This window comes from Cibotium barometz, chromosome 15 (genome assembly GCF_041138505.1).
Source record: "Cibotium barometz isolate CiBa-2024 chromosome 15, ASM4113850v1, whole genome shotgun sequence".
NCBI lineage: Eukaryota > Viridiplantae > Streptophyta > Polypodiopsida > Cyatheales > Cibotiaceae > Cibotium > Cibotium barometz.
The window spans coordinates 3251887-3380000 of record NC_141060.1 but is presented as its reverse complement, the minus strand read 5'-3'; the positions used below and the strand labels follow the sequence as shown (position 1 = coordinate 3380000).

The 128114-nt window shown below is 42.8% G+C and overlaps 1 protein-coding gene across 1 annotated transcript; it reads left to right on the top strand.

The window, feature by feature from the left end:
- Positions 1-23525: 23525 nt before the first annotated feature.
- LOC147630856 (uncharacterized) lies at positions 23526-75817 on the top strand. The gene is made up of 5 exons (XM_086809936.1): positions 23526-23668; positions 23818-24022; positions 74019-74070; positions 74157-74223; positions 75043-75817. The coding sequence occupies exons 1-5, from the start codon at positions 23526-23528 to the stop codon at positions 75131-75133; spliced, it is 558 nt and encodes a 185-aa protein (XP_086666062.1). The 3' UTR covers positions 75134-75817.
- Positions 75818-128114: the final 52297 nt, after the last annotated feature.

The window sequence follows — 128114 nt, the reverse complement described above, 5'->3', positions numbered from 1 at the left end:
TTCTGTGGTCGTAGTGGCCATACGGAGGATCGTTGTTTTGCTAAGAAGGCGACATCCAAGAAGGTAAAAGCTGAACTTGAATCCAAATCTAAGGGTTCTTCTACATTAACATCTTCTCTCACGACAAAAACAAAGACAAGAATGAAGACGGTAATGCCAAGATTGCATATATTGCTATGTCTTCTACTTTTTCATGTGACTAATCACTTGTGGTAATCAAAGATCTTGATACGCATACTGCGGATGAGTGGATTGCCGACAGTGGTGCTACCTCTCACATGACGAATAGTTCTTCCTTATTGAAAAACTATAAGTCTATCTCTTCATCAGTACACATTGGTGATGCTCTCTCCCTGTGATTGGTATTGGTGATGTTTCTTTTGGAGATGCTATCTTACATGATGTTTTGCATGTGCCTAAGATGTCTGCCAACTTATTTTCTATCTCTAAGGCTACTTCTAAAGGTCTTGGGGTTTACTTTGATGATGAAGTGATTGAAATCATTGATAGACAGTCACTTTCTTGTGTGGCACATGGTTATCAAAATGCTGGGCTTTATGATATAAGCTCTTTTACAGCACAGTTGCCACCACATGAGTCTCATCTTCATCAATTATTTGCTTCTCCTAAAGCACTTGTTTCTAATGAAGATAGTGATCTATGGCATTTCCGCTTTGGCCATGTTCCTCTTGCTACTTTGCAACATCTTGTCTCACATGACATGGTTACAGGTCTACCAAAGCTTCAGAAACCTCGCCATCATATTTGTTCTTCTTGTGCTCAAGGAAAGCAACATCGGGCTTCTTTTCCAGAGGAGGCTACTCATAGGGCCACACGCATACTTGAGCTTATTCATGCTGATCTTGCAGGACCTATGGAAGTACAATTGCTTGGTGGATCCAAGTATTATATGCTTCTTGTGGATGACTTCTCTCGCAAATCATGGGTTTATTTCTTACCTAAGAAGTCTGATGCTCTTTCTCAAATTCTGAATCACCTTGGATGTTCATCTACTCCGACACTCATCTACTCAGATTCACAGAGTGCTATTGCTTTAGCCAAAAATCCAGTTATTCGAGGACGATCCAAACACATTGATGTTCATTTTCATTTTGTTCGTGATTGGATTTCTGAAGGTCGCATTCAGCTTGAGTATTGTCCTACCAAAGATAATGTTGCTGATTTGTTTACTAAGCCTCTTCCTCGACCTACCTTGGATTATCTTCTTCAGTGCGTTGGCATTGGTCCTCCCATCTGGACCTGAAGAGGAGGTGTTGGATAGGTGTCATCTCCAAATGGTGTCACACTAGTGGCACACTCTTTAGCCTCTAGGCATTTTTGGGATTTTTAGCATTCATTTCCATTTTTTCCTATTTACACTCATTTTTGGGTGGAGGAAAGGGTGGAGGAACTTTTCTATATATATGAGGCATTGTAGTTCATTTCTAATGAAGTTGGCTAGTGGTTCATTGATGAGTTCTTGAGTACATTGTCTCTTCTCTCATCTCTTCTTTCTCACAGCACTTGGGGGATTTCTTCAGGAATAGTTGTTGATTGCGAGGTTTTAACATTGGACTTTGATGGTGACGATGGAGTTGAAGGGTTAGATGCTTTGTCGGAGTTGGTCATTGACACAGATGGTAGGTCTTTGGGTAGAGGGGCTTCCGAGGAAGAGGATTGTAGCTTTTTGCATTTAGCTTCATAGAAATCTCGTAGGGTTGGATCCTCTTCCTTGCATTATATTATCGCCAATTTTGTGTCGCTGACCATGACGGACTGATGACCCTATCACTAGCAAAGCACAATGGTGCTTAAGCAGCAATAGTCTATTTATGCTCCAAGATCAAATCTACTTCCAATACATACTCAACCACAAAAAACTTGCAAGTAAGGGGGTTAGATTCTATATACATTGTCTGTTCAAAGTACTCCAAACATGGCATGTTAATGTCTTTTGTGAATGGAATTTTCTCTGGATGAGCTTTTAGTGTTGGTTAACCTAACAAACCCCATAACTCGAGAGTCATGAGATTGTGTTCTCGTTGTGGATAAAGATGTGCTTGGAGTGTGTTGATTTTATTGTAAAGTTCAAATCCAGCCATAACCCTTGGGATATTCTAAGTAAGATATGTTGGAAGTTCATGCTCCTCCAAGGGCTCTTCCTCCTGTAGGAGCAATTTCACAATGCCCGAAAGAGTGTCCAAGGTGACTATTTACATGGATTCGTCAATTGAATACCACGAGTCATGTACCCAAGTTCCACCAAGTATGACATCATATTCAAGGGAATGTGGGGTTGCATGGAATCCAATTCCACAATTTGACCAATTGTTTGAGTAGCATAGCTGAAACAACCTGGAACTTCAATGTTTTCTCCATTGGCACCCTTTGCAAGATAATTTTCTTTAGGGATGATTGCGTGTTGGCCCAATCATACCCAAGTGTTTATTGTTACAAGGTTATGGCTTGCTCAAGGGCTTGCTCGAGGGCTAATCAATGCGCATTTGCGCTTAACCTTATTTCCCACATGGAAATCTTACCATACCATGATAGAATCCTCAAGTGGAACCATGGAAGTTTCAGTTTTTATTTCAGCTTTAGTTATCCTTTCGATTTCATATTCCCATTCACTTTCATCCTCTTCTTGGCTCTCAGCTTTTTCAAGAGTGCCCAATGTGTATAATGGCACACTCCATCCTCAACTTTAACTAAGGTCTATTTGGAAACTTGCGAATCCTTACAGTCCTATTCGATGTAGCTCTGGAGATCTTGGTTAGCCTTTAAAGGTGCAAGGGTTGAAACGATGTTGGCCTCACCCAGAGAGAAGAGCACTCCTCCAAATGAGGATTTAAGAGACTGCTTAAACTTCATAAGGGATTCATCGAATTCCTCACGTGCTTTTTCAAGTGCATCATTTGTGCAATCTTCCTCTGATGACTCTTCTTGGCTTGCTGAGTTCATTTCTATAGAGAATATTTCTTTCTCTTGAAAGAGGAAGCAATACTCCTCCAGTTTTTGTATTTTGGTTGCTTTTTTAGGTTTGACATTATGAGGTTCAATCACAACAATGATCCTGTTTGACACTCAACAATACTAAGCATGCTCTCCTGAGCTTGCTTTTTGCGTTCCTCATATGTCATGTTCATAATTTTCAATATGGGTTGGTTGGGCAGGTTCTAGTTTCTTGATTGTATTGGGAGGTCCACTAAGTGACGAGTCAGAACTTATTTTGTCCTCACTATGTGACGTACTAAAACTTGTTTCATCTTTAGACTTTCCTTGAATCGTTAGGTTTTCATTATGTTTGCCCATACGACGAAAACAAACTTTCTTTCGAGCTTTTGTTTCATGTTTTGCACACGTGGGTTTTGTGTTTTCAAGGGTAGCCTTTTGAGGTGGATGCTTTCACATCAAGTGTAGCTTTTGTCTCTTTTGGGGTTAGGTGCTCCAAAGGCTCCTTTCCCTTGTCCTTTATTTCAACCGTGGTTTTGTTGGCCCTTGTTTTTCTTGGGTTTAGAAGGTTTTGTACCCTCTTTTAGTTTTTATTTTAAAACATGCTCTTCTACCCATTTCAAAGTCTGTTCTTTTGTATTCTTTTTGACTATTTCTCGTGCCTTGGCTTGCAAGTGTGTAAGCACATTCAAGGGTACCGTGAAAAATTGCCCATTTTGTACACTCAAGATGTTAAGAGTTGTATTATGCGAGACAAGTTGCATTGTAGCAACTCACCTTGGGCAATGTTGGAATATATGATCGATGCCATATCGTTCACATATGGGTTGCAAAGTGTCAGTGATGACTGTGGGCATGGAAGTATTCCAAACTGTGGGCATGGAAGTATTCCAAACTGTGCATTTTGCCACTTTGTGCGGTCCACGAGACAATAGAAGCACTGAAGTGTTTGCATAACTGCTTCTTGAGCAGTTTCTACTCTTTGGATTATTTCTGTTTGGGGCATGAGATGTTGAGGTTTTGAGGTGACTATATGCGAATAGGGACATTGAGCTATGTCATGACCCAAGGTTTTGCAAATGTATGTAGTACAGAAAGATAGGCCTAGGATACGTACATTGGGGATTAGGATGGACATAGTGATGGCAATGAACACACACAAGGCATTTCACCCACCACTTTGAGAGGCATTAAGGTTGTTTGGTTTTGAGAGAGCTCATCCTCTGTCTCACAGTTCGGTTCAAGGCTTTGAAGCAAGGCTATGTAGAATTCTGGGAATGACGATTTTGAGATCAATTTCTCCTTAGCTATTGCTTCACTTGGTTTAGATGAAGAACATCTCATCATCCTCCATCATATTGTCATCTAAACATGTTTTTTCTTACGATATTGATCAAATGTTTCTGGATTGGATATAATGATCAACTTGTGTAAGCTGTTATTCTTTATTCCCATCATGAAACATCTCTTCAATTGAGCATCGTTTAGTTTCTTCCATGGCTCACATCATGAGTCCAAGATTTTTATCCAAAGGATAAAATCTCTAATGGTTTCGTTTTGTTTCCACTCAATTAAATAAAGTTCTCTTACTGCACTCCACCAACCACCTTGTCTTGAAAAGCTATGGATAAAGGCTATTTTCAAGGTCCTAAAGTTTGTCTTAATCGCAAGCATCAATGTTATGAACCATCGACTAGCCTTTCCCACTAAGCAAAGGTTCAATACATGTACCTTGGTGGGGCAGTTTGGATTTCCAAAGGCTTCACATGTCTGTTCAAAGATTTGCATGAATTGAACACGATTAGTCGTTCCATCATACTTACCCACCATGATTTTGGGAATCTGGTACAGCTGTGTTTTTGGATGAGTCACTGAGGCCGTGTGTGGGTGCTCTTGTGGTTAGGACCTCATATAGTCCTTGGGCAACCCCCCTTCCTAGATTAGTCAATATGTCCAAGGTTTGGGCATTTAGGGGTTGCAAAGGCTTGGCATCTAGCACTTCTAAAGGTTTAGGTCTTGTGGTAGTGCTAGGAAAGGGACCAAATCCCAAAGGGATTGATGTGACAGGGGATGTAAAACCTGATGACACAATTATTATCGGCATGGAAAATGGTATTGGGAGGTGCATTTGGGACATGGATCTCAGCTCGAAGATTTCAACCATTGGGTTCAGTTTGGGTGTGGGTCCACGTAATCCCTTTATCACTGCCATATCTTGACGTTGACAAGTGCTCCTTAATGAGCAAGCGCACACGTGTTTTTTTTGTTTTTGCTTTTTAGGTTTTCTTATGGCTCGTTACAACCTCAAGAGGCTTGTCACACCTTTCTCTGGGTCAAATGAGGGTCCATTTGCCCTAATTTACTTAGGTGCTAAGCGCACGTGAACAACCTCTGGGAGATATTTTTTTAAAAGAAGTGCGTGCCACTGGTGTCCTTGATGGAAGTCGAGGTCTCAAAAGCGCATGTGAACGTCCTCTTAGGATAAACTTTTCCGGAAGAAGGCATGCTATTAGCATCCCCCAGATGGAAGAGGAGGTCTCAAAACCTATTTTCCATCTCAAGATGATTTTTTTTCCCAAAAGGTTTTTTCTGTTTCGCAGCCCGTTTTTGAATGTGTTTCAAAAGGAATTTGGAAAAACGTTGTATGAGAGAGTTATAGTATTTTTTGAGTACAATAACTTTGTCTCTCTAACTTTTTTGAGTACTACAACTTTGTCTCTCTAACTTTTTTATGATTTTGTCATTTAGACACTCAAAAAGTAGCCCGAATATGATACACATACTTTTTCAGGCTATTTTGGGTGATATTCTGCTTTTAAGCTCGCTTTCACCTTGATTTTTGGGTCAAATTTTGAGGTTGCTGGTCGGAGGCCAAAACGATGGGTTTTGCCCTCAACTACTCTCGAGACCAAATTTGAAGAGCTCAATGCAAGCTTTTCGATGAGCACTAGAAAGCATTAATCAAACTCATGGTTTAGGAGATATGAGCCTCCAAACAAGACCATTTTTAATACTTTCTTTTTTTTGCCCATGGATCCTTTTCACACCGTGAGTTAGGGACCTTTTCACGCAATGAAATGCATATCACGCATGAAAAATATTTCATGGATTTATTATTATTATTTTACCCATGGACCCTTTTTATGCCATGAAAGTCAGGGATCTTTCATGGCATGAAATGCATCTCACGCTTGAAAGGTATTTCAAGGTTTTTTTCTCTCTTTTTTTTTTCCCCACGGACCCTTTTCACGCTGTGAAAGTGCAGGACCTTACCTTTCACATGGTGAAATGGGGTATTTCATGGATTTTTTTCTTTCATGCGGACCTTTTCAAGTCGTGAAAAGGTTGTGAAAACCAAGTACCTTTAAATGGGATATTTCACGTCGTGAAAACCAAGTACCTTTAAATGGGATATTTCACAATTTTTTTTTTCTCACGAATCCTTTTCACGCTATGAAAGTGCAAGACCTTTCAAGCTGTGAAATGGGGTATTTAATGGATTTTATTTTCTCTGACCTTTTCACGTCGTGAAAGTCAGGGACCGTTCACACCGTGAAATGGGATATTTCACGGAAAAAAAAATCGCACGGACCTTTTCACGTCATGAAATGGGATATTTCATGGATTTTTTTTCGCCCCCGTAGACCCTTTTCACGATGTGAAAGTCAGGGACCTTTCATGCTATGAAATGCATCTCTCACGAGTGAAAGGGATTTTTTTTCATGTGGACATTTTCATGCCATAAAAGTCAGGGATCTTTCACACTGTGAAATGGAGTATTTCATGGATTTTTTTTCTTTTTTAGGAGTTTAGAGGGAAATTCGAGTTTCCTTGTGTGGAGGAAATTTTTTTGAATTTTAAATTGGGGAGATAGCATTATATTGTAGTGATGTGTCTGAACACACTTAGGACCGTCAGGGCACTTTTTCCCTTACTAGGAGGTTTTTTCTTCCGTGTATGTGTACACCCTCTTATCTACTCATTTGGGGGTGTGTACTTATCTTTTGTATCTGGCACACATTTGTTCATTCTAATCTAGTGAGTTTGTGTGCTCTCAAGCTTCTCTATCTTGTGTGTATGCATTGTTGTAATCCTAACCCTAATTCCAACAATTGGTATTAGAGCTAGCTTCCTTGACACTTGATCTAGTAGTCTGCGTCCCTCTTCACACGACCCTGTTTTTTTGTCTCTAATTGAGATACCCTCTTAGGAGAAGAAGGTATATATTGTAGTGTGCTGTATACAAAGCGTATATAATTTTCAGGGTCCATGGTGCGATTCGGGCGCGTTTTGTGCACCGCAAGGTTTCTTTAGACGTTCTGGAGAGGCATCATTTTGGATTGGTTCTGCTCGATTTTGGGTGTTTGGGCAGTGTAGCGGCAAAGATTTGTGTGCAGCAGCATCATCTACAGTGTCTTCAACAACATCGACCATCATACTTTCGCCAATAACACTCTATTCTGTACTCTGTGTTATTTTTCATACACCTTGCAAAAGTGATTCAGTTAGTTGGCAGCCATCCAAGGTTGCATTCAGTAAATACTGAGTACTTGTAGTGTGTTGAAAGATTTTGCATTCAGTAAATACTGAGTACTTGCAGTGTGTTGAAAGATTTTGCATTTGGTAGAAAGTCATGGCTGGCAGTAGTGATGTATTTAACATGTTGTCTGCTAAGGACAAACTTGATGGGACTAACTATTGTTAATCCAATTCTACGATTAACAAGAGCTATCGCCATTATCTTACATCAAGGAGTCACAGTAGATACACCAAAGAGTCATACATTCATGATATAAGCAATAATGTCCAAAGCTACAACTTGAACGGGCGCCTGTAATGGTGTGACAGAGTAATTATGGCCTAAGTGATGTACTTCATGGATATATTATGAGAGTAGTCATTGTAATAGCATTAGGCCTCTTATGAGCCTAAAATGCCCGGCCGGCCATAGTTTAAGTGAGTGTGAACACTTATGGCCATGTATATAAGTGAATTTCTCTCATAATACAATACTCTCCCATTGTGCAATTGAGTCTTGCTCTTGCTAATCCTCTTGCTAATCTCTCTCCCTAATGCATGCTAGTAAGTGTGTGTGAGTGAAGTGAGGTGAGAGGAGGGACGAGGACCCGTAGTGCAACGCGGCGGTGTGACAATGCTCACGAGAGACGCGGTGGAATTGCTTCTCAAAGAGTTGTAGAGCTTGGAGACCTCAAGGGTTACGAGCTCGGCCATTGGAAAGATCCTCACGCGACAGTTGCGGTTCACCAGGTAATCTCTTTTTGGATGTGTTTCAAGGAGGGTTAGGGTGAGTCTTAACAACTACCCATTGTGGTCCTATATGATGAGGCATGTACTGGTTGCTAAAGGCCTTTGGAATGTGGTCAGTGGTAGTGAAATTCATCCTGTTTCACAACTACCAATGCAACCAGGTGCTGCAGGTACATCTGAAGTAGAATCTGATACAGATGTCGCTCCTCCATATGCACCACCAGTACCTCCCACTGTTGCTCAAACGAGATGGGATGGAAGAGATGCACAGGCACGTGCATTGCTTGCACTTTCTATGAAGCAAAGCATTATTCCTCATATTCGATCATGTAAGACTTCAAAATAAGCATGGGATGCACTTACTGCATTATACCAGGTGCGCAATGAAGCACGTGTTGCATATTTGCGCAAATAGTTGGAGTCTCAGCACATGAATGAGGGAGCTTGGACAGCTTCTTAACCAAGATCAAAGATTTTAAGGAGCAGCTTGCTAGTGTGGATGAGATATATCATGATAGAATATTGGTGTCCACAATTCTCAATGCATTGCCGGATTCTTATCAAAGTTTTGCCTCTACCCTTAGACTCATGATGAAGGGAAATCCAAATGCCCTTACATTTGATGAGCTGGTTCCAATACTCTTGTAAGAGGAGCAGTCTAGGCAAAATAGATGTGTTATGCGAGTTGGTGACCAAGCTTTTGTTGGCAATTAGAAAGGCAAAGGTAAAGCTTCTTTGCATGGTGGCTATAAACCAAAATCAGAATCCTCAGGTAAGGATGCAGAGAAAGAAGGTGATAAGCTTAAAAAGAAGGGCAAGTGTCACTATTGCAAGAAACCAGGGCACTACATACATGAGTGCAAGAAAAGACTAGAGAAGGAAAAAAAGAAAGAATCGGGCATATGGCTGTGCTGATGCATCTACACCAAGTGCAGAGAAGAAGAAATCTACAAGTTTTGCTCAAGATGATTGGGCATGGACTGTACATATTGTATGCATGTCGGTGGTAGAATCGGATGCTTGGTACTTTGACAGTGGTGCTCGTAAGCACATTACTAGGTTTTAGGACCTCCTCTTCCATTTGGGAAGTTCCTAGCATACGCTTTTTTCAAAAAAAATATCTCTAAGAGGTCGTTCACGTGCGTATAGCGCCTAAGCTAATTAGGGCAAACGGACACCCGTTTGATCCAACAAAGAGTATGCCAAGCCTCTTGAGGCTGTATCGAGTTGTGGAAAAGTATTAAAAAAAACTGTAATTGGTCAAGGAGCATTTAGGCACTCTGGCATAGCCACAATAGAGGGAGTACCAGGGATCACACAAGGACTAAACCCAATGGCTCACATCTTCAAGCCATTGAGATCCATGCCACAAATTCACCTCCCAATGCCATTGGACATGCCTTTAACAAGCCTGTCATCATGGGGTTTTACACTCCCTGTCACTTTGATTCCACCAGGCTTAGGCCCTTTGCCTAACATTCCTGCAAATCCTATAAGTACCAACCCTTTCTTGGATGCCCACACCTTGGACATACTGACTAGTTTAGGAAAGGAGGTGGCCCAAGGACTTAGTGAGTCCATTCTAACACAAGCACTCACATATGGCCTCAATGACTGGTATAGAAATATGGCTGTACAAATTTCTAAAATTATGGGCACATATGACGGAACAACAGACCCTGTTCAATTCATTCAAATGTTTAAACAGAGATGTGAAGCCTTTGGAAATCCCACTACCCCACCAAGGTACATGCATTGAACTTATGCTTAGAAGGAAAGGCTAGTCGATGTTTCATCACCATTGATGCCGGCGATTAAGACTAACTTCAAAACTTGAAATCAACCTTTATACATGGCTTTTTGAGACAAGGTGATCGGTGGAGTGCAGTAAGAGAACTCTATTCAATTAAACGCCAACCCAATGAATCCATTAGAGATTTTATCCTTCGGATAAAACTCTTGGACTCACGTTACGAGTCATGGGGAAAATTAAACGATGTTCAATTGAGGAGATGTTTCATGATGGGTTTACAGAATAACAGCTTACACAACTTGATCATTGTATCCAATTCGGAAACATTCGATCAATGTTGTAAAGAAGCAATACGTTTAGATGACAACATGCTAGAAGATGATCATGCTATGAGATGTTCCTCATCTAAACCAAGTGAAGCAATGGCAAAAGAAAGATCGATCTCGGAATTGACATTCCCAGAATTTTATGCAGCCTTGTTTAAAACCTTACAACCAACATCTGTAAGAGAAGATGAAAACCTTCAAAACCAAACATCCTTAATACCTATAAAAGTGACGAGTGAAATGCCTTGTGTTGAATGCAATCACTACGACCATCCCAATCCTCATTGTGTATATAAGGCACCTGTTCTTCTATACTGCACATATTGTAAAACCTTTGACCATGATAGTAAAAAGTGTCCCGCTTCATCCACAATGGACTCAAAACCTCTATCTCCCGTGCACCAAACAAAAACAGTCCAAAGGGTAGAAACTGCTCAGAAAGCAGTTAATCGGACACTTCAGTGTTTCTATTGTCGTGGACCTCACAAGGTGGTAGACTGCACAGTTTGGAGTACTTCCATGCCCATAGTCACAGACACCTTGCGACCAATGTGTGAACGATACGGCATTGATCACATGTTCCAAGATTGCCCAAGACGAGTTGCTTCAATGCAACTTGTCTCACAAAATATAACTCTTAACATCTTAAGCATACAAAATGGGTAACCGGCCACAGTGCCATTGAATGTGCTTACACGTTTACAAGCCAAGGCACGACAAACAATCAAAAAGAACATAAAAGACAATACCTCAACATGGGTAGAAGAACATGTTTTAAAATAGAAGAAAACAAAACCTTCTAAACCCAAGAAAAACAAAAGACAATAAATTGTCGAAACCAAGGTCGAATGAAAAGACAGGGAAACGGAGTCTTACATGACATAAACATGAAAGAGCCAAAAGCTAAACAAGATGCAGAAGCATCCACATCAAAGACCACTACACAAACCTCAACACCCATATGTACGACACAGGATACAAAAACCCAAAAGAAAATTTGATCTCTTTGCATGGGTAAACATAATGAAAAATTGACAAACCAAAGAAAGTCAGAGAATGAAATAAGTTCTACTATATCACTAAGTGAGAATGAAACAAGTTCTTACTCTTGGCTCAGTGCACTACATAGATCAATCAAGAAACTAGAACCCACCTAACCACCCCAAATGGATAATAATGATCACATGACATATGCAGAACACAAAAAACAAGCTCGAGAGTGTATGCTTAGCATGGTTGAATGTCTTACAGGGTCACCGGTTGTGATTGAGCCTCATAATGCCAAACCTAAACCAGCAACCAAGATACAAAGCCTAGAGGAGTACCGCTTTCCCTTTCAAGAGAGGAAGACATACTCTCTACAGAAGAGTCATTTGAGATAGATTGTACAAACTATAGGCTTCAGAATGCACGTGAGGAATTCAATAATTCCCTTACAAGATTAAAACAATCTCTCAAAACCTCATTCGGAGGAATGCTCTTCTCTCATGTGATAAAGCTAGCATCATAGCAACATTTGCATCTTTTAATGGCTTAACCCTAGTTACACAAGGACATAACGAACTACATAAACCAGGACTATGAGGATTCGCAAGTTTCCAAACAGACCTCATTAAGAATTGTCAGAGGGCCAAGTTTGCCATTGTACGCATTGGGTACTCTTGAAAAAGCTGAGACCCAAATAGAGGATGAAAGTGAATGGGAATATGAAACAAACACATGATCTGAAGTTGAAACAATAACCGAAACACCCATGGTTCCTTTGGAAGACTCTATCATGGTATGGTTGGATTTCCCTACAGGCAATGATGTTCAGCGCAAGCGCGCATTGAGTAGCCCTCAAGCAAGTCATAACATCATGACAATAAACACTTGGGTGTCATTGGGACAACCTAAACTCACCCCGACAAGCAATAGTCTTGCAAAAGGAACCAATGAACAAAACATTGAAGTTCCAGGCTACTTTAGATACACTACTCGATTAATCGATGGGTGGCGATATGGAATTTACATTTCATGTCACCTTAGATTCCCTTGAGTATGATGTCATCCTTGGTGAACCTTGGATAAGCGAATCATTGTATTCACTATATGAATCCATGCAAACAATCACCTTGAACACTCCTGCATGCAATGTACAATTGCTATTATGGGAGGAAGAATCCTTGCAGGAGCTGGAACTTCTAACATATCTTACTGAAAAGATCCCTAGGATTCTGGTTGGATTGGAAATTGCAAATGAAATCACCCCACAGCTCAAGCACAGCTTTATCCAACATGAGAACACAATCTCATGACCTTTGAGCTATGGGATTTGTTAGGTCAACCAACACTCACGGCACATCCTAAAAGGATTACCTTTACACAAGACTTGAGCATGGGGTACTTTGAACATATAATGTATATTGAAACTAACCCCCTCACTTTGCAAGTCCCGCAATCACTTCTGCAGATTCACGTCATGACTTTCACGTCTACAGATTCACATCATGATTTTCACGTCTACAGATTCACGTCATGACTTTCACGTTTGCAGATTCACGTCATGACTTTCATGTCTGCTCTTTCACGTCATGACTTTCACGTCTGCTCATTCACGTCATATGTTTCACGTCATGACTTTCACGTCTTGGATCTTCACATCAAGACTTTCACGTCTATAGATTCACGTCATGACTTTCACATCTTGAATCTTTCACGTCTGCTCATTCACGCCTCAGTGTTTCATGTCTTAGCAGTTCATGTGGAAAAAAAATAAAAAATCGAGGTCAAAATTTACAAATTCAAGGAGTTCCATCTCAAGGCTTAAGAACCTGCACTTTCACGATTTAAGTCTCATCATGGATTAAGCCATATCAAACATTAGCCACTATATATTTGTTAAGCTTATTGCTTACTATTCTTTTGGCTAAATTAATGTAGTAGCTGCTCCATGAGTACGAATCCATACTCATGCATTGGAGAACATTTGCACCAATGCCTCACCATCAACAACTTCCAGGTACATCTCTGGATGGGGGAGCCATGGTGGTGGGCGAAAGCTTGGTCAATGGTATAACCCATCGCCTGGAACTTTCCTTCAAATTACAAACCTCTCCAAATGATGCCACCATCTTCACAAATCAATGATCTTAAATCCTTAGTGAAGATATCTATACTAGTCTCGTAAGTCGACGTAATTCTTTCAATCCTCACCAACAAGTTGCTACTTCAACACAGAGCAGTTCAATAAGAGTCTATATGACTCAATTCTTATACTTCATGAAAATCTGCTTCTAAGAGCACTTAAATATACATAAAAACATAAAAAGCACATGGGCAGAAGAAGACTGGATCAGGTCCTACTCAACAACATTTGACAAGAATCTTGCCACACAAAGGGACATCTCACAAGCCAATTACTTCAAATGATGAATGTCGCTTCAATGAATCAAATGAGGAACTGAGAATTACCATCACCCCATTAGGAATTCCTAATACACCACTAACTAGCTTTACTTATTCCTCTGGAGGAACAAAGACCATTGAATGTCATTCAACATCAAAGCCATCGACAAGCTTGTTCATTCTCCCCTCATCACAAAGGTCTTCAACGCGATCGTCATCAGGAAGGGGGGAATGTTAATCCAATTATGGGATTAACAAGAGCTACCACCATTATCTTACATCAAGGAGTCATGGTAGATACACCAAAGGGTCATACATTCATGATATAAAGCAATAGTATCCAAAGCTACAACTTGGACGGGCACCCGTAATGGTGTGACGGAGTATTTATGGTGGCGATTACCGCTTCAAGAGTGTATGGTAGTAAGTTAGGATGAAGGCTTAAGTGATGTACTTCATGGATATATTATGAGAGTAGTCATTGTAATAGCATTAGGCCTCTTATGAGCCTAAAATGCCCAGCCGGCCATAGTTTAAGTGAGTGTGAACACTTATGGCCATGTATATAAGTGAATTTCTCTCATAATACAATATACTCTCCCATTGTGCAATTGAGTCTTGCTCTTGCTAATCCTCTTGCTAATCTCTCTCCCTAATGCATGCTAGTGAGTGTGTGTGAGTGAAGTGAGGTGAGAGGAGGGACGAGGACCCGTAGTGTAATGTAGCGGTGTGACAACGCTCGCGAGAGACATGGTGGAATTGCTTTTCAAGGAGTTGTAGAGCTTGGAGACCTCAAGGGTTACGAGCTCGACCATTGGAAAGATCCTCACGACAATTGCGGTTTACCATGTAATCTCTTTTGGATGTGTTTCAAGGAGGGTTAGCGTGAGCCTTAACAACAACTACCCATTGTGGTCCTATATGATGAGGCATGTACTGGTTTGCTAAAGGCCTTTGGAATGTGGTCAGTGGTAGTGAAACTCGTCTTGTTTCATAACTACCAGTGCAACCAGGTGCTGCAGGTATATTTGAAGTAGAATTTGCAGATGTGGCTCCTCCACGTGCACCACCAGTACCTCCCACTGCTGCTCAAACAAGATGGGATGGAAGAGATGCATGGTCACATGCATTGCTTGCACTTTCTATGAAGCAAAGCATTATTCCTCATATTCAGTCATGCAAGACTTCAAAATAAGCATGGGATGCACTTGCTGCATTATACCAGGTGCCCAATGAAGCACGTGTTGCATATCTGCGCAAATAGTTGGAGTCTGAGCACATGAATGAGGAAGACTCAATGGACAGCTTCTTAACCAAGATCAAAGATTTTAAGGAGCAGCTTGCTAGTGTGGATGAGATATATCATGATAGTATATTGGTGCCCACAGTTCTCAATGCATTGCTGGATTCTTATCAAAGTTTTGCCTCTACCCTTAGACTCATGAGATGAAGGGAAATCCAAATGCCCTTACATTTGATGAGCTGGTTCCAGTACTCTTGCAAGAAGAGCAGTCTAGGCAAAACAGATCTGTTATACGAGTTGGTGACCAAGCTTTTATTGCCAATTAGAAAGGCAAAGGTAAAGCTTCTTTGCATGGTGGCTATAAGCCAAAATCAGAATCCTCAAGTAAGGATGCAGAGAAAGAAGGTGATAAGCTTAAAAAGAAGGGTAAGTGTCACTATTGCAGAAAACCAGGGCATTACATAAATGAGTGCAAGAAAAGGCTAGAGAAGGAGAAAAAAGAAAGAATCGGGCATGGCTGTGGTGGCTGATGCATCTGCACCAAGTGCAGAGAAGAAGGAATCTACAAGTTTTCCTCAAGATGATTTGGCATGGACTGTACATTGCAGTTATGACCCTTCTGTTCATGATGTATGCATGTCAGTGGTAGAATCAGATGCCTGGTACTTTGATAGTGGTGCTCGTAAGCACATTACTTCACAAAAAAATTTGTTCTCATCTCTGAAATCTGTCCCAAGTGCAGGAACCATCACATGTGCAAATGGTTCCTCGTATCCTGTTAAAGGAGTTGGTAGAGTTGTGCTCACTGTTGCAAATGGGGACGCATTCACTCTTTCTAAAGTTTTTTATGTGCCAGGCATTAAGAAGAACTTGTTGTCAGTTTCAGCCTTAGCCTTGCCAGGCTTGACGGTGAAATTTGTGGATGACAGATGTACAGTTCAGGATAGAAATGATGGTTATTCTATCATTGCCTCAGTACCTTGTTTCATGGCCTATATAAGATGGATGTATTTGAGAAGTTGCAAGAGGATGATGCTTGCTCAGTCTCTGCGACTCATGCTATGAGTGATGCAGAATTATGGCACGCACGATTTGGCCATCTGAATTATGGTAGTTTGTTACACCTTCAAAGGTATGATATGGTGTCTGAGTTGCCAACTCTTGAGACCCCTACTAGACATGTATGTGAGGAGTGTAATCTTGGTAAAATGCATCGGGCATCATTTCCAAAGGATGGATCTATGAGAGCTATTAATAAATTACAGCTTATACGTAGTGATGTATGTGGTTCTATGAGGACACCATCTATTGGGGGATATCTCTACTTCATCACTTTTATTGATGATTACTCTAGATATAGCTAGGTGTATCCATTAAAGCAAAAGTCTAGAGGTTTTTATGTGCGTTAGGCACACGTAGTAAGCTTGATGATAAGGGAGTTAAATGCATATTTGTGGGATACAGTTCAGAAAGCAAGGGATATAGACTCTACCGTCCAGCCTCAAAGCAGATTTTGGTAAGTAGAGATGTTGTTTTTGTTGAAAACTCAGCTCAGCCCATGCTTTCATGCAAAAAACAGCAGAATGTATGCTCACAGGACATGTTTGATTCGCTCCTACCTTTATTTAATGGACAGCCATATGTAGAGTAATTGAATGCTCAACCAAGTGCTGAAATTCAGCCTTTGCAAGTGCAAAATCAGCCTACGAATCAACCTTTTGATGAGGCAATTATTGAGGATGTAGTGGATGAGGAGAGAGCAGCCATAGAAGAATCTAGGCGTATGCCAAAATGGCTTGTGCAGACATTGAGGGATAGCAAGTTGGTAGCTCCTTTACCTAGTAGAACTCATGCAAGTTCGCATTGTGCAGATTATTCTCATGTGGATCATGTTCTCATTTCTACTTTATGTAATGAGGAGGAACCTGTTTCCTTTGAGGAAGCACAAGATGATGATCATTGGATGCTATGCAGGATGAGTATAACTCTATACTCAAGAATGACACCTGGTATTTGACAGATCTACCTCATGGCAGAAGGCCATTGGTACTAAGTGGGTTTACAAGTTAAAACGCAAAGCAGATGGTAGCGTTGATGGCTACAAGGCCAGCCTTGTTGCAAAGGGGTATGCCCAGCAAAAGAGCATTGATTATGATGAGACCTTTGCACCCACATCTCGTATGACTACCATTAGGTGTCTCATTGCTTTGGCAGCACATCATGGGTGGAATGTACATCAGTTGGATATTAAGACTACATTCTTGAATGGTGATTTACATGAGGAGGTGTACGTATCGTAGCCTCCTAGTTTTGTTGTGAAAGGAGATGAGTCTAAACTATGCAGGTTGAAAAAGGCTCTTTATGGCCTTAAGCAGGCTCTTAGAGCATGGTATGAGAAGATTCATACATACTTGGTTGCAAATGATTTTTACAATAGTCTAACAGAGAGTACAACAGTCCAACAGTCCAACAGAGAGTACCCTTTATGTGAAAAGAAATAAGGACACATTTTTGGTCATCGTTCTATACGTTGATGACATGCTGCTCATCACAGGACCCGATATAGATCAGATTTCAACCTTAAGTCTGATTCGCAGTCATCATTTGAGATGTCAGATTTGGGACCGTTGCATTACTATTTGGGGATTCAGTTTATGTAGCACAACGATGGCATTGTTATGCTACAGTCTAAATATATACATAAGCTATTGAAGAGGTTTAATCTTGAAGACTATAAACCTATGGCTACACCTATGGAGTCAGGTACTCGACTTAGTCTTCAAGATGCATGAGACTCTTTTGATGCTAGTTTGTATCAGCACAGGCAGTAGGCTATTGGGTCCCTTCTTTATGTATGCAACACGAGGCCAGATATACAGTATGTGGTCTCACAGTTGAGTAGATTTATGCATAGCCTAGGTACGAGCATTGGCAGGCTGTTAAGCGAGTTTTTTCGCTATTTACAGGGCACTCAGTATTTTGGATTGTTTTATCCAAAAGAGGGTGAGTCACAACTGCACGCTTTTAGTGATTCAGATTGGGCTGGATGTTATGACACACGAGTGTCCACTAGTGGGTTTTGCTTTTGCCTTGCTGATTCATGTATATCATGGCTCAGTGGCTCAGCAAGAAGCAACCTACAGTAGCCACTTCTAGCTATGAAGCTGAGTACAGGGTAATTTTTATAGCTATGGTTGAGTGTGTGTGGCTCAGACATCTTATGGCTGATTTGGGCATTGGACAGTTGTCTAGCACTACGATTTTCATTAACAACCAGAGCGCATTAGCAGTTGCGAGGAATCGAGTGTTTCATGCTCACTAAGCACATTGAGGTGCATTACCACTATGTCAGGGAAAGACTCTTTGCTTGGTCTATGTGCCTACACATGACAACATGGCAAATTTATTCACGAAGGCTCTTCCTTGTGAAAAGGTTGAAGCTTTTCGTAAAGCTTTGGGCTTACTGTCTTTTCAGGATTGATCGGCCATACCTTGTACATGTTCACATCATCACTCTCCAGGGGGGATTTGTAGCATTATATGGTAATGATGTGTGTGAACACACTTAGGATCGTCGGGACACTTTTTCCCTCACTAGGAGGTTTTTTCCCTCGTGCGTATGTACACCCTCTTATCTACTCATTTTGGGGTGTGTACTTATCTTTTGTATCTAGCACACATTTGTTCAGTCTAATCTAGTGAGTTTGTATGCTCTCCAGCTTCTCTATCTTGTGTGTGTGCGTTGTTGCAACCCTAACCCTAATTCCAACACATTTTCCCAAAAAGGTAAGTGGAAATAAGAAAAGTCAACACTTTTATGACACCCCCTTACACCCTTTATAAACGACTCCCAAAAGTGGCCATTTGCTAACTAAGGGGCATCTTTTCATTCAATTCTCATTAGTTTTAATGAGTTATGGAAAAAAGTGCTTAAAATCAAAGATTAATTCGTTCACTAATCTTTTTTCCTTTTGAATTAATAAAGAGTCTCTAATTAATCCTTAATCATCAATTAATATGTACCATTAAGCACATCATTAGATAGATCCTTGGATTGCTAAGCTTTGTGCTTAATCTAAAATATAAATTAACTAATAATCAAATATTAATTAAGACCTTAATTTTGGCTCTTTTCTTTATGCAAATTAAGCCAAAGACAACAAAAAATTATCTAATTAGTGAAGAAATTGATGCAATTAAATGTTTTGATGCATCTAGATGCTCCTAAAACACCCAATTAAATGTTTTGATGCATCTAGATGCTCCTAAAACACCCAAAACATTAATTTTGACACCCTACATGATCAATTTTGATCGCGAAAAACACATTTTCTAGTTTTTTTAAATCTCTTGAACTGAATTAATCACCTCTTAATGACAAAAACCAGCCAATTAAGGAAGATTAGTTAATTTCAAGAGTTTTTAAAAGTTTTTGTGAAATTTTTCAAATGATTAAGCTACCCCTAATACTTGTTAACACTCTAAGGCATGCAAATAAAACAAAAAACACACAAATCAAGTAAAAAAATTAATGACCCTAGCTCTATGTTTAATTCTAAAGAGAGCTAAAAATCACAAAATTACAATCCATTGCAATTGTTTGATGCAATGGATGCAAATTGGACCCAACACACTCTATGTGCACACTTAACAAACACTAAAATTTAGATTAAAACCAACAAAACAACACATTTAAGCCAATAAATCATTCTTTCAAAAGACAAAAAGAGAGTTATTTCTCACAAAATCACACACAAATCTCCAAATTAACCACATCTTTTTCATGGGAAATCGCTAATCAAGACCATGAGCAATGGGTTTGCATAGATTAAAGAGAGAAAGTGGAAAAAGCCAAGGGATCACTCCTCGGTAGTAGTGCCAAAAATATTATGGCTCACCCAAACCCCCTTTGAAACACATCCAATAAAAGATTACCTGGCGAACCGTAATTGTTGTGGGAATCTTTCCGTTAGTCGAGCTCATAACCCCTAAGGTCTCCAAGCTCCACAACTCCTTGAGAAGTAATACCACTGCACCTCTCGCCGGTGAGCGTTGTCACACTGCCACGTTGCACTACGTATACTCGTCCCTCCTCTCACCTCTCTTCACTCACACACACTCACTATAGTATGGATTAGAGAGAGATTAGCAAGAGGATTAGCAAGAGCAAGACTCTATTGCACAATGGGAGAGTTTTTTGTATTATGAGAGATTTTCACTTATATACATGGCCCCATAAGTGTTCACACTCACTTAAACTGTGACTGACCGGGCACTTTACGCTCATAAGAGATCTAATGCTATTACAATAATAATCCATGAAGTACATCACTTGGGACGTCATCCTAACTTGTTGCCACATGCTCTTGAAGCGGAAATCGCCATAAGTATTCCATCGGACCATTACAGGCGCCCGTCCAAGTTATAGATTTGGTTACCATTGCTTCATATCTTGAATGTATGACCTTTTGGTGTGTCTACCCTGACTCCTTGATGTAAGATAATGGCAGTAGCTCTTGTTAACCAAGTGTTAACCCTATAATAAATGGGTTGATATTGATGCATAACAAATAATTGCTCACATCTATCTTTAGCTTGTTTACTTGAAGATGCATAATTGTTTTGCTACAACTGTTTTGCTACAACCTACCACTTTTTATGTCACTTTGCTTCTTGTGCGAGATTCTGCCTACAAAGTGACCTGATTTGCCACAATAAAAGCAATGCTTTGAACCTGATCCCGATTGTTATCTTTGCCAATTGCCTCTGCCTCTCTACATCCCCTTACTTGAGACTCGCCTCTTCCACTTATGTGTGTTTGTTGCTGCTCTGCAAATCATTGGATTGCTGCTATCTATAATTCTGATTTCTAAAATGGCCACCACCACCTTGCCCCCAACCCGCGACCGCGACTGCTGCCTCTACTTAATTTGAGTAGAAGACTTGTTCTGAAGTGTTCTTGCTTTGGGGGGAAGAGTCTTCACCCAAAGACTTCTCTTTTATGAGATTAACATAGATACCAAATCCAGAAAGTTGGGAACATTCTTCCTTACAACAATAGAGGTCTTGAATGGCTTGTATTGTTTGCCAAACCCATTCAAACAAACGTTCACCAAGTCATCGTCTTCCATTGAGACATTAATAGATCTAATGGATTCAACAACACCCTTGATCTTCAATGCATACTCATTAATGGACATGTTCTTCTTCTCCACTGTATATGTAGCTCCTGTTTTAGCTTCAACTTCCTTGCCTTTGTGTTCGTCAGAAACATCTTCACCAGTTTTTCCATGCAACTATTGGAGTATTGACATCCTATATATGCCCTATCATAGTGTCCATCACATTGATTGGAGCTAATACATGACTTTCCTTGCACCCTTGTTCCAGTCTTTGAATGCCTTTATCTCTATTGGAGTAGCATTCTCTCAGGCAATTTTGGAGGCTCCTCATTGTCTTCTTCAACATAATCTCAAAATCCTTTTCCCATAGTCATTATGAACTTCCACACATGAAAGTTATTCTTGTCAAGCTTCTCATGGTTGATGTTGTTAAACATCTTTTCTTGCAACAACTAGAAATCTATAGAGAGAACAATCTACATCACAACAATATGTGTTGTAACTCTTATAGAAGTACTTCTGCATAATCTGTATGTCATAAACAAGTGACCAGAGTACACGTACATACACCCACAATCAACAATACATGTGTAATCATTGTCAGTACACCCAAAATGCAATATTGCACTATAATTTCAGACAATGGCCAAACGAAGGCCGAAACGTGCTCGAAACTCAAATTTGGTCATAAAATTTTCAAAACAATGTACTTTGCACAATTTAGGTACCTCCACACCTATGAAGATAGCTCCTTAATTGGAGATGTGTAGCTCCCATAGCTACCTAGGGGGTGTCAAGGTAGGTGTAGTTGTAGAATCCCTAGTGAAGATCCGTCGTGTCAGCTACCAAACATGCTAGTAGTATAAAAGTGGATCATTCACCCAAGCACATCATGAGTGTCAGCTCGTGTTGAGCTTGACATCTCAACATTATAAGATGGTGCTAGAAATCGGAAGCGACCTAAATGAGGAGTTCGTGCTGGAATATAGGAAGTGGCCTTACTGTGTGCTTAACACCAAATGGGATTATGAATATACTTGCTTAAGGCTAGAGTGGCCATGGACCATTTTTGAGTTGTAGCAAGCCAAGTGTGAACACTAGCCAATTGTATATAAGGTAATTAAACATGAAAATTTTAAGAATATAAGTTTATCTTTTTTATCTTTATTTTTATTTCGTAAGATGATATGGAATTTAAGATTGTTTAATGTGGAAAGATGTGTATCTTGAGCTGTATGTGTCAAAAACGATTTTATGTTGTATTCTACTTGTATGTGTTTAGGCCTTTTTGAGATGTAAAACGTTTATATGGAATCATATAATAAGAAAGGCAGTGGCGTTTAGGCTTGGCACATGAATGCATGGTGCCAAAGGATCCCTTACGCCTATATTTAATTTGCGAGTCAATAGGTATGAAGTCTTTGCCTTATGATTTCAATCATATAGTTTCTAAATTTTTAATGCTCGCATAGCTCAATCTTTTCAAATGAATGTATCATGGGAAGGGACATCTTGGTGATATCTTCATCATGGGATATACAAAGACTCATATGCCCAGTTCCAAAGTGCTCTCAAAAACATATCACATATGTTCACGGTACCAAAGTGCTCTCAAAAACATATCACATATGTTCACGGTACCAAAGTGCTCAAATCATATTTCCATTTCTAAAATCATATATGAAAGTTAAAAAAAAAACAGATCTCATGTACTCTTAGTACCAGAGTGCTCAAATCAAAGTTCTAAAAGCAGATCTCATATGCTTAATACCAACATGCTCAATCAAATTTTCAGTTTTAAAATCATGTACTCTTCCAAGAAGGGCATGCTCCTTGGCTCTTAATTTTTGGAGAGAAGTGTATCAAAATGTGGTTTTAATACTTATGCATTAATTTATATATAAGTATAGACACCAATAGTATTCGTGTGCTTTCAAGGCAATCCATTTTCAAAATCATATATCAAAGTTTAAAAAACACATCTTATATGCCCAATATCAAAGTGCTCAAGTCAAACTTCAAAAAATAGACCTTATATGCCCAATACCAAAGTGCTCAAGTCAAACTTCCAAAAATAGATACTTAATGCTCAGTATCAAAGTACTTAAATCAAATCTCCATTTTTTAAATCATATGTCAAAGTTCCAAAAACAAAACTCATGTGCTCAAATCAAAGTTTCAAAAACAGATCTCATATGCTCACACTACCAAAATCATGTTTAAGTTTGTGTTCTGAAATTATATATTCTTCCAAGGCAAGGGCACACTCCTTGGATCTTGTATTTTTTGGAGAGAAGTGTGCTAATTCTCCACCCACATCAAATTGTGGTTTTAATACTTACATATTAACTTATATAAATATATGCAGGCAAATACTATTGGTGTGTTTTCAAGGAAATCCATTTCTAAAATTATATATTATAGTTCCAAAAACAGATCTTCTCATATATATTGAGTACCAAAGTGCTGATGAAATGGAAGTTCCAAAAACAGATTTCATGGAAACAAATTTCTATTGTTATGTGCTTTCAATAAAAGGCAGGTTCCGCCTCTACCGACGAACAGACCGAATTCAGGCAGAAGCGACGTTTCAAAAATCTCAATTGTCAAATGAGCCGTAGCTACCATTAGTGCTTGATAACTAAAAAGATTAATTGGAAGATTTTCTTTAGTGCTTGATAACTTTAGTTAAAAAAAAAAGATCAATTGAAAGATTTTCTAAAAATAAAATAAAATTTGCTCAACTAATTCCTAGTTGATTGAAAGATTTTTACCCTCGTGTTGCACGTTAATACTTACCTCTCTCTATTATAATACTTACCTCTCTCTATTATTATTATTATTTTTTTCGGGAAAAAAAGAACCCAGGCCATGTTCAGAAACTCAGGCAGCTTTCATTGCAGATCTGAGCTCTGAAAAGAGGGAAGCGGGCAACTCTAGCACTCCTCGAAAATGGCCGTATCTGTGGCTGGTAAGTGCATCATACTACGTTTTCTGATCCGAAGCCACACTGTACTCTCTGTGTGCGACCTCGTGTGTAGGAACATGCGACCCCTTGTATGATATTTACAGAAACTGAACAGTTACCTATCCAGATCTGCTGTTTTTTACATGTTCATTTCAGTTGCTGATTGTAAGCTAATGCACATCAATGTAAGTCAAAACATATTCCTGCATCAAAAAACCTTGAGACACATCAATGACTTCGCATGCTTAATGGTCCAACTGCCCCGTGAAGAATGCAACATTCCGCATGGCAATTCCCAATTCGTTTTGCGAGAGAGATGCCACTCCCCAGATGCTTGTGAAAAGCTTCTGGCCTCATGAGGCTGGACGCGATGCAAAAAGGGTGGACATCTGCAGGCCTGACAGGAATCAAACCCTTCCATTGTCTTGAGAGCTGGTAACTTATCCTTGTTGGGACTGAAAGTGCTCTGCAGCTAGCCTATTATCTTCTTGTGTGAACATCCACCTGGATGCCCATCCGATGAGGGGGATGCTTCCATCAGGTGTGCCTGGCCTGGCCCTAAAGATGAGAAGCAGCCCCGAGACCTTGGAGTGAGGAGGCTGAGGGCGATTTCATGCCTTGGAAAAAATGGAAACATCCCCCCAAAGGAGTAGAACATGCTGCATGTTTAATGAAGGACCGTATGTTGCCTGAAATTCATATTCTCAAACACCATATTGATGGTGTGACTGTCTTTTGAGATAACATCCTAGAAATACTGAGCCTGTTGGGGCCAGTAAATGGCTGATTAGTGCGACCGCCGACTCCCCTTCCTCCGAGCTTTGTGGGTTTTGGGGGGGGGTGTGCGGGAGTCTTATTGACAGCTCAAGAAACGAGACAGCCTCCTTGCAAGGTGGAGATGAAGGTGATGGTTTGATCACAAACAACTCTTGCAAATGTGGCACACAAATTTAGCTTTGCAATGTTTGTGCAGTACCTCATGCTTGATGGCTAGGAAATAGTTGCCTTGCATGCATTCTAATTCAGACCCTTTTTGAGCACTCACATAATCTATTCGTTTCATTGAAATATGGCGAATGGGAAAAATATAAAAGTCGAGCTCCTTGGAGAGGATGGGCAACTTTAAACCCAGGGGTCAGAACTTAGTGAGAGCAAGACTGTAGCTGTTTGGAAGCGTAACTAATATGGAGATGTCTATTGGGAATCAAGGTCTTACCTGTGCATGAAAGGCTTCTAAGCTTGTTTAAATATGTGGTAATGTGTGTGTGTGTGAACATCCTACTAAACACTCACTTAAATGTTTGTGTGTACTTGTGTGTGAACCACCTCTTAGAGGGGGAGGATAAAATCTAGATATTACTGTGTGTTTGACATAAGCAGCGATGTCATTTGGGCAACCTTTGTACCTATAAAAGTGTTGTACTTCATTGAAGAAATCAATCAACAAGTTACATCATCGAGTTGTGTTAATCACTCTCTCTCTAGCATTGTCTTGTGTGTGTGTGTGTACTGTTCACTAGCCATGGCCTTGCTCACCTTTCAGCCTCCATAGCTGTGTACTGTGAACAACATTTGATATTAGAGGGTTATATGGTTTTTACAGCCTGCACATCAACGCCTTTGTCCAGGACTGTGTGCTTTCTCATTCCAACATGTAGTTAGAGCATGGAACTGCTGTGTTAACCCTCTTGTGCGCAGTCTGTCACCATCACTCCAGGCCGCTGTCACTGTTGATGTAGCCAATGCCGTTATTGCCTTCATCACACGGCACCCACGTATCCTATCAACAAAGCGTCGAGTCGTCATCGAATAGTGTAGAAAGGTTTTAATAAACCTTACAAAAGGCCACGTGCATGTGGTTGCCCTTTGCGCATGCAACTGCATGCTGGTCGTCAATTGCTGCTGCACGAGCATTGCTGCCATCCACTGAGTTACTGCCACCTCCAACGAGAACCTCTACTCTGTGAAGAGCTCCACGACTGTCTCTACAACAGCCTATCTGCACAGATCTGCCTCAAGCAGACACATCAAAGGGGTCAACAAAGTCCTTCTGTAAACAACACTCAGGAAGTATAGATTTGGGTTTTTATGATTTTCTGAAAATCCTGCTTAATCGAAGCCCCCAACATCTTTTAAAATTGAGGGCATATATCAAGCATTGGAGTGTTGCTATAGTCTCCTATAGCATGAAGTTCAAAAAGCCCTAATTTTTGGGAAACCTTAATTTTTGGAAACCCTATTTTTTTTCGGGAGCAAGAGATGAAAAATTTGCTTTATATAATGATTGAACCTCTGAGCCACCAAATAAGTAGGCCAAGTTGCTATCAAGGGGGGATGATGATAAATGTGGTGCTACAGTGCACAAAAGTGTGTTTCCATGTCTGTGTCAAATTTTTGTGTGTTGTTTTTGTGTGTATGTCTGTGCTTATTAAAGTCTAAAAAATGTGTTGTGTTCTATTCAGTTATATGTTATTTACTGTTCATATGTGAGTTGTGTGTGGTGAATGTGAGGGACCTAATCCCATGTGTACTCTACCCTTGGGACCCCATAACTGGCATGAGAAACTAGGCCATGAGCCTAAGATTTATCCTTGACACAGTATGGGGTAATCCCTTGAGGGGGGATTGTCGGGAATCAAGGTCTTGCATGTTTGCGAAAGGCTTCTAAGCTTGGATAAATATGTGGTAATGTGTGCGTGAACATCCTCTTACAAGGAGTAAACACTCACTTAAATATTTGTGTGTGTATTTGTGTGTGAACCCTCTCTCAGAGAGGGAATTGCCTCTAACAAGGAGTAAACACTCACTTAAATGTTTCTGTGTATTTGTGTGTGAACCACCTCTAACAAGGAGTAAACACTCACTTAAATGTTTGTGTATTTGTGTGAACCACCTTTTAGAGAGGGAAGAATAGTATCTAGATATTATTGTGTATTTGACATAAGTAGTGATGTCATTTGGGTCAACCTTTGTACCTATAAAGGTGTTGTACTAGGTTTCTAGTTTGAGTTTGAGTTTCCATGACGATGATATTCCATGGATACTTGTAATCATCTTTTGTCTCATAGGCCCATTGGGTCTTTTGTAAGACGTAAATATAACTTTCTTTCTTTCTCTCTATCTTTGTCTATTCGTCACTAGTCATGGCCTTGCTCACCTTTGGGCAACAATGTCCTTGTGACGAATCTATATGGATTGACCTAAGACATCTCATGCCATAACTTCCCACTGTGTGAAAATGGTATTTTAGCCAGCCCAAAAAGGGGTTTTATTTTGGTATATTTTGTCTTGCTGCTGGTCGACAGCCTTCCTTGGACTGACCAGCAGTCCCACAGCATATATATATATATAATCGCTTCATAATTCACCAGCACAACAACATCATAATCAACATCATATTGAGGATCTGCTACTGCCGCCGGCCTACCTTTGGAGTAGCTTGGGTCTTCACTATATCTGCGTTTTTTCTACTGCAGCACATCTCGGGACAACAGCTCTCTTTAGCACATCTTGGGACAGCAGCTCTCTTTGCATCCATCACATTAGCGTTTTTTCCTGCAGCTCACCTCGGGACAGTAGCCCATGGACTTGGGACAATAGCACTTTGCTCATCCTCCATGGACTTGGGATAGCAGCCCTCTCTGCTCATCTTCATCTCATCTTCATCTGACATCGGGACAACAGTCCTCTCCGCTCTTCACCACCCCTCAGGTACTGCAGCACCCTCATCACCAGAGCCTACATCCGTCAGGTATCGCAACACTCTTGTCACCAGAGCCTGCACCCCTCAAGCTCCACAGCACCCTTGTCACTAGAGCATGCACCACTACACCTTCCGTGGACCGCTACCCACTACAGATATCCACCACCTCGGAGTGCCTCTGCATCCACCGACCCGAGCCTTCGTCATTGACCATGTCTCTGAGTGCCTTCGCCTCACATCGATGCGAGCCTTCGTCACCGACCCTGCTTTAGCTCCAATCTCGTCTTTGCTTCTTCGCTAGTCTGCTACTCAGAGTCACCTCATATGAGAGGGCCTCTTGTACATGATTTCATTCACCATCATGCATACACTCATTCACCTATTTCATGTTGTGTTGATTTGCTCTGATCTCTTGTACATCTGTTCCTTTCGTCCTTTTGCCCTCACATGATATCATAGCAATCGTGAGCAAAGGGATTGAAGACCTCGAGAGCACACATCATGGATCGTCTACCCATGATTCCGGAGGACTAGCCTTTGTCACCAAATGTTGATTCTCCGTACTTTGATCTCGGCATAGTCACATGGGACGGAAGGGACGACTGCTTGGAACGGAGGGACGCTGAAACGGGACGGACAGGCGACGGGAACGGCAGGGGACGGACGGACGTCCCCTAAGAGGCGTTTCTCACAGGGGACGGCGACGGGGACGGCTCAGGAACGGGGACGCTCGTGGGGGACGGTTCTATGAGGGGATGGCAAGGAGCCGTCCCCTCACAGAACCGTTTGCGTGTTTTTTCAGCCGTTGCGCCCGCTGTTTATAGCCGTTTTGCAGTCGCGTTTCCAGCCGCCGCTTGCTTGGGCCTTGGCCCTTTAGCCTTTGAGGCTTGGCCCTCTCTCTCTCTCTCTCTTGCCCTTGAGGCTTGCCTCTCTCTCTTGCCTATCTATATAAGAACAAGCCTCTACGAGGCTACAAGCACACACAACTCTCAAGCTTTCAAGCTTCTTCTAGCTTCCAACTTCCAAGTTCCAAGCCTCTCACACAAGGCCCGTGGGCCGCCGCCCTACTATCTAGACTCTCTCTCTCTCTCTCTCTCTCTCACCTCTCCCTCGGGCCTCAAGCCTCTTGAGTCTTGAGTCTTCCAACTTCCAAGCCTCTAGGCTCTAGGCCTCTCTCTCTCCCTCTCTCTCTCTCTCTCTCTCATTCCTCAAGGCTCAAGAGTCAAGCCATCTTCAACCATGGCATCCTCCTCACGTGCCGGGGCTTCCCGTAGAAGGACAACGGGATGGACATGGTGGGAGGAGGTTAACTACACCCCATTGTTCATGGAGGCGGTTCTTGGCCATGGGTATGTAAGCTTTGCCCGTACCGGCGAACGGGTGGCGCCGACAAAGTGCGAGCCCACCTCTTGCATGAGAGTGGGCATGAGGTGAGGTTTTGCACGAATGTCACGCCCGAGAAGAGACGGGAACTTCTTGACAAGCTTAGTGTCTACGAGGCGGTCGAAGCGACAAGAAGGACACCACGAGCGGCCGTGGATCCCGCGACGATGGGGAGAGGAACTCAAGCCTCTACAATGGAGTCATGTGGTGGATCGGGATCATGCACACCATCACCTTCACCATCAAGTCGGAATGTTAATCCATCCACGACGCCGGCACCCTCCATCTCCACGGCCTCTCAACCATTACGTGGCCCACGATGACAATCTACACTTGGGGAGAATTGGAACCCCAAGTTGAAGGAGGAGGTGGATATGGCGGTGGCCTGCTTCTTCTTCCACGACCACATTGCCTTTCAAGCGGCTAGGTAAGTGCAATCGATCATTGCCAATTCATCATTCATGTTTTCATCATCCTAGTCCCCTTCTCATTAGTAAATTACTTTCTTGAATAGGTCGGAATACTTCAAGGTCATGGTTAAGAAGATGGTCGCCTGCAGTTCTAGGCTGTCCTATGGCTAGCCAATTGGCTGGGCTGGCCCAAGAGCCATTCGGCTGCTTGGCCAAGCCCTCTTGGGCTGGCCGACAGCCTGCCCAGCCCTTCCTTGGGCTGGTGGGCATGTCTTGGGGTTGCTTGGCCCCATTTTTGGGTGGCCCATAGCCTTCCCTGTGTCCACAACTACTGCATACCTACATCTACACAGCTGTCTGATATCTGGTGTCAGACGAAACATACAGAACAACTGACATCATTGCAGAGGGAGACTCACAGTGTGGACTGGCACTGTTTCATGTGCAGGACAGTGCACACCTGACCTTGGACTCATGTGCAGGACAATGCACACCTGACCTCGGACGACTGAGATGGATCCCTGGCTGACTCGTCCCGAACTGGGCTCACATGGGACCAGTTCACCATCCCAGGTCCTGCACCTTCTGTACAAAAATGTCTACGTGGCATCCAAGTGCGGGATGCTCCTTTGTATTCTAGGATATTCTCCCATTTCCAAAGCTTGTACTTTCCAAATATTTAGACATCCTAGAGTCCACCAGACCCCTTTCATACTGGGAAATGTCTAGGCTGGTGACATCCTCCCCAGCTTCTTAAAAGTTGTCCACAACTTTAAGCTTCAAGCCATATATTCAAGATATAATCATGTCCTATTAAGTGGGCGAGACAAGACAGTCTGAAAAATCCAATATAACTGAAGAATCCATGTTGCAAAGAAATGGGTGAGACTAAATAAGTCTCCATAATACCAATATCAAAATGATGTCCCAAAATAAATGGGCGAGAATTCCATGGAAGATATGCTAGACACAGGCACAAGAGCCAATTGTGTCTCAATCACCAATATCAATGAGATAATCATATGCCAATGAAAATCACCAACCAGGTGCTAAGACACTTAAAATAAGTGCCATGCACAAGAAACTAGTGCCTCGCACAGAAACATGTGCTATGCACACAAACTGGTGCCATTCAAGAGCACAAACCATGGTGACAGAAAAGCTGGTTCTCCATAGTTCTGGCAATCCTTTCTCCCAATCCCAACAGTTCCCATGTTCTCCCATACAATCCCAACTCTGATCAACAAGCATGGTGTGGAAACAATGAAACACTCACTCCACAATCGCAACACGAATCCACGTGTATGGTGAAGTGTTCATTGAATTGCCCTCTCACAATCCCAACATGAATCCACATGCATGGTGAGATGAACAATGAACCTCTTGGCCTCTGTATGGGGAGATAGTGATTCTAATATGGCTTAAAAATAAATAAATCCATGTCCCAAATAAAGAGGCGAGACAAAATAGTCCCATAAGGCCAGATATCATAATCATGTCCCAAGTAAATGGGCGAGACAAATCAGTCCCATAAGTCCAGATATAATAATCCATGTCCCAAGTAAATGGGCGAGACAAATTAGTCCTATAAGTCCAGATATCATAATCCATGTCCCAAGTAAATGGGCGAGACAAAATAAGTCTCTTGCTAACAAGGCATCGGTCCACATGACCCTTGGCATAGACATAAGTCCCGTGCCAACCAGGCGTCATGTCCACTTTACCACTTGCACTCCGTGTTGGTACTCTGACCACACACCTTGGATGAGAGGTGGGCTCAAGTAACAATCACTCGCAGGCATAGATAGCCTGGTGTTCCATAAGCATTTTTGCTACACATAGTTTATAGGCATTTCGGCCAACTCACACTACTCTCTCAAGTGCCCATGTTTCCTTCCATCTGCTCTCTATTATTCCACCCAGATATGGTAGAAACAATCTTGAAGAGAGCACGTAGGACAAGAGAAGACTACACACGGTATGTTGTGCTCGACACTACCCTCTGAAGTGCCCATGTTCCCTTCCATCTGCTCTCTATTGTTCCACCCACACATGGTAGAAACAATCTTCAAGAGAGCACGTAGGACAAGAGCACTACACAGGGTATGTGAACCATGAGTTCCATAAGTCCAGTGCATCCCAAACATAAAGAATAATCCATCCCAGTAAAAGGGAGTCATAAACATAATCCATAAACATGAGGATGGATCCAAATCCCTAGAAAAGAAGTCCAGGAATCCATAGATCTGTATACCATAACTCTTACCACGTACTCCGTGCTAACCACACACCTTGGAGTAGAGGTGGACTTTATCCATGAAAGCATCATATCCATGAGATATCCAAAGATTTCTTCTCTATAAATTCGGACAGATTTGTCCATAGAAATTATTTGCGAAGCCCAATATCTATATAAATCTCATCCAAGAAAGAAATCTCCATAGATATAATCCATCCCAATAAAGGGAGCCATAAACAATGTTTCCTTGAAACCATCTCAAGGCAAACAACACCACCTTTCTCCTTGCATGGCTATACAAGGATTAGTGAACATCAAAAACACTTCATAGTAAATAGCAAAAGCACCAACTTTGCAAACTCAAAATATGCTTAGCTTTTCTTTGCCAGGTTGGTCATGAAGCCAAAAGAAATATCTCGTCACCATATCCTTAAGATATCGTGAGATATATCTCCATATAGCTTGCTTGTAAGCTTGATAATATAATCCACAATATCCATATGGAACGAGTGCTAAACGTGTGCACATAAAGCCAACTCTATACTTCCAAGATAAATTTTGTGAATTCATAAATCCTTAGACCTAGTTGTCTATTGCTCATGCTCTTGCTTCATAGGCTCTAAAGTGGCTGGCCATGCTTAATAGCAATGATGGTTAAGTGTGGTCCCCACTTGAGATCTTTTCTCTTCCTTCTTGATAGAAGGAAGCCTCCGCTTCCAAGGAAGCCTATGCCCTGATACCAATGTAACTCGCGGATGCCCGGGGGACTAGGGCCTTTGGCACACTTGTTGATACCATCAATGCATATTAAAACATTTAAACATGGCCACAGCCTTAACACATATCCATCATCACTTTGCATAAAACATAAAGCTGGACAAAACATCCACAAATGCTGAAAATGGAGCTTGCACATGTGACACCACATAGAGGCTGGAATGGGCCGGCCCCCCCCTTGGAGTATTTTATTACCCAAGGAGAATAATATCATGTACAAGCTTTGAGGGCCTTACTCTCCCCATGGGAGATGCCGGATTATCCATATACAAATGCCATAACACAGCCCAACACGAGGCTACCAAGCCGGAACACAGGCTGTAGAAATGCCAAGCCAACAATATAATCCATATACCTCCGTGTGGGTATTGATTCTCCCCCAAAAACCACGGGTCTTCATACAATAGAGCTGGTACAACAGGTTCAGCTCTCCATTCAATCGGTACAATAGGTACAGTGGCTGGTACAGTAGGTATAGTGGCTGGTACAGCTAGTACAAAGGGTTAGTACAGCCAGAACAGTGGCTGGTACAGTAGGTACAATGGGTGGTACAGTTGGTACAGTGGCTGGTATAGCAAGTACAAGGGCTGGTACAGCCAGTACAATGGTTGGTACAGCAGGTACAAGGACTTGTACAGCCAATACAGTGGCTGGTACAACAAGTACAAGGGCTGGTACAACAAGTACAATGGCTAGAAATCATAATAAATGATCTAATACCCTTGCCTTCAATATTTCTTCGCAATGGAAGCCTCCAAAACAGTCCCCAACAGTAGTTATTCTTCATGGGCAGCCTTCAAGAGAGAGAAAGAGAGTAACCATCATTAGGGCAGCCTGTAACGGTGGTAGAGGCTAGTGTGTAGCAAGAGAGCCTCCATCAATGAAGAGAGAGGGCTCCAATTTATAGATTTGGGTCTCCCATGAGTGAAAATGGAAAGAGAAGGCTATGATGACAAGTGGAGAGCCACACAATAGCTAGAGTGACAAGTGTGAGGCCACTTGTCTCACTTTGATCCACTTTCTTGCCGCATGTCCCAATCTAAGAGATGGGTTCTCCCATAATCTTTACCTCTAAAAATATCCCAACTAGTAGACATTCTGTCATAGGCACTTTGCCAACTCTTGGTATCTGCTCAATTCGAGATGTAATGACGCGAACAGAATTTTCATCGGAGTTGGGCCAAAAATAGCAACTCTCCTAAATTTTAGGAGTGTGGTCCTTTGTATTATAGGATAATCGCCCATTCCCAAAGCTTGTACTTTTCAAATATTTAGACATCCTGGAGTCCACTAGACCCCTTTCATACTGGGAAATGTCTAGGTTGGTGCAGGCTCCACTTGTTGTAGGCGGCCTGTTCCAAATGAGAAAATGGCCCTTTTTGGGCTGGGTTAAATACCCTTTTGGGTATATTTTCACACGCCCCCTCTCAGACCAAAAAGGGATCATGAGAGAAGATGAGGGGGAGTCCAGGATGGCTGGTGCCTATATCCAGAGTGTAAGGGTTGAGGAGGGAAACCGGAAAATCCACCAAGACCAGGCATAGATGTAGGACCTGTCAAGGGTGCTCCATAAGATGGAATAAAGTTTTGGGCACTCAGCATAGGTGGAATACCTGGTTGAGGCACAAACCCTGGAGAGGGCACATAATTAGGAAAAACACCAGTGCCAGAGATGGGTTGGTAAGCCACCTCATACCCCGGAATGCTGGGTGGTACCGCAGTGCCAAAGGGCATAATGTTGAAAGATACTTGGGATGGGTAGAACCCATATGCAGGACCCAAAGGAGGTGCAGGCGGTGACGACTGCATGCCACCACTAGAAGGAAGAGATATGGGTTGGGTGGGAGGGTTTTGTGCTTGAAATTGAGCAGTATTCAATAACAGATTAGGAGTAGGGACAAAAAGTGAACCAGATGAGAAAACAATGTTACCTCCTTGAACACCAGAAGTCGGAGAGTGAATTATACTCCTAGACCCTCCTCTGTTTGGGTTCACAAAATGCCAAGGATCGAGGGTAGTTGATGGTACGGTTTGTTGAACCTGTGCTACAGAAGAAGATACCTAGGTAGAGTTAGGAACATACGTACTAAAAGGCACATACGAACTTGACGCGGTCACTAGCAGGGATGATGATGGATCTCCGAACGACCGAGGAGATACGTGTCCTTCCTGAGAAAAAGTCCCATACCGAAGTCCAGTTTGTCGGCTAGAATGAGAAGCAGGGCTCTCCAGTTGAGGCTGAATACCTGGGTCCAATATTGGCATATTGGTTGTGGGCATGTATCCTCCTCTTGAAGTAATGTTTGATGAGCTCGGTGAAGGAAAACCATATGCCAAGGGTTTAGAGGGTGAGTGGGTAAAAATAGGCTGGTTGTCTCCCAATGAAAGACCTCGAACAGGGCTCTCCAGCGAATGAGGAGTCCCATCCTCCATGTGATCTATATCTGAATAAGGAGAGTCAATATCTGGTATGAAAGGCTGATCCTCCGGAATCGAGGGTAGACAATCCATGCTGTGTACTCTCAAGGTCTTCAATCCTTTTGCTCACGATAGCTCTGATACCATGTGAGGGCAAAAGAGACCAAAGGACTAAATATATGAAAGATCAGAGCAAATTACACAACATGCAATGATGATATGTATATAAATGATGAAGTCTAGTACAGGAGGTCTATGTGAGACTGCGAACGAGCAGAGAAGGCTGTTGTCCCAAAAATGTAGATAACAATCCTGAAGTAAGCTTGATGTGTCACATGCATCCTGCACTTGGATGCCACGTAGACATATCTGTACAGAAGGTGCAGGACTTGGGATGGAAAACTGGTCCCATGTGAGTCCAGTCCAGGATGAGGAAAACTGGTCCCATGTGAGTCCAGTCCAGGATGAGTCAGCCAGGGTTCCATTCTAGTCGTCCGAGGTTAGGTGTGCATTGTCCTGCACATGAGTCCAATGTCAGGTGTGCATTGTCCTGCACATGAAACAGTGCTAGTCCGCGTTGTGAGGCTCCCTCTGGAATGATGTCAATGGTTCTGTGTATCTGGTTACTGGTATGATACTGGATGCCAGATCACTGTGTAGACAGTTAGGGTTTGCATATAGGAAAGGGGCCAGCCCATAGGGCTACTCCAAGGACAGATGTAGGCAAGGGGAAGGTGTAGAACCACCCCCATAGGGGATAGGAAGGCCTTGGCTGTGCCCACCAGCCATGGGATGGCCATGGAGGAGCTGTAGGACAGCCCCAGGGCTCCTGGACAGGTGGCTGACTGGTTACACAGCACCTAGGGGACCGTAATCCAGGTGTGGGGCAGCCCACACTGGCTGCCCAGCAGCCAGATCTGAGGCGCCTGATGGCCAGCCCTTATTTAAGTCATGCGCAGGTTTTTACAGCATTTAATGCTGAATATTCTAGTCGTGGAGCTATTTTCAGGCAGCCGACTGCATATTGTTGAGGGTATAAATACCAAAGACACAAATCAGTTCATTTATCTCATAATTCACCAAGTGCTGAAGCTGATCAAAGGGCCATGACAGCCAAGGACCAGCTAACGCAGAAGGGGTGAAGGATTGAAGGTCAAGGGCAGAGATCTATCTCAGCCAAGACGGTCCAGGTTCAGTCTTTTATTTCAGTTTTGCATCATTCTAATAAAAGTACACCAATCGTGGTGGGGGCCCTACAGAGGGTATTCGGGACCCAATACTGTGTCCTCTTCTCCCTCTCTCTCTCTCTCTCTCTATCTCTATATTTTTTCTGCACATCTACATTCAGTTTTGTGCGTTAATTTCGTCGCGACAAGTGTGCTGTTTTTTTGGGTATTGAAGTTACCGATCTCACCCGAAGCTTCCGCATGTTACAGTGGTACCAGAGCCTACTTTAAGTGTAAAGATTCAGCAAGAAACCAGAATTTTTTTCTCGCTCGTGTGGTTGGTTTTCAGACTTCGGTGGATTACCCCTTTCGGAGTAACTCCTATCTCTCGAAGGACAGTTGGTTTTCAGCCTCCGGAGGCCTCCAGAAGTCTCCTGCACACAGTGGATGGTTAGATTGCGCTCCGAAAAGGAAGTGTGTTTTCTTGCTATGGCAAGCTTCGACAACAAGATAGACCAAGAACCTTGGGACCAAAGTGCACGAGGCAGCCCAGCTAGGGCATCAGGCATGAGTGTTACAGAGATGTTCCAACAGATGATGCGAGCAATCGCAGACCAGACTACCAAGTTGGAAGGGCATAAGGCGTAGATCCTGGCTCTTGAAGAGCAATCGCAGACCAGACTACCAAGTTGGAAGGGCATAAGGCGTAGATCCTGGCTCTTGAAGAGCACACCCGTTCTCCAGCGCCGTGTTTTCCATCTCCTCCTCCCTCTCCTTTTGTATCCCAGATTCTAGATCCTCTACACAAGGACCCTCTCGCAGGGTCACGACTGCAGCCAAGTTCGATGCTTGAGTTGTAGATGCGTGCATTGGAGATCTGACAACGTGAAGACGAAGCCATGCGACGTGTGGAACATGAGTGTTACCTGTAGCTTTGGACGCCATATTAACACCAGCGGCTTCCTCAAATCATTTTCCCGAGAAAATGAACTTCAATAAGTATAATGGTAAACTCGATCCCACAACTCTTTATTCATGGTTGCATCAGTTTGAAGCTTACTTTGTCGCAGTTAGAAAGAATGTACTGACAGAGTGATCTTAGCCAGTTGATACTTGGAAGGTGAGGCCATTCCTTGGTGGACCCACTGGGCTTATGCCCACACCAGATTAGGTATGGCAGCTTATGTGTGGGACGAGTTTGTCCGCGACCTTGTAGGCATATGCTCACTTATGGTAGTGCTATGTGTGAACAGGGCTTAACCAAGGGCACTTTTTCCCATGTGGTTTTTCCCCTTGGACATCAAGTGTGAAAGGACACTCTAACATATAATATTTTGTACTTCTATATTATATGGATGTGGCACACATGCAAGGGTTGACTTGCATTTTGTGGATACCACACTTTTGTCTCTCTCTCTCTCTCTCTCTCTCTCTCTCTCTTCTGTGTGAGCTTCTCTACCCTGCACCTAACCCTAATGTGCAGGTTTGTGTGTGTGAGTGTGTGAGTCCAACACCCAACATTTGGTATCAGAGCTGGGAGCTGGCCCTGATATTTTGCTGCTGGAAAAATTCCGTCGAAAACAGGCGTTCCGTCCGTCGCGTGCGTTTTCCCGTCGACGCTGTGTTTTTCCGTCGCGGGATTGTCTGGTTCCGTCGGCGCTCCTCCATCCAGCCTCTCTCCTTCTCCATTGCTGTGTTTTTCTGCAGTGCACTTGCTCGTGTGTTCTCAGATTTTGTTATCATCTTCGCTGCATATTCGGGCGGCACTAGTGGGGAGCCCACCACCACCGCCCAGCTCGCGGCGGGCGGTTCTTCCACTTCCAGCCGGCGCCCGCTTCCGTCGTCGTCGCCGCCCAGGCGCCCGCTACGTCGCAGCCGCCGCAGCCGGCCAGTCGTCTCAACCTGCCGCTCCGTTCCGGCCGACCACTTCCGTCCACGCCCCTCCGTTCCGGCCGACTCTGCTCCGTCTCGACCCATCGTCGCCGTTTCTGCTCCGGCCGCCGTCCGTCCTCCACCGTCGACTCCAGGCACCTATGCGCTCGCCCGTCGCACTAGTCCAAGGCCGTGCACCCTGCTCGTATTGCTTTCCTACGCGCATTTGCGCCTCTCCGCTGGGACCCGACAGCTGCACAACACCCGCCTCTGGATCGCCCGTTTCTGCTGGTCCGCCACCGTCCAGAGCACGTTTTTGCTGGTCCGCCACCGTCCAGCGCCCGTTTCTGCTGGTCCGCCACCGCCCAGAGCACGCATCCGTCCTCTGCAACGACTCCCTACAACACCCAACATTGCATCGACTCCCTCCAACGCCTTCACCTGCAATGACTCCCTTCAACAAGGTCTCTTCCCGGCTGCCCAGGTACCTTTGTTTCAGCAAACAGAAAAAATAAACATTTGGTTTGCAGGCAGATTTTGCCAGGAAGATTTGAAAGCTTGCAGGTGGTATAGGATTCAGGCAAATTTGGGGGATTTCTCAATTTCAGGACAAATTGCAATTTGGGGGTTTTTGAAATTGAGGTCAAAATCAGCAAATTGAACCTCTCTCATTTGCAGAAATTTGGGGGTTTTCAAAATTGAGGTCAAAATTGGAAAATTGAACCTCTTACATTTGCAGAAATTTGGGGCTTTTGTGAAAATTGGCCAATTAGATGCACATTGAAGCGATTCGAGTGCATAAAAATTGGGGATTTTCAGATTGGAGCATGTAATTGGGCATTATAGCTGCGATTTGTCGCGTATGTATACACATTGTGTGTAATTGGACAATTTGGTGCAGGTTTACACTTGCTTTGGTTTGCAGGCATACATTTGCACAGGACATTTGGTTGCCTGGCAGTGCACATTGGTGCTTGGTTTGCTTGCAGATATATTTTGTTGACATGGCACAGAATGCTACAGATGTATTTGGTTTGCTCACCCAGGAGGACAAGCTGGATGGATCTAACTGTCACGTGCATCCCGCACTTGGATGCCACGTAGACATTTCTGTACAGAAGGTGCAGGACCTGGGATGGTGAACTGGTCCCATGTGAGCCCAGTCCGGGACGAGTCAGCCAGGGATCCATCTCAGTCGTCCGAGGTCAGGTGTGCATTGTCTTGCACATGAGTCCAAGGTCAGGTGTGCATTGTCCTGCACATGAAGCAGTGCCAGTCCGCGCTGTGAGTCTCCCTCTGGAATGATGTCAGATGTTCTGTGTATCTGGTTTGCATCTGGATGCCAGGCCTCTGTAGGCATGTAGGTTTGCATGTAGAGATGGGGCCAGCCCATAGGGCTACCCCAGTGCACTTGCACTCTTAGTGTGGGCTTGGGGGGGGGTGTAGAACCACCCCCAAGGGGCCAGGAGGGCCCAAGCTGTGCCCACCAGCCAAGGCATGGGCTGGAGGGGCTGTCGGCCAGCTGTACTGCTGCTGGACAGGCAGCCGACAGGGTCAGAAACCCTAATCAGCAGGTCGGCCAGGTGTAGGGGCAGTCCCACACCTCTGCGCAGCATGCCCAGCAGCCAGGAGCTGTCCCAGAAAGCATGCGCAGGCTGGACAGCATCTATTAAGTGTGAAAGCATTTATTTAATAAAAGACCCAGTCGTGGAGCTTCCTGAAGCCAGCCGACTGGATGCTAAGTGGAGTATAAATACTCCAGCCCATAATCCATGAATCCATCTCATAATTCACCAAGTGCTCCAAGCAAACAAGGGCCAGGACAGCCAAGAACTTGCTAAAGCAAAGGGGTGAAGGACTGAAGGTCAAGGGCAGGTTTTCCAGCCAAGAAAAGGTCAAGTACTTTGTATTTGTTTTCAGATTTACATCATTCTAATAAAGCAAATACACCATCCGTGGTGGGGGCCCTACAGAGGGTAATTGGGACCCAATACTGTGTCCTCTCCATCTCCACCTTCTCTCTCTATTTTCTGCACATCGTCTTTCAGTTTTGTGCGTTAATTCCGTCGCGAAAAGAGTGCTGATTTCTGAGTTTTGAAGTACCGATCCTTCTCCGAAGCTTCCGCATATTACAGTGGTATCAGAGCTCACTTCAAGGACAAAGATTCAGCAAAGAAAACCAGAAAATTTTTTCGCTCGTGTGGTTGGTTTTTAGACGCCGGTGGACTACCCCTTTCGGAGTGACTCCTGTCCCTCGAAGGACGGTTCGTTTTTAGCCTCCGGAAGCCTCCGGAAGTCTCCCACACAGATAGTGGATGGTCAGATTGCGTTCCGGAAAGGAATTGCATTTTCCCGCTATGGCGAGCTTTGGCGACGAGAGAGAACCAGAACCATGGGACCAGAGTGCACCAGGCAGCCCAGCTAGGGCACCCGGCTTGAGTGTAACTGATATGTTCCAGCAGATGATGCGAGCAATCGCAGACCAGACAACCAAGTTGGATAAACAGAAGGCGCGGATTTTGGCTCTGGAGGAGCGTTCTCGCTCTCCAGCGTCGCGTTTTCCATCTCCTCCTCCCTCTCCTTCCGTACCCCAGATACTAGATCCTCGTCTCAGGGACCCTCTCGAGGGGTCACAGCCGCAGCCAAGCTCCTTGCTTGAGATGCAGATGCGTGCATTGGAGATTCGACAACGAGAAGACGACGCCATGCGACGAGTGGAACACGAGCGTTACCTCAGAGCTTTGGACGCCAGATTGACACCGGCGGCGCCCTCGAATCATTTTCCCGAGAAAATGAATTTCAGTAAGTATAATGGTAAACTCGATCCCACTACTCTTTATTCATGGATACATCAATTTGAAGCTTACTTTGCCGCAGTTAGGAAAACAGATACTGACAAAGTGATCTTAGCTAGTTGGTACTTGGAAGGTGAGGCCATTCCTTGGTGGACTCAGTGGGCTCATGGCCACACCAGAGCAGGTATGGCAGCTTATGTGTGGGACGAGTTCGTCCGTGACCTTAAGCAGCGGTTTCTACCGCCCCACTACCTTGAGCGACTCGAAGACGAGTTCAGGGGAGCGCGTCAGAACGCGCAACCAGTCCTTCAGTTTGCCAATAGAATTTCGACCTTGTGTCTGCAATTAGGCTTATCTGATTCGGACAAGAAAGGGCAGTTTTTGTATGGCCTGGACACGCAAATCCAATGGGAGGTGCGTATGTTTAGGCCAGCTACCTTTGAGGACGCACTCTCGCTTGCGCAGAGAGCAGAAATGAAACACAATGGTGGCAAGCCCAAGACTTCCCAGCGCTGAGAGTTGTATCCATTCCTCCCTAGCGTACTCTTTGGCCTCCCCTGGCGTGACCTCCTCTTGGTGGAGGTGTCTGTAGACTTCACGTGCTGAGGTGGAAGTAAATGAAGAGATGAACTCTCCTCTGCCGTGGACGAAGACTAAGGATCTCCATCTTGGTAGTCTCCCAGGAAGTACTGATGGTGTTTGTGACTCACCGAATGGTGCCCACCATCTAAGAGTGGTAGATAGCCTGGTCTTGGAGGGTTTGGGTGGCGGTCTCATCATCCCACACCGTCCCTAGAGCCACACTCAAGGGGAAGGAGAAAACCATTGCTTTGACATCAGCAGGGGTGGGGTGGTAGTGGTACATGACCATGCAATCCTGAAGGGACACATGATCTTCTGAGATTTCTCCCGCTTCCATTGGAAGATGGCGGAAGCAGGCATAGTCCATTGGGAACCCCATAAAGAGGGGGGCCTCCCCGGTGAAGTTGAGGTGAACTTGGTGATGGGGGCGGAGAGGATCTAGGTCTCCATAGGGTCATAGAACCTCTAGAAGGATGGTGGGGTGGTTGGGGGTAGAGGTTGAGATGTCTTCGGAGCAGGGTGAAGTTGGTTTGGCTTCTTGGGGGGAGGGGGTGGGGGAATGGGGGTTGGCTCATCATGCGATGCAAGGCTGGGTCCTGGGGACCAATGGGCGCATTGGGTGATCCTAGGAAAGCGGATCTTGGGGTGGATCTGGGGAGATCTTTGAGTCTAATGGCTCAAAACAGTTCTCTGAAGTGATCGTTGCCTCGGGGTGTGGGCTCTCTGCTGGGGCCGGGCTGCGCCTGGGGGGGGGGGGGGTGGGTTAACCCTTGGCGGCGGCGAGGAGAGTGCTTGTGTTGAGGCTGGGCTTAGGCACACTGGCGGTTACAGCCGCCGTGACTTCTGAGCTTGCGTCTTGGGTGAAGGTACTGTCGCGCGCGTGCGCCCGGGGGGGGGGGGTGGGGCTATCAATGGTGAGGACAGAGTGGGGACTCCACACTTGAAGCCGGGGCGCTGGAGGGAAACGCCCCCCCCCCCACGACCCACCCTTTCCCCAACCGAAACACATTTCGGGCTGCAAGCCAAGGGGAAGAGTCGTTTTGTGCATGTAGGGGTGCCATTTTGAGCATTTCCTGTAACTATGGTAAGCATCTCTTTTTTTATCGTGTAGTGCAACCACTGACTAACTGCAACATGAAGCTGCTTTATTTTTTTATGTTGAGCTTTTTATCATACTTAGCATTTGTGTAGTGTATGATTAAGTTGGTTTTGGGAACTGCATTGAATAGCATTTAAGTGGTCAGGGGTTGCTTTGTCTTTGATGTGTGAGGGCGCTTACCGTGATTGTTTGGATTCATGCAGTAAGAAGCCAGATGACAAGTGCCGGGAACTCGATGTTGTATTCCTTTCTACTTTTCATCATCACTCTCTCACTTCAACAAATGTACAAAGAGAAGCTGGCATCTTCAGAGCTTTATACCATACTAGGCGGCTTCATAAGCTTGACCACTGCCATAAACATTGTATTCTTCACGGGCTACATGAGATATTCCTGCATGGCGTGAAGTCACTGATTGTTCCTCTCCCATAGCACGGAGATTCATCCTCTTAGACATAACTTCTTGTTCGGGCACTTGTGGGGATTCCAAGACATGTGGGATGGTTGCCTTTTCTGCATAGGCATCCTCGGTACGAGCCAAGTATGCACGTGCTGCATCCCTCGGTTGCATGTGCAACTCTTGAGCAATCATTGCCATTGCATGATCCATATAAGATTCAGCTTTCTTGGCCTTCAAACGATCATGTACCAATGGATCCTCGCGGCGATAGAGATTCAATTCTTCTTGTTGTGCATGGAGAAGAGCCTGCATACGAGTAAGTTCAACCCTCAAAACTATGGACTCTTCTTCTTGCATCTTCTCTTTGCCACGGGACGGCTGTCCCACATATTCATGTTCCCTATTGTGCACCACATGAGTTTGCTCATCCTGTAAAGCATTGGAGGCATGCATTTCATTGTCCCTGCCTCTTGTATTAGCATCTCCAACATTCATTGTATGGCTGTCCATAATGTTCTAAGTGTAGAGATAGCTAGTGTTCACGGTGATCGTCTCTCACGATAGAAGTGAAAGAGAACCGTATGCTCTGATACCAATGTAACTTGGTTGAAAACAATGCTAATCAATACACTTAAATACACTAAGATTTGAAGGACACTTGCTCAAATACAAGAAGTAAAATTGCTGAATTTGACAAGAGACACACAATGAGCCGGAACGGCCGACCCCTCCCTTGAGTAAATTGTATTACTATTGGAGAAATTCAATACATAGCTTCACGGGCATCCATTGCCAAATCCTCCATGCCAATGCATATGAAATTCAGCATTTAGAAAACAATGGTATGTCGATGTAGATCACCAAGGAGCTGCCTTGATGCCCGGCCCGACTTCAGTGCCCATATTCTCTACCATTGGCTCTATGTTCTACCAAGCAAGGTAGCAACATCTTCAAGAGCACATAGGACAAGAGAAATACTACACAGGGCGGCTAAACAAGGAGTCCTGCCTTTCTACTGAGTAAGTAATGACAACACATTGTCCAATTAGCTTACCAGTCTTCATAGAAGTTGTTGCAAGCGGAAGCCTTCGCGTTGGAAGCTTCAGAAGTGTTGATATCTTCGATTTGCCGCAATCCTTCGCGACAAAAGTCTTCAAGAGGATGAAGGGAACCTTGGGAAAGCTTCCCCTATGGTTCAACTTGAGAAAGGAAGGCTGAAATTAGGGTTTTCAGCAAAAAGACCAGAAATTACAGCAAAAATGAGAGTTGTTTTGCTGAATTTCAGTCATTGGGAGTGAGTAGGAGAGTGATTAGCACTTGGAAACACTCTTGGAGGCTTGGAAAACACCGTAGCAAGTTGGGTATGGCTATGGAGAGCTTGGAAATGGAGAGAAATGGTGGAAAAACAGAGTTTTCAGCCTCCAAAAATCCTCATGAAGAGAAAACATGAATTTCTCTTAATAAGTAAGTGAATTGGGATCCAATCAGGTGAAGGGACATGGGGAGATGCCCATTTATGAGTAAAAGGGGAGGATCAGGTCCTGGACATTGAGTCTTGTCCGCCTCGGGACTTCAGTGAGTGTGAACTTGGAAGTGGTCATAATTTATAAGTGACTTTTGGGCGCCCAAACTTTAATGAAATGGGAACGCACTCACTTATAAATATTGGCTAAGTCCTAAGGGCTATTTGAGCCTAGATTGGGTAATACTTACCACCTGTTCACATGCCACACAACCATGTCAGCAGACAGTTTCACACACACGGTTCACGGGCGGGCGTCCCCTAGCCCGGAACTACACATAGGTCATGCAGGCATGAAAACAGCATGCAATTTCATTTGCAGGCAAGCACATAAAGATGCTATGCAATGCAGCATTGGCATGAGCAATTTCCGTTCATGAAACCATATAAGACCAGGCGTTTCCAGGCAAGTATAAGACCCAGTGGAAAGCCAATCCTCCAGGCGTTTCCGGGCATGTACACAAAGGCACAAGTCCCAGCGGAAAGCCAAGTCCTCCAGGCGTTTCCGGGCATGTACACAAAGGCACAAGTCCCAGCGGAAAGCCAAGTCCTCCAGATATTCCGGGCATGATAACATCAAGTCCCAGCGGAATATCATATCCAACTATACAGCATGACACGTGTCAATCACCTGCATAGGCATATTCCATAAGCCATGGACACCAATCCAATATGTACATAGTGTGAAAGCAAGAGTGAACCATTTGGGTGGCCAAATGGTGACAGTTGGAGTGACTCAGATTGGGGAGGAGATCTAGACACGAGGAGATCTACTTCAAGCCCAGGAGTAGTTTTATGGAGGAGTAAGAGGCAGTCATCTTTTGCCTTGTTGTCGACATAGGTAGAGTACCGGGCTGCTTGTGAGGTGGTGAGGTTGTAGAGGTTGCATGGCAAGATTGGGCTTCCATTGGAGGAACCCACGGTCATCCTAAGGCACTTTGTTCGTGAACAGATCATTGCTGATGACATCTTGCTAGAGTTCTGTTTGACGGAAGACAATACGATGGACTTCTTCACGAAGTTGCTATCTCAGGATTTGCTCAGGCGGCACCCTAGCTCCCTGTGGTTGGTTTCACAGCCAGGAGCTGAGAGGGGGTGTTAGAAGTCATCTCTTGTCTTTATGTAGACACTAGGGACTTTGTTGTGGGTGTGCCCGCCCTTGTAGGTGTTGTTCTCATTTTTCCTCACTCCCCATATTTTCCCCCCATTTTTCCCATTCTTTTGTGTGGCTTGGGTGGCAGCCCGGAGGTGGCAGGATGTCCTTTTTGGTAGCCGACTGCATCAGTCTTCTTAGTGGTGCTGGCCAACTGTATGTGGACAGGTCGTGGACCTTCTTGGTGCTGGCCGACACCCCTATGAGCTCCGGCCGACTGGTGTATACAGTCGTGGGCACTTCTGGACTCTTGTCGGCTGTCCTACAGCAGGCCGACTGCTGTTTGGGGGCCATATAAAATGACCCTACAGCCCCTTGCCACATTTTATTGTATTCAGGATTCTTCTTGTGTATATATAGTACTGTCTATTTTTTGCACTTGCTCTTGTGTTTCCAGATTTAGTCATCATCTCCGCTGCGTATTCTGACAACTTCTTCCGTAGAGGTTAGTGACACACCCACAGAGGTTGAGTGGGTTAGTGACAGCGGTGCTTCTGCCCATATGACCAAACATTTACGTATTTTGGAGGATTACTTGCCGTTCTCTTCTTTAGTTCACATTGGAGATGACTCTTCCTTACCCGTTCTTGGTATTGGTAATGTTTCTCTTGGTTTCTCTGCTACTCTCCATGAAGTTTTACATGTGCCTCATCTTTGAAAGAACTTGTTTTTAGTTCACGTGGCTGCTCGGAAGGGACTTGGAGTTTATTTTGATGATGAGGTGGTTGAGGTCATTACAGAAAGACACTTTCGGTTGTGGCCAATGGAGCTCATGATGGAGGTCTCTACAAAATCACCACTTTCTCCTCATAGATTCCCTCTTCCGACTTTCATATCCATCAACTATTCTCTCCTTCTCATGCCTTAGTCTCCGTCGATGAGACATCTTTGTGGCATTCATGCTTTGGTCATGTACCTGTTTCTGCTTTGCAAAAAATTTCTTCCTAGCAGTTGGTTCTTGGTTTACCTAAGCTTTGTCATCTACCACGTATATTCTTGTCTTGTCTTGCATGATGGGCAAACAACATAGAGATGCTTTTTTAGAGGAGGCTACACATTGGGCTACACGAAAGCTCGAGCTTATACATGTAGACTTGGTTGGACCTATGGAGGTTGAGTCCCTTGGAGGGGCTAAGTACTTCATGCTTTTGGTGGATGATTTTACTTGGAAAGTGTGGGTATGTTTTTTGGCTCAGAAGTCTGATGCTTTTACTAGTTTTAGGACTTGGATAGCCATGGTTGAGAATCAATCTCTCTACAGTTTCATTCTTTGAACTGACAATGGTGGTGAGTTTGTACCCTTTGATGAGTTTCTTGCATTGAAAGGTATTCGATGGCGGACAACATTTTCTTACACTCCTCAGTAGAATGGAGAAGTTGAGAGGAAAAATCGGACTGTGAAGGAGATGGCGAGATCTTTATTGCATCATTCTGGTCTTCCCCCTGCGTTTTGGGGAGAAGCTGTGGCTACTTTTGTTTATCTCATAAACCGCTTGCTCATGAAGGCGGTTGATGGGTTGACACCGGAGGAGGCATTTTTTGGACATAAGCCATCTGTATCACATTTTCGTATCTTTGGTTGTTTTGCTTTTTTTCATGTCCCCAATAAGAAGCGTACTACACTTGCTCCTAAGTTCAAGAGGATGATTTTCATAGGCTATAGCTCGAGATCCAAAGGATACCGGTTTTGGTATCCGGATGTGGAGGATATTATCATATCTCGAGATGCTCGGTTCAATGAGACATTATTTGGACTTCATTCTTCTTTTGTGTCTTCTTTTGAGCAGATTTTGGATCCATTTCCAACCAATATTGGAGAGTTTTCTCATCTACCACAACGAGCTTCTTCACTAGCAGTGATTCCGGTGTCTTTAGCACCACTTCAGTATGCTGTACCCTTTGTTTCAGCCCCTGTATCTGCTGTGTCCAGCCCCTTACATAGCTTTGCATCTTCTCCATCAGTATCTGCAACCTCTCCATTATCTTCTCCACATGTGGCTGCTTCTTCTTCATCCATTGCTGTCCTGGATCCGTCCATTTCTGCAGCAGTACTTTCTTCTTCTTTCAGAATTGAGAGGAGGTCTGGTCTACCCCTGTGGGTCCAGAAATTATTACAGGACTCTGGCCTTTCTGATAGCTAGTTGCATTCTCAAGCATCTGCTTTGTCTTCCAGACCTCGGAGATCTTCTTGGCTTGCTTCTTCCGGTCATACCGTGAATTATGCTTATGAGTACCTTACAGGATATTGATGAGCCCAGGACCCCCGAGGAGGCCCTTGCTTTGCCACAGTGGCGAGAGGCTATGGACGCAGTGATGTCTTCTATGGAGCGGAACAAAGCTTGGGAGTTAGTTCCACGCCCGTTACATCGGAAGGTCATCGGTGTCAAATGGATTTTCAAAGTCAAGTTTCATTATGATGGTACTTTGTATAAGTACAAAGCTCGCCTAGTTGCTCGTGGTTATGCTCAGAAAGCTGGCGAGGACTTTGATGAGACGTTTGCACCTACAGCCAGGTATACTACCATTCGGATTGTTTTAGCCTTGGCTGCTCATTTTGGATGGCCTATCTTTCAGATGGATGTTAAATCTACCTTTCTGAATGGAGATTTAGAGGAGGAGGTATATGTTGAGAAACCTCCAGGATTTGAGATTCAGGGACACACAAATAATGTTTATTTATTGCGGAAGGCTCTATTGTCAGAATGCACAGCGGAAATGAAGACCATTGCTGTAGAGAGCAATATACAGATGAAAGAGAGAGAGAAGCTTGTGTAACTCTGCTATATACACCAATAAATCCCGGAATAATACAACATGGAGTGCGTGGGTAAGGGGCCGTTTTATAGGGCCCCTGGTTGCTAGTCAGCCAGCACAAAGTCAGTCGACAGCTATCCTGGTAGCCCACGACCAGAAAAATACCCAGTCGGCTAGCAGTGAAATACAGTTGAACAGCACCAGATCAGTCGGGCAGCACAGACAAAGTCGGCTAGTCATCTGGGGGCAGCCGACAACCCATACACAGCTCAGAAAAATAGGGAAAAAAAATACAGAGAGTGAGGAAAAATGGGAAGATACCAAATACGGGCGGGCACACCCACAACAGAGGCCTTGACATAGTGTACAGACAGGAGATGATTGCTAACACCCCTCTTAGCTCCTAGATGTGGAACCAACCCTAGTGAGCTGGAGTGCCGCTGGAGCATAGCCTGAGGTAGAGACTTCGTGAAGAGGTCCGCTGCATTGTCCTCCGTCGAATAATAAAGAAGCAAGATGTCACCAGCCAAGATCTTCTCACGAACAAAGTGATATTGTATCTCTATGTGCTTGGTCCGGGCATGGAAGACCGGGTTCCGAGCAATAGCGATACAGCTCTGGTTATCACACTGGATGACTGTAGGCTCCTTCTATGGAAACCCAATCTCGCTAAGCAACCTCCGCAGCCACACAACTTCGCAAGCAGCACCACAAGCAACCCGGTACTCTGCCTCTGTCGACGACAAGGCAATAGTTGGCTGCTTCTTGTTGCTTCATGAAACAGCTCCTGAGCCGAGGGTAAAACTGTAGCCTGATGTAGATCTCCTTATGTCTGGATCTCCTCCCCAATTTGAGTCACTCCAACCTTGGAGTCGAACTCGTTCCTTCGTTTCACCTCTAGTGGTGTACATAGTTGTTAGGTACGAAAAAACAGTACTGGTACGAGACTTTTAAATTTTGAAAAATAAGTTCGATTGAGGTACGATCCACTTTAAAAAACACTTGAAAAAAAGATATTTGTACACATTTAGAGGTGCAAAGTTTAGAGAAGTTGTAATTTGTCATATGACATAAACTAGTACAAAAACTCAAGAGTCATGAACAATGAACACTGAACATGCCATAAATAAGAGTCGTGGCCCACGGCCTACAATAGGAAATATAAAAAAGTGTGTTGTGACCACTGACTAGTCACAACACTAAGCACAAAAATGTCTAAAGTCTAGACTCTAGAGACTAGAGTCTAGACTCTAGTCCTCCTCCTCAGAGAAATCACTAAGGGAAGGAATGCCCTCGCTAGAGGTGCTTCCATCATCTGAGGCCAACCCAAAACTGCCCTCGCTAAGGACATTGCCCTCGTCATCGTGTAGGAGCATCCTCTTCTTTAGCAATAGGTGCTAAAGTGCTCCTCGAAGTCGAGCCGGAGCCACGCCTCACATATGTAGCCACCGGGGTCGAAGTAGGGCACCAAACAGTGCATCCGCGACCTCCTACTCGTGTGCCACCTCTAGCTACGCGACCTCTACGAGTACGAGAAACTCGACGGTCAATCGCCTCTAGCTCCCTGTAGAGGTCGGCATATATGGCCTCCTCATCTGGATCTCGCTCCTTGTGGACACTCTTAAGGGTGTCCATTGTCAACTTGAACTCCTCGACATTTACCTGAAAGCAAAGTTCAAACATTTATAAATTATTAGACTTTAGTCATGCATTTATAAATCATTATTAATGAGTCGAACTTTGAACTCTGGAGATCTCTACCTGTTTGGGGATCTCCATGTCATGCATCTTCTCCACCATGCGCATGTTAGCACGGCAATATACAAGCCGCTCTAACTGCATGGTGCTGAGACGGTTTCGTATCTTTGTGTGTATGAGTGAGTAGGAACTCTAGTTCCTCTCACATGCCCCTGAAGAGCAATCCTATGAGAAATAAGAGAGTTGGAAATTAGAATGTAAGAACTAGTTAGTAGTTACGACTCTAGAGTATACACTATATATTCAAAAGTCACATGTGACAAGACTCTCAAAGCCACTTTTTGTACATGAGCCATTTGATAACCAAATGACTCCCACCAAAAAAGTGGCCGGACCATTGACTCCCTACTCGAGCAAAGTGGGTTCGTGCAAGCGGCTCCCTTTGATCATTATACCGAATGAGCTCTTGGAGGAAGTCTCTTTGTTCGTGGACGGGAAGTATCCATGGCAAGTAGGCATCTCGATCGGAAAGTAGCTCCTCATCGGCGAAGAGCCTTGGTACTTTGTAGGCGGGATGCAACAAGGCTGCAAGACCATGGATAGGTCTATGCGTCCATCACCACCTCCTCTCCACAAGCGCCATGATTGAATCACGTCGCGGAGTGGGTGGAGGCTCGGTGGGATCCCTAGAATGCAAAAATTTCACTTTAAGGTTAAGTCTTTTAGGAACAAGAAAGAGATGTGAAAACGAGATTTGAAAACGTGGGACATGGGTTTACCTAATCCCCTCCATAGGAGTGTCGGGGTCTTCCTCATCAAGCACGGTGGTCGCACGAATCTCCGCTAGAGTCTCTCGCATGAAGTGGGTGAATAGCCCCAATGTGGAGCCCTCCATGTCCGCCACACGCAAAACCCTATACAAGGAAGTCACCGCAATGACAATGGCATGCACCTCGCGCCAAAAGGACTCTCTCATGCATAGCCGTTGAACGGCTTGGGCCTCGTCCGCACTAGTCACCAACTCCTCTTTTAGCCATGCGACGAAATCCGGGGAGACCATGGTCATCTGGTGCTTCGGTTGCACGTCGTATAGCCGCTCCAAGAGAAGTCACATGTAGGCAAACCGCGTGGAAGAGGGTTTCTTAAGCTCCAAGTCACTTTGCTCGCGAAACATAGCGAGCACCTTTACCTTCTTTGTGAAGAAATTCACAATGGATAGGCCTTGTGCAACCACCCTCTTCACCCACTCTAGCTTCCCCACATCCTCCATGAGTAGGTCTAGACAATGGGAGACACAAGGAGTCCATACAATGGATGGGAGCTCCGCCTCTACCAAGCGCCCCATTTTGCGGCAATTGGATGCATTGTCCGTGATGACTTGAATGACATTTTCATGTCTGACCTACAAGTAACACAATGGCAATTTGGCAAAAGCAATGACATTCTTAGAAGTTAGAAGCTTAAACATAGTACATAGTACATACCTCTATGATGGCTTGCCGGATGTGACGATAGATAAAGTTCCCCTATGTTTTTTGCCCCGCCTTTCCGGTATCCACGGCGTGTAAGAAGTATGTGCCCAGAGCGCATGAAACAAGGATGTTCATGATACCTCTCTTCTTTTGATCACTCCATCCATCGAAGAGGATAGAGCAACCATACTTCGCCTCATGGTAGGTGATACCATGCCATTCACCATGGGATGGCCCCACCTCCGCAATGGCCTTCACCATTTTGTGTCATTGTGGAACCTTGAGCACATTGAAGGAGAGATTGCAGTCTATCACCGTGCTTGCAATCTCCTCATTCGCGGCTTTCATCTTCGCCTTCACATAGGTGAGGTTGTTAATGTTTGCACCGATGGTGGATTGCCTTATTACCGGAGAGCTCTCCTCCCTTGGCCTCTTTGATTGAAAGCTGGAAGCGCCTGAGGCGGAGCCGAAGTCGGTTGGGACGGGCGAAGGAGTCACGGATGCGGAGGTACCAGACATGGAAGCTCCCCCACGTCCACCTTTGCTTTGGTTGCGGATAAGCAAGTACTTCTTCACTATACCATCCGCAATTTCTTGGGGAATCTCCTTGCACGGTGCCACTTCCCCACCAAGCTTGGATACATGTGCAAGGAGCCTTGTGACGCTACTTGTGTAACCCTTCCCGCAAAAGTTACACGTCCATTTCCATGACCCCGAATTACCGGTAGGTTTCTCACCGGTGGTGGTATATAAGGCAAAAGCCTCATGCTTGTCCTTTCCTCCGGACCTCATTGCCAAAGTCTAAAGAGAGAGGGAGAGGGCTTGAGAGAGAGAGAGATAGAGCCTAGAGGGAGAGGTTAGAGCCTAGCCTCTAGGTACTAGGTAGTAGGCCCTAGAGGGCGGGACTCGAGAGAGGGAGAAAGAAAGAAAGAAAGAAAGATTTTATTAACGTCTTCCAAAAGACCGAACTCGGCCTATGAGACAAATCAGTGTACCTGTGTGGGGTATCCTCTGTCACCCCAACAAAATGAAAAAGTACTGAACTAAAAAGCTGAATCTGGGTGTGCAATAAGTACAATGAGTGGGGGAGGTGATGGAGCTCTACTACTACTAGGAGAATGCAAAGCTATATGCATGGAGTATACAATCATGATATGCAACCTAGCTAGCTCCATCCTGTACCATACTGGGGGTATAGAATGGTATACATCAATGAAGGGGGTGTCCACAGCTCCCTGAAGAACATGCTTGGGTCTGCTCTGAAGCGAGCCAGTCGCTCCGCACCCTCTCTGTGAAACTGAGCTCTAATCTTTGTCATCTCTCTTTGGTATAGGCGTGGTGTCCGAAAGCTAGGTGTCCTTTGTCTCCTGCGGGCTCTAAGTGTCTCTGCTCTCTGGAGAGTAATTCCCTGCTGTGTAGGGACTGGGAGTGGGGTGGATCTCTGAAAAATGTAGTAATCTGTGTCTGTCATCCCCCCTCTGGAGCTGTCTAAGCCTGTAATGATGTCTCTCTGTGACGTTGTATGTCTAGAATGAATCTCCCCAGCATGCGCTGGTCTGCTGCCTCAAAGATCTGGCGTAGGGAATGTGGCTCTCTGAATAATGGGATATCTCTCTTTGATGGCTGTATATGCTCTGCATCTGCATACATAATGCTCCTCACTCTCCACCTCCTCTCTGCACAATCTGCATACCCTCTCCTCTTGGGTGATCCGTGCTGCTCTGTCAGTCTCGATCTCCAATCGATGTGATGAGACTCTAAGCTGACCAATAGCTACTCGGGAGCCGTGTGGTAAAAAGCCCTTAAGGCTTGAGCCTTGAGAGAGAGAGAGAGAGAGCTTGAGCCTTGAGAGAGAGAGAGAGAGCTTGAGAGCGTGAGCTTGAATGATGACAGAGGGAGAGACCTTGAGAGCTCTTATACAACTAACAAGGGCCAAGGCTCAAGCATGGAGGTGAAAGCCTAAAGGGATCCAAGGCCATGGCACATGTGACATGCCCAACTTCCAAGGGCCAAACGGCTACAACAAACGGGCGAACGACACACACGAAAAGACAGGCGCAAAAAATGATAAAAAACGGGCAAAAAAAAACGATAACGACGTTTTTTCGGTACGGTACGACGGTACCATTTCGTTTTGTTTCTCTAGACCGAAACGTCCGTCGGCTTGTAAAACATTCTGGTTACGTTTCGCTTTGGTCGTTTCGCCCCGTCCTGTACTGTGTTGCGGTACGCGTCCCGCAGACAACTATGGTGTTGTAGAAGAGTCCAAGATCCTTTGTACCCTGCAGATACTGCAAGATCCGCAATCTTGCGTCCCAATGAGACTTCAACAGCGTGTGCATAAACGAGCTCAACAGCCCCACAAGAAAGCTCAAGTCCAATCTGGTGTTCAGCAACGATATCAATGAACCAACCAGGTTCGGGTACAGAGAGGCATCAACTGGCTCACAAGGATCATTAACTGTAAGTTTCGTGTTCGGGTCCATCAGTGACGTGATAGGCTTGCAGTTCTCCATCCCAAAGGCCTCAAGCAACTCATGGACACACCGTTGCTGAGAGACAAAGAACCCCCTCTGGGTCTGCCAAATCTCCAATCCCAAGAAGTGGAGTAAGCCTAAATCGGTCATCTCAAACTCCTTTGACAAGGCGGCCTTTGTCACTGCAATGTGCTCCATATGACTGCCAGTGAGAATGAGGTCATCCACGTAAAGGATGATCAACGTGACCATGCCGCGTTCTCGAAAGAGATATAGGTTAGGATCAGCAACCGATCTCTGAAATCCAGTCTATAAAAAGAAGGAATCAATCTTCTGATTTCAAGCCCTAGGAGCCTACTTAAGACCATACAAGGCCTTCCACAACCTATAAACCATCCGCTTAGATCCTGGAACCTCAAAGCCTGGAGGCTGCTCAACATACACCTCCTCTTGCATGTTACCATTAAGGAACACATATTTAACATCCATCTGAAATACAGGCCACCACTAAGAAGAAGCAAGGGCAAGAACAGTCCGAATCGTGGTCATTCTCGCTGTCGGTGCAAAGGTATCCTCATAGTCGATACTTGGCCGTTGACCATAACCCTTAGCCACAAGTCTGGCTTTGTGTTTGTCCACCGACCCATCTGACGTATACTTGGTCCTAAAGACCCATGTGACACCAATGACAGACCATTTTGACGGCCTCAGAACCAACTCCCAAGTGTTATTCTTCTCTATTTCATCCTTTTACACATGCATGGCTTTCCTCCAAGTATCTTGTGTAAGGGCTCCCTTGACGGAAGTGGGCTCTCTGTCCGGCATTATACGAGACATCAAAGCATAGTTTACCTGTAAAAGCTCCGTTGAATGACTTTTGTCACGAACTCTATGCGATCTTCGAGATCCGTTCTCTGTGGTCCATTCGGAGGAAAGCTCGGTAACACCTGACTCCCGAAGGGTGTCTACCAACTACCTGGGTACTCGAACAGAATGCGAAGCCTCCTACTGCTGCGGGGGCTCATCTCCAGTTTTGGGCTCAACCTCCTCAACTGACTGAGGCTCCAACTGGAATAATCGACTGGGAATCATCATTAGAATCCTCTAGGTCTCCAAGAAGTGGCGGCTCATCAAGAGTGGAAACTGGAACATGCTCATCAAAAACCACATCCCTTCTGACGACGACCTCGTTCCTTTCTGGATCATACAACCTGTATCCCTTGGAAAGAGAGTTATATCCCACAAAGACAAGCTTTTGGGACTTTGAGTCGAGCTTTCCCCTCTGCTTTTTTGGAATGTGGACATATGCATCACTCCCAAACACATGGAAATGGGAGACATCTGGTTTCTTGCCAAAATATGCCTCAAAGGGAGTCATGTTCGGTACTGAAGTCATTGGAGAACGGTTGAGGATATGGACAGCTGTAGCCACAGCCTCTCCCCAAAGTGGACGAGGAAGATCACGATGCTCTGGCATCGGCCTCGCCATCTCCACCAGAGTCCTGTTCTTACGCTCAACTACTCCATTCTCTGACAGTGAACCTGTATCGCGCTCGATGCCATGTTCCGCACAAAACCTCACGAATGCATTGGAAGAAAATTCTCCTTCTTTGTCAGTCCTAAGAGTCTTTATCTGCAAGCCAGACTCTTTCTCCACCATCACATGCCACTCCTTGAACCAAACAAAAGCTTGGTCCTCCTGTGAAAGAAAATAAACCTAGGAGGATCTGCTACAATCATCAACAATTAGCATGAAGTACAAAGAACCTCCCAAGGATGGCGTATGCATAGGTCCACACAAGTCAGTGTGTACCAACTCCAAAGGTTACGAAGGCCGCCTGGAAGCCTGCTTCGGAAAAGATTCCGTGTGCTGCTTACCACGAATGCAAGAACTACAACGTCCCTGCACCAACATCCGGCAAGCCAACCACCATTTGGTCCCTGAAAGCTCGCCGCAGCGCATCCACATTCAAGTGGCCAAACTGAAAGTGCCACAAATCACCAATCTCAGAACCTGTCAAAGAGCAGAGTGTTGAGAGTTTGTATATACCATTCTCCACTCCGCCTTCCCAAACAACCTAGCCAGTCTCGCGGTCCCATAGAGCAACATAATGCTTCTCAAACTCCACCCGGAAGCCAGTCTTGCAAACCTCATGCACTGACAACAGATGAAACCAAGTGCGGGGACGTAAAGAACACGAGAGGAATGCTTCCCCCCTCTGCCATCGGGAATGATCTCCATCCTGCCCTCACTGTGAATCGGTATGGTGGAATTGTCGCCAATGAAAATGCGACCTGACTGTCGTTTTAGATTCTGAAAGAAGTCACGGGAAGAAGTCATGTGCCTGGAAGCACCACTATCAAGAATCCATTCCCGAGTATCCTTGGTGGTGAAGCCAACTGCCTCCTCGCTCGAAGAAGATGAAACATCGGTGTCCAACATCTCCAAGTGCACAAAGGCCGGAGTCTTTGCTGCAAACTGAAGCTGAAGAATCAGCACTCTTCCCAGTTTGCTCGGGACACTTCCTCCAATAGTGGCCTTTCGCGCTACAATCATTACAGGTCCTCCCGGCCTTCAGTTTCTCTCGGTCTGAGTCGAGCTTCTTCTCAGAAGACTTCTCCAATGAAGACTTCCCTTTGCCCTTGTTGTTACGGCTTTTCGACCGTTGGCCAGTCAAGCCCTCGGAACCTCCGCCCTATGGAGGGTTCGAAAATCGCTCTTCTTGGTCCAAGACCATGGGCACAAGCTCCTCCCATGTGATGGTGCTGAGCTTGCCACTAGTGATCAAAGAGTCAGAGAGAAAGACATGAAGGTTTGAATCTGAATAAGCTCTCTCAAAGACAAGTGAAATCAAGCAGGCATCAATCTTCTGATACCAAGCACGGGGTGCCTGTTTGAGACCAGGTAGATGTTAGCCGTCATCAATCTTCTGATACCAAGCACGGGGTGCCTGTTTGAGACCAGGTAGATGTTAGCAGTCATCTCCTGTGTGTACACTATGTCAGGGCCTCTATTGTGGGTGACTGCTCGTATTTGGTGTCTTCCCATTTTTCCTCACTCTCTGTATTTTTTTCCCTATTTTTTTGGAGCTTTGTATGGGCTGTAGCTGCCCCAGATGACTGCTCGACTGTGTCTGCCGACTGTACTTCAATGCTGGCCGATTGGGTATTTTATTGGTCATGGGCTACCAGGGCTGCTGTCGGCTGACTTTGGGCTGGCCGACCAGCAGCCAAGGGCCTATAAAATGGCCCCTTGCCCACACACTCCATATTGTATTATTCCGGAATTTATTGGTGTATATAGCAGAGTTACACAAGCTTCTCTCTCTCTTTCATCTGAGTATTGCTCTCTACAGCAGTTGGCTTCATTTCTGTTGTGCATTCTAACAAGTCCAGTGGTTCTGATTTAGTGGGATTCACGGATGTACGTACCAGCACTCACGGGTCCTCCCTCGTGCTGTACCTTCAATCATATTTAGGTTCTTGATCATCTGCAGTCTACTATCTACACATATATGCTGCTTTATTCTCTATTTTCAGATTTACAGCAGTAGCACATAAATCTCACCCCCTTCAATGATGAAGAGTAATTAAGAGTAATTAAGAGTAATTAAGAGAGACTAAGTCACAATCGTGACACTCTGCTCCTATTGAGTCAAGCTCATCGGAATCTTAGCCAAGCTTGCGAGCCTTCGAGCCACGTTACATGAGCCCTTAAGTCCGTAGCCAGGAACACGCCAAGTTCTTACCATAGTTGGAGCGTGCGTATTTTAGACTATCGAAGGCTCTTCATCACACTTCCACCTTGGCTCTGAAGGGGGTTTGTGTCAGAATATGCAGCGGAAATGATAACCAAACTTGGGTAGACAAGAGCAAGTAGACTGCAGAAAATAATCAGCACAAGAAACACAGAGAGATAGGTGTGTAAACTCTTCTCTATACACAAGATCCCGGAAATACTGAATGAGGAAGTGGTGGGGGCTGAGGGGCTATATATACAACTCCTAGAGGGCAGTTGGCCAGCAGCATATAGTGCCCACGACTGGGAAAAAAAGACACACGACTGCATAAATGCAGTCGGCCAGCAATCTGATGCCCACGCCTGATCAAAATAAGTCGGCCAGCAGCCCTGAAGCCCATGACTGATGTAGATCCACTTGGCCAGCAATAGGGTGCTCTTGGCATCATCTGGCAGCCCTCCCACCACTAGGAAAAATGAGAAAAAATAGGGAAAAAATACGGGGAGTGTGGAAAAATGATATACGGGCGGGCACACCCACAACAGAGGCCCTGGTGTATACAAATAGACAGGAGATGACTTCTAACACCCCCTCTCAGCTTCTGGCTGTGAAACCAACCCAAGGGAGCTGGAGTGCCGCCTGAGCGTAGCCTGAGGTAGACTCCGTCGAACAATAAAGTAGCAAGATGTCACCCGCCAAGATCTTCTCACGTACAAAGTGATACTGTATCTCTATATGCTTGGTCCGGGCATGGAAAACCGGGTTCCGAGCAATAGCTATACAACTGTGGTTATCGCACTGGATGACTGTGGGCTCCCTCTGTGGAAACCCAATCTCGCCTAGCAGCCTTCGCAGCCATACAACCTCACAAGCAGCCCGATACTCTGCCTCTGTCGAAGAAAGGGCAATAGTAGGCTGCCTCTTGCTGCTCCAAGAAACTGCTCCTGAGCCGAGGGTAAAAGTGTATCCTGAAGTAGATCTCCTCGTGTCTGGATCTCCTCCCCAATCTGAGTCACTCCAACCTTGGAGCTTGACTCCATTCCCTCCTGTGTAAAAGAGTCCCAGATCCTTCGTACCCTGCAGATACGGCAAGATCCGCAATCCTGCGTCCCAATGAGTCTTCAATGGCGTCTGCATAAAAGAGCTCAACAGTCCCACGGAGAAGCTCAAGTCCAATCTGGTGTTCAGCAACCAGATCAATGAACCAACCAACTTCCGGTACTGCGAGGCATCAACTGGCTCACAAGGATCTGTTACGGTTAACTTTGTGTTCGGGTCCATCGGCGAAGTAATAGGCTTGCAGTTCTCCATCCCAAAGGCCTCAAGCAACTCATGAACATACGGCCGCTGAGAGACGAAAAACCCCCTTTGGGTCTGCCAGATCTCCAATCCCAAGAAGAAGTGGAGTAAGCCTAAATCGGTCATCTCAAACTCCTTTGACAAGGTAGCCTTCGTCACTCCAATGTGCTCCACATGACCGCCGGTGAGAATGAGATCATCCACATAAAGGATGATAAGTGTGACCATGCCGCGTTCCCGAAAGAGATACAGGCTCGGATCTGCAACCGATCTCTGAAATCCAGTCCGAATAAAGAAGGAATCAATCTTCTGATTCCAAGCCCTCGGAGCTTACTTAAGACCATACAAGGCCTTACGTAACCTGTAAACCATCCCTTCCGATCCTGGAACAATAAAGCTTGGGGGCTGCTCAACGTACACCTCCTCTTGCAGGTCACCATTAAGGAACGCAGATTTTACATCCATCTGGTACACAGGCCACCTCTGAGAAGAAGCAAGGGCAAGAATGGTCCGAATCGTGGTCATCCTCGCTGTCAGTGCAAAGGTATCCTCGTAGTCGATGCCCGGCCGCTGAGCATAACCTTTAGCCACGAGCCTGGCTTTGTGTTTGTCCAGCGACCCAGCAGCCGCGTACTTGGTCTTAAAGACCCATTTGACACCAATGACTGACCGCTTCGACGGCCTCGGTACCAACTCCCAAGTGTTGTTCTTCTCGATGGCATCAAGTTCCACCTGCATGGCTTCCCTCCAAGTATCCTGTGAAAGGGCTTCCTTTACGGAAGTGGGCTCTTTATCCCGCATGATACGAGACATCAGAGCATAGTTCACCTGAAGAAGCTCCGCCGTGTTGCTTTTATCTCGGACTCGATGTGATCTTCGAGGGCCGTCCTCTGTGGTCCACTCGGAGGGTAGCTCCGTGACACCTGACTCCCGAAGGGTGTCTAACAACCACCTAGGTACTCGAACAGATCGTGGAGCCTCCTGTGGTCGCGGGGGCTCAACTCCAGCTGCGGGCTCAACCTCTTGTGATGACTGAGGTGGATCAACTGGAGTGGTAGACTGGGAATCATCATCAGACTCCTCTGGATCTCCAAGAAGTGGCGGCTCCTCGACAGTGGATGCTGGAACATGCTCGTCAAAGACCACATCCCGACTGACAACAATCTCGTTCCTCTCTGGATCATACAACCTGTATCCCTTGGAAAGAGATTTATACCCCACAAATACCAGCTTGCGGGACTTGGAGTCAAGCTTCCCCCTCTGCTTCTTCGGAATATGTACATACGCGTCACTCCCAAAGACACGGAAGTGCGAGACATCGGGTTTCCTGCCAAAATATGCCTCAAATGGAGTCATATGGGGTACAAAAGTCGTCGGAGAGCGGTTAATGGTATGGACAGCCGTTGCCACAGCCTCACCCCAAAGTGGACGAGGAAGATCACGATGCTCCAGCATGGTCCTCGCCATCTCCACCACAGTCCTGTTCTTACGTTCAACAACTCCATTCTCCGAAGGCGATCCAGTATTGGCCAATTCCCTCTTGATGTCATGATCTGCACAAAACCGAAAAAATACAGTCGAGGAGAATTCACCTCCTTTGTCAGCCCTGAGAGTCTTGACCTGAAATCTAGACTCTTTCTCCACCATCACGTGCCAATCCTTGAACCGAGCAAAAGCCTAGCCCTTCTGGGAAAGAAAGTAGACCCACGTGAATCTGGTACAATCATCAACAAGCAGCATGAAGTAGAGAGATTCTCCCAAGGATGGTATCTGCTGTGGTCCACACAAGTCAGTGTGAATCAACTCCAATGGTTTCGAAGCCCGCCTGGAAGCCTGCTTCGGAAAGGATTCCCTGTGCTGCTTACCACGTATGCAAGAACTGCAGCGTCCTTGCCTATTACCAACATCTGGCAAGCCAACCACCATCTGGTCCCGGAAGGCGCGCTGCAAAGCATCCACATTTAAGTGGCCAAAACGAAAGTGCCACAAATCTCCGACCTGAGAGCCTGTCAATGAGGAGAGTGCAGAGAGCTTGTAGATGCCATTCTCCACACCGCCTTCCCAAACAACTTTGCCTGTCTCACGGTCCCTTAGAGCAACTGAATGCTCCTCAAATTCCACCCGAAAGCCAGTCTTGCATACCTCATGCACTGACAGAAGATGAAAACCCAGAGCAGGGACATAAAGAACACAGGAAGCATGCTTGCCCCCCTTGCCGTCGGGAATAATCTCCATCCGGCCCTCACTATGTATCGGAATAGTGGAGTTATCGCCAATAAAGATACGACCTGACTGCCGTTTCAGATCCAGAAAGAAGTCACGGGATGGAGTCATGTGCCTGGAAGCACCACTATCGAGAATCCATTCTCGGGTATCCTTCGCGATGAAGCCAACTGCCTCCTCGCTCGAAGATGATGAAGCATCAGAGTCCTCCATCTCTAAGTGCACAAATGCCGGAGTCTTCGCAGCTGAGGCCGAGGAATCAGCACTCTTCCCTGTCCGCTTAGGGCACTTCCTCCAGTAGTGGCCTTTCTCGCCACAATCATTACAAGATCTTTCGGCCTTCAGCTTCTCTCGTTCTGGATCAGGCTTCTTCTCAGAAGACTTCTCCGGTGAAGCCTTCCCTTTGCCCTTGTTGGTATTACGGCCTTTCGACCGTTGGCCAGTTAAGGCCTCCGAACCTCCGCCGTGAGGAGGGTTCGTGAAACGTTCCTCCTGGTCCAAGACCATTGGCACAAGCTCCTCCCAAGTAATGGTGCTGAGCGTGCCACTCGTGATCAACGAGGAATAGAAAGCAGAATACTGACCAGGCAAGTGGGAAAGTAACGTGATGGCCATATCTTCGGATGATATCTCTTTCCCAGCTTGAAGGACTTCCTGCTGAAGGGCTTGCAGCTTGTTAATGTGTTCCCGCATCGTCGAAGACTTTGCAGGGTTCATAACCCGCATCTGCACTTCCAAGGATATCCGCTTCATGGGTGACACCCTGTTATACAAAGAAGCCAAGTGCTCCCATATGCCTCTCGCCAGCGTCATGTGCTTCACATGGTTGATCACCTGTGGTGTGCAATTGAGGAAAATAAACGACCGGACCCTGGCGTTGACACGATCCCACGTGTGCCTGTGCCTCTCGGTCCTTCCTCGTCGATAATAACTCCCCTTCCTCAACTTCCGGCCGTGGCACCCCTATGATAATAAAATTAGCAAGGTCATATGACTCCAGAACTGACTCCATCATGATCTTCCAGATGCCATAATTGGACCCGTCCAACTGACGATCCACTGGGAACGTGGGGAGAGTCGGAATCTTCACGTGCTTCTCAGCCATCTCTAGTAAATCAGCCATCGCGGAGAGTAACCTGAAAGGGTGGGTGGGTGGGGAAAAAAAAAATCTGAAAATCTGCAAGTGTCTGTCCAGCACCTTTGCTCGCCTTCCTCTTGCACCTTCTCTTCCCGTTCAGCCCGAAACAGTCCACCAATCAGCAACCTGTTGCTCCCCCTCTTGCTCAGAAAAACGCCCAAGATCTCCTAGAGCCTAGGGCTCTGATACCATGTCAGAATATGCAGTGGAAATGATAACCAAACTTGGGTAGACAAGAGCAAGTAGACTGCAGAAAATAATCAGCACAAGAAACACAGAGAGATAGGTGTGTAAACTCTTCTCTATACACAAGATCCCGGAAATACTGAATGAGGAAGTGGTGGGGGCTGAGGGGCTATATATACAACTCCTAGAGGGCAGTCGGCTAGCAGCAGATAGTGCCCACGATTGGGAAAAAGGACCCACGACTGCATAAATGCAGTCGGCCAGCAATCTGATGCCCACGCCTGATCAAAACAAGTCGGCCAGCAGCCCTGAAGCCCACGACTGATGTAGATCCAGTCGGCCAGCAAGAGGGTGCTCTTGGCATCATCTGGCAGCCCTCCCACCACTAGGAAAAATGGGGAAAAATAGGGAAAAAATACGGGGAGTGGAAAAATGATATACGGGCGGGCACACCCACAACAGAGGCCCTGGTGTATACAAATAGACAGGAGATGACTTCTAACAGTTTGTTGGATATTTTGGAGCTTTAGGTGTGTGTCCACCTTGTGCGTGTACCCTGCCTTTATGTTTGTGTATGTGTGTAACCACCTTATGTGTGTGTGTGTAACCTTATTCATGTGTGTGTGTTTGTGAACACCAGCTTAGGTGTGAACACCCCCTTATATGTGGATGGGATAAGTGTGGCATGTGATAATTGTTATGTGATTTGATTTGGGTCAAAAGATAAGGCCTAAAGCTTGCAAAAGGTACACAACATTAATCAAAGCTTTATTGAGTCGTGCAATCACCTCTCTCTAGTACTTTGCTCTCTCTCTCTCTCTCTCTCTCTCTCTCTCTCTCTCTCTTTCAAGGAGATGGTCTCAGATAGAGAGGCCTCAGATTCTCATGCTCTCACGGATGATCTGCAGCAAACCCTCCGTCCCACATGACATTGTCCGGACGGAGTTTGCTGCACCTCCTATGCTAGTAGAGGCCCTCTTCCATACGATCTGCTTCATACAGAGGATCAGAGATATGCCATCAGATCGACTCTCACATAGAGCTTTTGAGGCGTCCGCTCGCCGAGAGTGGAGATAGGAGATCATGGTATTCACAGATGATACAGTGGCTCACTCAGCATGGTCTCAACATAGATCTCCTGCCACCTTTCCAGTATGATATACATGCACCACACATCCAGATCTCTCACAGTGAGAAGAACAGAGTCCTTCAGCAAGATTTATGGCAGCGATACACTCAAGAGACTTGGATTACACCCAGTCAGCCTCTACCGTCGAAGATGCTATACTACAGAGATCAGTTTATGCGTATCTCAGCGGATGGATTCAATACATGGATGTGTACATCCTCACAATGCCGGAGTGGCGATTGGCCAGCTCAGAGTGTGATCACTGTAACTTGGTTGAACACAATGCTAATCAATACACTTAAATACACTAAGATTTGAAGGACACTAGCTCATATACAAGAAGTAAATTGCTGAATTGACAAGAGACACAATGATCCGGAACGGCCGACTCCTCCCTTGAGTAAATTGTATTACTATTGGAAAAATTCAATACATAGCTTCACGGGCATCCATTGCCAAATCCTCCATGCCAATGCATATGAAATTCAGCATTTAGAAAACAATGGTATGTCGATGTAGATCACCAAGGAGCTGCCTTGATGCCCGGTCCGACTTCAGTGCCCATATTCTCTACCATTGGCTCTATGTTCTACCAAGCAAGGTAGCAACATCTTCAAGAGCACATAGGACAAGAGAAATACTACACAGGGCGGCTAAACAAGGAGTCCTGCTCTTCTACTGAATAAGTAATGACAACACATTGTCCAATTAGCTTACCAGTCTTCATAGAAGTTGTTGCAAGCGGAAGCCTTCGCGTTGGAAGCTTTAGAAGTGTTGATATCTTCGATTTGCCGCAATCCTTCACGACAAAAGTCTTGAAGAGGATGAAGGGAACCCTGGGAAAGCTTCCCCTATGGTTCAACTTGAGAAAGGAAGGCTGAAATTAGGGTTTTCAGCAAAAAGACCAGAAATTACAGCAAAAATGAGAGCTGTTTTGCTGAATTTCAGTCATTGGGAGTAAGTAGGAGGGTGATTAGCACTTGAAAACACTCTTGGAAGCTTGGAAAACACCCTAGCAAGTTGGGTATGGCTATGGAGAGCTTGGAAATGGAGAGAAATGGTGGAAAAACAGAGTTTTCAGCCTCCAAAAATCCTCATGAAGAGAAAACACGAATTTTCTCTTAATAAGTAACTGAATTGGGGTCCAATCAGGTGAGAGGACATGGGGAGATGCCCATTTATGAGTAAAAAGGGAGGATCAGGTCCTGGACATTGAGTCTTGTCCGCCTCGGGACTTCAGTGAGTGTGAACTTGGAAGCGGTCATAATTTATAAGTGACTTTTGGGCGCCCAAACTTTAATGAGGTGGGAACGCACTCACTTATAAATATTGGCTAAGTCCTAAGGGCTATTTGAGCCTAGATTGGGTAATACTTACCACCTGTTCACATGCCACACAACCATGTCAGCAGACAGTTTCACACGCACGGTTCATGGGCGGGCGTCCCCTAGCTCGGAACTACACATAGGTCATGCAGGCATGAAAACAGCATGCAATTTCATTTGCAGGCAAGCACATAAAGATGCTATGCAATGCAGCATTGGCATGAGCAATTTCCGTCCATGAAACCATATAAGACCAGGCGTTTCTAGGCAAGTATATGCGATACCAGACCCGGTGGAAAGCCAATCCTCCAGGCGTTTCCGGGCATGTACACAAAGGCATAAGTCCCAGCGGAAAGCCAAGTCCTCCAGGCGTTTCCGGGCATGTACACAAAGACACAAGTCCCAGCGGAAAGCCAAGTCCTCCATATATTCCAGGCATGATAACATCAAGTCCCAGCGGAATATCATATCCAACTATACAGCATGACACGTGTCAATCACATGCATAGGCACATTCCATAAGCCATGGACACCAATCCAATATGTACATAGTGTGAAAGCAAGAGTGAACCATTCGGGTGGCCAAATGGTGACATTTCCCCCCGCTTCTAAACAGTTGTCCGCAACTGAAATGTATCCAAATATGTCTGAAGCACATGCGGGCAATCTTTGAAGAACTCTTCATCTACCCATTTAGCATCAATGGGAAGATAGTTCTTAAACTTCACAAGGTAACGCCTCACAACTTTGCCTGCAGAGCAAGCTTGCGTTTCTTGTGATACACAATCTGCTCTGGCTGCAAGATCTCCTGGGCTTCGGCCCTACATACTTACGAAGGAGACTCACATGAAAAGCATTGTGTATGTGCCAATGACTAGGTAATGCCAATCTGAAAGCCACTTCATTGATCTTCTCGATCACTCAAAAAGGCCCATAGTACTTGGTTGCAAGCTTAGGATATGCACCCTCTTTGCCAGGCCTCTTTGCAAGTCTTGCTTTCTCAAATTTCAGTAATACCCAATCATTCTCTTTAACATCCAATTGCCTTCTATGCTTGTCGGCAACCTTTTTATGCTTGTCTTGTGACCTTGCAATGGCTGTCCACACCTGAGCAAAAGCAATATCCAAGTCTCTTACATACTCATCAGCTGCAAATATCTCATCCTTTGTGCGAAGGATGGGTGGCAAAACCACCTTACCATAAACAATCTCAATGGGGCCTTTCCCGTAGATGCATGCACGGTGTTGTTGTATGCAAATTCGACAAGCGGTAAGTACTTCTCCCAAGAAGACTTCTGATCCGCCACATAACATTTCAAGAGATCCAACACGGCTGAATTTGCAGCCTCACTTTGCCCATCCGTTTGAGGTTGATAAGCTGATGAGAAGTCCAATTTGGTGCCCATATTATCAAATAAGGCCCGCCAAAAGAGACTTGTAGTCCTGGGATCTCTATCCCCCACAATGGACTTCGGCATTCCATGATGTTTGAACACTTGTGCAAGATATATTTTAACCATATGCTCAGCTCTGAAATGAGCTTGCTTGCTAAACCTGTCCACAATTGTCCAAATTGCATCATTACCCTGTTGGGTACGTGGCAAGTCCATAATGAAATCCATTGTAATACTTTCCCATGGCTGCGTGGGAATAGGCAATGGCTGAAGCAAACCTGGTGCCTTTTGCCTATCAAATTTGACCTTTTGACAGGTGATACATGCACGTACATGTGCCTCTATGTTCTTCCGCATACCTGGCCAAAAGAAATACCGCTCAATCATGTGCGTAGTAGGCATTATGCCTCTATGACCAGCATATGGAGGAGCATGGCACTCACCCAAAACCTTTTGCCTCATGTCAGACACCACACATAGGCAATTATCTTTCATGAGATAACCCTCTTTGATCACATATGAGGCATGTGCATGACCAGCCATCAATTCAGCCCAAATAGTGGCAAAATCAGCATCCGTATGATACAAATCACGCATGGTAGACAAGTCCCCATGAGAGGCAACCGAGATAGCTGCTACATACGGCTTTCATAACAATACATCGGCCACTACATTCTTCTTTCCCGGGGTGTGCAAGATCTGAAAATGAAACATAGAGAGGAAATTGGCCATCCTCATATGCTTCTCTGATAACTTAGTTTGAGTAAGAAAATACCTCAAACTTTGGTGATCTTTCTTCACAGTGAAATCAGCCCCAAGAAGGTAATGTTTTCATATAGTAAGTGCATGAATTACAGCCAAGAGCTCTTTCTCATATATGCCAAGAGATAGCTCCGCATCATGCAACCTACGACTCTCATAAGCATCACATTCCACTTGATTAAGGACAGTCCCTATGCAATTTCCAAATGCATCACATTCCACACAAAAAGGCTTTTGCAAATCCGGAACGATCAACACTAAACCATGAGTAGTTGCATCTTTCAATTTGAGGAATGCATGTCTCTCTACATTAGTCCATTTGAACATGGCCTTCTTCTTTGTCAAATCATGCAAAGGAGAAGCAATCCATGCAAAGTGCCGAATGAACCTGCGGTAGTAAGAGCATAATCCAAGAAAACTACGGATCTCATGCACCGAACTCAATTCGGGCCAATTTCGAATTGCATCAATCTTTGCAAGATCCATCCACACTCCATCTTTGGACACAATATTCCCAAGATAATGTATCTCTGACAAGAAGAACTCACTCTTCTTTGCATTTATGAAGAGTTTATGCTTATGGAGCTCTTCAAAAACAATAGCCAAATGAGCTTTATGCTCTTCTTCGGTCTTCGAGAAGACTAGGATGTCATCAAAGAAGACACCTGTAAATTTCCTGTACCCACAGAATATGCGATCCATCATTCTATTGAAAGTAGCCGGGGCATTTGTAAGACCAAAAGGCATAACAAGATACTCATAAAGCCCAAATGCTGTCCTGAAAGCAGTTTTGTGTACATCCTGAGGCACTACACGCACTTGATGATATCCACTCTTGAGATCAATTCGGCTAAAGCATGCCGATCCATCCAACTTGTCAAGGATGTCGTCTATGCGTGGAATCGGAAACCAATTCTTGATGGTAAGCTTATTCAAAGCTCTATAATCCACACATACGAAAGGATCCATCCTTCTTTTGAACTAAGAGGACGGGTGAACAATATGGGGAAGAGCTTGGCTGAACCAAACCCTTCTCAAGAAGCTCATTTACTTGCTTCATGATCTCCTCTTTTTGGGATGCACTTACACGATAGACTGGCCTATTCGGTGGTGAGCTACCCGGCACAAGATCAATGCGATGATCTTCTGGTGGTACAGGTGGTAACTCATTTGGTAACTCATCAGCAAAACAATCATTGTGCTCTTGCAAAAATTTCAGCTTATCATTACAAAGAGTGTTTACATGTACATTATTTTTCTCAATAGGATCTCGTACAAAAATCAAGTACGCAAAAATACTCTTTTTCATTACTTTCTTAATTTGTACATGAGATACAAGGGGAATGGTATCACCCTCTTCACTAGCATCAATTACATGTTCTCGGCCTTTATACATGAAGGTGATCGTGTTAGTCTTGTAAGCCTTGCACGGATCAATACGTGTATGCCAAGGCTTTCCAAGCAATACATCACAGCCATTCAAAGGCGCCACAAGAAAATCCTCATGATCCACATAGCCTTCAATGTGTATGCGCAACTTGCCAAAAATAGGCATGACCTTCACTTCTCTACCAACAAAGGCAGCCCCTGCTTCAATTTGAGGACCCATGTCCTCCACTTCAATACCCAAAGCAGCTGCCATCTGAGTGGATATGAAATTTTCAGATGCACAATCATCAAACATGAACAAAGCGGGCTGATCTTTGAGCTGTCCCCAAGCTTTACATACAACCCTATCTTTGCTATCATGTGAAGTGTTGCCCTGCACATCCGGAACCATATGCACATTAGGCTTCGGAACATTAGCATTTTCAGCTTTGTTCTTCTTATTTGGGCATGCTTTTGCCATGTGCTCAATGCTGCCATAAGTAAAGCATTTGCCTTCACGCATATATTGCTCCTTCTTCTCAGCACTAAGACCAAAGTTTGCCGGCTTATAAGGACGCTTTTTAGCAAACTTATTTTCAGCTTTTGGACCCGATTTGGCTTGGTTTTGGTCCCTTTTAGGTGGCTGTCCATCATTTTGCAGGTTTTGGACAGCCCTCTCTTTCCCTTGAAATGAGGGTTTAGCCTTATTGGATCGACTCAATTTGAGTTCCAATTGCTCGGTGGCGGTGGCGGCTGCGATTAATTGGTGTAAGGTATGACCAGGATACATTTGTAATCCCGCTTTATACACGGGTTGCAATCCCGATTGAAACCTTCTCTTCCTTTCCGCCTCAGTGACATGCATAAATGGAGACACCTCGAAGAGCACTTTCCAAAACTTTTGTACATATGCATTTACCGATTCTCCCTCATTTTGCTTTACCCAATCCCACTTCATTGTTATCTCATTCAATGCATTGGGAGGCAAGAATTGAGCATAGAACCTCTCCTTGAACTCTTCCCATGATCTAACAGGATTCGGTGAGAGCTTCTCCATGAGCCACCAATGGGCAACAGTGCCTTTCATGAACATGCTTACATGCCGGATCATGGATTTCTGAGTGAAATCCTCATCACTGAAAGCAATATCAAACTGGGCAATAAAAGCAAGTGCCTTTGATGCATCATATTCCCCATGATATGTGTCAAACTTCACAGATTTGTCTCCGGCTTTGAAGTCACGAGACTTTGATGCATGTGTGTGCATCTCAACATGTTTTTCCCCATGTTTGTCCATTGGGACAGCCCCTGTGTGACTGGCATCATTTTTGGACCAAAAGGTGATGCATAAGGCATAGATACATGTGCCCTGTAAGCATGAGGCATGGCTGACCCCTCAACATGCATTGATACATTTTCAGCCATAGCTTCTTCCTCACGAGCACACTCGAAGGCATGAGTGGCATGAGAGATACGCGGAATACCTGCACCAACAGAAAATTGCAGCCCATGTTGCATGTGTTGTGCATGTACATTTTCAGGCGGCAATGGCATTTGACATACATTTTGACCACTGCCATAAACATTGTATCCTTCACGGGCTACATAAGGTATTCCTGCATGGTGTGAAGTCACTGATTGTGCCTCTCCCATAGCATGGAGATTTATCCTCTTAGACATAAGTTCTTGTTCGGGCACCAGTGGGGATTCTAGCAAGTATGCACGTGCTGCATCCCTCGGTTGCATGTGCAACTCTTGAGCAATCATTGCCATTGCATGATCCATATAAGATTCAGCTTTCTTGGCCTTCAAACGATCATGTACCAATGGATCCTCGCGGCGATAGAGATTCAATTCTTCTTGTTGTGCATGGAGAAGAGCTTGCATACGAGTAAGTTCAGCCCTCAAGACTATGGACTCTTCTTCTTGCATCTTCTCTTTTCCACGGGACGGTTGTCCCACATATTCATGTTCCCTATTGTGCACCACATGAGTTTGCTCATCCTGTAAAGCATTGGAGGCATGCATTTCATTGTCCCTGCCTCTTGTATTAGCATCTCCAGCATTCATTGTATGGCTGTCCATAATGTTCTAAGTGTAGAGATAGCTAGTGTTCATGGTGATCGTCTCTCACGATAGAAGTGAAAGAGAACCGTATGCTCTGATACCAATGTAACTTGGTTGAACACAATGCTAATCAATACACTTAAATACACTAAGATTTGAAGGACACTTGCTCATATACAAGAAGTAAATTGCTGAATTGACAAGAGACACACAATGAGCCGGAACGGCCGACCCCTCCCTTGAGTAAATTGTATTACTATTGGAGAAATTCAATACATAGCTTCACGGGCATCCATTGCCAAATCCTCCATGCCAATGCAGATGAAATTCAGCATTTAGAAAACAATGGTATGTCGATGTAGATCACCAAGGAGCTGCCTTGATGCTCGGCCCGACTTCAGTGCGCATATTCTCTACCATTGGCTCTATGTTCTACCAAGCAAGGTAGCAACATCTTCAAGAGCACATAGGACAAGAGAAATACTACACAGGGCGGCTAAACAAGGAGTCCTGCCCTTCTACTGAATAAGTAATGACAACACATTGTCCAATTAGCTTACCAGTCTTCATAAAAGTTGTTGCAAGCGGAAGCCTTCGCGTTGGAAGCTTTAGAAGTGTTGATATCTTCGATTTGCCGCAATCCTTCGCGACAAAAGTCTTCAAGAGGATGAAGGGAACCTTGGGAAAGCTTCCCCTATGGTTCAACTTGAGAAAGGAAGGCTGAAATTAGGGTTTTCAGCAAAAAGACCAGAAATTACAGCAAAAATGAGAGTTGTTTTGCTGAATTTCAGTCATTGGGAGTGAGTAGGAGGGTGATTAGCACTTGAAAACACTCTTGGAAGCTTGGAAAACACCCTAGCAAGTTGGGTATGGCTATGGAGAGCTTGGAAATGGAGAGAAATGGTGGAAAAACAGAGTTTTCAGCCTCCAAAAATCCTCATGAAGAGAAAACACGAATTTTCTCTTAATAAGTAAGTGAATTGGGGTCCAATCAGGTGAGAGGACATGGGGAGATGCCCATTTATGAGTAAAAAGGGAGAATCAGGTCCTGGACATTGAGTCTTGTCCGCCTCGAGACTTCAGTGAGTGTGAACTTGGAAGCGGTCATAATTTATAAGTGACTTTTGGGCGCCCAAACTTTAATGAAGTGGGAACGCACTCACTTATAAATATTGGCTAAGTCCTAAGGGCTATTTGAGCCTAGATTGGGTAATACTTGCCACTTGTTCACATGCCACACAACCATGTCAGCAGACAGTTTCACACGCACGGTTCACAGGTGGGCGTCCCCTAGCGCGGAACTACACATAGGTCATGCAGGCATGAAAACAGCATGCAATTTCATTTGCAGGCAAGCACATAAAGATGCTATGCAATGCAGCATTGGCATGAGCAATTTCCGTTCATGAAACCATATAAGACCAGGCGTTTCCAGGCAAGTATAAGACCCAGTGGAAAGCCAATCCTCCAGGCGTTTCCGGGCATGTACACAAAGGCACAAGTCCCAGCGGAAAGCCAAGTCCTCCAGGCGTTTCCGGGCATGTACACAAAGGCACAAGTCCCAGCGGAAAGCCAAGTCCTCCAGATATTCCGGGCATGATAACATCAAGTCCCAGCGGAATATCATATCCAACTATACAGCATGACACGTGTCAATCACATGCATAGGCACATTCCATAAGCCATGGACACCAATCCAATATGTAGATAGTGTGAACATTCGGGTGGCCAAATGGTGACAATCACACTAGCTTGATATTGAGGCAAGTAGGGCAGCACGGATCCCCAGAGCAGAGAGGATATGCAGACTATGCCAGGAGGAGGTTGAGAGTGAGGAACATTATGTATGCAGATGCAGAGCATTTAGTGTTATTAGAGAGAGATACACCACCATCTTCAGTGGACATCCCTCACTCCGCCAGATCATGGAGTCCGCAGACCAGCGCAGATTTGGCCAGTTTTTGTTAGAGACACATCACCACAGAGAGACACGGATACGGACTCATACCACAGGGAGAGGTGGGCGACTGCTCTAGCTCACTGATTTCTTCCAGAGATCTATCCCAGTGCCTACCCTGACACAGGAGGGGGTTACACTTCAACGCGCTGCGAACCTCCGAGCCAGATGGAGACCGAGAGCACCAGGCTTTCAGACTCGCAAACTACATCAGAGGGAGATCACAGAGATACAGGCTCGACATCAGCACCATATCCAGGAGCGGCTAGCTCACTTACACTCACACCCAGAGATCATGCTCTGCGGTATTTTTGCCTTGCCATCGCCTATGTATCACATATTACACCCCCATTATGGTATTGGTTGCAGCTAGACAGATCTGCATTGCATTTTTGTATACCCTACGCATATAGGTTGCATACTGAGCCTCTAGCAGTAGTGCTCCATCCATCACAACCCCCCACTAGCTCAGTACTTTCATACTTTATTTCATGTTCATATATATATATATATATTTGCTTTTAGGTAGCTCATGTAGTACCAAGATTACGTCAAGATGAGATTGTATGATATACCATGATATGGCTAGTATGGATGCAACTTCTCGAGATTGGGCCAATACAATGCCATAGTATGATATGCATAGTTGCTCTTGTACGTTGTACGACATTGTCGTACGGTACGGCATCGTACGACACCGTACGGTCCGATCTCCCCGCCTCCCTCTTTTGTTTTTGACCGTTGTTGTTTTGGCCCTTTTTTTTGTTTTAAAAAATGGTTGTTTATGGTTGTTTTTGATTGTTATGGGGTTTGCTTGCTTTTGGTGTCCTTTTACACTCAACAGCCAAGGATTTGTGGATGTTGACTTTTGGTGTGGATGCAAAGGATCTGTGGATGTTGACTTTTGGTGTGGATGCAAAGGATCTGTTCTCTCTATCCTTGTGATCACTACTACGTATTTGGAGGGTTGAGGTGAGGCACCTTCCTTAGTTAGGGCAACAAGAAGCAAAGGCTTCTCCTCAACCACCTCCCTTTCTGTGTGTCTTCGCATACCATCTTCCAACAGTTGGGCCTTTGCCCTTGGACTTGGGTGGGTGCCTTGGACTCTTTGGCCTCCCTTTAAAAAGCTCTCCTCCAACTTTCTCTCTATCACAAGTTTCAAGCTCTCAAGCTCAAGCTCTCATAGCTCTAGCCTCTCAAGCTCAAGCTCCCATTGCTCTCAAGCTTTGTAACAACCTCTAAGCTCTCTATCCTTTCAAATCCATAAATTTGGAAGTGTTTTTTTTAGAATACCTTACTTCACCGTATTGTATTCCAAAATTTCATAAGGTATGGTAAATTCCCGTATGATACTGTACTGTACCGCACCGTACGGTCGCACGTGAACAACTATGATGATATGATATACCGTGTATGTATAAGGCACAACATCACTCGATACAATGTTTAGAATTTATAGAGTCCTTGACCAATGGTGCACATTATTTGCAGTTCATAGGCAATTGGCAGGAGTCGCTTAACAGCAGGACTGGTTGGGGAGCTGGTAAGCCTGTTTCTCCTCTTTCTTTTTCAGGCATAAGCTGTGCACATGAATGGCACAGCAGTTGATTCAATGAATGTTTCTTGCAGTAATTCTTGCAGAAATCATTGCGGCAGTGGCGGCGAGTGCTGTCCATAGAGTATCCGTGACTACATGGTGAGTCACTCTCTTGTGAGAAGTATTTTTCAGGGTGCCATTGTTAATCTGCATTGGGTACACTAATCAAGTTTACAATTTAGCTTCATCTACCTGAGCATTTCTACACCAAATGCATGCACCTTTCCGCAATTATGTTTCTACATATATACATACCTACATGCACACATATATATACATACCTACATACACACATATATACATACTTACATACCTACATGTGAACGTAAGTATGTATATACATACATACATGCACGTTCACGCAGTATATTTAAATATGTACATGCATGTGTGTATGTGTGTGTGCGCGCACGCATAGTATGCACACCATACATTCATATATAACATTGCATTGATTTTTACTTGATTTCAAATCTGCTGATGTTTCATCCACTTCAGCATTTACCAAATGAATGCATGCACCTTCGCACAACTTCTGTTTCTACATACATTCATATATACACACATACATACATTCATTCATGTTAATATGCACGTCGTTGTATTGGCATACATGCATGCATATTTGTGTGACGTATGTGCATATATTCAAATAAAACGTCGCTTTGAAATTCACTTAATGTAAATTCAACCTAAGCTGTATCTTGGATTGCCACTGATCATGTAAAATGGAAGGTGAGTACAGTACTTTTGAATCGACAAATTGTCATGGCTGTAGGCTCTGAAAGTGTATTGTAAGTTAATATCAACACTCGTATTGTCGGCTTGCAAGGACTCATAGACATGGGTGTTTCCATACGTCCTACATTCTCAAGAGGCTTTTGTTTTGCCCTAACAAGAATGGTCTTGACTTTGCAGCCTCATCTTTTCTGTAGGCCTTGTTTATGAAGTAAACAAGCTATCAGGCATGATGCATCAAAAAACAGAAGTAAAAAAGAAGGCATTCTAGGTCTCCTTTCCATGGGATTCATAGAGAGCTGCCTGTCCAGAAAATGTAGTTGCATGTGCAGAAAATGAAGCTGTACATCTGCACAGGTAGCTCTCTGGATTTTTTTTAAAATCAAGAGCACGTCCCCATGATGTCGGCTTCAAATGGATTAAAAGACCTTGTGTTATGAACAAATCTACATCCTCTTTGCTAGTAGCATGGCCCTAGGGCCATGCTACCATCAACAATGCAACCCCATCTTTCCAGTAAAGATGATGTAGATTTGTTCATGGTAGCTTGGTCCTAGTGCTAAGCTATATTGATGAACTAGAGGTCTTGCCTCAGCATTTTCATGTGGTGATATGTAGAAGAATATTATTAGCCAGAAAAGAAGGCTATTAGGTTTTGTGATTATGAGGACTACTTTCAAAGGCCCTTTTTATGGCATGTATATGGAGGTGGATATGACATTAGTGGTGATCGATGGACCCTACTACTTTAAAGACTCCAGAGTCCACCAAAAGCTTTGCTTTCACCTTTAAAGGTTTTTAATGGAACTACCCATGAAACCAAGCTTTTCCAACAAGTAAACCTGTTGTTGGACAGTCTCCGTAGGTTGTAGGTGATAAATATGTAATATCAATATATTTCAAGGATGCATCATGAACTGCCAGAGACGTTTCTTATGCTTTGGGAGATTTTGTAGGGCTTCTGCATCCCCATAGAGTAGCTGATTTCAGAGTAGGATTGATGACAGGTCACAGTTTTGTTTGAACCCTCCCTCTCTCTCTCTCTCTCTCCCCTTTTGGGAGCTAGTCTTACTTTTTTCATGTTGTCTTGACATCCAGTCTACTCATGGATTACATGTAACAGCTTTTTGGTCTCATATCATAGAACCATAGACATTAATAACATCTCTCTCTCTCTCTCTCTCTCTCTCTCTCTCTCTTTTGCGTAAAAATAGTCTACATTATTTATGTTGGCAGTGCTATTGGTTGACAGAATTTCACTTGACACTTGCATTAATCATTCGTTTCCAGGTTTGAATGGAAATAGAATCCAAGCAAATTCTCATATGGTAGCTTTAACCATTTTGAACCAATTGATGTAGTAAACTGTACCTTCCAGGAGTATTTAGAACTTAAAATTTATAGTGAAATTAACCATGGGTCTGCTAAGTCAAACACTGCAGATATTTTCCCTTTTTCTAATCACGGGGAGAATCTCTTAATTTTCCTAAGCAAATCATAGTTCATCACACTAGATGCTAACCTACTATGTCACGTACTTTGGTAACTCATTGTTGGGTTGGAGGGTTCACATATGCATGCATGCACATTTTCTTGCCTTTTAAGTTCTTCCCATGATCAATCTGGGTAATGAGACTTGACACTTACTAAACTTCGGCAAAAGCTGGATAGGATAAGTACTACTTAAGCCCAAGTCACTAGGTAAATTTTATTGCACTTATAACTTTGTGACTTTGTCATTGAAACAGAGTATGCTAGTTGCCTTGTTGGGTTTTTAAATAACTAATCTTGAAACATTTTAACTTCAATTTCTCTTTTAGACCAAGACATATTGATTAACAATTAGCATAGTGATTTTTTTTTCTTATTTTTTGCGCGCTTGAAATTCAGCTCTTGCAACAAGGCAAAATAAAGACTGATCTTTTTTTTTTCTCCCGGGAAGCCCCTCTCGGGGGATGCAATGCAAACATTGCACCACAGACACTACCGATACATTGCACCACACACACACTACGGATGTCAGGGTTTGAATCCAGGCCCATTTGTTTGGGTAGGGTAGAATGGCCTAGGCTAGGCCACTTGGGCTAAAGACCGCTAACAATGAAGACTGATCTTGAGGTGGGTTATGAAGATAAAATCCCGAAAAATACATGTCAGCACATAAAATAGAAATTTTGAAAGAAACATCTGCTATTTTATTCAAATACGCTACATGTTAGGACGTAAAATTTGAAAATTTGCCTCTTTTCATGAGAGAGAGAGAGAGAGAGAAAGAGAGGGGGCGGGGCAGGTGGGGGGTGTGGGGCGGCATGTGAGGATGTGTTCTTTTGCAAGAGATAAGGGCGCACCGCCATTGCTACTAATGCGGACAATACCTTTGTAAGAGAGACCGAAAGCACCACCATTGGGTGTGTCAATAGAAGAAGAAATAGAGAGAACTTGCTCACGAAAGAGAGATGAACGTGCATCCAACACCTACACGCTATGAAGAAGGCGGTTGCAGTCCATATCTAGCAGAGCACGGGTGTGGCAAAGCACGGCCAGTAGCGCAGTCATGAAGATACGCATGTTGTTTGCTCTGAGATCACGCTAGCTTGGCACACCCCCAAGTGGAGAAGAAGAGGTTGCAGGCTCCATGTATACGCAATGAAGTCGTCCGCTACCAGTCGCCCTACTAAAGATAAGCTTCATTATAAAAAAAATGAAACTTTGAACAACCCTCGGTTGTTCACATGCGTGTGTACTACACAAACATTTGCTTGGAACATGGGCACCTTCGTCAGCTAATTTTTGGGAGCTCACACATTAAAAATAAAAAGAAGTCCTTCATAAACAATCAAATATGTCTTCGTGGGAAATCCCTTCTCGGGAGGGGAAAAAAAGGAGAGAGGTTTAAAAAGGGAAGAGGTTGGAGATTAGTGAATCATCTATGTTGGGTTCAAGAATTCTAAGCGTGCATTGAGGAAAGGGGATGTCTTTCTAAATAGGCTTGGGTTTGTGAGGACTATCTTGAAAGAATATCTTTAAAAACTAACACCATGCTTTTAGTAAGCTTTCGGTTAAGTCGAACAAACATTTGCTTGGAACATGGGCACCTTCGTCAGCTAATTTTTGGGAGCTCACACATTAAAAATAAAAAGAAGTCCTTCATAAACAATCAAATATGTCTTCGTGGGAAATCCCTTCTCGGGAGGGGAAAAAAAGGAGAGAGGTTTAAAAAGGGAAGAGGTTGGAGATTAGTGAATCATCTATGTTGGGTTCAAGAATTCTAAGCGTGCATTGAGGAAAGGGGATGTCTTTCTAAATAGGCTTGGGTTTGTGAGGACTATCTTGAAAGAATATCTTTAAAAACTAACACCATGCTTTTAGTAAGCTTTCGGTTAAGTCGAACAACTTTGAAGTAAGGTTAACAATAACTGATGACACAACAATGCTTGACGACTTCTCCAAAAAACTGTCGACACATTGTTACACACACACACACATATGTATATTTATACGCACATGTATATATATACATATGCGTATGTGTGTATGTCTATCTATGTATATGTATGTATGTGTGTATGTATATATGTGTGTATATGTATATATGTATATATTATACACACACACACATATACATGTATATATGTATATACATACATACATACATACATACCCAATGAACTTATCTGTATAGACCAAAGGATGAGAATCCATACGGATTACCACTTCATGAACTGTACAAACTATGATGTCGGGTACCGCTCCACCCTTCCACGAAGGACTCACCTTTCGAGACTCAACCAACTATTGATGTCTACGACATTGGGAGTGCACTTTAGGGCTCACAACTATATACAATTGTGTGTGTGTGTGTGTGTGTGTATACATATACATATATATATGTATATATATACACACATATATTCTCTTCATCCCATCCAATCAATTTTATCTCTTTTATGCACCCAAATAACTTCGCCCCCTAAGAGACCCAATCATTATAGTCCGGTAGTTATTTACATTCTTTACATCACCTCCTTTGTGCAAAGGCTTGACCCAATTAGTGCTCCAATCATGAGGCATACCATGTTGAAGTGCAAGGTTGAACATATCACACATCCAATCCACCCAATTCTCTACGCTCGTAAACCAAATTCACATCACCTACTAAAACCTTCTTCCTCATAAAATAATAATATGATGTGCTTTGTCCTAGTATGATACATTGGGTTACCAAGCCAACTATATGTTGCTCATGTTGTCACAGTAAATGACTACTTTCCTATCCATGCTTTTTCCTAGCATGATACATTGGGTTACTAGCTAACTGTATGCTGCTCATGTTATCACAGCAAATGACTAATGTCCTAGCCATGGGCTCACCCATATTTGCAAGTAGTATCTTTAACCAAGCTACCTCACATGTCACCATAGTAACACCCCCTATACTCAACCTTTGCAGTCGACAAAGTAACTATTTGCTTCTTCTTGTTGCTCCTAGTCCAACACCAATAGTAGATCTCATGCCTAAGACACTTTCAGCCCAATCTGCATTTGTGTACCCATGTACCTATACCTATACTTAAATCTCATAAAAAAGCCCATAATGTAATGTGGGCTTTATGTACCTGAGTATCCTCCTTGCCGCATCTAAGTGTGGCTTCCTTGGGGCCTAAATAAACGTGAATATATCGACTCACCAATCCATTCAAATAGCTCAAGTCTATCCTAGTGACAATCATGTAAATCAAACTACCTACTATGTGCCTATACATAGTAGGGTCCTCCAAGTCCTTGTTACCTTGGTTGCTTCATTTGACCCACTTTTTTGCACGTAGATTCCTCACATCCAAAATTCTACCTCGTTTCTTATATGTATAAACGTTATGTTTTTTGGTATTTGGAGCTGTATTAGGAAGGCTTTTGCATGACCATCTTGCCACTTTGACCAATTCTTGTGCACATGACTATTTTGAGATAATCATGGTGTGGTTATCTTACCTGTTTTTTCACATGTAAAAGCCATACTCAATTCTTAGCAACACAATGATGGCTTTGATGAGGTGAATTCCATCACACACACACGCACACACACACACACACGCACACATGCTAAAGGCCTCCTTTTGAGTTACTTTGCTGGATGTTATTATATTGAGTTATTAATGTGTATAACTTTTGGCCAGCTTCCAAGATTTTCATCATTAGCAACCTTTGGTTGGTTTCCTTGGTCCCCATAATGCTCACCCTCCAACTCTTGAAGGGTTTATTAACAATAGGAGATGTTTGAGTTTATTCTTTGAAAGTTACATACCCGCTATTGTTAACTCTCTTAGTGGTGGAGAGCACCTTGTTGATCTCAAAATGGGGTTAATAATTTACCATACATCTCTTGAATTTGGTGATGCATCTATAGTCATGGAACTAAGCATAATGCTGCATCACAAATAACAACTCACATCTATCTTCAACCTATGTATTAGACTCATGTCCCTTCAACAAAACCACGATTTTGAGATACATACACCTCCTCATGAAAATTAGCATTCAAGAAGGTAGTCTTAATATCCAATTGATGTACATTTCAATCGTGATATACTACCAATGTAGCAATACACCTAATTGTAATCATATGAGATGTGGGTGCAAATGTCTCATTATAATCTATGCCCTTCTCCTAAGTAAGCCTTTTGCAACAACAAGCCTTGTAGTAGTCGCTACCATCAGCTTTATGCTTTAGCTTGATGGCCTTTTTACCATGAGACAAATCTACTAAATATGAAGTGTCATTCTTGAGGATTGAGTCGTACTCATCCTACATGGCCTGCATCCAATGATCACTTTCTTGTGCTTCCTCAACGGAAATAGGTTCCTCTTCATTGTATACAATGGCAATGAGAGCATGATCTATAAAAGAATAAGATGCATGATGAGACCCTACATGTGTTTTGTTAGGTAAAGGAGTAGCTATTTTGCTATCTCGTAATGTCTATACTAGCCACTTTGTCATACTCTTGGATGCCTGTATCGCTGCCCTTTCCTCATCCATTGTATCATCCATAATTACCTCATCAATAGGCTGATCTATGGACTTAAATTGAAGTTGTTTTTCAGCTGGTATGGGCTGATTTGTAGCATCTTGTTGAGCATTCATTTTCTTCACATATGGCTGGCCATCATTGTACAAAGGTAAGAGTGTATCAAAAGATGTCCTGTGAGTATACGCTTTTCTATTTTTTGCATAAAAGCATGGGCTAAATTGAGTTCTCAACAAAGACAATATCTTTCATCACCAAAATTTGCTTTGTGGCCGGATGGTAGAGTCTATACCCTTTGCTTTTTGAGCTGTATATCACAAAAAATGTATTTTATCGCCTTATCATCCAGATGATTACATTGCTGCTTAGGCATAAGAACATAAGAAAGACAACCAAAAATATTGAAATGATGAGTCACAGAGGGCTTCCTATCATTCTAAGCTTTATGAGGAAGACCTTGGTGGGGCATCTATTTAGCACATAAGTGGCACACATAACTACAACCAAAAAATATGAGCCAAATCATACAATGTGCCATCTCCATGAGAGATATATTGTTCCTCTTAGCCACATCATTTTGTTGAGTGTATAAGGCATTGTGTATTGATGTTTTATGCCTCTTTCAACTATATATACATAAAAGTTCTTTGAAATGTATACTCTTCCCCTTGTACGAAGGGTGCCAATTTTACAAGTAAACACATTTTTAGCCATAGAAAAAAAGTGTCCAAAGGATGCAAAAACCTATTTCTTTCAATGATAGATATACCTAGGTGTTCTTGGAGTACTCACATCAATAAAAGTCACAAAGTAGAGATATCTTTATTTGATGGTGTCCTTTGCAGCAAGACCTTATACATCATTATGTATAAGCTATAATTTTTGGACAGGCCTAACTAATCCGTCTTTTGGGAATGATTTACCATTGCATCTTGGCCAAAATATACCCCACATATATGTTAGATATGGGCCTCAAGCTTTGGCGTCCTTGACACTATCTCTTTCCTTTTTAGGTGTAAAAATTTACCAAAATTCAAGTGACCAAAGCAAGCAAGCCATATCTCTACGTTATTTATAGCACATGTGACAGTAACTAAACAAAAATTTTGTGCTAATCTCTCATACTTGTCCAACCTATAAAGGCCATGGCTTAGAGTACTAGATACCACAATGACGTCTCCATCACTCCGGTCATGAACTATACATTGTCATCATCAACAAATGTAACAACTAGGCCTACCTTATAAATGGCATAGACTGGTAGTAAGTTGTTTTTAATGCATGGCACAAACAAGACTGAGAGACTGATTGTCCCCCACCATTTGCAACAATGAGAACAACCTTACCAACTCCTTTTATTAATATATGTGATGAGTTATTTGCACATGTGATTGTTCCTCCTTGAGGAGTAGACTCAAGGGAGGAAAATAATTCATGCTGAGAAATAATGTGCTTGCTAGCATCACTATCAAAGTACTACACATGCTGATCTATCACTGACATGCATACATCATGGACATAAGGATCATAATTGTAGTGCACAATGAATGCCCAATCATCTTGTGCATAGTTTAGTGACTCCTCCTTTTTAGCACTTGGTGTTGATGCATTAACCAAACCATGCCGGACTCTTTCTTCTTCTCCTTCTCTAGCCTTTTCCTATATTCATTGATATAATATGGCCTAGATTTTGAGTCATTCACCTTTCTTCTTAGGCTGATCACCCCCTTCTTGGCATCCTTTCTGAAGATTGGGCTAAATGTTACCTTTGGTTTATAGCCACCCTGAGAAAAGGCCTAGATTCTAAGACAATAGTTGCATTTGCCTTGCTTCTTAGGCTTATCACCCACTTTCTTGGCATCCTTTTCAAAAGATTGGGCTGATTTTTGCTTTGGCTTATAGCCACTCTTGAGAGAAAAGGATTTGCCTTTACCTTTTTTACTGGCAACAAATACTTGATCTCCCACATGTATACTAGTTTGGTTTTGTTGATATTGTTCTTCTTTGCAAGAGCACTATAACCAACTCATTAAAAGTAAGAACATTGGGGTTACTCTTCATTATGAGCCAAAGTGTAGATGTAAATCTTGGTATGAATTTGGTAGAGCTATGAGAATAGTAGGCACCAAAGAACTATCCGGATAGGCCTCGTCAATACATGCCTTGCTGATATCTTTAATCCTTATGAGGAATAATAGAGCTATGAGAATAGTAGAAACCAAAGAACTATCTGGATACGCCTAATCAATACATGCAAGTTGTTTCCTGTTGTTGATATCTAGATAGGCCTCATCGATACATGCAAGTTGTTCCCTGCTGTTTTGCTGATATCTTAATCCTTATGAGAAACTCATCTATTAAATCTCCCTCATTTATATGCTTAGACTCTAATTACTTATGCAAGTAGGCCACTCGTACCTTATTATGCACCTCATAAGATGTAACAAGTGCATCCCAAGTATGTTTCGTAGTTTTACATGAGAGAATATGAAGAATAATGCTCCTTTTCACTAAAATTGCCACTAATGTATTTGCATGTGCATCCTCCTTTTCACTAAAAGTACCACTTTTTGTACCTCATAAGGCGCAACAAGTGCATCTCAAGCATGTTTTTTTATAGTTTTACAGGAGAGAATATGAGGAATAATGCTCCTTTTCACTAAAAGTGCCACTAATGTATGTGCATCCCTTTCACTAAAAGTGCCACTAATGTATGTGCATGTGCATCCCTGCCACATCCCACCTGGCTTGTTCCCATGTGAGAGATGCGAAGGCAGATGCTACAATCACATCAAAACTCATATTGCTACAATCACATCAAAACTCATATTGTCACCATCCAAAGTTCCTATACTATGCTATTGTGCTAGCTCGACAGGGCATACCTTAATGTCAATAACAACATTTCAAAGCTCTTTGGTGACCAATATATGGCACTTCATATAGGACCACAATGGGTAGTTGGTCCCATTAAGATTATCCTTAGCACAGAAAGCATCCCAAATACATCATTGCCTACCATTTCAGCCTACAAATAACTAATCTCAGACAAAGAAATCAAATATCCTAACTACTTGCAGTGACTGATGCTCACTGAAATGAAACCGAGATGAATGCAAGTAGATCATACAACACTGATGATGATAAAGAAAACCTGCAAAGTGTATAAAAAATTGTAGTGTAGAGTGCGAAAATGATACTTAGCAAGAATGCAGAAGTTGATGTTAATGTTGATGATGTTGTTGAAGATGAGCTCGAAGATGCGATATCAAAGATGACGTTGGCTCTATCTACATGCCAAATGTTTCTATCACAGCGTAAAAGACCCAAAATCAAACAAAAGTAGTTTAAACTAACACTCCCTTGGATCTCTGAGTTTCCCAAATGAAAATATGGAGATTTCATGATGCAAAGAGAGGAAAAGAATGAGAAATATATACCTTGTAAGCATTTGTACTTTGTGTTTATGTAAGTTCTAGGTTTATCTCCACAAGTTTACCCACGCATGCGTAAGCCTTCTTTGACTAAGCTAGAGCTATTTAAAGCACTACAAGGATGCAAGAATCTCATATCTCCATTGCAAGAGTGACTACATAATTTGGGACAATTATGCTATCTTGCAGCCTGCACTTCTAGGTTTTGGCTATTTTGGACTTGGTTGTACGCAGCACAATAGGGTACAACTCAAAATAAAAAATCTTGTGTTGATGTAGGACCGATATAACATCAAGCATTAGTACTTGATGTGTTACTTTGAAATAGCAAGTTCTACCATACTATTTTATATTTTATTGTATTTTAAAATCCACTCATTGGATACTTTTTTGGCATGGAATATGTATACAGGTGAAACAATGTGGGACTATATAATATTAGAACCAAGTATCCCCACATGAGATGTAACTCCCACAATAACCTAGATGATTTATCGCTCATGATCAATCTCAAGAGCAAGAGGTGTGAGAAGTCGTAGTAGCACTGCCATGTCTAAGCATAACCTAGACCATCAAGATAATAGGAAACATCCAAGGTAGTAAAGAAGCAAAAACCTTAGGCTTCAACCTCGAAGCCATCCACAAAAGAGCCCGAGGTGAAAGCCCATGGAAAAGGCTAAAGGACTGAAACCAGATGTCCAAAAGAAGATAACCTCAAAGAGCATATGGAAACATAACGCTGGATTAGATGAGGGCAACAATGTTGTCACCATTGATGATAACTCCAAAGGTGCCTCCCTTGTGGTGACAAGGAGTGATCTCCCTCTCAAACGAGCTCTCCCCAAAGAGAAGATACCCATTGACTGTACAAACCTCCCAAAGAAACTCAAAGAGTACCCCAACCTCGTGTTGGAGAAGAAGGGAATGAAATAAGCCAAGCACTTGTAAGGAAGGTGCTGGTTAAATTAGATCCAGTGGTCGAGTACAAAACCATTGAACCTACCTAAACATATCCCAGATCCTATGTCAAAGTTAATCATAAAACCAATAAGGGAACCTCAAAGTGTGACAAAGGCTATAGCCAAACCCATGACCGTTCCTAATACGAAGCCACAAAAAAGAGCCAGTTCTTCGTGAGCCTCTATCTCTAGAACCAATCCAACCAGGTTCCACATTGCTAGTAGTGAAGGAGGACTTAGCGGGAGGTGAAAGTTGGCCTTCCACGAGTCATCATAGCCACCAAAATATTTTCTCTGATGTAATAGTTGATGACTTCGTTTTGACCCCACCAAAGGCACCACCTCTCCTCCTAGGGAAGCATTAGTGCACATGCCCTACATATAGGTAGGTCCAAGCCCACCACCAAGTGAGTACGAACCAAGTGAGTGTGAATATTGCGCATGAGAGACATATGAGGCCTCACACAACCTTCTTATCCTCAGAATTATGAGTCTTGATAAGTTATGTTTTACAAGGAATTCTCAAATTTGGAGAGACTTATTTGACTAAATGACTAGAAACTTAATAGTCCACACTCATGAACCTGAAGAGGAGGAGGATGAGATGTACCACATTGAGAGTTCTTCTTCCATACCCTAGACAAAAGGATAGCAAAAAGTGCCCATGAACAAGCTGGGACACTACTTCAAAGTGATGAAATAAATATCGTGTTACCTATCCTTTATGAAGGCACGATGGTCTCTACAATCTTGGATGTCGGTGCCAACATAATCACCAAGGATTGCTGAGAGACTTGGGGAAGCCCACCACTCATAGTAGGAATTTGCCTCATGGTCAAGCTTACCTAACATGGCTAAATCTTTGGGCATCCTTCATGATGAAAAGATTAAGACCTTCGAGCTAGGGTGGGAGCAAAGAGAGAGAGAGAGAGGGATATGAAAATCTCAACCTCTACTTCTATGCCAAGGTGAGTAAAAGCATGAGAGAGTAGACAAGAGAAGGAGATATGGAGAAGAGAGCATACACCAATATTATCATTCACCCACACAATCTCATAAGACCTAGTAGTAGCCACCATGTTCATATTGGTTTGCACCGCAAGCCACCCTTGGTAGAGTAACTCCCTCTTGTGGAGAGCTAGGGTCTCAACCTTACCTCCTTTATTGTCACCATAAAGCAGCTTTGCAAATGGTGGGAGCAAAGAGAGAGAGAGAGAGAGAGAGAGAGAGAGAGAGAGAGAGATATGGAAAGCTTAACCTCTACTTCTATGCTACGGTGAGAGTAAAAGCATGAGAGAGTAGACAAGAGAAGAAGAGTTAAATTAAAGTTAGAGTTTAAGGAGGGGCCCAATGAGTCACTGCTAAAGAGCCTATCTCTAAAGCATGCTCGATGGGTTGGCGAAGCTCATCAATTTGGTCACTCCTTTGAGGGCGTGCTTGGATGGCAAGCCTTTGTTCCAGTTCTCCTGGATTCTGGAGTCCTTGTCATTGAGTAGTGTGGAGATGGTGGCCTCACATGCATCCTGAGCAACTGCTAGTTCTATGTATCTTCGGTCAGCTTCTTCTTCAGCACTCCTGTGGGTGGTGTCTTGAGCTTGAGCCTCCTCTACCTATTGTATGCATTCCTTTGCCAAGGTTTGGCTGCTATGGAGTTATTGGTTTACATGCTCAAGAACCTGTTGGTGGCTTACCAGCATCTGATTTATTTCCTGTGTCTTGACACTTATAGCCTCTTTGAGGTCTCTTAGTCTTTTTGCATGTGCTTTGTTCTCAGTTGTTATCGTTCTGTTTGGAGGTTAGTTACCTTTTGTTCGAAGGCAGCAATTTCTTCCTTTAGCTCGTGGATTTGGCCAATGTACCCTGCTTCTTTGACTTGGAATGTGGCATGCGTGTCCTTTAGCTCTTATGTGTGTTTGACCTCTTTCTCTTTGGTGTGAGAGCCACCTCTTTTTGAAGTTGTTCCTTGGCTTTATCTAATTGAGCTTTGAGCTCCTCATTATCTTTGGTTGTTCGGACTATGGTGTTTCTCAACAGTCGATTGTTCCCTTCCATGGTTGTGAGCTTAGCTTTTCCTGTTCTTTGGCAGCCTTTAAGCTTTTAATGATGATGTCCTTGTGTGTGGCGTCGCCTATAGCTAATTGGTCTTTGAGGGCTTGCACCTAGTTTATCTTGTCTTGGATCTGCTTCCATAATTCTACATGTCTATCAGGCAGTAAATGAGTGGTAAGGAGGTGACAATGCCACACTCTTTGTACTTGTGACCATAAAGATGTGTTGGTAGAGGTTGAGCTATCTGCTTCATGGAACTGGAATTGTAGCAGAGTGGTAAGGAGGTGACAGTGCCACACTCTTTGTTCTTGTGACCATAAAGATGTGTTGGTAGAGGTTGAGCTATCTACTTCATGGAACTGGAATTGTAGCAAGTTGTCACTCAAGACCTTCCATACTCTCTTCGAGGAATGTACTTACATCTGCCGGCATCTCCATATAGTCTAAGAAAGACCTTACTCCTTGGATGTTTTTGGAATCTAATCTCCTTCTCTTATTGGGGTTGGGACCTTGTTCGTTCCTTTTGCGCTTGTCAACCTCTCGTTCTTGTTCTTCCCGAGCAGCTTCTAGATGCTGTGATTAGGCTTCTTTGTTCTCCTATGTAACAATCCCTTGTGGAAATTAATGTTCTTCCTATTCTTGGGGCACATCTGTTGAGGTTGGCAGGTCTGAGAGTACTAGATCATGTAGAGGTGACAGGTTTTTAAACACCAAGGTGGCAAGGCTAGGAGAGGTAGTGTTGGGAGTACTGACTCTGGAAACACGAAGGATAAATTTTCTATGAAGCTTATGCTTTCAATTCCCAATTTGGGGTCAAGTGTGGTGGTTACCTTCAATGGTGTTTGTTGTTTTGCGAGCGCTGCCTTGCCTGATATGAAGCAATATCCTTGGCAACCTCCTCTTCCAGGCGCTTGCTCTCCACTTCCACTTGCTGCATACTACCTCTCATCTTTTTGGGTTTGTGTGGCTTCTTACCCTCCTTGACTCCTTCGGTTATTTCCTTTAGGATCTCTTTGGTATCTTTAAGGATAGCTTGTCCTTGCTGCAAATCTGTTGTGAGGTGTTCCAGATCCACCATGACCTCCTCTTGTGTCTGGGCGTGTGATACTTCCTGTTCTTGAATTCCTTGGGATATGGGGATATCGCCTGAGGAGGTAATAAGAGTTGCACACCTTTGACTGGTGGGACTTAAGGTAGTGCTCCATTTCTTTATGTATAAACCAAGCCCAATCCTTTTCCTTCTCTTCATGCACCTCTGCTATTCTGTGAAGAGGTATCTTGTTATACCTGTCCATCGATTTTACCTGCATGATAATTGACATGGCCTTGTGTAGGCTCTTTCATCTACCTTTTCCCTAATGTTCTCATATTCAGAACCATTTATCATATCTGTGAAGAGTATCTTGTTATACCTGTCCATCAGTTTTACCTGCATGATAATTGACATGGCCTTGTGTAGGCTCTTTCATCTACCTTTTCCCTAATGTTCTCATATTCAGCATTTAAATTGTAGGCACCCTTCTTTAACATATCTTCCATCGGCATCTAATCAATGTAATGAAGATGTGAGGGAATGAAAGGTGGTAGTTGAAGCACCTCTAAAATCATTCCTTCGGAGATGTGTACCTATGCTGTGGAGCCATCTGGCTTTATGATCGTGCCCCTTTTAGTATTTTTGTCGTGAGATTTTAGAAATTCTACAGATAGGGCTTGGTCGAATGTGTAGGGTAGTACTTCCATCTTGCCGCCCAGCCCCACCTTTTCCACCTTATACTAGACATCTGTATCTTCTAGGATCTTCAGGCGCTCTGGGCTATGGTATTGAAAGAAAATCTTATCCTATTCTATTTGGATGGCTTCTTGGAGCATGGTCCAGTTGAGATCCTTGGCATAAGGCCCCAGATAAGTCAATTTGTTTCCTTGTAGTCCTCTTTTTTTCTTTTTAACCGTTGATCATGTGGCGCTGGCTTGAGTCACGGCGACCGGGTTCCTTTGTAATATGGGTCAGAGTCCTCGATGGTAACCATATGTAATATTCACAATAGAGCATCAATCGTTGTTGACTGGTAGCAGCTCGTCTGTGAGTGGTGCGTTAATTGGTGACGTATGATGGAAAGAGTGTTAGTACGGTGTGAGAAACAACAATAATGGAGTGATGTGGTGAATTAGCGGGGTAACAGTGGACTACATGAATTGGTTTTTGTTGTGAAACAAGAGAGTATATGTCATGGTGTGAATTTGTTAACCCATGAATTTGTTAATTCATGAAATGGTTAACCCATGAAATGGTTAACCAGTGAAATGGTTAATTTGTGAAATGGTTGATTCGTGAAATGGTTAACTTGTGAAATGGCAGAGTATATTTCATGGCTATAAGTTTTGTGAGTTGTGTTACTGAGTGTCGATTGTGTGAGCGATCATTATCAGGAGCTGGATGTATGACAACTATGTATTTTCATAAAAGTGTAGATGGGGATTTGATGTCGTGAAACAACAGACTGCTATTTCAGGGTTTCAATCCTGCATCCTTTTGGAATGTAAGGGGAAGTATCACTTAAACGATGTAAGGAAAGACAAAAGAATAAAAGGGAAAAGAAAGATAGCAGATGTAATTTGATGGCTAAGGGAAACCAATGAATATGTGTGCAAGCATAATCACATGATAACCAACAATTGAAGCAATCACATAGTAAAGCTTAGAGCTCCTACTTGAGAGACGAATTTGGCAAAGTGCTGGTAGGATGGAGCGCAGATGATGATCGCAAACAGACAGAGAAGAAGCTCTCAAAGAAGAAGATGATGATGATGAAAGTGCACGAAAGAGGAAAGACGATGTATTTATGTTCTAGCCGTCGGCACCGATAGCCATCTTTATTGGGCATGCCACGCGTCCAAAGACTCACAAGAGCTTTTTGACGATTTCATGACATGAACTGGCATGAGGTGGTTCACGACGTGAAATATCTTGAAGTGTTTCACGACATGAAACAGCCCGGAATGTTTCACGACGTGAAAACCTCTTATCCCTCATGCATGCACTTGTTGATACCCTAGGGAGTCCTATGTGCTCACACATTCCAAAATCAAATAATATGCATTGAGAGGAGAAGAACTGAGTATGTGAAATGCATGAACTTGTTTCATGGCATGAAATGGGTTGGACATTTTATGACATGAGATGCATAACCCTTTACCTTGTACCCGTTTAAATTAGTTGGATTTGGGTACTCTTTATCACCCTCCTTCCGTCTTATTTCCAGGGAAACCAAATTAATACTTTGGAGCTTGTGGGTAGGCATTGTTGTAGACATTTTAGTTCTGAGTGAGAACTTCTTAGATTTCCTTCCATCCAGTAGAGGAGTACATCTACTAAATCTTCATGAACCTGTTGCGTTTCTTGTGCATGTGGCTTCACTTGGCTCTACCTGGTCTCTTTTTGGGGTGACGTTGGAGGTGTTGCACTCTCTTGTTTACTTGGGTGAATGGCTTCTTCCTCTCCAAACAAAGTTTGGTGCTGCCTTGACACTTGATATATTTAGGCCTTGATTCTACTTATGTCTATGGCTCCCTTTTGTTCCATTGGAGGTAAATGTTGCTATGGATCTTGTGTTGGTTTTTGGTACCTGTACTTTTGCATTTCCTTGATAGTAGCCCTGCGCTGCTAGTAGTAAGTCTTTTCTTACCCACCTCTTTTGAATGCGAAGTGGTGTTTGGGCATACTTGGGTTGCTGCTTTCTCTCCTTGTTGGTTTGATCTCCTTGGATCTTGCATGTAGCTTTGTGGCTTTGCCTTGATACCCATGAGGTTTTGTCACTATCATAGTATCCTTGGGCGTGAAGCTGGGATTTGGGAACCCACTATTGTCTGTCTGGATACATTCGTTGCCTTTTCTGTGGTCCTTTTGAATGGCAATGCTAGTTTGAAGTGGACGCATGTTCTGTTGATTCTTCCGCTTTGCTTGGCATTGGCGGCTCCATGTTGCATGTAACTACGTGCTTTTCTTTATTCAATGAACTCCATAATGGGATGGTCATGGTGTCATTGCCATCATTGAGTTGTACTACTGTACATTTTTTCCATTAGATGTTATAGCTATTGCTGGCACAAATGCAGGATCATCCAAGAATCATCTCCTTTACAATGGTTCCTGTTATACAGGCATAACAAATACCTTTCCAACCAAGGGATTATTTCTGATGGAGATGTTAACATTCAAAAATCCCGTTGCTTGCATAACTAATAAATTCACATTGAGAACCTGTGTACTAGTTGCCTCTAGGTGGGTTTGTTTAGAGCTACCTATGTTTCATAGGAAATCAAGTTATGACTTGATCCCGTATCAATGCAATGCTCTTTGTGTGACTACCCTTTGTAGAGACATTTACACTGAGGCATGCCGGCTCAATATCCAAGTCATCCTCTTCAAGAAAGGTGAGTGAAGCCATGTTTACATGTAGCGTTCTCCCTTCGAGTCTCTATTTTGCTTTGGCTTCCCTTGCCTTGGCTTCCTCTTGAGCTTGTGTGATTTTTCCCTTGACTAGCTCTTTCTTTTGTTTTAGAAGATGCTCTTGTTCAAGCATTTCTTGGTTCAAAGGTCTATAATATTTTTTGAGCTTACTTCTGTTGATATATCCCTCCATTTCTACCCCATTGATGGTTTCAATTTGGACTGACCCTTGAGGGTTGATTTCGGACACTCTAAAAGCTCCGAACCCTCTGTATTTCAATTTCTTTTTCTTGGTGCTTCCAATACCATACACGAGGTCAAGGTCCCTTGTTTCCAGTTCTTTGTGTTTTAGGTTATGGTCAAACCAATGTTTTCTCCGTAATTTCTCGACCATAAGCCCATGCGATGCAATAAGCCTGGTTTCATCAAGTTTTTCTAAGTCAATGAGCCTCTCAGCGGCTAACACATTTTTTGTAAGCCTTTCTTGTACTGCAATACACAAGCTTGGAACTAAGAATTCCATAGGCATTACCACAACAATACCATATGTTAGAAAAAAGGAAGTCTATCCCATTCACTACCTTATACGACATACGATAGGCCCATAGTGTTGAAGTTAGCTTGTGTTCCTAATCAGTTCAACTGGCTTTTAAGGTCTTGGTCAAGATAGCATATAAAATCGTGTTAGTGTTCTCAGCTTGGCCATTCGCCTATGGATAATAAGGTGATGATTTTCGATGGATTACAAGGAATCCCATGAGTAAATGTTCAATCACCTCATTGATGAAATGTGAACCCTGGTCTCACTGACTAGTTTTAGTGGACAGCCAAATCTAGAAATGATCTGTTCATACAAGAACTTGGTCGTAGTTCAAGCACCAGTTTCTTTAGAGTCTCTCGCCTCTGTTCACTTGGTGAAATAATCCATGGCCCATAATCACATAATGAGCTTGTGATGGATACGCTGCTGGACTAATGGGTCCAACAAAATCAATACCCCATTTCTCAAAGGGTTGTCTCACACAATTACAAGGGTGAGTGGTATTCTGAACTTCTGTTATGGAATAGAAAATAGTTGACATTCCTTGCATCTTTTCACAAATTATATGGTGTCTCCGAATAATGTAGGCCACCATAGCCCTGCCTTGAAGTACTTTGCAAGCGATAACTTCTCTCGCAAAATGTCCTCCAGCTATTGCTAAGTGTGCCTCTTCGAATACTGTGACAAAATCATCTTCTCTCACACACCTCTTAAGGATATCATCTTTGCCCATATTATATAGTTCTCCCACAATCAATTGATTTGGTACAACCAGCTTAATAAGCTGACACATCTTATCCTTGGTCAAAGGCCGTTCTTGTGGAAAACCATGAGCTAGGTACTTAAATATTTGCTCGCTCCACTCAGGCACCATATCAATTTTGAACAGACATGCATTTGGGAAGTTGTCTCGTCAATGCCAGTTTACAGGTTCTCCATTTGGAATTCTAGACATATGGTTTGCCAAAACATGTTGTGTTCCTTTTCTCACCGTGACCGTAAAGTCAAATTCCATGAGTAAAAGCAACCATCAAGTGATTCTCCCTGTGGTGCATGGCTTATTCATTAGATATAATAAGGCCCGGTGATCAACAAAGAATACAAATTTGTTGGCCAAGTAATGTTTGTATTTCATGGCCAACCCTTCACGCTCAGTTGTGGTGTAGTTTAGTTTTGCATCATTGAGTTGTCAACTGGCAAAGCAAATTGGGTAATCCAATTTGAATTCCCTAGGTTGTGCCAATATGCATCCTATGGCAAAGCAAATTGGGTAATCCAATTTGAATTCCCTAGGTTGTGCTAATATGCATCCTATGGCAAAATTCGATACATCGATTTGTACATGGAATACGAGGTCCTAGTTGGGTGGTCTCAAAATTGGTGCACTTGCTAGTGCTTTCTTTAACTTGTCATATACTTCTTGGTATTCTTCAATCCATTCAAAGACGATGAGTAGTTTGTACAATGGCCTGGCAATTTCAGCATAGAATATGAATGTGATGTGTCATATCCATCGATGTGATGGATGCATGAGTCACTTAATCCCAAGTCTATGATAGCAAGTCTATGATAGCAAGGGCCTTCTCATATTTGACCAGCCAAGTCTATGATAGCAAGGGCCTTCTCATAATCCCAAGTCTATGATAGCAAGGGCCTTCTCATATTTGACCAGCCAAGCAACTTCTCCTTCTCGAGTTATTGGCTTCTTCTCCTTTTTGTTTGCCACATTGCATATCCCTTTTCTCATAAGGGTGGATCTGATCTTTGTCTACCAGGTGTAGAAGCCTTCTCCTTCAAATTTGTTTATTTTAGACTCCATATGGAAATGGCGATTAGAGGAGGTCTTATCTCTGAGATAAAGGCTCGGGCACTGTCTAATCTCTTACAAAGTTAAAAATCGCTTGACACAATTTTCCCCCTTGATCAAAAATTTATAGTTGGAGTGCCCCTCCCCAAGGAAAGAAGAGTGCCTTTCATAAAATCAAGGTATATATATACATACTTTGTTCATAATTTAGATGCTCAATAAAAATTGAAAATAAGGCAAAAGAACATCCTGAGAATTTGTGTGTAAAGCCTTTTTAATAAGGCTTTTGATAGGCCTTATGCTTGATACTTTAATAAGGCATTATAATAACGTTTTTATAAGCTTTATGTTACGTTATGGCAAGCGGAAACATGCTGGTAAGAACTGCAGGCGGTGACGTGGAGAAGGTAAGACAGCTACACAAAGCGTGAGATGATGCGTGAAGCCGGCTACGTTGTGTAGCGGCGGTTGCAGGAGAGGGCCGCAGTTCATCAGTGTGTCGCGGCGATGATGAAGGGGGTTGCAGCACTACTGATAGCTCGCGGGCGGGCGGGACCGTCACGGACGGCAGAGGTGTGCACAAGCTGGTTGCCAGAGAGAATGTCAGAGCTAAGACCAAATGTATTAGGCTAGCACAGTGCAGGGCTATGGCAGATCAAACAACACAAGTGTTTAGAGTACTCTGTATTTGCCTGTCCTCACACTCGCATCAAGGAAGGGGCTCGTAACGAACCATACCCACATCAGTTCTCAACTTGCAGGCAAGCATACACAAGGTTGCTTGGTTTCCTCTCATACAAGGATGCATGTAGGGCTGATCCTGGACTCATTACAGATTGTGTCTAAGTGTCGCCAAGGCTTCAATGAATCCTCTGCGTATGCTTTCCCTCTGGAAACACTATCAAGCCTACTCCTCGTAGGACATACCTGCAAACAAGACTCCAAACCTGCAAAACATAGCCATAAAACCATGAAGGGGGTGCAAGCGTGACTCACCACCCAACCACGAAATGCTCGAATGAACATGAATTTTAAAGCATTCTTGGAAACAATGCTAGAGTAACATCTGCAAATCGATGAGCTTGAAGCCTGTTCTTATGTTCGATGGGGATTCAAAAGTACCTCGCAAATTAAAAAATTACAAATTCATTACTACATTTGAAAATGAGTTTTATATCATGAATCAATACGTAGGACTAATGGCCAACTTCAACACTGAAGGTGTTTTGGTCCACTTTCGATATCGAAAGTGCTATTTGGAAAAGAGGGGAAGGGCATGTTCTCCTATGTTTATAAAATTTTGAGGAAGACTGTGCCTATTCCCCGCCATACTTTATGTATGGTTTTTTTTTTTAACTTCACTCACACAAACGAGCACGAAAATCTTATGACTTGATGAATGGTGTGTAACTCAAATTCAAACGTGGCAATGAATTTGGAATGAACAACCTTGCGATGTACCTTGAGATCTCTGTCAATGTCCATCAATTCCTCACGTTGAATATAATCATAGCCTTGATGTTCATGCTCGTTCGAGCTCTATAAGAAGTTGTTCATATAAACTTGAGAAATGCACGCATACGAAGAGGACGCGCTACAAAAATGGTATGGATTGGAGTGTCCATCTTCATTCAAGCACTTCAAGATGTTTATACGTGAACGGCAGGACACACGTTCTTTCAAAGTACGTTGACAACACACAGGTGCAAGTAATCAAGAGGATAAGGCTACCCAAGCATTCTAGTTGTGTAGAGAGACAGATAAAGAACAAGGCTCAAAGAGAGATTATGTTGCACGTATAATGATAATGATTAGGGTTAATGATAAACCTCCACCAAGTACATTCTTTTTGTAGGCATAAAGCCTTATCTTTTAACTAAGAGACACACACAAATAATGACACATAGCATAAGGCAATGATATCATTGCTTACATACACACACATATGATATCTTCCTTAGAGGTTGTTCACATAAACACACTAGTACACTCATAAGGAGTGTTCACATGTTAACACACTTCGACTACATGCCTACATGGTCAAATATAGTGAAAGTGTTGAAGAGAGAAATAACCAATGTGCTACATATGTATTACATTCTCCTAAATTTCTTTCGAGCAAGAATTTACAATTTCCCCGAATTTGACTCCAAATCATTGTCACTTATTTTAGTAAGATGTTTAACCCTTGGACCAGTGTCAGTCTGCTGTGACATCTAGGGGTGAATCTAGATCTCAATGAAATCCTCCTCCATTTCTCTGCTTCAAAACCTGCACCACATATTCACACTACTATTACATGACTTTATGGTTGGAGGCACTCAAGACTTCCAGTGCCAAGTCCAAGACATCCTAAAGATCTAGAACTAAATCATGTACCTCTACATCGGCAATTTTCTTTTATCTTCATAATCAATTTCATTCTTACAAAAATGTCATCCAAATGCTCATGTCATAGATATTACAGTTAGACATCCACATGATAAATTTGGATCGGGCCATTCTGGCTATATTATTGCGGGAAACATGAGCGAAACACAAGCAACTATGCATGTCTAATTTTTATCTATGGGGTGGACAATCACAACAAGGGTGTGCAAAGTGCTAGATTAGGAAGTAGCGTAGGTAACATTGGGTCTAATCTTTATCTGTGGGGGTGGACAACAAAGTGTGCTAGGTGTTAGCTTAGGAAATAGCTTAGGTAGCATTAGGAATACCAATTGTTAATGTATCCTTAGAATACCTTAGGTAGGGGTAGTTTAGTAGTAGTTTAGATACTAATGGTCATTTCCAATCCCAAGAAAATGCCATGATTCATATCTCTATAATTGATATATATTAATCATGTCCTTAAAAACCTTAGGTAGGGGTATTTTAGGAGTCTTAAATACCAATGCTTTTTTCTCATCCTAAGAAAAAGTTTTGATTCATATCTCTCTAATTGATATATATGGTTGTGTGCTTGCAAGATGTAAGAGAGAATGTAAGAATGAAGTAGTACACTTGTGTTTCAAACATGAAGCTTTGCATTACTATTTGTTAATTTATTCACTTTAGTATGGTTTATATGCTAACATGTTGCTAATGCGTGGTGTCGGTGATTGTTAATGGCACAAGAGCCATCAACAAGAAAAACACACACAAAAAATTTCAAGAAGCATGAAATGTTGTGGAACCATCATCTTCATTACTCGCATAAAGATGCATACAAAGAACATGAATAATCCATGAGAGAGAAGCGCGTGTGGGTGATTGAAACCGATAACCCCCAAACACACCTCTACATAGCATAAGTGTGCATGTGTCTTATTGTGCACATCACCTAAACTAAGGTACACGCGCAATCAACACGTGGCACAAACACCCGATGGAAAGGCTTAGCAAAAGCTGTAACTCAAACCCACAAAACATGATAGGGTCACGCTAGTGTTGTGCACGTAACATGTACATGTAATACCATACTATATCATATAATATGAAGATGTACAACCATGCACGAACATGAAATGGACAATGCATCCATCACATGAACATTACTACAAGTCAATCTACGTGAAGAATCATCAATGTAGACACCAACAATTGCATCATAGACTAAGGATAGCCCATCACCAAAGAAGCATGTCGATGAAGATCTTCCAGTTGGAACATGCGTACAACACAAAGGTATGTTGCTAAAGCACATGGTGAGAAAGAATCACCATAGAACCATGTTGCTAAAGCACATGGTGAGAAAGAATCACCATAGAACCATGCCAAATAGGATCTCAACAACAATTGCATCAAGAAAGAATGGAGGGTCGGATCATCCTCCGAAGAGAATACCATGATCCACCATAGGTATGAGAGCAAGAGTATGCTCCTCCACTAGAACATCATTTAGAGCATCAGCATGCTCTAACTTGGACACAACATATCATCATTCAAGGAATGGTCATCACTCACGATCATCATGACTATGATCCACATAAACATTATCATGAAGAACTATATGCTCATCACATGAATGTCAGCACGATCTTCGCCAAAGAGCACTAAAGAAGAAATGGTGTATGTGCCATGTCCCATGCTTGTTATTGCACCATAATTTCAAACAAGGAGGCATAGTCTATGGTTGGAGAATGTCTTGGATACCCATATGGATCATATTGCTTGTATGGGACTACTCGTATGAGTCTTACTGTGCTCATAAGACACATAGCTCTTCTGTTCAAGATTCTCTTAATCTACAAGCAAGGTCAATGAGAGTACTATTGTATTGATGCAGTTCTTAGGGGAACTAGTTGAGGTGGTCAAAGGTGGGTATGGAAACTATGGCAGTTTGTACATACCACTCAACAAGGAGTTATGATAGGCATGGCAATAGAATAGGTAAAACCAAAGGACTATCAAGATAAAACTTGATGTTGATGAAGATCTCTTGGAAAGAGCACTTGCCAAAAGTAGCGCTATGGTGTGCAAGAATCCACCTAAAGATCTCTTTTTGAGCCATGGGGTTGCTCAACGGTGACACGGAAGTGTGTGCATAAAACTCTTTGGGGTTTGGCACCATGGGTAGCTCTTCTTCATTACTAGGAACAGACATGGGTAAGGCCATTGTACATTGGCAAAGTATTGCCACTTGTTCCTTGGCATCCACAGACACCTCTAACTTGGTTGAAGGTTAAGTCGAGGTGGAGTATGAGGGTGTGCCTAATGACGTTCTACACCTGACGTGAGTGAGTTTGAAATTTCAAGCACCTTCTAACATTATGATTGAATATTTCAATTTGAAAAGTTTATTAATTATGACCCTGTATTAATTAGTACTAAGCAAGCAGTTCTAGCCATAGCTGGATTATGTTTGGTAGGAGTTGGGTTAAAACCTAGATTCCCTTAGACTTTGATAGCTTGAAGGAGACAATTTGTGGTGCTTGAAGGTTTTAAGAGTCTTAGAGAGGGAGGTATGGTATCCCTTGGGTACAAGGATTTACCAAATCTTGAAAAGGATGTGTATTATGTTGCAGCTAACAGAGAGTTGTCTCAATGATTTCAGGTTTCATGAAGGATGGTTTATGTTCTTCAAGGACCTAGAAAGGTTCTATCTTCTTCCAACGGTCATATGTTGGGGAAACATCAGCTTCAATTGACTTGGTTTTTGGATATCCCTTGGGTACAAAGATTTACCAAATCTTGAAAAGGATAGGTATTATGTTGCAGCTAGCAGAGAGTTGTCTCAACAATTTCTGGTTTCATGAAGGATGGTTTATGTTCTTCAAGGACCTGGAAAGGTTCTATCTTCTTCCAACGGTCATATGTTGGGAAAACATCAGCTTCAATTGACTTGGTTTCTAGATATGTGGTTATGTAGATTCGATAGTCAGGTATAAACTTGATTTCGGAGACAATTGATGCAGGTAGTTGGATTCTCCTCCATTTATTTCCAAGAGTGGAAATGCCCTAAGTGGGGAGGAACATTATGTACCTAGCACTAACCCTTGGGGTTAGGGACTAATCCAAGAGGGTTAGGGGAGCGATGAGCAAGAAAAGCAAGTGGATTCAAGTGGCTAAGGTTCATATCCAAGGTTATTGGCTATTTATGGTTGGATTGTTATTTGTAGCAGCAATAAGCACGTCTTGGGTTATTATTGATTCATTTTGGTCTAGACGTGGACCAAGAGGTTTACTTCTGCCGTGGACATGGTGGATCACAGATAGTCTTGTTGAGGGTCCCTGTGGGTCGGCACTAGCGGTATGGGACGCCAAGGTTGACTGGCATTGACTCGTGTAAGTGGAACCTTAGGCCTTGCAGAAGTCCACGAAGTAGCAATAGACCTTCCGTCTCCTTGCTCAGGCCTCCTCAATGACGGCTCTCAATGTGAAAATACAATCCAAAGTGAAATAGGTCCTTTGGATCCTTGCATGTCTCCTAGCTCTATCCCCATGTCTCTCTGCAAAGGCACTGACCTTGGATTCCAACACTGAATTGTAATGTTTGGCCAAGGTGTGGCCAGTCATGATGATGCGGTAGTTATTTGGATGATGGATCTCCGGGTGTCAGTCCACTGTGACATCTAGGGGTGAATCTAGACCTCAATGAAATCCTCCTCCATTGCTCTGCTTCAAAACCTGCACCACATATTCACACTACTATTACATGACTTTATGGTTGGAGGCACTCAAGACTTCCAGTGCCAAGTCCAAGACATCCTAAAGATCTAGAACTAAATCATGTACCTCTACATCGGCAATTTTCTTTTATCTTCATAATCAATTTCATTCTTACAAAAATGTCATCCAAATGCTCATGTCATAGATATTACAGTTAGACATCCACATGATAAATTTGGATCGGGCCATTCTGGCTATATTATTGCGGGAAACATGAGCGAAACACAAGCAACTATGCATGTCTAATTTTTATCTATAGAGTGGACAATCAAAACAAGGGTGTGCGAAGTGCTAGATTAGGAAGTAGCGTAGGTAACATTGGGTCTAATCTTTATCTGTGGGGGTGGACAACAAAGTGTGCTAGGTGTTAGCTTAGGAAATAGCTTAGGTAGCATTAGGAATACCAATTGTTAATGTATCCTTAGAATACCTTAGGTAGGGGTAGTTTAGTAGTAGTTTAGATACTAATCGTCATTTCCAATCCCAAGAAAATGCCATGATTCATATCTCTATAATTGATATATATTAATCATGTCCTTAAAAACCTTAGGTAGGGGTATTTTAGGAGTCTTAAATACCAATGCTTTTTTCTAATCCTAAGAAAAAGTTTTGAATCATATCTCTCTAATTGATATATATGGTTGTGTGCTTGCAAGATGTAGTAAGAGAGAATGTAAGAATGAAGTAGTACACTTGTGTTTCAAACATGAAGCTTTGCATTACTATTTGTTAATTTATTCACTTTAGTATGGTTTATATGCTAACATGTTGCTAATGCGTGGTGTCGGTGATTGTTAATGGCACAAGAGCCATCAACAAGAAAAACACACACAAAAAATTTCAAGAAGCATGAAATGTTGTGGAACCATCATCTTCATTACTCGCATAAAGATGCATACAAAGAACATGAATAATCCATGAGAGAGAAGCGCGTGTGGGTGATTGAAACCGATAACCCCCAAACACACCTCTACATAGCATAAGTGTGCATGTGTCTTATTGTGCACATCACCTAAACTAAGGTACACGCGCAATCAACACGTGGCACAAACACCCGATGGAAAGGCTTAGCGAAAGCTGTAACTCAAACCCACAAAACATGATAGGGTCACGCTAGTGTTGTGCACGTAACATGTACATGTAATACCATACTATATCGTATAATATGAAGATGTACAACCATGCACGAACATGAAATGGACAATGCATCCATCACATGAACATTACTACAAGTCAATCTACGTGAAGAATCATCGATGTAGACACCAACAATTGCATCATAGACTAAGGATAGCCCATCACCAAAGAAGCATGTCGATGAAGATCTTCCAGTTGGAACATGCGTACAACACAAAGGTATGTTGCTAAAGCACATGGTGAGAAAGAATCACCATAGAACCATGTTGCTAAAGCACATGGTGAGAAAGAATCACCATAGAACCATGCCAAATAGGATCTCAACAACAATTGCATCAAGAAAGAATGGAGGGTCGGATCATCCTCCGAAGAGAATACCATGATCCACCATAGGTATGAGAGCAAGAGTATGCTCCTCCACTAGAACATCATTTAGAGCATCAGCATGCTCTAACTTGGACACAACATATCATCATTCAAGGAATGGTCATCACTCACGATCATCATGACTATGATCCACATAAACATTATCATGAAGAACTATATGCTCATCACATGAATGTCAGCACGATCTTCGCCAAAGAGCACTAAAGAAGAAATGGTGTATGTGCCATGTCCCATGCTTGTTATTGCACCATAATTTCAAACAAGGAGGCATAGTCTATGGTTGGAGAATGTCTTGGATACCCATATGGATCATATTGCTTGTATGGGACTACTCGTATGAGTCTTACTGTGCTCATAAGACACATAGCTCTTCTGTTCAAGATTCTCTTAATCTACAAGCAAGGTCAATGAGAGTACTATTGTATTGATGCAGTTCTTAGGGGAACTAGTTGAGGTGGTCAAAGGTGGGTATGGAAACTATGGCAGTTTGTACATACCACTCAACAAGGAGTTATGATAGGCATGGCAATAGAATAGGTAAAACCAAAGGACTATCAAGATAAAACTTGATGTTGATGAAGATCTCTTGGAAAGAGCACTTGCCAAAAGTAGCGCTATGGTGTGCAAGAATCCACCTAAAGATCTCTTTTTGAGCCATGGGGTTGCTCAACGGTGACACGGAAGTGTGTGCATAAAACTCTTTGGGGTTTGGCACCATGGGTAGCTCTTCTTCATTACTAGGAACAGACATGGGTAAGGCCATTGTACATTGGCAAAGTATTGCCACTTGTTCCTTGGCATCCACAGACACCTCTAACTTGGTTGAAGGTTAAGTCGAGGTGGAGTATGAGGGTGTGCCTAATGACGTTCTACACCTGACGTGAGTGAGTTTGAAATTTCAAGCACCTTCTAACATTATGATTGAATATTTCAATTTGAAAAGTTTATTAATTATGACCCTGTATTAATTAGTACTAAGCAAGCAGTTCTAGCCATAGCTGGATTATGTTTGGTAGGAGTTGGGTTAAAACCTAGATTCCCTTAGACTTTGATAGCTTGAAGGAGACAATTTGTGGTGCTTGAAGGTTTTAAGAGTCTTAGAGAGGGAGGTATGGTATCCCTTGGGTACAAGGATTTACCAAATCTTGAAAAGGATGTGTATTATGTTGCAGCTAACAGAGAGTTGTCTCAATGATTTCAGGTTTCATGAAGGATGGTTTATGTTCTTCAAGGACCTAGAAAGGTTCTATCTTCTTCCAACGGTCATATGTTGGGGAAACATCAGCTTCAATTGACTTGGTTTTTGGATATCCCTTGGGTACAAAGATTTACCAAATCTTGAAAAGGATAGGTATTATGTTGCAGCTAGCAGAGAGTTGTCTCAACAATTTCTGGTTTCATGAAGGATGGTTTATGTTCTTCAAGGACCTGGAAAGGTTCTATCTTCTTCCAACGGTCATATGTTGGGAAAACATCAGCTTCAATTGACTTGGTTTCTAGATATGTGGTTATGTAGATTCGATAGTCAGGTATAAACTTGATTTCGGAGACAATTGATGCAGGTAGTTGGATTCTCCTCCATTTATTTCCAAGAGTGGAAATGCCCTAAGTGGGGAGGAACATTATGTACCTAGCACTAACCCTTGGGGTTAGGGACTAATCCAAGAGGGTTAGGGGAGCGATGAGCAAGAAAAGCAAGTGGATTCAAGTGGCTAAGGTTCATATCCAAGGTTATTGGCTATTTATGGTTGGATTGTTATTTGTAGCAGCAATAAGCACGTCTTGGGTTATTATTGATTCATTTTGGTCTAGACGTGGACCAAGAGGTTTACTTCTGCCGTGGACATGGTGGATCACAGATAGTCTTGTTGAGGGTCCCTGTGGGTCGGCACTAGCGGTATGGGACGCCAAGGTTGACTGGCATTGACTCGTGTAAGTGGAACCTTAGGCCTTGCAGAAGTCCACGAAGTAGCAATAGACCTTCCGTCTCCTTGCTCAGGCCTCCTCAATGACGGCTCTCAATGTGAAAATACAATCCAAAGTGAAATAGGTCCTTTGGATCCTTGCATGTCTCCTAGCTCTATCCCCATGTCTCTCTGCAAAGGCACTGACCTTGGATTCCAACACTGAATTGTAATGTTTGGCCAAGGTGTGGCCAGTCATGATGATGCGGTAGTTATTTGGATGATGGATCTCCGGGTGTCAGTCCACTGTGACATCTAGGGGTGAATCTAGACCTCAATGAAATCCTCCTCCATTGCTCTGCTTCAAAACCTGCACCACATATTCACACTACTATTACATGACTTTATGGTTGGAGGCACTCAAGACTTCCAGTGCCAAGTCCAAGACATCCTAAAGATCTAGAACTAAATCATGTACCTCTACATCGGCAATTTTCTTTTATCTTCATAATCAATTTCATTCTTACAAAAATGTCATCCAAATGCTCATGTCATAGATATTACAGTTAGACATCCACATGATAAATTTGGATCGGGCCATTCTGGCTATATTATTGCGGGAAACATGAGCGAAACACAAGCAACTATGCATGTCTAATTTTTATCTATAGAGTGGACAATCAAAACAAGGGTGTGCGAAGTGCTAGATTAGGAAGTAGCGTAGGTAACATTGGGTCTAATCTTTATCTGTGGGGGTGGACAACAAAGTGTGCTAGGTGTTAGCTTAGGAAATAGCTTAGGTAGCATTAGGAATACCAATTGTTAATGTATCCTTAGAATACCTTAGGTAGGGGTAGTTTAGTAGTAGTTTAGATACTAATCGTCATTTCCAATCCCAAGAAAATGCCATGATTCATATCTCTATAATTGATATATATTAATCATGTCCTTAAAAACCTTAGGTAGGGGTATTTTAGGAGTCTTAAATACCAATGCTTTTTTCTAATCCTAAGAAAAAGTTTTGAATCATATCTCTCTAATTGATATATATGGTTGTGTGCTTGCAAGATGTAGTAAGAGAGAATGTAAGAATGAAGTAGTACACTTGTGTTTCAAACATGAAGCTTTGCATTACTATTTGTTAATTTATTCACTTTAGTATGGTTTATATGCTAACATGTTGCTAATGCGTGGTGTCGGTGATTGTTAATGGCACAAGAGCCATCAACAAGAAAAACACACACAAAAAATTTCAAGAAGCATGAAATGTTGTGGAACCATCATCTTCATTACTCGCATAAAGATGCATACAAAGAACATGAATAATCCATGAGAGAGAAGCGCGTGTGGGTGATTGAAACCGATAACCCCCAAACACACCTCTACATAGCATAAGTGTGCATGTGTCTTATTGTGCACATCACCTAAACTAAGGTACACGCGCAATCAACACGTGGCACAAACACCCGATGGAAAGGCTTAGCGAAAGCTGTAACTCAAACCCACAAAACATGATAGGGTCACGCTAGTGTTGTGCACGTAACATGTACATGTAATACCATACTATATCGTATAATATGAAGATGTACAACCATGCACGAACATGAAATGGACAATGCATCCATCACATGAACATTACTACAAGTCAATCTACGTGAAGAATCATCGATGTAGACACCAACAATTGCATCATAGACTAAGGATAGCCCATCACCAAAGAAGCATGTCGATGAAGATCTTCCAGTTGGAACATGCGTACAACACAAAGGTATGTTGCTAAAGCACATGGTGAGAAAGAATCACCATAGAACCATGTTGCTAAAGCACATGGTGAGAAAGAATCACCATAGAACCATGCCAAATAGGATCTCAACAACAATTGCATCAAGAAAGAATGGAGGGTCGGATCATCCTCCGAAGAGAATACCATGATCCACCATAGGTATGAGAGCAAGAGTATGCTCCTCCACTAGAACATCATTTAGAGCATCAGCATGCTCTAACTTGGACACAACATATCATCATTCAAGGAATGGTCATCACTCACGATCATCATGACTATGATCCACATAAACATTATCATGAAGAACTATATGCTCATCACATGAATGTCAGCACGATCTTCGCCAAAGAGCACTAAAGAAGAAATGGTGTATGTGCCATGTCCCATGCTTGTTATTGCACCATAATTTCAAACAAGGAGGCATAGTCTATGGTTGGAGAATGTCTTGGATACCCATATGGATCATATTGCTTGTATGGGACTACTCGTATGAGTCTTACTGTGCTCATAAGACACATAGCTCTTCTGTTCAAGATTCTCTTAATCTACAAGCAAGGTCAATGAGAGTACTATTGTATTGATGCAGTTCTTAGGGGAACTAGTTGAGGTGGTCAAAGGTGGGTATGGAAACTATGGCAGTTTGTACATACCACTCAACAAGGAGTTATGATAGGCATGGCAATAGAATAGGTAAAACCAAAGGACTATCAAGATAAAACTTGATGTTGATGAAGATCTCTTGGAAAGAGCACTTGCCAAAAGTAGCGCTATGGTGTGCAAGAATCCACCTAAAGATCTCTTTTTGAGCCATGGGGTTGCTCAACGGTGACACGGAAGTGTGTGCATAAAACTCTTTGGGGTTTGGCACCATGGGTAGCTCTTCTTCATTACTAGGAACAGACATGGGTAAGGCCATTGTACATTGGCAAAGTATTGCCACTTGTTCCTTGGCATCCACAGACACCTCTAACTTGGTTGAAGGTTAAGTCGAGGTGGAGTATGAGGGTGTGCCTAATGACGTTCTACACCTGACGTGAGTGAGTTTGAAATTTCAAGCACCTTCTAACATTATGATTGAATATTTCAATTTGAAAAGTTTATTAATTATGACCCTGTATTAATTAGTACTAAGCAAGCAGTTCTAGCCATAGCTGGATTATGTTTGGTAGGAGTTGGGTTAAAACCTAGATTCCCTTAGACTTTGATAGCTTGAAGGAGACAATTTGTGGTGCTTGAAGGTTTTAAGAGTCTTAGAGAGGGAGGTATGGTATCCCTTGGGTACAAGGATTTACCAAATCTTGAAAAGGATGTGTATTATGTTGCAGCTAACAGAGAGTTGTCTCAATGATTTCAGGTTTCATGAAGGATGGTTTATGTTCTTCAAGGACCTAGAAAGGTTCTATCTTCTTCCAACGGTCATATGTTGGGGAAACATCAGCTTCAATTGACTTGGTTTTTGGATATCCCTTGGGTACAAAGATTTACCAAATCTTGAAAAGGATAGGTATTATGTTGCAGCTAGCAGAGAGTTGTCTCAACAATTTCTGGTTTCATGAAGGATGGTTTATGTTCTTCAAGGACCTGGAAAGGTTCTATCTTCTTCCAACGGTCATATGTTGGGAAAACATCAGCTTCAATTGACTTGGTTTCTAGATATGTGGTTATGTAGATTCGATAGTCAGGTATAAACTTGATTTCGGAGACAATTGATGCAGGTAGTTGGATTCTCCTCCATTTATTTCCAAGAGTGGAAATGCCCTAAGTGGGGAGGAACATTATGTACCTAGCACTAACCCTTGGGGTTAGGGACTAATCCAAGAGGGTTAGGGGAGCGATGAGCAAGAAAAGCAAGTGGATTCAAGTGGCTAAGGTTCATATCCAAGGTTATTGGCTATTTATGGTTGGATTGTTATTTGTAGCAGCAATAAGCACGTCTTGGGTTATTATTGATTCATTTTGGTCTAGACGTGGACCAAGAGGTTTACTTCTGCCGTGGACATGGTGGATCACAGATAGTCTTGTTGAGGGTCCCTGTGGGTCGGCACTAGCGGTATGGGACGCCAAGGTTGACTGGCATTGACTCGTGTAAGTGGAACCTTAGGCCTTGCAGAAGTCCACGAAGTAGCAATAGACCTTCCGTCTCCTTGCTCAGGCCTCCTCAATGACGGCTCTCAATGTGAAAATACAATCCAAAGTGAAATAGGTCCTTTGGATCCTTGCATGTCTCCTAGCTCTATCCCCATGTCTCTCTGCAAAGGCACTGACCTTGGATTCCAACACTGAATTGTAATGTTTGGCCAAGGTGTGGCCAGTCATGATGATGCGGTAGTTATTTGGATGATGGATCTCCGGGTGTCAGTCCACTGTGACATCTAGGGGTGAATCTAGACCTCAATGAAATCCTCCTCCATTGCTCTGCTTCAAAACCTGCACCACATATTCACACTACTATTACATGACTTTATGGTTGGAGGCACTCAAGACTTCCAGTGCCAAGTCCAAGACATCCTAAAGATCTAGAACTAAATCATGTACCTCTACATCGGCAATTTTCTTTTATCTTCATAATCAATTTCATTCTTACAAAAATGTCATCCAAATGCTCATGTCATAGATATTACAGTTAGACATCCACATGATAAATTTGGATCGGGCCATTCTGGCTATATTATTGCGGGAAACATGAGCGAAACACAAGCAACTATGCATGTCTAATTTTTATCTATAGAGTGGACAATCAAAACAAGGGTGTGCGAAGTGCTAGATTAGGAAGTAGCGTAGGTAACATTGGGTCTAATCTTTATCTGTGGGGGTGGACAACAAAGTGTGCTAGGTGTTAGCTTAGGAAATAGCTTAGGTAGCATTAGGAATACCAATTGTTAATGTATCCTTAGAATACCTTAGGTAGGGGTAGTTTAGTAGTAGTTTAGATACTAATCGTCATTTCCAATCCCAAGAAAATGCCATGATTCATATCTCTATAATTGATATATATTAATCATGTCCTTAAAAACCTTAGGTAGGGGTATTTTAGGAGTCTTAAATACCAATGCTTTTTTCTAATCCTAAGAAAAAGTTTTGAATCATATCTCTCTAATTGATATATATGGTTGTGTGCTTGCAAGATGTAGTAAGAGAGAATGTAAGAATGAAGTAGTACACTTGTGTTTCAAACATGAAGCTTTGCATTACTATTTGTTAATTTATTCACTTTAGTATGGTTTATATGCTAACATGTTGCTAATGCGTGGTGTCGGTGATTGTTAATGGCACAAGAGCCATCAACAAGAAAAACACACACAAAAAATTTCAAGAAGCATGAAATGTTGTGGAACCATCATCTTCATTACTCGCATAAAGATGCATACAAAGAACATGAATAATCCATGAGAGAGAAGCGCGTGTGGGTGATTGAAACCGATAACCCCCAAACACACCTCTACATAGCATAAGTGTGCATGTGTCTTATTGTGCACATCACCTAAACTAAGGTACACGCGCAATCAACACGTGGCACAAACACCCGATGGAAAGGCTTAGCGAAAGCTGTAACTCAAACCCACAAAACATGATAGGGTCACGCTAGTGTTGTGCACGTAACATGTACATGTAATACCATACTATATCGTATAATATGAAGATGTACAACCATGCACGAACATGAAATGGACAATGCATCCATCACATGAACATTACTACAAGTCAATCTACGTGAAGAATCATCGATGTAGACACCAACAATTGCATCATAGACTAAGGATAGCCCATCACCAAAGAAGCATGTCGATGAAGATCTTCCAGTTGGAACATGCGTACAACACAAAGGTATGTTGCTAAAGCACATGGTGAGAAAGAATCACCATAGAACCATGTTGCTAAAGCACATGGTGAGAAAGAATCACCATAGAACCATGCCAAATAGGATCTCAACAACAATTGCATCAAGAAAGAATGGAGGGTCGGATCATCCTCCGAAGAGAATACCATGATCCACCATAGGTATGAGAGCAAGAGTATGCTCCTCCACTAGAACATCATTTAGAGCATCAGCATGCTCTAACTTGGACACAACATATCATCATTCAAGGAATGGTCATCACTCACGATCATCATGACTATGATCCACATAAACATTATCATGAAGAACTATATGCTCATCACATGAATGTCAGCACGATCTTCGCCAAAGAGCACTAAAGAAGAAATGGTGTATGTGCCATGTCCCATGCTTGTTATTGCACCATAATTTCAAACAAGGAGGCATAGTCTATGGTTGGAGAATGTCTTGGATACCCATATGGATCATATTGCTTGTATGGGACTACTCGTATGAGTCTTACTGTGCTCATAAGACACATAGCTCTTCTGTTCAAGATTCTCTTAATCTACAAGCAAGGTCAATGAGAGTACTATTGTATTGATGCAGTTCTTAGGGGAACTAGTTGAGGTGGTCAAAGGTGGGTATGGAAACTATGGCAGTTTGTACATACCACTCAACAAGGAGTTATGATAGGCATGGCAATAGAATAGGTAAAACCAAAGGACTATCAAGATAAAACTTGATGTTGATGAAGATCTCTTGGAAAGAGCACTTGCCAAAAGTAGCGCTATGGTGTGCAAGAATCCACCTAAAGATCTCTTTTTGAGCCATGGGGTTGCTCAACGGTGACACGGAAGTGTGTGCATAAAACTCTTTGGGGTTTGGCACCATGGGTAGCTCTTCTTCATTACTAGGAACAGACATGGGTAAGGCCATTGTACATTGGCAAAGTATTGCCACTTGTTCCTTGGCATCCACAGACACCTCTAACTTGGTTGAAGGTTAAGTCGAGGTGGAGTATGAGGGTGTGCCTAATGACGTTCTACACCTGACGTGAGTGAGTTTGAAATTTCAAGCACCTTCTAACATTATGATTGAATATTTCAATTTGAAAAGTTTATTAATTATGACCCTGTATTAATTAGTACTAAGCAAGCAGTTCTAGCCATAGCTGGATTATGTTTGGTAGGAGTTGGGTTAAAACCTAGATTCCCTTAGACTTTGATAGCTTGAAGGAGACAATTTGTGGTGCTTGAAGGTTTTAAGAGTCTTAGAGAGGGAGGTATGGTATCCCTTGGGTACAAGGATTTACCAAATCTTGAAAAGGATGTGTATTATGTTGCAGCTAACAGAGAGTTGTCTCAATGATTTCAGGTTTCATGAAGGATGGATAATGTTCTTCAAGGACCTAGAAAGGTTCTATCTTCTTCCAACGGTCATATGTTGGGGAAACATCAGCTTCAATTGACTTGGTTTTTGGATATCCCTTGGGTACAAAGATTTACCAAATCTTGAAAAGGATAGGTATTATGTTGCAGCTAGCAGAGAGTTGTCTCAACAATTTCTGGTTTCATGAAGGATGGTTTATGTTCTTCAAGGACCTGGAAAGGTTCTATCTTCTTCCAACGGTCATATGTTGGGAAAACATCAGCTTCAATTGACTTGGTTTCTAGATATGTGGTTATGTAGATTCGATAGTCAGGTATAAACTTGATTTCGGAGACAATTGATGCAGGTAGTTGGATTCTCCTCCATTTATTTCCAAGAGTGGAAATGCCCTAAGTGGGGAGGAACATTATGTACCTAGCACTAACCCTTGGGGTTAGGGACTAATCCAAGAGGGTTAGGGGAGCGATGAGCAAGAAAAGCAAAAGGATTCAAGTGGCTAAGGTTCATATCCAAGGTTATTGGCTATTTATGGTTGGATTGTTATTTGTAGCAGCAATAAGCACGTCTTGGGTTATTATTGATTCATTTTGGTCTAGACGTGGACCAAGAGGTTTACTTCTGCCGTGGACATGGTGGATCACAGATAGTCTTGTTGAGGGTCCCTGTGGGTCGGCACTAGCGGTATGGGACGCCAAGGTTGACTGGCATTGACTCGTGTAAGTGGAACCTTAGGCCTTGCAGAAGTCCACGAAGTAGCAATAGACCTTCCGTCTCCTTGCTCAGGCCTCCTCAATGACGGCTCTCAATGTGAAAATACAATCCAAAGTGAAATAGGTCCTTTGGATCCTTGCATGTCTCCTAGCTCTATCCCCATGTCTCTCTGCAAAGGCACTGACCTTGGATTCCAACACTGAATTGTAATGTTTGGCCAAGGTGTGGCCAGTCATGATGATGCGGTAGTTATTTGGATGATGGATCTCCGGGTGTCAGTCCACTGTGACATCTAGGGGTGAATCTAGACCTCAATGAAATCCTCCTCCATTGCTCTGCTTCAAAACCTGCACCACATATTCACACTACTATTACATGACTTTATGGTTGGAGGCACTCAAGACTTCCAGTGCCAAGTCCAAGACATCCTAAAGATCTAGAACTAAATCATGTACCTCTACATCGGCAATTTTCTTTTATCTTCATAATCAATTTCATTCTTACAAAAATGTCATCCAAATGCTCATGTCATAGATATTACAGTTAGACATCCACATGATAAATTTGGATCGGGCCATTCTGGCTATATTATTGCGGGAAACATGAGCGAAACACAAGCAACTATGCATGTCTAATTTTTATCTATAGAGTGGACAATCAAAACAAGGGTGTGCGAAGTGCTAGATTAGGAAGTAGCGTAGGTAACATTGGGTCTAATCTTTATCTGTGGGGGTGGACAACAAAGTGTGCTAGGTGTTAGCTTAGGAAATAGCTTAGGTAGCATTAGGAATACCAATTGTTAATGTATCCTTAGAATACCTTAGGTAGGGGTAGTTTAGTAGTAGTTTAGATACTAATCGTCATTTCCAATCCCAAGAAAATGCCATGATTCATATCTCTATAATTGATATATATTAATCATGTCCTTAAAAACCTTAGGTAGGGGTATTTTAGGAGTCTTAAATACCAATGCTTTTTTCTAATCCTAAGAAAAAGTTTTGAATCATATCTCTCTAATTGATATATATGGTTGTGTGCTTGCAAGATGTAGTAAGAGAGAATGTAAGAATGAAGTAGTACACTTGTGTTTCAAACATGAAGCTTTGCATTACTATTTGTTAATTTATTCACTTTAGTATGGTTTATATGCTAACATGTTGCTAATGCGTGGTGTCGGTGATTGTTAATGGCACAAGAGCCATCAACAAGAAAAACACACACAAAAAATTTCAAGAAGCATGAAATGTTGTGGAACCATCATCTTCATTACTCGCATAAAGATGCATACAAAGAACATGAATAATCCATGAGAGAGAAGCGCGTGTGGGTGATTGAAACCGATAACCCCCAAACACACCTCTACATAGCATAAGTGTGCATGTGTCTTATTGTGCACATCACCTAAACTAAGGTACACGCGCAATCAACACGTGGCACAAACACCCGATGGAAAGGCTTAGCAAAAGCTGTAACTCAAACCCACAAAACATGATAGGGTCACGCTAGTGTTGTGCACGTAACATGTACATGTAATACCATACTATATCATATAATATGAAGATGTACAACCATGCACGAACATGAAATGGACAATGCATCCATCACATGAACATTACTACAAGTCAATCTACGTGAAGAATCATCAATGTAGACACCAACAATTGCATCATAGACTAAGGATAGCCCATCACCAAAGAAGCATGTCGATGAAGATCTTCCAGTTGGAACATGCGTACAACACAAAGGTATGTTGCTAAAGCACATGGTGAGAAAGAATCACCATAGAACCATGTTGCTAAAGCACATGGTGAGAAAGAATCACCATAGAACCATGCCAAATAGGATCTCAACAACAATTGCATCAAGAAAGAATGGAGGGTCGGATCATCCTCCGAAGAGAATACCATGATCCACCATAGGTATGAGAGCAAGAGTATGCTCCTCCACTAGAACATCATTTAGAGCATCAGCATGCTCTAACTTGGACACAACATATCATCATTCAAGGAATGGTCATCACTCACGATCATCATGACTATGATCCACATAAACATTATCATGAAGAACTATATGCTCATCACATGAATGTCAGCACGATCTTCGCCAAAGAGCACTAAAGAAGAAATGGTGTATGTGCCATGTCCCATGCTTGTTATTGCACCATAATTTCAAACAAGGAGGCATAGTCTATGGTTGGAGAATGTCTTGGATACCCATATGGATCATATTGCTTGTATGGGACTACTCGTATGAGTCTTACTGTGCTCATAAGACACATAGCTCTTCTGTTCAAGATTCTCTTAATCTACAAGCAAGGTCAATGAGAGTACTATTGTATTGATGCAGTTCTTAGGGGAACTAGTTGAGGTGGTCAAAGGTGGGTATGGAAACTATGGCAGTTTGTACATACCACTCAACAAGGAGTTATGATAGGCATGGCAATAGAATAGGTAAAACCAAAGGACTATCAAGATAAAACTTGATGTTGATGAAGATCTCTTGGAAAGAGCACTTGCCAAAAGTAGCGCTATGGTGTGCAAGAATCCACCTAAAGATCTCTTTTTGAGCCATGGGGTTGCTCAACGGTGACACGGAAGTGTGTGCATAAAACTCTTTGGGGTTTGGCACCATGGGTAGCTCTTCTTCATTACTAGGAACAGACATGGGTAAGGCCATTGTACATTGGCAAAGTATTGCCACTTGTTCCTTGGCATCCACAGACACCTCTAACTTGGTTGAAGGTTAAGTCGAGGTGGAGTATGAGGGTGTGCCTAATGACGTTCTACACCTGACGTGAGTGAGTTTGAAATTTCAAGCACCTTCTAACATTATGATTGAATATTTCAATTTGAAAAGTTTATTAATTATGACCCTGTATTAATTAGTACTAAGCAAGCAGTTCTAGCCATAGCTGGATTATGTTTGGTAGGAGTTGGGTTAAAACCTAGATTCCCTTAGACTTTGATAGCTTGAAGGAGACAATTTGTGGTGCTTGAAGGTTTTAAGAGTCTTAGAGAGGGAGGTATGGTATCCCTTGGGTACAAGGATTTACCAAATCTTGAAAAGGATGTGTATTATGTTGCAGCTAACAGAGAGTTGTCTCAATGATTTCAGGTTTCATGAAGGATGGTTTATGTTCTTCAAGGACCTAGAAAGGTTCTATCTTCTTCCAACGGTCATATGTTGGGGAAACATCAGCTTCAATTGACTTGGTTTTTGGATATCCCTTGGGTACAAAGATTTACCAAATCTTGAAAAGGATAGGTATTATGTTGCAGCTAGCAGAGAGTTGTCTCAACAATTTCTGGTTTCATGAAGGATGGTTTATGTTCTTCAAGGACCTGGAAAGGTTCTATCTTCTTCCAACGGTCATATGTTGGGAAAACATCAGCTTCAATTGACTTGGTTTCTAGATATGTGGTTATGTAGATTCGATAGTCAGGTATAAACTTGATTTCGGAGACAATTGATGCAGGTAGTTGGATTCTCCTCCATTTATTTCCAAGAGTGGAAATGCCCTAAGTGGGGAGGAACATTATGTACCTAGCACTAACCCTTGGGGTTAGGGACTAATCCAAGAGGGTTAGGGGAGCGATGAGCAAGAAAAGCAAGTGGATTCAAGTGGCTAAGGTTCATATCCAAGGTTATTGGCTATTTATGGTTGGATTGTTATTTGTAGCAGCAATAAGCACGTCTTGGGTTATTATTGATTCATTTTGGTCTAGACGTGGACCAAGAGGTTTACTTCTGCCGTGGACATGGTGGATCACAGATAGTCTTGTTGAGGGTCCCTGTGGGTCGGCACTAGCGGTATGGGACGCCAAGGTTGACTGGCATTGACTCGTGTAAGTGGAACCTTAGGCCTTGCAGAAGTCCACGAAGTAGCAATAGACCTTCCGTCTCCTTGCTCAGGCCTCCTCAATGACGGCTCTCAATGTGAAAATACAATCCAAAGTGAAATAGGTCCTTTGGATCCTTGCATGTCTCCTAGCTCTATCCCCATGTCTCTCTGCAAAGGCACTGACCTTGGATTCCAACACTGAATTGTAATGTTTGGCCAAGGTGTGGCCAGTCATGATGATGCGGTAGTTATTTGGATGATGGATCTCCGGGTGTCAGTCCACTGTGACATCTAGGGGTGAATCTAGACCTCAATGAAATCCTCCTCCATTGCTCTGCTTCAAAACCTGCACCACATATTCACACTACTATTACATGACTTTATGGTTGGAGGCACTCAAGACTTCCAGTGCCAAGTCCAAGACATCCTAAAGATCTAGAACTAAATCATGTACCTCTACATCGGCAATTTTCTTTTATCTTCATAATCAATTTCATTCTTACAAAAATGTCATCCAAATGCTCATGTCATAGATATTACAGTTAGACATCCACATGATAAATTTGGATCGGGCCATTCTGGCTATATTATTGCGGGAAACATGAGCGAAACACAAGCAACTATGCATGTCTAATTTTTATCTATAGAGTGGACAATCAAAACAAGGGTGTGCGAAGTGCTAGATTAGGAAGTAGCGTAGGTAACATTGGGTCTAATCTTTATCTGTGGGGGTGGACAACAAAGTGTGCTAGGTGTTAGCTTAGGAAATAGCTTAGGTAGCATTAGGAATACCAATTGTTAATGTATCCTTAGAATACCTTAGGTAGGGGTAGTTTAGTAGTAGTTTAGATACTAATCGTCATTTCCAATCCCAAGAAAATGCCATGATTCATATCTCTATAATTGATATATATTAATCATGTCCTTAAAAACCTTAGGTAGGGGTATTTTAGGAGTCTTAAATACCAATGCTTTTTTCTAATCCTAAGAAAAAGTTTTGAATCATATCTCTCTAATTGATATATATGGTTGTGTGCTTGCAAGATGTAGTAAGAGAGAATGTAAGAATGAAGTAGTACACTTGTGTTTCAAACATGAAGCTTTGCATTACTATTTGTTAATTTATTCACTTTAGTATGGTTTATATGCTAACATGTTGCTAATGCGTGGTGTCGGTGATTGTTAATGGCACAAGAGCCATCAACAAGAAAAACACACACAAAAAATTTCAAGAAGCATGAAATGTTGTGGAACCATCATCTTCATTACTCGCATAAAGATGCATACAAAGAACATGAATAATCCATGAGAGAGAAGCGCGTGTGGGTGATTGAAACCGATAACCCCCAAACACACCTCTACATAGCATAAGTGTGCATGTGTCTTATTGTGCACATCACCTAAACTAAGGTACACGCGCAATCAACACGTGGCACAAACACCCGATGGAAAGGCTTAGCGAAAGCTGTAACTCAAACCCACAAAACATGATAGGGTCACGCTAGTGTTGTGCACGTAACATGTACATGTAATACCATACTATATCGTATAATATGAAGATGTACAACCATGCACGAACATGAAATGGACAATGCATCCATCACATGAACATTACTACAAGTCAATCTACGTGAAGAATCATCGATGTAGACACCAACAATTGCATCATAGACTAAGGATAGCCCATCACCAAAGAAGCATGTCGATGAAGATCTTCCAGTTGGAACATGCGTACAACACAAAGGTATGTTGCTAAAGCACATGGTGAGAAAGAATCACCATAGAACCATGTTGCTAAAGCACATGGTGAGAAAGAATCACCATAGAACCATGCCAAATAGGATCTCAACAACAATTGCATCAAGAAAGAATGGAGGGTCGGATCATCCTCCGAAGAGAATACCATGATCCACCATAGGTATGAGAGCAAGAGTATGCTCCTCCACTAGAACATCATTTAGAGCATCAGCATGCTCTAACTTGGACACAACATATCATCATTCAAGGAATGGTCATCACTCACGATCATCATGACTATGATCCACATAAACATTATCATGAAGAACTATATGCTCATCACATGAATGTCAGCACGATCTTCGCCAAAGAGCACTAAAGAAGAAATGGTGTATGTGCCATGTCCCATGCTTGTTATTGCACCATAATTTCAAACAAGGAGGCATAGTCTATGGTTGGAGAATGTCTTGGATACCCATATGGATCATATTGCTTGTATGGGACTACTCGTATGAGTCTTACTGTGCTCATAAGACACATAGCTCTTCTGTTCAAGATTCTCTTAATCTACAAGCAAGGTCAATGAGAGTACTATTGTATTGATGCAGTTCTTAGGGGAACTAGTTGAGGTGGTCAAAGGTGGGTATGGAAACTATGGCAGTTTGTACATACCACTCAACAAGGAGTTATGATAGGCATGGCAATAGAATAGGTAAAACCAAAGGACTATCAAGATAAAACTTGATGTTGATGAAGATCTCTTGGAAAGAGCACTTGCCAAAAGTAGCGCTATGGTGTGCAAGAATCCACCTAAAGATCTCTTTTTGAGCCATGGGGTTGCTCAACGGTGACACGGAAGTGTGTGCATAAAACTCTTTGGGGTTTGGCACCATGGGTAGCTCTTCTTCATTACTAGGAACAGACATGGGTAAGGCCATTGTACATTGGCAAAGTATTGCCACTTGTTCCTTGGCATCCACAGACACCTCTAACTTGGTTGAAGGTTAAGTCGAGGTGGAGTATGAGGGTGTGCCTAATGACGTTCTACACCTGACGTGAGTGAGTTTGAAATTTCAAGCACCTTCTAACATTATGATTGAATATTTCAATTTGAAAAGTTTATTAATTATGACCCTGTATTAATTAGTACTAAGCAAGCAGTTCTAGCCATAGCTGGATTATGTTTGGTAGGAGTTGGGTTAAAACCTAGATTCCCTTAGACTTTGATAGCTTGAAGGAGACAATTTGTGGTGCTTGAAGGTTTTAAGAGTCTTAGAGAGGGAGGTATGGTATCCCTTGGGTACAAGGATTTACCAAATCTTGAAAAGGATGTGTATTATGTTGCAGCTAACAGAGAGTTGTCTCAATGATTTCAGGTTTCATGAAGGATGGTTTATGTTCTTCAAGGACCTAGAAAGGTTCTATCTTCTTCCAACGGTCATATGTTGGGGAAACATCAGCTTCAATTGACTTGGTTTTTGGATATCCCTTGGGTACAAAGATTTACCAAATCTTGAAAAGGATAGGTATTATGTTGCAGCTAGCAGAGAGTTGTCTCAACAATTTCTGGTTTCATGAAGGATGGTTTATGTTCTTCAAGGACCTGGAAAGGTTCTATCTTCTTCCAACGGTCATATGTTGGGAAAACATCAGCTTCAATTGACTTGGTTTCTAGATATGTGGTTATGTAGATTCGATAGTCAGGTATAAACTTGATTTCGGAGACAATTGATGCAGGTAGTTGGATTCTCCTCCATTTATTTCCAAGAGTGGAAATGCCCTAAGTGGGGAGGAACATTATGTACCTAGCACTAACCCTTGGGGTTAGGGACTAATCCAAGAGGGTTAGGGGAGCGATGAGCAAGAAAAGCAAGTGGATTCAAGTGGCTAAGGTTCATATCCAAGGTTATTGGCTATTTATGGTTGGATTGTTATTTGTAGCAGCAATAAGCACGTCTTGGGTTATTATTGATTCATTTTGGTCTAGACGTGGACCAAGAGGTTTACTTCTGCCGTGGACATGGTGGATCACAGATAGTCTTGTTGAGGGTCCCTGTGGGTCGGCACTAGCGGTATGGGACGCCAAGGTTGACTGGCATTGACTCGTGTAAGTGGAACCTTAGGCCTTGCAGAAGTCCACGAAGTAGCAATAGACCTTCCGTCTCCTTGCTCAGGCCTCCTCAATGACGGCTCTCAATGTGAAAATACAATCCAAAGTGAAATAGGTCCTTTGGATCCTTGCATGTCTCCTAGCTCTATCCCCATGTCTCTCTGCAAAGGCACTGACCTTGGATTCCAACACTGAATTGTAATGTTTGGCCAAGGTGTGGCCAGTCATGATGATGCGGTAGTTATTTGGATGATGGATCTCCGGGTGTCAGTCCACTGTGACATCTAGGGGTGAATCTAGACCTCAATGAAATCCTCCTCCATTGCTCTGCTTCAAAACCTGCACCACATATTCACACTACTATTACATGACTTTATGGTTGGAGGCACTCAAGACTTCCAGTGCCAAGTCCAAGACATCCTAAAGATCTAGAACTAAATCATGTACCTCTACATCGGCAATTTTCTTTTATCTTCATAATCAATTTCATTCTTACAAAAATGTCATCCAAATGCTCATGTCATAGATATTACAGTTAGACATCCACATGATAAATTTGGATCGGGCCATTCTGGCTATATTATTGCGGGAAACATGAGCGAAACACAAGCAACTATGCATGTCTAATTTTTATCTATAGAGTGGACAATCAAAACAAGGGTGTGCGAAGTGCTAGATTAGGAAGTAGCGTAGGTAACATTGGGTCTAATCTTTATCTGTGGGGGTGGACAACAAAGTGTGCTAGGTGTTAGCTTAGGAAATAGCTTAGGTAGCATTAGGAATACCAATTGTTAATGTATCCTTAGAATACCTTAGGTAGGGGTAGTTTAGTAGTAGTTTAGATACTAATCGTCATTTCCAATCCCAAGAAAATGCCATGATTCATATCTCTATAATTGATATATATTAATCATGTCCTTAAAAACCTTAGGTAGGGGTATTTTAGGAGTCTTAAATACCAATGCTTTTTTCTAATCCTAAGAAAAAGTTTTGAATCATATCTCTCTAATTGATATATATGGTTGTGTGCTTGCAAGATGTAGTAAGAGAGAATGTAAGAATGAAGTAGTACACTTGTGTTTCAAACATGAAGCTTTGCATTACTATTTGTTAATTTATTCACTTTAGTATGGTTTATATGCTAACATGTTGCTAATGCGTGGTGTCGGTGATTGTTAATGGCACAAGAGCCATCAACAAGAAAAACACACACAAAAAATTTCAAGAAGCATGAAATGTTGTGGAACCATCATCTTCATTACTCGCATAAAGATGCATACAAAGAACATGAATAATCCATGAGAGAGAAGCGCGTGTGGGTGATTGAAACCGATAACCCCCAAACACACCTCTACATAGCATAAGTGTGCATGTGTCTTATTGTGCACATCACCTAAACTAAGGTACACGCGCAATCAACACGTGGCACAAACACCCGATGGAAAGGCTTAGCGAAAGCTGTAACTCAAACCCACAAAACATGATAGGGTCACGCTAGTGTTGTGCACGTAACATGTACATGTAATACCATACTATATCGTATAATATGAAGATGTACAACCATGCACGAACATGAAATGGACAATGCATCCATCACATGAACATTACTACAAGTCAATCTACGTGAAGAATCATCGATGTAGACACCAACAATTGCATCATAGACTAAGGATAGCCCATCACCAAAGAAGCATGTCGATGAAGATCTTCCAGTTGGAACATGCGTACAACACAAAGGTATGTTGCTAAAGCACATGGTGAGAAAGAATCACCATAGAACCATGTTGCTAAAGCACATGGTGAGAAAGAATCACCATAGAACCATGCCAAATAGGATCTCAACAACAATTGCATCAAGAAAGAATGGAGGGTCGGATCATCCTCCGAAGAGAATACCATGATCCACCATAGGTATGAGAGCAAGAGTATGCTCCTCCACTAGAACATCATTTAGAGCATCAGCATGCTCTAACTTGGACACAACATATCATCATTCAAGGAATGGTCATCACTCACGATCATCATGACTATGATCCACATAAACATTATCATGAAGAACTATATGCTCATCACATGAATGTCAGCACGATCTTCGCCAAAGAGCACTAAAGAAGAAATGGTGTATGTGCCATGTCCCATGCTTGTTATTGCACCATAATTTCAAACAAGGAGGCATAGTCTATGGTTGGAGAATGTCTTGGATACCCATATGGATCATATTGCTTGTATGGGACTACTCGTATGAGTCTTACTGTGCTCATAAGACACATAGCTCTTCTGTTCAAGATTCTCTTAATCTACAAGCAAGGTCAATGAGAGTACTATTGTATTGATGCAGTTCTTAGGGGAACTAGTTGAGGTGGTCAAAGGTGGGTATGGAAACTATGGCAGTTTGTACATACCACTCAACAAGGAGTTATGATAGGCATGGCAATAGAATAGGTAAAACCAAAGGACTATCAAGATAAAACTTGATGTTGATGAAGATCTCTTGGAAAGAGCACTTGCCAAAAGTAGCGCTATGGTGTGCAAGAATCCACCTAAAGATCTCTTTTTGAGCCATGGGGTTGCTCAACGGTGACACGGAAGTGTGTGCATAAAACTCTTTGGGGTTTGGCACCATGGGTAGCTCTTCTTCATTACTAGGAACAGACATGGGTAAGGCCATTGTACATTGGCAAAGTATTGCCACTTGTTCCTTGGCATCCACAGACACCTCTAACTTGGTTGAAGGTTAAGTCGAGGTGGAGTATGAGGGTGTGCCTAATGACGTTCTACACCTGACGTGAGTGAGTTTGAAATTTCAAGCACCTTCTAACATTATGATTGAATATTTCAATTTGAAAAGTTTATTAATTATGACCCTGTATTAATTAGTACTAAGCAAGCAGTTCTAGCCATAGCTGGATTATGTTTGGTAGGAGTTGGGTTAAAACCTAGATTCCCTTAGACTTTGATAGCTTGAAGGAGACAATTTGTGGTGCTTGAAGGTTTTAAGAGTCTTAGAGAGGGAGGTATGGTATCCCTTGGGTACAAGGATTTACCAAATCTTGAAAAGGATGTGTATTATGTTGCAGCTAACAGAGAGTTGTCTCAATGATTTCAGGTTTCATGAAGGATGGATAATGTTCTTCAAGGACCTAGAAAGGTTCTATCTTCTTCCAACGGTCATATGTTGGGGAAACATCAGCTTCAATTGACTTGGTTTTTGGATATCCCTTGGGTACAAAGATTTACCAAATCTTGAAAAGGATAGGTATTATGTTGCAGCTAGCAGAGAGTTGTCTCAACAATTTCTGGTTTCATGAAGGATGGTTTATGTTCTTCAAGGACCTGGAAAGGTTCTATCTTCTTCCAACGGTCATATGTTGGGAAAACATCAGCTTCAATTGACTTGGTTTCTAGATATGTGGTTATGTAGATTCGATAGTCAGGTATAAACTTGATTTCGGAGACAATTGATGCAGGTAGTTGGATTCTCCTCCATTTATTTCCAAGAGTGGAAATGCCCTAAGTGGGGAGGAACATTATGTACCTAGCACTAACCCTTGGGGTTAGGGACTAATCCAAGAGGGTTAGGGGAGCGATGAGCAAGAAAAGCAAGTGGATTCAAGTGGCTAAGGTTCATATCCAAGGTTATTGGCTATTTATGGTTGGATTGTTATTTGTAGCAGCAATAAGCACGTCTTGGGTTATTATTGATTCATTTTGGTCTAGACGTGGACCAAGAGGTTTACTTCTGCCGTGGACATGGTGGATCACAGATAGTCTTGTTGAGGGTCCCTGTGGGTCGGCACTAGCGGTATGGGACGCCAAGGTTGACTGGCATTGACTCGTGTAAGTGGAACCTTAGGCCTTGCAGAAGTCCACGAAGTAGCAATAGACCTTCCGTCTCCTTGCTCAGGCCTCCTCAATGACGGCTCTCAATGTGAAAATACAATCCAAAGTGAAATAGGTCCTTTGGATCCTTGCATGTCTCCTAGCTCTATCCCCATGTCTCTCTGCAAAGGCACTGACCTTGGATTCCAACACTGAATTGTAATGTTTGGCCAAGGTGTGGCCAGTCATGATGATGCGGTAGTTATTTGGATGATGGATCTCCGGGTGTCAGTCCACTGTGACATCTAGGGGTGAATCTAGACCTCAATGAAATCCTCCTCCATTGCTCTGCTTCAAAACCTGCACCACATATTCACACTACTATTACATGACTTTATGGTTGGAGGCACTCAAGACTTCCAGTGCCAAGTCCAAGACATCCTAAAGATCTAGAACTAAATCATGTACCTCTACATCGGCAATTTTCTTTTATCTTCATAATCAATTTCATTCTTACAAAAATGTCATCCAAATGCTCATGTCATAGATATTACAGTTAGACATCCACATGATAAATTTGGATCGGGCCATTCTGGCTATATTATTGCGGGAAACATGAGCGAAACACAAGCAACTATGCATGTCTAATTTTTATCTATAGAGTGGACAATCAAAACAAGGGTGTGCGAAGTGCTAGATTAGGAAGTAGCGTAGGTAACATTGGGTCTAATCTTTATCTGTGGGGGTGGACAACAAAGTGTGCTAGGTGTTAGCTTAGGAAATAGCTTAGGTAGCATTAGGAATACCAATTGTTAATGTATCCTTAGAATACCTTAGGTAGGGGTAGTTTAGTAGTAGTTTAGATACTAATCGTCATTTCCAATCCCAAGAAAATGCCATGATTCATATCTCTATAATTGATATATATTAATCATGTCCTTAAAAACCTTAGGTAGGGGTATTTTAGGAGTCTTAAATACCAATGCTTTTTTCTAATCCTAAGAAAAAGTTTTGAATCATATCTCTCTAATTGATATATATGGTTGTGTGCTTGCAAGATGTAGTAAGAGAGAATGTAAGAATGAAGTAGTACACTTGTGTTTCAAACATGAAGCTTTGCATTACTATTTGTTAATTTATTCACTTTAGTATGGTTTATATGCTAACATGTTGCTAATGCGTGGTGTCGGTGATTGTTAATGGCACAAGAGCCATCAACAAGAAAAACACACACAAAAAATTTCAAGAAGCATGAAATGTTGTGGAACCATCATCTTCATTACTCGCATAAAGATGCATACAAAGAACATGAATAATCCATGAGAGAGAAGCGCGTGTGGGTGATTGAAACCGATAACCCCCAAACACACCTCTACATAGCATAAGTGTGCATGTGTCTTATTGTGCACATCACCTAAACTAAGGTACACGCGCAATCAACACGTGGCACAAACACCCGATGGAAAGGCTTAGCAAAAGCTGTAACTCAAACCCACAAAACATGATAGGGTCACGCTAGTGTTGTGCACGTAACATGTACATGTAATACCATACTATATCATATAATATGAAGATGTACAACCATGCACGAACATGAAATGGACAATGCATCCATCACATGAACATTACTACAAGTCAATCTACGTGAAGAATCATCAATGTAGACACCAACAATTGCATCATAGACTAAGGATAGCCCATCACCAAAGAAGCATGTCGATGAAGATCTTCCAGTTGGAACATGCGTACAACACAAAGGTATGTTGCTAAAGCACATGGTGAGAAAGAATCACCATAGAACCATGTTGCTAAAGCACATGGTGAGAAAGAATCACCATAGAACCATGCCAAATAGGATCTCAACAACAATTGCATCAAGAAAGAATGGAGGGTCGGATCATCCTCCGAAGAGAATACCATGATCCACCATAGGTATGAGAGCAAGAGTATGCTCCTCCACTAGAACATCATTTAGAGCATCAGCATGCTCTAACTTGGACACAACATATCATCATTCAAGGAATGGTCATCACTCACGATCATCATGACTATGATCCACATAAACATTATCATGAAGAACTATATGCTCATCACATGAATGTCAGCACGATCTTCGCCAAAGAGCACTAAAGAAGAAATGGTGTATGTGCCATGTCCCATGCTTGTTATTGCACCATAATTTCAAACAAGGAGGCATAGTCTATGGTTGGAGAATGTCTTGGATACCCATATGGATCATATTGCTTGTATGGGACTACTCGTATGAGTCTTACTGTGCTCATAAGACACATAGCTCTTCTGTTCAAGATTCTCTTAATCTACAAGCAAGGTCAATGAGAGTACTATTGTATTGATGCAGTTCTTAGGGGAACTAGTTGAGGTGGTCAAAGGTGGGTATGGAAACTATGGCAGTTTGTACATACCACTCAACAAGGAGTTATGATAGGCATGGCAATAGAATAGGTAAAACCAAAGGACTATCAAGATAAAACTTGATGTTGATGAAGATCTCTTGGAAAGAGCACTTGCCAAAAGTAGCGCTATGGTGTGCAAGAATCCACCTAAAGATCTCTTTTTGAGCCATGGGGTTGCTCAACGGTGACACGGAAGTGTGTGCATAAAACTCTTTGGGGTTTGGCACCATGGGTAGCTCTTCTTCATTACTAGGAACAGACATGGGTAAGGCCATTGTACATTGGCAAAGTATTGCCACTTGTTCCTTGGCATCCACAGACACCTCTAACTTGGTTGAAGGTTAAGTCGAGGTGGAGTATGAGGGTGTGCCTAATGACGTTCTACACCTGACGTGAGTGAGTTTGAAATTTCAAGCACCTTCTAACATTATGATTGAATATTTCAATTTGAAAAGTTTATTAATTATGACCCTGTATTAATTAGTACTAAGCAAGCAGTTCTAGCCATAGCTGGATTATGTTTGGTAGGAGTTGGGTTAAAACCTAGATTCCCTTAGACTTTGATAGCTTGAAGGAGACAATTTGTGGTGCTTGAAGGTTTTAAGAGTCTTAGAGAGGGAGGTATGGTATCCCTTGGGTACAAGGATTTACCAAATCTTGAAAAGGATGTGTATTATGTTGCAGCTAACAGAGAGTTGTCTCAATGATTTCAGGTTTCATGAAGGATGGTTTATGTTCTTCAAGGACCTAGAAAGGTTCTATCTTCTTCCAACGGTCATATGTTGGGGAAACATCAGCTTCAATTGACTTGGTTTTTGGATATCCCTTGGGTACAAAGATTTACCAAATCTTGAAAAGGATAGGTATTATGTTGCAGCTAGCAGAGAGTTGTCTCAACAATTTCTGGTTTCATGAAGGATGGTTTATGTTCTTCAAGGACCTGGAAAGGTTCTATCTTCTTCCAACGGTCATATGTTGGGAAAACATCAGCTTCAATTGACTTGGTTTCTAGATATGTGGTTATGTAGATTCGATAGTCAGGTATAAACTTGATTTCGGAGACAATTGATGCAGGTAGTTGGATTCTCCTCCATTTATTTCCAAGAGTGGAAATGCCCTAAGTGGGGAGGAACATTATGTACCTAGCACTAACCCTTGGGGTTAGGGACTAATCCAAGAGGGTTAGGGGAGCGATGAGCAAGAAAAGCAAGTGGATTCAAGTGGCTAAGGTTCATATCCAAGGTTATTGGCTATTTATGGTTGGATTGTTATTTGTAGCAGCAATAAGCACGTCTTGGGTTATTATTGATTCATTTTGGTCTAGACGTGGACCAAGAGGTTTACTTCTGCCGTGGACATGGTGGATCACAGATAGTCTTGTTGAGGGTCCCTGTGGGTCGGCACTAGCGGTATGGGACGCCAAGGTTGACTGGCATTGACTCGTGTAAGTGGAACCTTAGGCCTTGCAGAAGTCCACGAAGTAGCAATAGACCTTCCGTCTCCTTGCTCAGGCCTCCTCAATGACGGCTCTCAATGTGAAAATACAATCCAAAGTGAAATAGGTCCTTTGGATCCTTGCATGTCTCCTAGCTCTATCCCCATGTCTCTCTGCAAAGGCACTGACCTTGGATTCCAACACTGAATTGTAATGTTTGGCCAAGGTGTGGCCAGTCATGATGATGCGGTAGTTATTTGGATGATGGATCTCCGGGTGTCAGTCCACTGTGACATCTAGGGGTGAATCTAGACCTCAATGAAATCCTCCTCCATTGCTCTGCTTCAAAACCTGCACCACATATTCACACTACTATTACATGACTTTATGGTTGGAGGCACTCAAGACTTCCAGTGCCAAGTCCAAGACATCCTAAAGATCTAGAACTAAATCATGTACCTCTACATCGGCAATTTTCTTTTATCTTCATAATCAATTTCATTCTTACAAAAATGTCATCCAAATGCTCATGTCATAGATATTACAGTTAGACATCCACATGATAAATTTGGATCGGGCCATTCTGGCTATATTATTGCGGGAAACATGAGCGAAACACAAGCAACTATGCATGTCTAATTTTTATCTATAGAGTGGACAATCAAAACAAGGGTGTGCGAAGTGCTAGATTAGGAAGTAGCGTAGGTAACATTGGGTCTAATCTTTATCTGTGGGGGTGGACAACAAAGTGTGCTAGGTGTTAGCTTAGGAAATAGCTTAGGTAGCATTAGGAATACCAATTGTTAATGTATCCTTAGAATACCTTAGGTAGGGGTAGTTTAGTAGTAGTTTAGATACTAATCGTCATTTCCAATCCCAAGAAAATGCCATGATTCATATCTCTATAATTGATATATATTAATCATGTCCTTAAAAACCTTAGGTAGGGGTATTTTAGGAGTCTTAAATACCAATGCTTTTTTCTAATCCTAAGAAAAAGTTTTGAATCATATCTCTCTAATTGATATATATGGTTGTGTGCTTGCAAGATGTAGTAAGAGAGAATGTAAGAATGAAGTAGTACACTTGTGTTTCAAACATGAAGCTTTGCATTACTATTTGTTAATTTATTCACTTTAGTATGGTTTATATGCTAACATGTTGCTAATGCGTGGTGTCGGTGATTGTTAATGGCACAAGAGCCATCAACAAGAAAAACACACACAAAAAATTTCAAGAAGCATGAAATGTTGTGGAACCATCATCTTCATTACTCGCATAAAGATGCATACAAAGAACATGAATAATCCATGAGAGAGAAGCGCGTGTGGGTGATTGAAACCGATAACCCC

Coding starts and splice junctions, on each gene's coding strand:
- LOC147630856 (XM_086809936.1), top strand. CDS start 23,526: ATGGAAGTTCCAAAAACAGATTTCATGGAAACAAATTTCTATTGTTAT. Junction 24,023..74,018: donor AATGGCCGTATCTGTGGCTG/GTAAGTGCATCA, acceptor CATTATTTGCAG/TTCATAGGCAATTGGCAGGA. Junction 74,224..75,042: donor AGAGTATCCGTGACTACATG/GTGAGTCACTCT, acceptor TTGACTTTGCAG/CCTCATCTTTTCTGTAGGCC.